Genomic DNA, 144,179 nt, shown 5'->3' with positions numbered 1-144,179 from the left:
GTTTGGTATCCACTGCCTACAATAATTCACCATACCCAGCCAATGACGGACCTCTTTGGCTGTGGTAGGGGCGGGGAATTGGCATATTGGTTCAATCCTACTGGGTTCGAGACTTCTTTCTGTGGCTGTAAGTAAAACTCCTAAGAACTTGACCTTTGTCTGAGCCACCAGGACCTTTGATTGTGAAACAACATAGCCCAACGAGGATAGGTGGTTTAATAACTGGATCACATCATCCCTGTTACTGGGCTCGTCAGGACTCGCTACCAATATGTCATCTACATACTGCACTAGAATGGAACCATGCTCCAATGTCAAGGCCTGGAGTTGGGTCTGCAGACATCTGGAGAAGAGCGTAGTTGAGTTGACGAACCCCTGAGGCAGTCGGGTCCAGGTATACTGCTGTCCATTGTAAGTGAAGGCAAACAAATATTGGCTTTCAGATGCGAGTGGAAGGGCAAAGAAAGCGTGCTGAAGGTCAATTATGGCGAAGACCCGGGCTCGAGCTGGAATTTGAGCCTAACGGCTGTGCAATGGCATTGATTGAACGTAAATCCTGTACTAATCGGTACTGGTCTGGTTTGGCTGGTTTAGGCACAGCAAGTATGGGGGTATTACATTCTGATTGGCAAGGGACCAAAATACCCTGTTGCAACAGCTCTCGGATTAATTTATCTATAGACTGGGCAGCTTGGGGTTTCAGGGGGTATTGTCGAATGGAAGGCAGCTTCACATGGTCCTTAATCGTTACCTTAATAGGTGTAACATTTGTCTTTCCCACTTGTGATGGGTATTCCGCCCAGACCTGTGGATTGACATATTCCAAAACGTCACGTCCCCGGTGATGCTGAAGTCGAGTGTTAATCGTTTCAGGGACCTCAAAATATTTTATGGAAGTGCCGTCTGGCGTGACTTGAAGTGCGTTCTCTGTTGGATCTGAATGATCCACTGCCCTCCTTACCATAGGCCCCAGATCCTTGGCATGGTACTGTTCGTGGGCCTGACGTGTAATATGAGGGCCTACAGAAGCTGACTGTGGCCATAAATGTGGCTGTACCTTCTTTTCCCGTGACTGTGGCTGTAACCTTGACTGGCCATTCGGTCCCAATTAACGGCCGGTATTTGTCCTCCAACTCCCTGTTTTGTCCGGTTCTGTCATAGGCCAGGGTAACGTGGTGCAGTGAATTTTCAATGTCTAACGTCCACCACTGGGGAGTGATAGAAATATAGCACTGTTGTCTCATCCTCCATGATTGAACCGTTACCCCTTCGTCTCTGCACTCTAGCTGTAGCTGGAAGATACACAGTAAATCTCGGGCCAACAAGTTACAGTCCAATCCAGTAGTCACGACAAACTGATGATCCGCAGACTTATTCTCGTAAGTGACTGTCACAGGTTCAGAAATAGGATACTCATACACCTGTCCTTGGAACCCCGACAAATGCTAGGTATGGTCGGATAGTGGTAGTCGAAGTTCTGATTGCACCGAAGACATGGCTGCTCCAGTGTCGATTACAAATGGGCAGTGTTGATCTCCTATCTGCAGAGAAATAATAGGTTCCCTGTCCGATTGGAGAGTCCTTATGGCTAAATTAGCTAGTCAATCCTGTGTTGAGAAAGCGTTTGCCTGGGAGTAGTCAGTGTATCTCGTCTGTCCTCCCTTGGTGGGTACTCCCTCCTTTGGGTCGGGTTGTCTCCTTCTGCTGCCCGTCTTTTAAAGGGGCATTCCTGTTGCCAGTGATCTGCACGGCCGCAATTAAAACATGCATTGTTCCCTCTATATCTGCCCCGTCCTCTTTTCCCAGTAGACCAATGGCCCCTCAGAGGGGGCGGCAGTTGTGAAGCTGTTGGTGCATACGGTGGGCCATAAAGAGGAGCTGAGGGTCCATTTGGGTGGGTTTGATATCCTACCCCATGTTGATCCACCCACCCAAGATCACAATATTGGGGTTCCAGCTGGTAAGCCACCGTTTCTGCCGCTGGTTGGGGTCTCAGATCATCCTTTTTCATTACATACTCAGTCTTAATCTTTGTAACTGAGCCTCCTTCCTGGCCTACACCCTCCTTCCAATAAAATCTGACTGCCCTGGCCATTTGAGAAGGGTCGTTCTCTGTCCAATTCATGTTATTACATTTCACGGCAGTAGCCACGGAAGGTGGTAGGCAATGCATTAACATAGCACAATATTGAGGGGAATTCTGACCATTTTGGCATGGCAAGCCGCCTGACTGCCCACGGTAGATTTCATTAAAACATTCCAGAAATTCCTCTGGCTCTTCAGTCTTTTTAGGTTTGAGGTCTAAGATAGCAGAAATGTTTATGGGCTTTTGAAATGTGACATTCAACGCATTCAGAATTTGTGCCCATCTATCATCGTCCAAAGCATGGCCTTGCTGAAGTGCGGCGTGGCTAGCATAATTCAAGTGATTGAGATGATTGCGGTACTCTGCTGGGGTTAAAACCTGCTGGACCAGGGACCAGAGGTCCCTAGAATCACCTTGATAAACTGAGATGGTAGTTCTCAGATAATCCACAAAAACAGCAGGCGATTTCTTCTTGTCTGCGATTGCAGCCAGAATAGCCATCATCTCACTGGGTCTCCATGGGAAATAAACGTCTATTGTGGGCTGGGCGGCCGCCGTTACAGCGTCAGGATTTGGTATTTTCCTAATCGGCAACTGTCTCAGAGTCTCACTAGGGGGGCGCTCTAGCGGATTCCTCTGGCTCTTCAAAGACTTCGTCCTTCCCTGCCACTAGGGGGAGCTCCAGCTCCTCAGAACCATTCACATCCTCTTTCTTTGTTCTCATACTTTTCTGTCCTACCATATCGGTCTGAAGCGATCCAGGTGGTATGCTTGATTGTTTCTGGATAGGATCAGGCCCCTCTCTCACTGTCCGAGATCGGGTCCTAGAGCTAACTAGGCTTGTTGAACAGAGCTCCCCTTCTCTAACTCACAGTGAAGATGCTGAAATCGGACCAAGCTATCAACCGAAGGGGCTGGAGAGGCTGGCATGATTTGAATCTGGGGAGCAGTGACTGGATATAAATTATGATACCCTGGTGGTTCCGGAATTAGTGCAGATAATGCTCCTGGTGCAGTCGGGACTCTAGCTGACATGGTCCAATTTTCGAAGTCTTCATCTGCTTCTGTCAATACAAGGCCAGCCATTGAACTACGTAGCCCTTTTTCTTTTCGAGTCCACCCTCTCGTTACTTGCACGTTTTTTGAATGCACACTCCTTTTTCAAGATCTCCAGAGTTTTCTGGTTTCCCCCCCTTCACTAATTGGGATTCCCATTTTAAGGGCATTTTCTTGCCAACTTGATAACATGATCTTATCTCTTTCCTCTTGACAATATTGTCTCCATAATCCAATTAATTCTTTTGCTTTCATACTTTGGCTCTTTTTCCAGATTTTTCCCTGAATTTTCTTAATGATATCCAGGTCTTTAGTGCCCCCTAGTGGCCATTCGTCACCCAATTTGTTCCTTAAGGTTGCTGACATTTTCCTAAAATCTCTCGCTTTATCTGGATAAATATCACATACTATTTGCAATGGCGTGCCTGGATCATTCGTGTTATCCAAGCAATTCCCCATAATCTCAAACTAGTCCTCAAGACGGCGTTTATTCTACAGTCCAAGGATACAATTTTAGCTTGATCAACTATAGTTTCCAAAACACTCACACGTGGAATTAAATCAATTTCAAAACACACACACCTGGAATTAAACCATCATCCGATGTCCCAACAATTCCAAAACTACACACATATGGAATTAAACCATCAATTTTGATGTCACATCAATCCCAAAACTACACACATATGGAATTAAACCATCAATTTTGATGTCCCATTAATTCCAAAACTAGCCCAAAACTGAACCATCAATTATGAAATCCTATCAGTTAAATTTTCTAATCCCCAGACTGACCTTTGATTTTGTCAAGACGATCTTTCTGTACCAACCGCGAGTGACCAGACCAATCAGACCATAAGAAGAGGGGAAAATCAATGCGCGGTCATTTTCCAGCTACACATTGTGGGCCCTTTTCCACTTTCCTTGTCCAAAATCAGTCTAATTCTGATTTCGCGGTTGGTTGGTAACCGTCTTGAGATATCACGGGTTTCCGGCACCAAATGACAAATGTTGAATTCTTTACCCGTCAGTCTGGCCTCAATAAAACTCGAGATGGATTTGTAGGCATAGTATTATTTATTTTTAACCAACTTGCAAGTCTGACTCGCTTCACAAAAACCCAGAACACAAGCTGCCTCCATGGTCTTCCGAATCGAGTGCTATTGGAGACAAAGGAATCTCTACAAAATACATTCAAATGGCATCAAGTTTCACATACACGATTCCCATAGGTCATCCTATACCCCTCCTGACCTGGCCATACATCCTAATTGGCTCACTTCTCATTCCTTAACCCTGGCCTCTTGTTACCCAGCATCCTTTTTCCTCCTCTGCCAGACACCTCTCCCCCTTCCTTGCCATGCTTTCTGAAATCTTTTGTCTGTGAACTCACTAGAATTAGACCGGCCTACATCTACATTACTGTAACTAATATATTTAAACTAACTATTTATATCATATTTGTCAGGTGTATCAGGACCTGGGTGCGAAGCTGGTGAAGAGGAGGGCCGGGTTTAATTAGATTAAGGCTACCTCTTTGAAAAGGGGGCGAAGTTTGGGCAGCTGTACCAGGCCCGCCTGTGGGTGACTTTCTAGAAGCGAGAGCTTTATTTCGACATGCCAGAAGAGGCGATAAGATTTATGAGGGATAATGAACTGGCAGGAGTGTGAGGACACTGGACTTTGGAGGAGTTTTCTGTGCTTTTTAAAGTGTTGGCTGGTTGGCTTTCTGGGCAGGTTCTTACGCTGGAGCAAAAATGGTGCATGTGCCTTTTGTTAGTCTTTAGGGCTGACAGTTGGGTTGGTTGGTGGGGGAGGGGAACTGGAGGGAGGAAGGGTGGTTGGAGGACTTGGGCGAGGGCCACCATGCTAGCTGGGCGGGCTAGTTAATGGGAGTAAAGTAGGAGGGGTTACCAGGGGGAAGGCGTGTTTGAGTGTCAGGGAGGGGATTGTTGACATGGGTGTGGTTGCTGTGGTCCCGTTTGGAAGGGATCGATGGTGGTGGACATCTGAGGGCAGGCCTGGAGGGCCGGGGGCTGGCCCAAAAAGCAATATGGCTGATCAGCAGGGGAAGGGGGTGGGGAACCTTCCCGAAAAGACTGGTCACATAGAAGGTGAGGGGGTTGAATGGGCCGGTTAAAAGGTTGTGTGTGTTCACGCATCTGAGGAGTTTGAAGGCGGACGTGGCTTTTTTGCAGGAGACCCACTTCGAAGCTGGGGATCAGATGAGATTGAGAAACGGATGGGTGGAGCAGGTATTTTATTCGGGTCTGGATATGAAGATGAGCGGAGTGATGGTGTTGGTTAATAAGCGGGTTGCGTTCGAGGTGGGGAGCATTGTGGCCAATGCAGGGGATAGGTATGTGATGGTCAGTGGGAAGTTGGAGGGGATGCCAGTGGTTCTGGTGAATGTTTATGCCCCAAATTGGGATGACGTGGATTTTATGAGGCGGATGTTGGGGAAGATTATGGTCTCGGACTCTCATTGGGCGAGCAGGATGTTGGCGCACCAATTAAGAAAGCAGGAGGTGGTGAGGGAGATTAGTAGAGTTGGGGATGTTAAGGGCAAGGTAGTGATGGACCAGGAGGGGGAAATGGGGTGTTCAAGGTGTTTTATGAGAGGCACTACGAGTCGGAGCCCCCAACAGGGGAGGAGGGGCTGCGGCGGTTTCTGGGTTAGAGTTTCTCAAAGTGGAGATGGCGCTGATTCAGGGTCTGGGGGCCCCAATTGGGCTGAGGGAGGTGATGTATAGTGTGGAGCGATGCATTGTGTGGGACGAATGCAGACAGGGAAGGCTCCAGGGCCCGACGGGTTCCCGGCAGAGTTTTATAAAAAGTTTGGGGTGGACCTGGAGCCACTACTAGTAAGGGCATATAATGAAGCAAGGGAGAGCCCCCCCCCCCCCCCCCCCCACATTGCCGCAGACTTCCTTCTCCCTGATTTTATAGAAGGATAAGGATCCAGAGCAGTGTGGGTCGTACTGCCCGATATCACTATTGAACATAGATGCCAAGTTATTGGCGAAGGTGTTGGCATCGCAAGTTGAGGACTGTGTCCCGGGGGTGATAGGGGAGGCAGTTGTCGGCGCATGTGAGGAGGCTATTCAATGTAATTATGATGCGTTCGGGGGGTGGGGGGGACAGGAGGTGGAGGTAGTAGTGGCAATGGGCATGGAGAAGACTTTTGATTGGTTGGAGTGACCATATTTGTTGGAGGTGCTGGGGCGGTGCCATTTGGGGTGGTGGGGTCATGTTTCAGGAATTTGGGTATCCAGGTAGTGTGGAGCTGGGCGCAGTTGCATAAACTGAACTTGGCTCGGCTGGTGGAGCAGATGAAGGTGGATTTTAAGAGGTTGGAATGTGCTGTCGCTGGCAGGGCCGGCGCAGAGAGTGAAAATGATGATGCTGCTGAGGTTTCAGTTTGTATTTGAGAACCTCCCAATCTTTGTTCCCAAGTCGTTTTTTAGGAAAGTCAATGAGTTTGTGTGGGCGGGGAAGACCCCGCAAATGAACAAGGCTTTCTTGGAGCGGGGGCGGATGGGCTGGCGTTGCCAAATATGATGAACTATTATTGGGTGGCGAATATTGCTATGGTAAGGAAATGGGCAGTGGAGGGAGGAGTTGGTGTGGAAGCGGGTGGAGACAGCATCCTGCAGGAATACGTGGTTTGAGGGCTTTGTTGTTTTTGCCCTTTACCCTTCTCACCAGCCAGGTACTCCGTGTACCTCGTGATAGTGTTGGCCCTAAGGGCATGGGGGCAGTGGAGACAACATCTGTGGCTCGAGAGTGCCTCAGTGTGGGCGTAGATATGCAATAACCATAGGTTTGCACTGGCGGGGCTGGATGTGTGGTTTAGGAAGGCTGCAGACAGGGATTGAGCGCTTTGGCGACTTGTTTATAGGGGGCAAATCCGTGGGGCTGGAGAAAGTGTGTGAGTTGCCCGGGGGGAATGGCCTTGGGTTCCTGCAGGTTCGGGACTTTGTAAGAAGAGAGGTGTTGTCCTTTCCTGTGCTGCCGCCCCTGGGGTTGTCGGACAAGGTGCTGTCGAAGGACAAAATATTGGAGGAGAAGGTGTCAGATGCCGATAAGGAGTTGATGGAGAGGGAGAAAATCCTTGTGGGGATATTAAGCGTAAATGGGAGGAGGAGCTGGGAGGGCACGTGGGCGGAGGACTTCCGAAGGGTGAATGCGTCCTTGTCATGTGCGAGGTCAAACCTCATCCAGTTTAAAGTGGTACATAGGGCTCGTATGACAGTGGCGAGGATGAGTAGGTTCTTTGAGGGGGTAGAGGATAGGTGTGGGTGGTATGTGGGGAGGGGCCCTCAAATCACTTCCACATGTTCTGGGCCTGTCCGAGATTGAGAGGGTTCTGACAGGGGTTAACGGACATGATGTCCGAGATGCCAGTGGTGGAGGTGTTTCCGAGTCCAGAGCTGGCAATATTTGGGGTGTTGGAAGATCCGGGAGTCCAGGGGTGAGAGAGGCCGATGTTTTGGTCTTTGCCTCCCTGATAGCCAGGTGTAGAATTTTGCCAGGATGGCAGGACTCGGAGCCACCTAAAGCGGGAGTGTGGCTGAGTGACTGGGCAGAATTCCTGAGGCTGGAGAAGGACAAGTTCGCTTTGAGGGGGTCGGTAGAGGGGTTCACCCAGAGGTGGAAGCCATTTATTGATTTCCTTCGGGAGGTTTGAAGGGTCAGCAAGGGGGTGGAGTGGAAAGGCGGTCAAAATGGAAAAGGCGTTATGCGAGGTGGAGTTGGCGTCAGGGGAGCAGATGGGGTGTGGTTGTTTATTGAATTGTTTTGTTCTGCTCTTCTGATTCTTTTTCAATATGTGAAAATACCTTGAATAAAAATATTTTCATTAAAAAAAACTTGCATCCGGATAAATAAATGTAACACTTTAAACATTTTCTGTCAGCATTCTGATGTGTGCAAGCTTTCATAGGCGCTAGATTTAAATCACTCAATATAAACTTTAATTGTAAATATATTATGTATTCTAGTGTTTTCAGTTAATTATTATAACTTGAATCTGCTGACCGCCATTATTCCCTGTTTATAATCTAGTTCCAAAAGTGGAAAGTCTAAATTGGGTATGTTACTTCTGTTCTCCAACTGAAGATGCAGTTTCAAATGTAAAAAGTAGCCATATTTTGTTGAAAATTCATTTATGGGATCTAGGTGTTAGACCAGCATTTATTGCCCCTCCCCAGTTGCCCTTTAGAAGGTGGTGGTGAGTTGCCTTCTTGAACCGCTGCAGTCAGTAGTGACTTGTGGTCACTGTCAGTAACAGAACAAAAGTAGATGGAGGAAGGAGATAAAGAGGGAAAGGTGAAAATCGTCTATCATATTTTAAAAGATGCTCCAACCCTGGATTTTCTCATTTTCTAAGTCAGGATTTCACCAGTAAAGTTCCCAATTTTGGCAAGTCCACTCTTGAAATGAAAATGAAATGAAAATCGCTTATTGTCACAAGTAGGCTTCAATGAAGTGACTGCGAAAAGCCCCTAGTCGCCACATTCCGGCGCCTGTTCGGGGAGGCTGTTACGGGAATTGAACCGTGCTGCTGGCCTGCCTTGGTCTGCTTTTAAAGCCAGCGATTTAGTCCTGTGCTGGTCTTCCTGACCTTCCACAAATATATTTACTTCCTTTCTCCATTCCTTAATAAAAAAAAGTTTCCACTTTCCTGATCACCAAGTAACTGAAGGAATCAAGATGTCTCCTTGTGTCAAACTAACCATTCAGTCAGAAGGCTCTAGTTTTAATACCTGGGCTATGTTTGACCGTAAATGTTTATTTTGTGACGCTGGCTGAAATAGGTGCACGCTTGCCCATGTCATAAAATCATCACAGCACAGAAGGAGGCCATTCAGCTCATCAGGTACATACTGGATCTCTATAGAGCAACCCAATCTGTCACATTCCCCTGTTCTATCCACATGGCCTTGCAAGTTTGTTTCCTTCAATTGCTTTTTACCTTTTAAAATCATTTTGCATATTCACTTCCATCACTTTTGTAGGCAGTGAGTTCTCGATCATTACCACTCTACAATAAATGCTAGCCTCGCATCGCCCTTGCATCTCTTGCACATTCCTTCAGCTAATGCGACCAACTTTTCTTTGATTACCTTATCTAAACCTGTCATAAGTTTGTACACCTCTACCAAATCTCCCCTCAATCCTTTCACTCTAAGGTGAACAACACCAATAAATCACAGCTACATTCCCATGGTATTCCATTTAAATATTGTATATGCAATGGAAACCTATCACTTTATATTGTAATAAATGGCATGTGATCTTGACCTGGAAACCTCCTCTTTGATGCAATGGAGAAATAAAAGTATTGGAAGGTGGGAGAAACTTGCAAGCCTAATTGTTATCACTAAAATGTATGTGAACTTAAAACTTGAATCTAAATATATACATAGATTCCTTTTAATAAACTTTGTGCTTTTGTTACTCCAGTGAAATTATCAGTACCTGTAGAAGGATGTGCCGAGTAGTTTTTGCTTCATTCAGATTCATTTCCCAATATTTTGAATAGTCAAGTGATCACAGCTGAGTGACTGTTTATGTGCTGTTCAATATATCAAGCCCCACAGGAAAATATATGCTACAGCATATGCTGCATAGATTGTACAGCATTTGGTTTAAGCATCGCTTTTTTTATATTCGTTTATGGGATTTGAATCTTGCTGGCAAGACAGGCATTTATTCCTCATGCCTGATTGCCATTGAGAGCCACTGTTTTTATTAAGTCAAGGGATGTAGGGTTCGCTGGCTGGGCCAGCATTTATTGCCCATCCCTAATTGCCATGTTTGTAGTCACATTGCTGTAGGTCTGGAGTCACATGTAGGACAGATCAGGTAAGGACGGAGATGAGATTTTGCAACACTCAACAATGGTTTCATGGTTAAGTTAATGGCCGTGGACTTCCGGGTGCGGCGATGACCAGCTGAGTCGCACATTTCGGCAGCTCCCGGTGAAACGGACTTTTGGGCTCTTGATAGGAGCCCCAACGGCAATTTTGACAGCTAAAAACACTGTGCGGTAAACCAGAAGGGAATTCCCCCCCTGGATACGGATCAAAAAAGGAGGAGAAAGTGGCCGGATTGCAGTGGATCCTTTAGAACAGCGGCAAGGAAGGCAAGCAAAAACCAAGATGGCGTCGGAAGGTGGCAGTTTAACATGGGGCCCTGAACAACAAGAGTTCTTGAAATGCTGTGTGGAAGAGCTCAAAAAGGAAATGAAGAAAGAGCTGTTGGCCCCGATACTACAGGCGATCGAAGGGCTAAAGGAGGAACAAAAGACCCAGGAGCGGGAGCTTCGGGTCGTGAAGGCAAAGGCAGCCGAGAATGAGGACGACATACAGGGCCTGGTGGTGAAGACGGAGATGCATGAGGCACATCAGAAACGATGTGTGGAAAGGTTGGAGGCACTGGAGAACAATGCAAGGAGGAACAACCTGAGGATTCTTGTTCTTCCTGAAGGTGTGGAGGGAGCAGACGTCGGGGCATATGTGAGCACGATGCTGCACTCGTTAATGGGAGCGGAGGCCCCGGCGGGTCCGTTGGAGGTGGAGGGAGCATACCGAGTGATGGCGCAAGGACCGAGAGCAGGAGAAATTCCCAGAGCCATAGTGGTGAGATTCCTCCGTTTTAAGGATAAAGAAATGGTCCTTAGATGGGCAAAGAAAACTCGGAGCAGTAAATGGGGGAACGCGGTGATCCGCGTTTATCAAGACTGGAGTGCGGAGGTGGCGAGAAGGAGGGCGAGCTTTAATCGGGCCAAGGCGGTGCTTCATAAAAAGAAGATAAAATTTGGAATGCTGCAACCGGCAAGACTGTGGGTCACATATCGAGGAAGGCACCACTACTTTGAGACGGGTGATGAAGCGTGGACTTTTATTGTGGAAGAAAAACTGGAATGAGCGGGTTATTAAAAAGAACGTTTGAACAAAGTGGTGGGGCGAATGTGGGGGGCGAAGAGGGGGGTTAAAAAGGGGGGAAAGAGGAGTTTTATGTACTAATCTTGCGATGTGGTAACTTTTCTCTCTTCCACAGGTGGTGATGGGGGGAGGAGGGGAGGTGGAGGAGATGGGGCGTTGGCCATTGGGGGCGGGGCCAAGGGAGAAGCGCGGGCTTGGTTCCCGCGCTATGATAATCATGGCGGGAATAGAGAAGCAGGAAGGAGGGGGCGTCGCACGGTGCGAGCCGAGGTCACGGGGGGAAGCCGAGGTCGGCCAGAGTTTGCTGACTTCTGGGAGCAACATGGGGGGAGTAATTACACTAGCGGGGGATCTAACGGGGGCGGGGGGGGGTGGGAGGGGGGAATTACTGGGTTGCTGCTGCTGGGGAGAGGGGGGAGCTGGTATGGGAGGGGATGGGCGGGGGGGCACCGCCTGGGGAGATACAGCTGCGTGGGAACCAGGTGAGGAGCTGGAAAAAGGGGATGGCTAATCGACAAGGGGGGGGTAGGAAGCCCCCCAACCCGGCTGATCACGTGGAACGTGAGAGGGCTGAACGGGCCGATAAAGAGGGCACGGGTACTCGCACACCTTAAGAAACTTAAGGCAGATGTGGTTATGTTACAGGAAACGCACCTGAAACTGATAGACCAGGTTAGGCTACGCAAAGGATGGGTGGGGCAGGTGTTCCATTCGGGGCTAGATGCGAAAAACAGGGGGGTGGCTATATTAGTGGGGAAGCGGGTAATGTTCGAGGCAAAGACTATAGTGGCGGATAACGGGGGCAGATACGTGATGGTGAGTGGCAAACTACAGGGGGAGACGGTGGTTTTGGTAAACGTATATGCCCCGAACTGGGATGATGCCAATTTTATGAGGCGGATGCTAGGACGCATTCCGGACCTAGAGATGGGAAAGCTGATAATGGGGGGAGATTTTAATACGGTGTTGGAACCAGGGCTGGATAGGTCGAAGTCCAGGACTGGAAGGAGGCCGGCAGCAGCCAAGGTACTTAAAGATTTTATGGAGCAGATGGGAGGTGTAGACCCGTGGAGATTTAGCAGACCTAGGAGTAAGGAGTTCTCGTTTTTCTCCTATGTCCATAAAGTCTACTCGCGAATAGACTTTTTTGTGCTGGGAAGGGCGTTGATCCCGAAGGTGAGGGGAACGGAGTATACGGCTATAGCCATTTCGGATCACGCTCCACACTGGGTAGACTTGGAGATAGGGGAGGAAACAGGAGGGCGCCCACCCTGGAGAATGGACATGGGACTAATGGCAGATGAGGGTGTGTGTCTAAGGGTGAGGGGGTGCATTGAAAAGTACTTGGAACTCAATGATAATGGGGAGGTCCAGGTGGGAGTGGTCTGGGAGGCGCTGAAGGCGGTGGTTAGAGGGGAGCTGATATCAATAAGGGCACATAAAGGGAAGCAGGAGAGTAAGGAACGGGAGTGGTTGCTGCAAGAACTTTTGAGGGTGGACAGACAATATGCGGAAGCACCGGAGGAGGGACTGTACAGGGCAAGGCAAAGGCTACATGTAGAATTTGACTTGCTGACTACGGGCACTGCAGAGGCACAATGGAGGAAGGCACAGGGTGTACAGTACGAATATGGGGAGAAGGCAAGCAGGTTGCTGGCACACCAATTGAGGAAAAGGGGAGCAGCGAGGGAAATAGGGGGAGTGAGGGATGAGGAAGGAGAGATGGAGCGGGGAGCGGAGAGAGTGAATGGAGTGTTCAAGACACTTTATAAAAAATTATATGAAGCTCAACCCCCGGATGGGAGGGAGAGAATGATGGGCTTTTTGGATCAGCTGGAATTTCCCAAGGTGGAAGAGCAGGAAAGGGTGGGACTGGGAGCACAGATCAAGGTCGAAGAAGTGGTGAAAGGAATTAGGAGCATGCAGGCGGGAAAGGCCCCGGGACCGGATGGATTCCCAGTCGAATTCTATAGAAAATATGTGGACTTGCTCGCCCCGGTATTGACGAGGACCTTTAATGAGGCAAAGGAAAGGGGACAACTGCCCCCGACTATGTCTGAAGCAACGATATCGCTTCTCTTAAAGAAGGAAAAGGACCCGCTACAATGCGGGTCTTATAGACCTATTTCCCTCCTAAATGTAGATGCCAAGATCCTGGCCAAGGTAATGGCAATGAGAATAGAGGAATGTGTCCCGGGGGTGGTCCACGAGGACCAAACTGGGTTTGTGAAGGGGAGACAGCTGAACACGAATATACGGAGGCTGTTAGGGGTAATGATGATGCCCCCACCAGAGGGGGAAACGGAGATAGTAGTGGCGATCGATGCCGAGAAAGCATTTGACAGAGTGGAGTTGGGATTATTTGTGGGAGGTGTTGAGGAGATTTGGTTTTGGAGAGGGGTATGTTAGATGGGTGCAGCTGTTGTATAGGGCCCCGATGGCGAGCGTGGTCACGAATGGACGGGGATCTGCATATTTTCGGCTCTATAGAAGGACAAGGCAGGGATGCCCTCTGTCCCATTATTGTTTGCACTGGCGATTGAGCCCCTGGCGATAGCGTTGAGGGGTTCCAAGAAGTGGAGGGGAGTACTTAGAGGAGGAGAAGAACACCGGGTATCTTTGTATGCGGACGATTTGTTACTATATGTGGCAGACCCGGCGGAGGGGATGCCAGAAATAATGCGGATACTTGGGGAGTTTGGGGATTTTTCAGGGTATAAATTGAACATAGGTTAAATTTAACGCGGTTGGTGGAACAAATGGAGGAGGATTTCAAGAGATGGGATATGGTATCCCTGTCACTGGCAGGGAGGGTGCAGGCGGTTAAGATGGTGGTCCTCCCGAGATTCCTCTTTGTGTTTCAGTGCCTCCCGGTGGTGATCACGAAGGCTTTTTTTAAAAGGATCGAAAAGAGCATCATGGGTTTTGTGTGGGCCGGGAAGACCCCGAGAGTGAGGAAGGGATTCTTACAGCGTAGCAGGGATAGGGGGGGGGGCTGGCACTACCAAACCTAAGTGAGTATTATTGGGCCGCTAATATTTCAATGGTGAGTAAGTGAATGGGAGAGGAGGAGGGAGCGGCTTGGAAGAGATTAGAGAGGGCGTCCTGTAGGGGGACTAGCCTACAGGCTATGGTGACAGCCCCATTGCCGTTCTCACCGAGGAACTACACCACAAGCCCGGTGGTGGTGGCTACACTGAAGATTTGGGGACAGTGGAGACGGCATAGGGGAAAGACTGGAGCCTTGGGGGGGTCCCCGATAAGAAACAACCATAGGTTTGCCCCGGGGGGAATGGATGGGGGATATGGAATGTGGCAAAGAGCAGGAATAACGCAACTGAAAGATCTGTTTGTGGATGGGAAGTTCGCGAGTCTGGGAGCGCTGACCGAGAAATATGGGTTGCCCCAAGGGAATGCATTCAGGTATATGCAACTGAGGGCTTTTGCGAGGCAACAGGTGAGGGAATTCCCGCAGCTCCCGACACAAGAGGTGCAGGACAGAGTGATCTCAAAGACATGGGTGGGGGATAGTAAGGTGTCAGATATATATAGGGAAATGAGGGACGAAGGGGAGACTATGGTAGATGAACTAAAAGGGAAATGGGAAGAAGAGCTGGGGGAGGAGATCGAGGAGGGGCTGTGGGCAGATGCCCTAAGCAGGGTAAACTCGTCGTCCTCGTGTGCCAGGCTAAGCCTGATTCAGTTTAAGGTATTACACAGGGCGCATATGACTGGAGCATGGCTCAGTAAATTTTTTGGGGTGGAGGATAGGTGTGCGAGGTGCTCGAGAAGCCCAGCGAATCATACCCATATGTTTTGGTCATGCCCGGCACTACAGGGGTTTTGGATGGGGGTGACAAAGGTGCTTTCAAAAGTAGTAGGGGTCCGGGTCGAACCAAGCTGGGGGTTGGCTATATTTGGGGTTGCACAAGAGCCGGGAGTGCAGGAGGCGAGAGAGGCCGATGTTTTTTCCTTTGCGTCCCTAGTAGCCCGGCGTAGGATATTGCTAATGTGGAAAGAAGCCAAGCCCCCGGGGGTGGAGACCTGGATAAATGACATGGCAGGGTTTATAAAGCTAGAGCGGATTAAGTTCGTCCTAAGGGGGTCGGCTCAAGGGTTCACCAGGCGGTGGCAACCGTTCGTCGAATACCTCGCAGAAAGATAGATGGAATGGAAAAAAGAAGGCAGCAACAGCAGCCCAGGATCGGTTGGGGGGTGGGGGGTGGGGTGGGGGGGGGGGGGGGGGGGGAGGAACCAGAAGGACTCTCAGGGTTGTTAATATATACTGTATAATATGTATAGGTCGTTGCTACAGATAATTATATATTGGACTGTTAAATTATATTTTTGGAGAGTGTTACTTGTGATAAGGCAGTTGCCAATTAGGGTTAGTTTTCATTTTTGTTATTTATTATTTATTCATTTTCTGTTTATAAAATAGGTCATTGTTATTTGTGTTGCTATAATATTGTGTAAAGGATGCACAATGTACTGTGTTGGTTGACCAAAAATTTTCAATAAAACATTTAATTAAAAAAAAAGTTAATGGCCGTGGTGGGATTTGAATCCAGGTCCCCAGAGCATCAGTTTGGGTCTCCAGATTACTTGTCCAGTGATATTACCACTATATCACCATCTCCGCTTTGGTCTCTGTCATGTCGACCCACGTTACTTTTAGGAACGGTGCTCCAGGATTTTGACTCTGACAGTGAAGGAACAGGAATATAATTTTGAATCAGAATGGCAGTGTTGCCATATGCCTCTTGCCTTTTTTCTTCTAGGTCGTAGATGTTATGCATTTGGAATGTATTATTGAAGGAATCTTGGTGAGTTGCTGCTGTGTATCTTATAGATGTTACGCACTGCTGTTGATGTGCACTGATTATGGAGGGAATGAATGACTAAGGTAGTGGATGGGGCGATTATCAAGTAGATTGTATCAAGTTTCTGAGTGTTGTTGGAGCTGAATTCATCCAGACAGGTGGGGCGTATTCCATCACTCCATTTTTGCCATGTAGACGGTGGACAGGCTTTGGAGAGTCCTGAGGCAAGTTATTGGCAATAACTCACAGACTTCCCAGCCTTTGATCTGCTCTTGTAGCCACAGAATTTATGTGACTGATTCACTTAAGTTCCTGATCAATGCTAATGGTTTGATTCTCTTTCATTTTGGAGATACTCTATGTCTTGATGTGCGGGGACACACATAAGCAGGCAGGACACTCGGGGTGGGATCTGACGATAAAAGACTCCTCAAACTCAGAAGGTACGACTTTGACCTGGTCTACACGCCTGGCAAGGAGCTCATCATTGCTGAAACACTGTCCCGCTCCATCACCCTGCCTAGTGAACCACTGAACGTCATCCGGCAAATTGAGTCACAGGTTGAGTCACAAGTGCAGCTGTGTGCTCGCACCCTCCCGCACCTGATGAGAAGGTGATTCGTATCCACGAGGAGACAGCCAAAGACTCCCTCTTGCAGTGTGTTCTGCAACACCTCGCCAATGGCTGGCAAAAAGGGCAGTGCCCTCAATTTTTCAATGTAAAGGACAACCTGGCGGTGGTTGATGGCATCCTCCTCAAACTGGACCGGATTGTAATTCCACACAGTCTCCAGAGCTTGGTGCTCCGTCAAATCCATGAGGGCCACCTGGGCATGGAAAAGTTCAGACGCAGAGCCAGGCAGACTGTCTACTGACCCAGGATCAGCCAGGACATCGCGAACATGGTCCTTAACTGTGCGACCTGTCAATGCTTCCAGCCAGCACAGAGTAAGGAGACACTTCAGCAGCATGAAATCGAAACCTCACTGTGGTCCAAGGTTGGCATCGACTTCTTTCATGCAAATGGTCGTGATTACGTGTTAATCATTGATTATTTTTCCAATTACCCTGACATCTCGGACCCTCATCAAGGCCTGTAAGGAGACGTTCTCCAGGCATGGTATCCCACTTACTGTCATGAGTGACAATGGCCCGTGCTACAGCAGCCATGAATGGTCTATGTTTGCCAAGTCATATCAGTTCAAACACGTCACTTCCAGCCCACACTATCCGCAGTCAAACGGAAAAGTTGAGAAAGGGGTGCACATAGTGAATCAGCTCATCTGCAAGGCCGCGGATTCTGCGTCTGATATTCACCTTGCGCTGCTTGCGTACAGGACGACCCCACTGTCCACTGGCATGTCGCCGGCTCAACTCCTGATGAACAGGGACCTGCGAACGACACTTCCAGCCATACACGTGCCCAACCTGGATCACCTCCCAGTGCTGCAGAAGGTGCAGCAACTCCGAGACCGGCAAAAACGGGGCTATGATGCTCATGCCACCGATTTACCCGTGTTACCCCCGTCCGACACTGTTTGGGTCAAGATCCCTGATGGAGGCTGGTCAGCTCCAGCTGTCGTTGTTCGACAGGCTGGCCCCCGCTCGTATGTTGTGCGTCTGGCTGATGGTTCTGTTGTGTGACAAAACAGAAGGGCACTGCGCAAAGTTGCATGACCGCAGCCACATTCTTCTCCGTTTCCTTCTGTTGTTTTGCCACCTCCTGATACCTCGACCCACAAGGCCACCAGTCAGGCTTCTCCCGCCCATCAAGGCACTGTCGTCCCCACCACCACCTCTCCGGCGGTTGACCAGGATCAGACTCGAGCCACAGAGACTGGACTTATGAACATTTGTTCTGTTTGCTATGTTCTGTGTTCTCGCATTAGACAGCTGTTTTCACATGTACATATGTTCACATCCACTGCATGTATATATGTTAATATTGGCCTATTCTTGTAAATACGTTCAAACATGTCATGCTGACAAATATAAATTTCTTTACCCGTCAGTCTGGCCTCAACAAAAGTCGAGATGGATTTGCAGGTATAGCATTAGTTATTTTATTTGACTTGCAAATCCGATTCGTTTCTCACAGACACAGGACACAGAACAAGTCTCCTATACCCCTGGAAAACGAATGAAGAAGGAGACAAAGGGATTTCTGCAAATACATTCAAATGGCATCAAGTGTAACATACACGATTCCCATAGGTCATCCTATACCCCTCCTGACCTGACCATACATCCTGATTGGCTCACTTCTCATCCCTTCCTCTGGCCTCCTATTACCCAGCATCCTTTTCTCCTGCTTATCTGGACACCCCTCCCCCTTGCTTTGCCATGCGTTCTGAAATCCTTTGTCTGTGAACTAACAGAATCAGACCGGCCTATATTTACATTACAATAGCTAATACCTCAAAAGTAACTATTTTATATCACATTTGTCATTCCCTCCTTTTATCATTTCATGATAACCGAACTATTCAATCCATAGCTACGGTCCCTCATCTAAAAAGATTTGCCGCTGCATTTCCAATTCCTGTAGTAGCCCCCTTCATCCGCTGCACTCTCGTGGATCCTAACAGCCAAGATTCTTGGGGCATCTATCTGTTCCAGTGCACCCCGCATTCTACCCATCACGCATTTAAGGATGGCTGGGCCCACAAAGATGCAGCCAATAGTCACTGCTAAATACATGGCCATATTTATCAACCAATCCTTCTAACCTCCAAATCCCCAGTTACCCCAAGAACCAGGATCCTGCATTCCGTCCAGGTGATCCCGTATACGATCCATAAATTTAGCGATGTTAGCGGTTAAGTCTTGAACTCCCATGATACACTTGCCCTGTACTATGGCGCATACCCCATCTTCACTGACCAGAAGATAGTCAAGAGCATAATCGGTTCTGCATTGCAAACAACCGCAGCTACAAGACGCTCAGAATTCCCCGCCCGGCTGAGTGGCCCCGGTTGGGTGCGAGAACCTGAGTTTGTTTCCAGTTCTCGCAGAATTCAGCTGAGACTGCCCGGCGTGCTAACTGATTATGCAGCATCCACGCCGAGGGGCAGGGGACTGTGGTAGGGACTAGAGTCCGAATAGCAATTTGGTGGGGAAATGGGGGTGACAAAACATTGATCGCTGTGCCATTAAATAAAAAGAAGTATCCTTGCTCCGTGTACAGGCTAGCATCACAATCATTATATCGGTTGCGTAGGGATCCCCCAGTAGCCCAGTTTACCCATTTGGGCCGCCTAGCAATGCGGAAAGTCCTAGTCCCAATAGTGATACAAGAGACATTCGCCCAGCCACAAAGGAGCTGCAGGCCGGCGTTCAATGTATCCTTCACTGCTGAATCAATTCTCGTACGACCAGGAGTCCCTATTGGGAGTGAAATGGCTAGGTATGTACGCCCTCCACCGTTGCAGCGTATCTTACTGTGAACGGTAATTATCCCGAGGAAGGGGAAGGCAAATAGCCGGTGGTGCTGAACCCGGATCGTAAGGAAGAGTGACTTGCTCGGGCGGTGGCTCGGAACGCTGACAATGAACCACCGTTTGGAGAGTGCCCCAAAGCGGTGAAACAGAAAATAACCTAAACACCGCTGCGGGGTTCGGGTAGCAGACAACCCGTCCCTGGCCATACAAGCGGTGGTAAATCTGGTAGAAGAGATTCATACTACCCGGGTTTTCCTCAGTTTGGCCTCTAAATTAAGTAAGTGTATCTCCTGATAACCTTACGTTCTAGTTGTACTCCCCTCCTTACACGCCCCGTCCTCTCTCTATTCCCCCACTCTCTTCCACAACCTCTTCCTACCCTCTCCTGACGGTCTGATTGTACCTTTATGGCACCAAGCTTAACACATCCAAAATCAAATTTATATGTACTCCAAAAACAAGGCAATGTCCATGTAATGTTTCCTTCCCATCGCCGGGACCAGTGCAATTGCTTCATGAGTCCTGCATTGTCAATTAACCTGATGAATTTCCCTGAGTCGATACCATGCCCTCGTATATGGGGGCATCGAAGAACATCACCTCTGCATAAACAAAATGTCCTTGTAGTTTGGCTGGGGTTACAAATGTAGATAATCTTTCCCTTTTCCATGTCCGTCGCCGATGACACTCCAAGCGAGGTGAGGCCGAAGATCACACAGGCGGTGCGTAGCCACCCCATCATGCTCCACACCTGTAAAATAGCACTGGAGAAGGGAGGCAGGTTAATCTGTCCAAGAAAATGAGGCCCGTTATCAGAACTCAACTGAGCTGGTATACCATACCTGGGGAATGATTTCCCGCATTAGGGGCGAGATTCTCCGACCCCCCCGCCGGGTCGGAGAATCGCCGGGGGCTGGCGTGAATCCCGTCCCCGCCGGTTTCCGAAGTCTCCGGCACCGGATATTCGGCGGGGGCGGGAATCGCGGCGCGCCGGTTGGCGGGCCCCCCCGCTCGATTCTCCGGCCCGGATGGGCCGAAGTCCCGCCGCTAAAATGACTGTCCCGCCGGCGTAAATTAAACCACCTACCTTACCAGCAGGACAAGGCGGCGCGGGCGGGTCCTGGGGGGGACGCCGGGCGATCTGGCCCCGGGGGGTCCCCCCACGGTGGCCTGGCCCGGGATCGGGGCCCACCGATCCGTGGGCGGGCCTGTGCAGTGGGGGCACTCTTTCCTTTCCGCTCCCTCCAATGCGCATGCGCGGGAATCCCGTCAGCGGCCGCTGACGCTTCCGCGCATGCGCCGCCCGGAGATGTCATTTCCGCGCCAGCTGGCGGGGCACCAAAGGCCCCTCCCGCCAGCTGGCGGGGCGGAAATTCGTCCAGCACCGACCTAGCCCCTCAAGGTTGGGGCTCGGCCCTCAAAGATGCGGAGGATTCCGCACCTTTGCGGCGGCGCGATGCCCGTCTGATTTGCGCCGTTTCGGCGGACATCGCGCCGTTTCCGGGGAATTTCGCCCCTGAACTTTAACCACAGTAGCAGCTTTATTATCGATAGTCGGATACACCTCGACACATCTACTGAACACATCCACAATAACCAAAACATATTTATAATATTGACAACATTGACACCTTTCCAACTCAATGTAAACACCTGGAGCGTCTCAAAGGGACCAGTGGGCAACGGGGTTTGCCCCATACCACAAGGGATACCTTTGCCGGTGTTATATTGCTGATAAATCAAACACCGAGTGCTAATACTCTGAGCCAACCCCTGCATTTTAGGGTGCCACCAAGTGTCCAGCAACAAATCACTCGTCCCCCGAGCCCCACAATGAGTTGCAAAGTGTACACATTCAGTGACCCATAAAGCCAGTACATCAGACATCCAAGTCTGATGTGCTGGCGTGGTCCATAAAGAGGAAACAGAATCATATGTACAACCTAACCGTTTCCACATTTGTTTATCACTCTCAGGAGCGTCCTCCTGGAACCTTATGACGTCTTGGATGGTTGGCATTGGCTTGTCAGAAGCAGACCTAGTTATAGCAGATCGTTTAGTCTGGCTTAACATTTTAGGCACCATCACTTGCTAAATTTGCACGGCTGTCCGCGTTGCACAATCTGCTTGTACATTACCCACGTCAACTGGAGTCTTACCGTTTGTATGGGCAGCGCATTGATGACGGAAATCTGCGCGGGCATAAGGAGGGCCTGCAGTAGGTCTTTAACTAAACCCCGGTGGGATACTTCCGTGCCTGCCGACGCAAGGAATCCCCTATTCTTCCAGAGCTGTGGGTTGGCTGAAGTCGAGTGTTAATCGTTTCAGGGCCCTCAAAATATTTTATGGAAGTGCCGTCTGGCGTCACTTGAAGTGCGCTCTCTGTTGGACCTGAATGATCCACTGCCCTCCTTACCATAGGCCCCAGATCCTTGGCATGGTACCGGACGTGGACCTGACGTGTAATATGAGGGCTTACCGAAGCTGACTGTAGCCATAAATGTGGTGGTATTGTAACAAAATCGGCCATACCTTCTTTTCCCGTGACTATGGCTATAACCTTGACTGGCCATTCGGTCCCAATTAGCAGCCGGTATTTGTCCTCCAACTCCCTGTTTTGTCCGGTTCTGTCATAGGCCAGGGTAACGTGATGCAGTGAATGTTCAATGTCTAACGTCCACCACTGGGGGGTGATAGAAATATAGCACTGTTGTCTCATCCTCCATGATTGAACCGTTACCCCTTCGTCTCCGCACTCTAGCTGTAGCTGGAAGATACACAGTAAATCTCGGGCCAACAAGTTACAGTCCAATCCAGTAGTCACTACAAACTGATGATCTGCAGACTTATTCTCGTAAGTGACTGTCACAGGTTCAGAGATAGGATACTCACACACCTGTCCTTGGAACCCCGACAAATACTGCGTGTGGTCAGATAGTGGCAGTCGAAGTTCTGATTGCACTGAAGACATGGCTGCTCCAGTGTTGATTACAAATGGGTGATGTTGATCTCCTATCTGCAGAGAGATAATAGGTTCCCTTTCCGATTGGAGAGTCCTTATGACTAAATTAGCTAGTCAATCCTGTGTTGTGAAAGGTTTGCCTGGGAGAAGTCAGTGTATCTCGTCTGTCCTCCCCTTGGTGGGTACCTCCTCCTTTGGGTCGGGTAGTCTCCTTCTGCTGCCCGTCTTTTAAAGGGGCATTCCTGTTGCCAGTGATCTGCACGGCCGCAATTAAAACATGCATTGCTCCCTCTATATCTGCCCCGTCCTTTTCTCCCAGTAGACCAATGGCCCCTCAGAGGGGGCGGCGGTTGTAAAGCTGTTGGTACATACGGTGGGCCATAAAGAGGAGCTGAGGGTCCCTTTGGGTGGGTTTGATATCCTCCCCCTTGCTGATCCACCCACCCAAAGTCACAATATTGGGGTTCCAGCTGGTAAGCCACCGTTTCTGCCGCTGGTTGGGGTCTCAGATCATCCTTTTTCATTACATACTCAGTCTTAAGCTTTGTAACTGAGCCTCCTTCCTGGCCTACACCCTCCTTCCAATAAAATCTGACTGCCCTGGCCATTCGGGAAGGGTCGTTCTCTGTCCAATTCATGTTGTTACATTTCACGGCAGTAGCCACGGAAGGTGGCAGGCAACGCATTAACATAGCACAATATTGAGGGGAATTCTGACCATTTTGATATGGCAAGTCGCCTGACTGTCCACGGTAGATTTCATTAAAACGTTCCAGAAATTCCTCTGGCTCTTCAATCTCTTTAGGTTTGAGAGCTTAGATAGCAGAAATATTTATGTGCTTTTGAAATGTGTTATTCAACGCATTCAGGATTTGTGTCCGTCTATCATCGTCCAACGCATGGGCTTGCTGAAGTGCAGCGTGGCTAGCATAATTCAAGTGATTAAGATGATTGCGGTACTCTGCTGGGGTTAAAACCTGCTGGACTCGGGCCCAGAGGTCCCTAGAATCAGCTTGATAAATTGAGATGGTAGTTCTCAGGTGATCCACAAACGCAGCAGGAGATTTTTTTCTGTCTGGGATTGTAGCCATAATAGCCATCATCTCACTGGGTCTCCATGGGAAATAAACGTCTATCGTGGGCTGGGCGGCCGCCGTCACAGCGTCAGGGTTTGGTATTTTCCTAATCGGCAACTGTCTCAGAGTCTCACCAGGGGGCACTCTAGCTATTTCCTCTGGCTCTTCCAAGACTTTGACGTCCCTCCCTGTCACTAGAGGGAGCTCCTTCTCCTCAGAACCATCCCTTTCCTCTCCCTATGTTCTCGGAGTTTTCTGTTCCCCCTTATCGGTCTGAAGGGATTTAGTTGGTATGCTTGATTGTTTCTGGATAGGATCAGGCCCTTCTCTCGCTGTCCGAGATCAGGTCCTAGAGCTAATTGGGCTTGTGGAACAGTGCTCCCCTTCTCTCTTAGATAGTGAAGATGGTAAAATAGGACCCACGCTATCAACCGAAGGGGCTGGAGTGATTTGAATCTGGGGAGCAGTGACTGGATATAAATTATGATACTCTAGTGGTTCCGGAATTAGTGCAGACAATGCTACAGGTGCAGTCGGAATCCTAGCCGACCTGGTCAAATTGTCTTAATCTTCATCCTCTGTCTCTGTCAATGCAAGGCCAGCCATTGAACTATGTAGCCCATTGTTTTTTTTTAATGCACACTCCTTTGTCAAGATGTCTAGCGTTTTCTTTTTTTACCCTCTTCACTAATTGGAATCCCCATTTTAAGGGCATTTTCTTGCCAACTGAATAACATGATCTTATGCCTCTCATGTTGACAATATTGTCTCCATAATCTAATTAACTCTTTAGCTTTCATACTTTGGTTCTCTTTCTTTTTTATTATTATTATTTTTTTATTTATTTGCCTATTTATAACCAATGGCAATTTTTGCTACTTGGCAAAATTATTGAAAAGGTTCTAACAGTGTTCCTTTAAAACTTAAAACGTTTGAAAATTCAAATTGAATTACTGCAACCTGCAAGCTTAGCTCTGATCTCAGCTCAGAACTAAATTTACGATTTGCTAAACACAAACTTGTATAACTTTTACAACTTAATTAATTCTTTATCTTAACAATTTTTCTTTTAACAAGTTTTTCTTACATTCACAAAAATGTTGGCTGCTATCAATGAGGAAGCAGTTAGCTGCGGTGATGTATACCGGAGCAAAGTCAACTGTCATTTCCAGATTTACACTTTTTAAAATGGTGTCAGTGAGTTTCTTTAAGTTTCTATTAATTCACAAATAAAATGAGATTAACTTTATTTCAAGTAAGTAAAACTTAAGATTCTGGCAATTTCAATCAATTGCTTTCGAAAATAATAACTTTTATCAAAGAGGTAGAGAAACCCACTGGTTTCCTTTAATTAATTCAAAACGTAACTTTGCTGGAGTTCACTGACTCGAAGGAAAGGTATCCAATTACGCCACAAGCTTCCTGTTAACTCAAGCTGCTGTTAACCCTTTGAGAGACTTCTGCTTTAACTAACATGCAGCATCCAGTTTCTTTTAAAATTTATCGTTTCTCGCCACTTCAGTCCAAGGATACAATTTTAGCTTAATCAACTATAGTTTTAAAAACACTCGTGGAACTGAACCATCTTTCCGATGTCCCATCAGTTCATCAAAAACACTCGTAGAACTGAACCATCTTCCGATGTCCCATCAGTTCATCAACAACACTCGTGCAACTAAACCATCTTCCAGATGTCCCATCAGTTCCACAATTAACCCAAAACTGAACTATCAATTATGATATCCCATCAGTTTAATTTTCTAATCCCCAGACTGACCTTTGATTTCGCCGAGATGATCTTTCCGTACCAACCGCGAGTGACCAGACCAATCAGACCATAAGAAGAGGGGAAAAATCAATGCGCGGTCATTTTCCAGCAATACATTGAAAAAAGGGAGATGTCATGATTTGCGGACACACACATAATGATATACAGACAAGCAAGCTAATGGACACAGAAAACAGGACATGACCAATAAGCAGGCACTCGGGTGGGATTTGACTATAAAAGACACGAGGCACTCACACTCCGCCTCTTTCCATTGATGAACATCTAGAGAGTCAGTCAAGGGTGTTGTTTCAATTTCACACCCCCACCACGTGGCTAAGAGCTAGTCTGGTTCAGTCAGACAGAGTAACCACACTTAAGTTAGCAGAGAGTCGAACTCACAGAACTGTGCTAACTGTGCTATTAGTTCAATAAACCTGATTGAACTACCTTCAAGGTCTGAAGTATCTTTTTGATCTATGGTGCATCCAGTTGCAGCCAGTGTTATACCAGTGTACCTAACACGACACTCTTTGCTTGACATTTGTGTGTTGGGAATGCTGCTTGCCACTCCAGCCCAAGTCTGAGTATTATCCAGGTTTTGCTACATGCAAGCATGGATTGTGTCAGTATCTGAGGAGTTACAAATGGGACTGAACATTATACAGTCATCAGTGAGCATCCCCACTTCCAACCATATGATGAAGGGACAGTCAACAATGAATCAGCAGAAGATGATTGGGCCAATGATGCTCCCCTGAGTATGCAACAATGGTCTGGGGCTACCCAAAACCATCTTCCTTTGTGCTGGGTTATTTGATGAGTTCTGCATCACCTGTAACTTTCAAATTATGGTCTTTAGCATTGACCAGAGTCTGGCTTGTATGAGTAGAATTATTCATGTAAAATTAAGTATGGTATCTTGAGACTAATGTTGTGCATTTCTGTTGACACCAGCTAAGTAATCGTAGAAGGCACCAGCAGGGTTTTTTGCAGTTGGCTTCTGCAGGGATTTCAGATTGTGTTTGTATAAATAAATTGTATTCCTTTTAAATTAGGCCTCTTGTGACGCCATGTTTTCTGTTGCATTCCCATGAGTGACAGCTGGCGGGATGTCTGTCTGTAAGCAGAGTCATAGGAACATTCTATTTCTGATGACGTGTCAGCACCAAAAAGCTTATGTATGTAGCCAATAAGAATAGTACACGGTGTTGTACTGTATTTAAACTCCACAAGGGGTTAACCCATTTAAAATGTGCAGACGTGTGAAAGTACAGCTGCCATGAAAACATTTGGGACACAGCTAGTAACTTGACAGAGGGCTCTGCTTCATGGTTAGCAGAAAAGACTCCAATTAATTGCACTGAGACCTAAGTGGTTACCTGCACCAATGGGGGGCTCCTGATATGTTTGAAACAATTTTAGCAAATTCTATGTTTGATTGAATTGACACCAGTGGTTAGGCTTACTGATGGGGAAACCTGTGCTCATGATATAGATGAAAGGCGTAAAATTAACTTTATCCCTTAAGTTTTCACTAAAGTCAGGTAATGGTCTTAACCATTGGGAATTATCCTGTGCCAGTTATAATGTCTAGGAGGAAAGAACTCTCTTGGCTGCTTTTTTGGCGATGTCATTAATTTGGAGAGAAAACAGAACTGTTTCCTGATAGAAGTCTTGAGATTTGATTAATCTGTCAAGCCCCTTTCCTGAGGTATTATAGAATCAAAAAGGAGTTTTCATGGAAAGGAAAGGGAAAAAGGAAAGAATTTCAGAATGCCAAGGAAAGGAAAGAAATGCATGTTTAAATTAAAAGGGACTGTTGTTCTTGCAGGTCAAGACTATTTAATACAGAGCATATTATTTTGCTACTGCTAGTCACTTCATTTTAATTAAAATACGATAGAGCTTCAAAGGATTTAAGATGGAGTCTACTTTCTGAATTAGCATAGAGAAAACAGATTTGAAGTTGTTGAAGTGAATCTTCTAAAATTTTATTATCTTTGATTTAATTAGCTTTATACAGCACAATACAGTGTATTATAACTTTGACTCCATATTTCCACTGTTTTAGAATTCAGCTGCTGTAGCTTTTTAGACACTACGAAGAGCACCACATCCAGCCTGTTGCTCTGGCTGTGGAAAAACTGCCTCTGTGTTTCCCATAGAGTTACACTTCCTATTATAATCTACAGCGTAGAAAAGACCATGAAAGTCTTGGAATATAGCTTTTGTTCAGAAGGCTATATGAAAGTGAACGTTTTTCAATGAGGGTAAAACTGGAGGGAATGAGTGCATATTTGTTTTCGAAAAGGAGTTAAAATGTTGGTGTTCTGTAGCAGTTAAGGTGTCCCAGTCTCAAGCCTATAAGATCTAAAGACACAGACCTGTTGAGTGGAAACTTCAGTATAGCTGAGTTTGAAAGCTACATACATCTTTCTACATGTTGGTTAAAGTAAGTCACTTTTTGAATTGCAACTAGCTAATAAAGCATAATTTCAACTCTGGAGTGGAAGGCTCTGTTTTATCTCTAATGAGCAGATTACAAATTGCTCTGCGCACAGTTCAAAGCATGCTGGAGACGACCATTAATCTGTCCACTTCAAAGGCTCAGCAGGTGTTTTCTCTAGGTTCTCTGCATGGATCTACAGACAGTGCTCGAAACATTTAGAGTGAAGACAGCTTTAAAAAAAAAATGTACATTTACCTTGAATTATGTGATGGGGAAAAGAGCAAGCAATTGTGTTTGTACACTTGAGCCATTTAAGAATTGACATTGTGCAAAGAATGAATTAATGGCATGCTTTAAAAATTTCTATTTTTTTTTTTCATTGGACTGTTTTGAAAATTTGCCTGTAGTGCTGGATCACATTAGAGGCAGATCCTTTTGGTTGAGAATCTTATTGAGGGAAGGTAAACTCAAAAATGAAAATGTATTATTTTAAGATATTTTAATTCTCCAAATTTATTAGCTCTTGAAGTTATCTGTAGTACACTGCTGCAAAGAAGATGTTAGTTAATCTAACTAAATGGCAGAGCCAGCTGGAGGGCCAAAATGGCCTGTTGCTCTGTTCCTTTAATGTTCAGTTTCAGATACAAATTTACTCTGACTACTTGGCTAGTCCAGCTTTTATTCAACTTTTTTCTAATAGATATAAGGATTTGTTTTGGTTTCCCATTTTTCAACTTGCTATAAGATGCAAGGATATAGCATTGTCTTGATATTGTCTCAATCCTGCCCTCTACAGGAGAAGTTAAATATAATACAAGGATAAAGAATCTTCACTACAAGACTGATTAATCTCAGACTGTTGCCAGGAAGAGGAATAGAGTCTGTAGCTATAGGTTGGAGTTTGTGACGAAGCCTGAAGTAAATGACATCGGTATTCACAGTATTTAATTGCAGGAAACGTCTGCTTATCCAGTACTGGATGGCAGATGAGCAGTCTGATAATTTAGTAACAGTGGAGTAGTTGAAAGAGTTGGTGATGAGGTAGAGTTGGGTGCTGTCACTATATATATGAAAACTAACAGTGGGCTTTCATATGTTTCACCAAAGGACTGCGTGTAGATGAGATGTAGCAACAGCATATAATTTACATTGGGAAGAGGGTAATGGTTAATCCATTGTGTTTTGGTGAATCCTAACTCATTGAAATAGGAATAATATTTATTTGATGTCTTTTTTTTTGGTTTCTGTTCAAATTTGCATTGACCCAACAATTCTGGTAATGTGGTGGCACCTGTGACAAAAGTCAAGTATTTTTATCAGTTTTAGCCTCATGGTTACTTTAAGTTCTGTCACAAAACAGAAGGGTTAGGATTTTCTGCTGCTATGCTCACCAGGGTAATATGGGTGGGAATCATGGCTGGTAAGCACAGAAGCTGAAAACCCAGCCTGTATGCCATACTGGTTCACTTATTTATTGGTAAATGAGTTGTCATTTTAGCCAAAGTCGGAAACAAGGTCTGGAGACCGGTCCAATGAAAATACAGATAAAACCAGTTTTTCTATACAATATCCTGGGCGTATTACCAAAAGCTTAATTAGATACCAGGACTAATGAAAATGTTCACCGAGCTATAAGGAGCTGCGGAACATAAGAACGTAGAAAATAGGAGCAGGAGTAGGTCATTCGGCCCGTCAAGCTCGCTCCACCATTCAATGTGATCATGGCTGATCCTCTTGACTCAATGCCACATTTCCACACTCACCCCTTACCCCTTGATGCCTTTAGTGTACAGTGATTAACACTGTTGCTTCACAGCGCCAGGGAGCCGGGTTCGATTCCCGGTTTGGGTCACTGTCTGTGCTGATTCTGCATGTTCTTCCCATGTTTGCATGGGTTTCTTCCAGGTGTCCTGGTTTCCTCCCACAGTCCAAAGATGTGCAGGTAAGGTGGATTGGCCACGCTAAATTGTCCCGCAGTGTCCAAAAGTTAGGTGGGGTTGCTGGGTTACGGGGATAGGGTGGAGGTGTGGGCTTGGGTAGGGTGCTCTTTCAGGGGCCAGTGTAGACTCGATGGGCCGAATGGTCTCCTGCACTGTAAATTCCATGAAATCTATTTCCTTCTTAAATATATTAGTGACTTTTCTCCCACAGCCTTCTATGGTAGAGAATTCCACAAGTTCACCTTCTGAGTGAAGAAGTTTCTTCCCACCTCAGTCCCAAATGGCCTAGCCCGCATCCTGAGACTGACTCCTTGTTCTAGCGCGCACGCACACACACACACACACACAAACACACCCTGGGCCCAGCCAGAAGGAACAGCATTCCTACATCCAGTCTTGTCAGAATTGTATGCATTTCAATTAGATCTTCTTTCATTCTCCTAAATTCTGGTGAATACAGACCCAGTCGACCCAATGTCTCCTCATACGGCAATCCTGCCATCCCAGGAATCAATCTGGTGCACCTTCACTGCATTCTCTCTTTGTCAAGTATACCCTTTCTTAGATTAGGAGAAAAAAACTGCCCACACTACTCCAGGTGTGGTCTCACTAAGGTCGTTTACAACTGCAGTAAGACATCCTTGCTCCTGCACTCAAGTCCTCTTGCATTGAAGTCCAACATTTGCCTTCCTAACTGCTTGCTGTACCATGCCTGCCTTCAGTGACTGGTATACTAGGACACCCAGGTTCCTTTGTCAACATTTCTCAATCTATCACAATTTAAATAATACTCTGCCATTCTGTTTCTTTATCTAAACTTCACGTTTATCCATGTCATACTGCATCTGCCATGCATTTGCCCATTCACTCAACTTCACCTTGAAGTCTCTAACATCCTCCTCACCTATCACATTCCCACCTAGTTTTGTGTCGTCAGCAAACTTGGAAATATTACAGTTGGTACCTTCATCCAAGTCATTGACGTATATTGTGACTATGTGACTCACCTGAGAGAATAATCAAAAAATAAAAGTACATAAGGAGTGCAGGAAGGATAATAAAGAGCCAAGAATTAAATCTTTATGTTTAATTTATTCAAACATTGAGCTTTACTTTATTATTTCTCTCTATGGTACAGCAAGCTCTTCTCCTTGAACAGCAACGTATTCATCAACTTCGCAATTATCAAGCATCCATGGAAGCGGCAGGGATTCCAGTGTCCTATAGCGGACATCGTCCACTCTCCCGAGCGCAGTCATCACCTGCTTCTGCCACTTTTCCTATCTCTGTTCAAGAACCACCCAGTAAACCTCAATTCACTACAGGTAAGCACTTTTCCAATCCTGAATTTTTACCCCTGATCAATTTTACATATCCAGGTCTTTATCACTCTACCTATTGCAAAGTGTTTGAATTCTGCTAGAAGTTACATTACTACATTATGCTTGATGTGCTTATCGTTTAGTAGCAAAATATATGTGCCAAATATATTACTGAACTTTTTAATCAGAATTATAATCTTGATCTGCATGCTACCTATTAGCGGCATCTCCCAGACATGGTCAGTCGACTGAACCCAACACGGTCAGTTCAAGGGAAATAGGGCTGGGCAACAAATGCTGGCCTTTCCAGCAACATCCACATTCCAACAAAGAACATTTATCCCTCCCCCACCTTGTCTTAACCCACCTATTAAATGTTATATCACCCGAGCCTTTATAATTATCTCACTCAAGTATGCCATAGTACTCTTGGCTGCATCCCATTCTCCATCCTCAGACCTGTTCCAAGTCCTGCTCACCAGTAACCTCTGTCCTCCGATGCCTCATATTAAAAATTTTCTTCATCTTAGATGAAATCCCTTCAAAGTCTTGCACCCTCCCCCTGCCACCCATGTGTCTCTAATCTTCCCCAACATACCTCTACATTTCTCCAACTCTGGAATCACCCCATTCCCTTTACCCCACCGTTCGTGATTGTACCTTTAACTGTCCAAGCCACCCTGCGGTTGACACCCCTGCTCTGGAGATGGGCAATAGAGAGGTGGCAAGTTTAATGAGGGGATTTTAGAAGAGCATGGGGGTTTAGGCAGCTACTGGCACAATTGCCAATGTTGGTGGCTGGGGAATAGCAGGAAGCTGCTGTCAGAGGGACATAAGGGGTCGGGGACGTTTTTATTAAGAACAAATCCCACACTGGATAATGAATTTCTTACAGTGCAAAAATATCAAGTCATCTTACTGGATTAGTACTGGAGAGGATAGCTGCCTATGGTGTGTGAAAGGGAACTCTGACAAACTAGCCATTTAGATATGGGCAGAGCTGTAGAAATGCCAGCATAATGGGAAAAGATTTGTGACTGTTCAGGCCCTTGAAGTTGGGACGCATGGCAAAAGCTTGCACAAGTAGTTGTGGTTCTTGAAAAACATTGTTAAAGTATGCTTCTGAAAATTCCAAAGCCGCTACACAGTAGTGCACCAAAAATGCATGTTGCTAAATTTGCCAACTTGAATGGCTTCTTCAGAATAAGGGAGATATGGATCCTTGGGTTTAAAATAAATGAGGACTTCCTGACCTCTATGGAATTACAAAATAATGGTACTCAATGGCCAGGCTCTGACATTTAGAGCGCTCAATTTATTTTTCCAATTAAGGGACAATTTAGCGTGGCCAATCCACCTACCCTGTACATCTTTGGGTTGTGGGGGCGGAACCCAAGCAAACACGGCGAGAATGTGCAAACTCCACACGGACAGTGATCCAAAGCCGGGATCGATCCTGGGACCTTGGCGCCGTGAGACCGCAGTGCTAACCACTGTACTACCGTGCTGCCCCTCAGGTTCTCTGACATAATGGTATTTTTTAAAGTTTGGCAAAGGGAGAAGCTTTTACATTTACAGAACCAAAGGTTTCTTGACAGAAATACTTGAAAATAGGACCAGTGAATATATTTCGCTGAGAGAAAGAGGGCATCTTCCTTGATCATTATTACCCACCCAATCACCTAGATCAAGGAAATGAACTATCCAAAGCTCATCCATAAATCTAGCCAATGCTAAGAAGCTATTATAGTAATTCACTGTGGAGGCAGAGTCAGCTACAGAATCACATTAGTGTTTGGTTGCTTTCTGTAATCTGCCTGGATTTGAATCTGGTTGTGAAGCAACCCATTTACTTACACAGAACTAAAATTGGGGCCCAATCTCTCTGGCTGTGGGCTATATTTGTGCATCAAGGGTGTCAACAACATTCATGAAACTCAACACCATCCATGCCAAAACTGCCCAATTGATTGGCATCCTGTCCACGATGTTCAACATCCACTCCCTCCACCACCATCACACAATATCAGCAGTGTATGCCAGCTGCATGATTCACTGCAGCAATCATCAAGCCACCTTGGACAGCACCTTCCAAATCCGTGGCCTCTACCATTTAGAAAGACGAGGGCAGCAGATGCATGGGGCACCATCGCCTGCAAATTCCCCTCCATGTCACACATTTTCCTGATGTGGAAATATATCGCAGTTCCTTCACCGTCACTTGGTCAAATTCCAGGAACACTCTCCCTAACAGCACTGTAGGTGTACCTACACCACATGGGCTGCTGCAGATCAAGAAGACAGCGCAGTGTTACCTTCTCAAGGGGTATTTAGGGATGGAAATTAAATGCTGGCCTGACCAGTGACTTCCACATCCCCTGAAATATTTTTTTTAAAGCCCGTGTCACTGAAAATATGCCACTTAACTTGAAAGACTTGATTCTCAACATTGCGTCGAACATATTCGAGTTCTTTGATTTTTTTGTGTGTGTTTCAAACTTTACCACTATTTCATCTAGTATTCTAGTCACAGAATTGTTACGGTGCCGAAAGAGACTATTCAGCCAATCATGTATGCACCAGCTCTCCAAATGTGATCATGACTTTGTGCCTTTCCCCTGTACCCCTGCACATTGTTTCTATTCAAATAATCATCTCATGCCTCCTTGAATGCCTCAATTTAACCTACCTCCACCACACTTTCAGGAAGTGCATTCCAGACCCAAACCACCCATTGGTTGAAAAGAATACCCAGTTCACCTTCTTCCTGAAAGCTGTGGATTCATTGGTATGAGAATTTCATTATCTGACTTATTATGGCAGTTGATCTCTATCGATAGATCTACAACAGACCTCTAAACGACGTGAGAAACAAACTCACCAGTTGGGGAATCACCAGTCCAAAATCACCTTTTCCCTCTCAAACATGCTACATTTACTACATTTCACATCTCAAATTACCATGCATTGTATTCTGATTCGATAATTTCCGAAAAAGCTTTCTAATTTGTTGCAATAAATTAACACTTGACTGTTTCCATTGTCTCCCTGGGAGTTTTTCTCCGAGCGATTGGCCACTGCAATATTGTTTTACCTCCTGAGAACTATAGGTTCTCTTCCAGTACACCAGGCACAATGTACATTTTCTGTAGTTGACTGGAGGGTTGGCAGTTCTGTTATTAACAGTGGTTCTTCCTAATTAATGATCATATTTACATATAGCTAAAATTAGTAAACAGAAGAACATGTTGACAATCTATGAACGTCATTCCTGAACAAACAAGAATTTCACCAAATCTCCATTTCCTGTTATAGTCTTGTACCCCACAAGAAGATTTAGTTATATTTTACACTTTTTTTTTTTGCTCATTTAGTTCTGGTCTATTTTTTCTTGAATGCTTTCTTTTCATTCCTATAACAGGTCTAATATATGATACACTGATGCTAAAACACCATTGTACCTGTGGAAATACAAATAGTCATCCAGAACATGCTGGCAGAATCCAGAGTATCTGGTCTCGACTCCAAGAGACTGGCCTACGCAGCAAATGTGAGGTAATTTCCAGAGATAGCAACTCCTTGAAATAAGCCAATATGGAAACACACTTTCACTATCCTTGTTGAATAGTATAGGATGATTATTAGAAAAAGTTAAAATACAACCTTGGTCAAATGCAAAATTTAAGAATAATGTAAGGGTTTAGGTTTATCCAATTGCATGATCATATTACCTTTGAACTATTTTAAAGCTGTATGTAACTTATGCAGAGAAGAATTATTTTAACTTATCTGCATAGTTGAGTGTTAGTTATTAGATCTGTCATGGCATGTTAACTTGATTTAAATTGGTGGAATACGCTTCTGTATTTATGTTTGGGCATGTTGTAGGAAAACTGTTAATGGTGACTTAGGTAAATATGCCACATAGCATGTATAAATTTTATTCATAATGCAAAGATTTTTTTTCAAAAAAGCTATAATGACTGGAAATTGTAGGGTGGAATCTCACCATTTTTTTCAAGTGTCAGGCTCAGACAGAAAAGAAGTGTAGCTCTCCGTGTGGGGCATGATAGAGCCGACACCTTTAAAGGGCACCGATCGCTACCCCCCCCAAAACAATCATCTGAAGTATCATTGGCATTCTCCGCCCACTCAGTGCCCACTCCACCCCAACACAGACAAACTAGAAACTCCTCACCAATGGGACTCCCACGAGGGCCTGCCCCTGGCACTGATCACTGGCACAGTACCAGGGAACTTCCTGTGCAGCCCCCTCTGGAGAGAATTACATTTCCCAATTCTCTACAGATTTTCCACCTGCGTTGCCATTCTCACTGGTGGCAAACCTGGGCTGAAAATCCCCCCAATAAAGACTCATGCTGCTGTACCATTTCTGTTCACAGCACTAGAGTATTTTATACTGAGAAGTTTATAGATGTACAGTGGCCTTCTCTGAGCTGCTGAGTTCATGAAACTCAAGTGATTACTGTTTATATAGCCACTATCAGCTTCAAATGTGTATGATTTTTGTTGGGAACAACATGGAACTAGACACAGAGCTTCTGGATGTGGCATTTTCAGGATTGCAGGAATGTGGAAGCTGATGTACTTTGTTACTACAACTTGCTCTCTGGGGAATGTTTTAAAGTTTATTACATTACAGAACTGCCAGTAATATTAACGATCAAAACAACTATTTAAATCATCCAACGAATAATGCCTAACTGTTTGGCAATTTCTAGCTCTGGCACCAAAGCTGAAAGCATTGTGATCTGTGAGGAGGATAATGATAGACATCAAGATGCCCTCGACAGGATGGTGGAACTGGCAGGCACATGACAGATGGCGTTTAATGTAGAAAATTGTGAAGTAGTACATTTTGGTAGAAAGAACAAGGACAGGCAATATAAAATAAGGTTTACAATTCTAAAATGGGTGCAGGAGCAAAAGGACATGGTATTATATGTGTGTAAATGATTGAAAGTAGGAGGGCAGTTGAGAACTCAGTTGAATAACACATATGGAATCGTAGGCTTTATAGAGTACAAAAGCAAGGAAGTTCTGGTGAACCTTTACTTCAACTGAGGCTTGAATCAGCATTTTATATTATGTCCAGTTCTGAGCACCATACTTTAGGAAAGATATGAAGGTATTAGAGAAGATACAGAAAAGATTCAGAGAATTGTTTCCAGGATGAGGAATAGATTTGCCAAGCCTGGACTGTGTTCCTTGGAAGATAGAAGGTTAAGAGGAAATTTGATAAAGGTCTTCAAAATCATGAGAGTCCTAGACAGAGTAGATGGGGAGAAAGTGTCCTCATTGGCAGAAGGGTCAAGAACCAGATGACACACATTTAAAGCGATTGTCAAAAAAACCAAAGGCATTATGAGGAAAAATGTTTTGCCCAGTGATTGCTTAGGAGTGGCATTCACTGCCTGAGAGTGTGGTGGAGGCAGGTTTAAATGACTTTCAAAGGAAAGTTGGTAATTATCTGACAAGAAAGAAATTTGCAGGGCTGCAGGGGAAAAGTGGGGAAATGGGACTATGTGAATTGATCTTGCAGAGACCGGCACTGGGCAAAATGGTCTCCTCCTGTCCTATAACCTTTCTGTGATTCTATTTGGGCGAATCCAGAATTCTGTTATGAACAAATGACCAATTAGCTCTGACTTAGAAATCTAGAAACTAAATTCGCAACATTTTTGTCCAGTTCTCCAATTCTTTTCTACCCGCTGTTTATGTATATTTTTTCCTTTCTTTGAAGTCGCAATTCCTTCATACAGAAAGTGTTTTGAAGTATAAATGCATATATAAAAATAGGGTGACTGATAGTGTTCGCAGGTGTTCTTAGATCTAGAATATGGTTGGCTTGTTTACTTCATAACTCTCAGCACTAAATCTTGTGACTATCTATAAATTGCCATGATCAATGACTAGTATATGCGTTTTACCTTAAAATAGATTGTTTTTCCATATGTCATACTGTATGTGTGACAGACACATGCCAGATGTAAGACAATTAATACAGCAGATCTTTTTATCGCATTGCTTATGGTAAATCTGAGGATATGCTATTTTGTAAAGATGGGAGCATTATACTATATAATGCATCATCTGTTATTAGTCTGTTGCTGAGGTAGTTAAGGTGGCCTGCCCCTTAAGTGAACGCAGAGTCAAAGGTCACTTACTTTCATTTTTTTTTTTTAAGTTTAGAATACCCAATTATTTTTTTCACAATTAAGGGGCAATTTAGCGTGGCCAATCCAACTACCCTGCACATCTTTTTGGGTTGTGGGGCTGAGACCCACGCAGACATGGGGAGAATGTGCAAACTCAACACAGACAGTGACCCAGGGCCGGAATCGAACCTGGATCCTTGGTGCCATGAGGCAGCAGTGCTAATCACTGCGCCTCCGTGCCACCCTAGTCACTTACTTTCATAGCTGTAAATATTTAGCAAGCCTGTCAGCATCTGTGACGAGAAGGGCAGAGTTACCATTTCAGGCCAGTGACCATTATTTCAGATTTTTTTATTTCAAATTTCCAGCATCCGCAGTATTTTTCTTTTTTATTAGTTTCATTGCTGTTTGGTCGGGAAGTTTTCAGATGAGGATGTACTCATCAGTTTAAGTTGCAGCTCAGAAACACCAAATATTTGAGGAATTTTGCATCAATAGCCAAATATAATGTCTAGAGTGTGAAGTCTGCTAGTGATAGTTTTATAGAACAATATTGCATCTTCAATGGAGCGAATTGTGTATAGTTTAATAATAGGAAGGAATGTTCCACCATGTAATACACACTGTTTATTCTGCTATGTTAAAACACCGTCCTTTGAAGACCACAAAGCCTTAGACCATAAGACATAGGAGTGGAAGTAAGGCCATTCGGCCCATCGAGTCCACTCCACCATTCAATCATGGCTGATTTCAACTCCATTTACCCGCTCTCTCCATAGCCCTTAATTCCTCGAGAAATCAAGAATTTATCAACTTCTGTCTTAAAGACACTCAACGTCCCGGCCTCCACCGCCCTCTGTGGCAATGAATTCCACAGACCCACCACTCTCTGGCTGAAGAGATTTCTCCTCATCTCTGTTCTAAAGTGACTCCCTTTTATTCTAAGGCTGTGCCCCCGGGTCCTAGTCTCCCCTGCTAATGGAAACAACTTCCCTATGTCCACCCTATCTAAGCCATTAATTATCTTGTAAGTTTCTATTAGACCTCCCCTCAACCTCCTCAATTCCAATGAATATAATCCCAGGATCCTCAGACGTTCATCGTATGTTAGGCCTACCATTCCTAGGATCATCCGTGTGAATCTCCGCTGGACTCGCTCCAGTGCCAGTATGTCCTTCCTGAGGTGTTGGGCCCAAAATTGCTCACAGTATTCTAAATGGGGCCTAACTAGTGCTTTATAAAGCTTCAGAAGTACATCCCTGCTTTTATATTCCAAGCCTCGTGAGATAAATGACAACATTGCATTTGCTTTCTTAATTACGGACTCAACCTGCAAGTTTACCTTTAGAGAATCCTGGACTAGGACTCCCAAGTCCCTTTGCACTTCAGCATTATGAATTTTGTCACCGTTTAGAAAATAGTCCATGCCTCTATTCTTTTTTCCAAAGTGCAAGACCTCGCACTTGCCCACGTTGAATTTCATCAGCCATTTCTTGTACCACTCTCCTAAACTGTCTAAATCTTTCTGCAGCCTCCCCACCTCCTCAATACTACCTGCCCCTCCACCTATCTTTGTATCATCGGCAAACTTAGCCAGAATGCCCCCAGTCCCGTCATCTAGATCGTTAATATATAAAGAGAACAGCTGTGGCCCCAACACTGAACCCTGCGGGACACCACTCGTCACCGGTTGCCATTCCGAAAAAGAACCCTTTATCCCAACTCTGCCTTCTGCCTGACAGCCAATCGTCAATCCATGTTAGTACCTTGCCTCGAATACCATGGGCCCTTATTTTACTCAGCAGTCTCCCGTGAGGCACCTTATCAAAGGCCTTTTGGAAGTCAAGATAGATAACATCCATTGGCTCGCCTTGGTCTAACCTATTTGTTATCTCTTCAAAGAACTCTAACAGGTTTGTCAGGCACGACCTCCCCTTACTAAATCCATGCTGACTTGTCCTAATCCGACCCTGCACTTCCAAGAATTTAGAAATCTCATCCTTAACGATGGATTCTAGAATCTTGCCAACAACCGAGGTTAGGCTAATTGGCCTATAATTTTCCATCTTTTCTCTTGTTCCCTTCTTGTTGTTCCCTTAATGTTGTTAAGTTCACACAGGCTCAGAGTTTGCGCAGAATATAATTTTTGGTTGAGCAGAGAAATATGGAGACTAAAATATGCTCATCAGTTTCAGGTTGCACCCAGATAATGCAGCACTAAAAGATATACAGAGGCAAATTATTAGTTTTTGAAAGATTTCACATGTTAAGATGATACCGAAAAGTCATTTTGACTTTGGGCATCCATTGGCAACAGTTTACAATTTTTTTGTTCTTACACAGAATATGGGCATCATAGGCTAGGCTAGCATTTATTGTCCATCCCTAAATTACCCTTAAGAGGGTGATGGTGAGTTGACCTTTTTGGTCCACTGCAGTCCATGTGGTAAGGGTACACTTACAGTGCTGTTAAGAAGGGAGTTCCAGGATTTTGACCCAGTGTCTGTGAAGGAATGGAGATATCTTTCCAAGTCAGGATGACGTGTGGCTTGGAGCGGAACTTGCAGGTAGTGGTGTTTCTATGCATCTGCTGTCCTTGTCCTTCTGGGTGGTAGATGTTGTGGGTTTGGAAGGTGGTGTCAAAGGAACCTTGGTGAATTGCTGCAGGGTGACATACATTGCTGCGATTGTGAGTCTGTGGTGGAGGGAGTGAATGTTTACGGTGGGCCTCTTTGCCTGGGTGGTATCAAGCTTCTTGAGTTTTATTAGAGCTGCACTCCTGAGGAAATCCTACAGCGAAGTCCCAGGATTAAGATGATTTGAAATTCAATAAGTACAACTATCTTCCTTTATGCTAGGTATGACTCCAAACCTTTTTTAAATTTTAATTTAGAGTACCCAATTCTTTTTTCCAATTAAGGGGCAATTTAGAGTGTAGCCAATCCACCTACCCTGAACATCTTTGGGTTGTGGGGGTGAGTAATAGTCGCCTAAATTCGGCAACGCCAGTCCCCCTCTGTCCCTGCTGCGTTGCAGGAACCCCCTCCTTACCCTCGGGGCCTTCTCTGCCCACACGAAGCTCATAATGCTCCTATCTATTGTCTTAAAAAAGGCCTTAGTGATCAAGATGGGGAGACATTGAAACACAAATAGAAACCTCGGGAGGACCATCATCTTAATCGCCTGCACTCTGTCCGCCAGTGACAGTGGCAGCATATCCCACCTTTTGAAATCCTCTTCCATCTGCTCCACCAGCCGAGTCAGATTGAGCTTGTGTAAGGTTCCCCAGCTCCTGGCTATCTGAATCCCCAAATATCGGAAGTTTCTTTCCGCCCTCCTTAGCGGCAGGCCATCTATCCCTCTACTCTGGTCCCCAGGGTGTATTACGAAAAGCTCACTCTTTCCCATGTTAAGCCTATATCCCGAAAAGTCTCCAAACTCCCTCAATATCTGCATAACCTCTGTCGCCCCCCCCCCCACTGGATCCGCCACATACAGCAGTAGGTCACCTGCGTAGAGTGACACTCGGTGTTCCTCTCCCCCTCTAACCACCCCCTCCATTTCCTAGAGTCTCTCAGCGCTATGGCCAGGGGTTCAATTGCCAACGCGAACAGTAATGGGGACAGAGGGCACCCCTGCCTTGTTCCCCTATGTAACCGAAAATACTCCGGTCTTTGCCGATTTGTGACTACACTTGCCACTGGGGCCCCATAGAGGAGTTTAACCCAGCTGACAAACCCCTCCCCGAACCCAAACCTCCTCAGCATCTCCCATAAGTACTCCCACTCTACCCTATCAAATGCCTTCTCTGCATCCATTGCTGCCACTATCTCTGCCTCCCCTCTGCTGGGGGCATCATTCTCACCCCCAACAGCCGTCGCACGTTAACATTCAATTGTCTCCCCTTTACAAACCCTGTCTGGTCTTCCTGCACCACCCCCGGGACGCAATCCTCTATCCTCATTGTCAGCACTTTTGCCAGCAACTTGGCATTCACATTCAGGACCGAGATAGGCCTATAAGACCCGCATTGCAGCGGATCTTTATCTCGCTTCAGGATTAGTGATATCGTCGCCTCCGACATTGTCGGGGGTAGAGTCCCCCCTTCTCTGGCCTCGTTAAAGGTTCTTGCCAGCAGCGGGGCCAGCAAGTCCACATATTTCCTATAAAATTCCACCGGGAACCCGTCTGGTCCCGGGGCCTTCCCTGCCTGCATGTTCCCCAGCCCTTTAGTCACCTCGTCCACCCCAATTGGCGCCCCCAGGCCTGCCACCTCCTCCTGCTCCTCCACCTTCGGGAACCTTAGTTGGTCCAGAAACTGCTGCATCCCCTCTTTTCCCTCCGGGGATTGGGACCTATATAACCTCTCATAAAAGGTCTTAAACACCTCATTTACCTTCCCTACACTCCGCACCGTAGTTCCCGTTTCATCCCTAACTCCCCCTATTTCCCTCGCCACTGTCCTCTTACGAAGCTGGTGGGCCAGCAGCCTACTCGCCTTTTCCCCATACCCGTATCTCATCCCCTGTGCCTTCCTCCACTGTGCCTCTGCCTTCCCTGTGGTCAGCAGGTCAAACTCCGTCTGGAGTCTTTGCCTCTCCCTATATAGTCCTTCGTCCGGGGCCTCCGCATATCTTTTATCCACACTCAAAATCTCCCCCAGTAATCTCTCCCTCTCTTTGGCCTTTGTTTTCCCCTTGTAAGCCCTGATGGAGATCAACTCTCCCCTCACCACCGCCTTCAGCTCTTCCCATACTACCCCCACTTGGACCTCCCCATCATCATTGGCCTCCAGGTACCTTTCGATACATCCCCGCACCCTTCCACAGACTCCCTCATGCGCCAATAATCCCACATCCAGTCGCCAGAGTGGGCGCTGTTCCCTCCCCTAGTTCCAGATCCACCCAGTGCGGGGCATGGTCTGAAACAGTTATGGCCGAGAACTCCGTTCCTTCCACCCTCGAAATCAGTGACCTACCCAAAACAAAGAAATCTATCCGGGAGTATACCTTATGGACATGGGAGTAAAAGGAGAACTCTTTGGCCAGCGGCCTAGCAAATCTCCACGGATCCACTCCCCCCCCCATTTGGTCCATAACCCCCTAAGCACCTTGGCCGCTGCCGGCCTTCTTCCGGTCCTGGATCTCGATCTATCTAACCCTGGGTCCAGCACGGTATTGAAATCCACCCCATTACCAAGTTTCCTACCTCCAGGTCCGGGATACGTCCCAGCATCCGCTTCATAAATCCCTCATCGTCCCAGTTCGGGGCATATACATTTACCAGCACGACCTCCATTCCCTGCAGTCTGCCACTCACCATCACATATCTGCCACCGTTGTCCACTACTATATTCCTAGCCTCGAATGACACCCGTTTCCCCACCAATATTCTTTACGTCCAACCCTGAGTGGAACACCTGTCCCACCCATCCTTTCCTTAACCTAACCTGATCCGCCACCTTCAGATGCGTCTCCTGAAGCATGGCCACGTCTGCCTTCAGTCATTTTAAGTGCGCGAACACTCGGGCCCTCCTAATCGGCCCATTTAGGCCTCTCACGTTCCACGTGATCAGCCGGATTGCGGGGCTGCCCCCCCCCGTCGACTAGCCATCACCCACTCTGGGCCAGTCCCACGTCCAGGTCCCGCGTACCCACCAGTCCCCCAGGCGGCGCATTCCCGCCCCGACCACCTCTTCTCTTACCAGCTCCCTCTCGATCCCAGCAGCAGCAACCCAGTTATTTCCCCCCCCCCTCTCTTTCCCCCCCCCCGCCCCCCCAGGCTAGATCCCCAGCTAGCATGGTTACTCCCCCCATATTGCTTCCGAAAGTCAGCTGACTTCAACTGACCCTGGCTTCTCCCGCTCTCTCCTTGACCCCCCCCCGTGTGTGGAACTCCCATCCTCCTTGCGCCTGTCTTCCCGCCATCATCTCTCTAGCGCGGGAAAAGACCCGCGCTTTCCTAGAACCGTCCCGCCCTCTATGGCGCAGCTCCCCCTACAGCCCAGTTCCCATTCCCCATCCCCCACCTATGTCCCTTTTTTCCCCACCGGCGCCCACATTTCTCAGTGTGTCCCCCGTCAAAGACCGTACCGATAGAGTGAACCTCCCTTTCCCCAATTTACATTTCTATACATCAAAATTGTCGTTTCCCGCCCAACATCAGTCCCTCAGTTCTGGATGAAGGTCCATGCTTCTTCCGACGTTTCAAAATAATAGTGTCTATCGTGGTACGTGACCCATAATCGCGCCGGCTGCAGCATCCTGAACTTTACTTTCTTCTTCTGCAGCACCTCCTTGGCTCGATTGAAACTCGCTCTCCTTCTCGCCACCTCCGCGCTCCAGTCCTGATACACTCGTATCACCGCATTCTCCCATCTGCTACTCCGTACCTTCTTGGCCCAGCTCAAAACAACCTCTCTGTCATTGAAGCGGTGAAATCTCACGACCATCGCCCTTGGTGGTTCTCCAGCCTTTGGTCTCCTCGCAGGGACCTGGTGAGCCCCTTCCACCTCCAAGGGGGCCTCAGCTCCCATTAGCGAATGTAGCATCGTGCTCACGTAAGCCCCGCTGTCAGCTCCCTCCACTCCCTCGGGGAGACCCAGGATCCGGAGGTTCTTTCTCCTTGATCTATTTTCCAGGACTTCAATTCTTTCAATGCACTTCTTATGTAGCGTCTCGTGCGTCTCCATTTTGACCGCTAGGCCCAGGATCTCATCCTCGTTTTCAGTTACCTTCTGCTCCACCACACGGAGCTCTATCGCCTGGGCCTTTTGTGTCTCTTTAAGCCCCTCGATTGCCAGTAACATCGGGGCCAGCACCTTCTTTTTTAACTCCTCCACACACCTTCTGAGGAATTCATCCTGATCCGGTCCCCATGTCGCCCGGCCTCCCTCCGACGCCATCTTGCTTCCTTCTTTTCTCTCCTCTGCCGCTGCCCTCGAGGATCTTCCGTGATCTGACCACCGCCACCGATCTTTTTCCTGCACACTGGGGGGGGGGACTCCTTATTTCTTCACCCCACACCGGGTTTTGTCAAAAAAAAAATCCCGTTGGGGCTCTCAAAAAGAGCCCGAAAGTCCGTCGGAGCTGGAGCCACCGAAACGTGCAGCTTAGCTGAGCATCGCCGCAACAGGAAGTCCTCCCCACACAGACATGAGGAGAATGTGCAAACTCCACGCGGACAGTGACCTGGGGCCAGAATCAAACTTGGGTCCTCAGCGTCATGAGGCAGCAGTGCTAACCATTGCACCACTGTGCCGCCCTGGTATGACTCCAACCTGTGGAAAGTATTCCCCCTGTTGACTCTGTCAAATACTGCCTTGATGTTAAAGGCAGTCACTCTTGCCTCACCTCGAGATTATCTCTTTTGGCCATGTTTGGATCAAGAGAAACCCAAAATGAGTGTCGATGAGAATTAAATCTCATCCTTCATTTGTTTTTTTGTTTTTTAAAATATATTTATAAAGATTTTTTGACAACACAATTTTCTCCCTTTACAAACAATAACCACCCCCCATAACAAAATAACACTAAATCGCACTCTGAGAAAGATATATACATGGCAAAATGGTATATTTACATAGCTTTATACACTGGCTCTCGCCCGCACGTGCCAGTTTCCCCCACCCTCCATGTTATCTCCCGCTCATCCATCCCCTCAAACAGTCTCTCGTTTCACCCCAGGGTTGCTGCTGCTGCTGACCGGCCTTCCTCTAACGCTCCGCGAGGTAGTCTAGGAACGGTTGCCACCGCCTGTAGAACCCCTGCGCAGACCTTCTCAAGGCAAACTTAATCCTCTCCAACTTAATGAACCCAGCCATGTCGTTTATCCAGGCCTCCAGGCGAGGGGGCTTCGCCTCCTTCCACAATAACAAGATCCTTCGCCGGGCTACTAGGGACACAAAGGCCAGAATTCTGGCCTCTTTCGCCTCCTGCACTCCCGGCTCATCCACTACTCCGAATATTGCTAGCCCCCAGCTTGGCTTGACCCGGACTTTCACCACCTGAGATATTGCTCCCGCCACTCCTCTCCAGAACCCCTCCAGTGCCGGGCATGACCAAAACATATGGACATGGTTCGCCGGGCTCCCTGAACACCTTCCACATCTGTCCTCTACCCCAAAGAACCTACTTAACCTCGCCCCCGTCAAGTGCGCCCTGTGAACCACCTTAAATTGTATCAGGCTGAGCCTGGCACATGAGGAGGAGGAATTAACCCTACCCAGGGCGTCAGCCCACAAACCTTCCTCGATCTCCTCCCCCAGTTCCTCCTCCCATTTACCCTTCAACTCTTCTGCTAGGGCTTACCCCTCTTCTTTCATCTCTCGGTGTATTGCCGAAACCTTGCCCTCCCCGACCCATACACCCGAGATCACCCTGTCTTGAATTTCTTGTGCCGGGAGCAACGGGAATTCCCTGACCTGTCGCCTCACAAAAGCCCTCACCTGCATATACCTAAATGCATTTCCCGGGGGTAACTCAAACTTCTCCTCCAGTGCCCCTAGGCTCGCAAATGTCCCGTCAATGAACAGGTCCCCCATTCTTCTAATCCCCGCCCGATGCCAGCCCTGGAACCCCCTGTCCATCTTCCCCGGGACAAACCGGTGGTTACCGCTGATCGAGGACCACACCGAGGCTCCCACTGCACCCCTGTGCCGTCTCCACTGACCCCAGATCCTTAACGTTGCCGCCACCACCGGGCTCGTGGTATACTTTGATGGCGAGAACGGCAGCGGTGCCGTCACCAACGCCCCCAAGCTCGTTCCTTTACAGGACGCCATCTCCATCCTCTTCCATGCCGCCCCCTCTCCCTCCATAACCCACTTGCGGATCATCGCCACATTTGCTGCCCAGTAGTAGCTCCCTAGGTTTGGCAGCGCCAACCCTCCTCGGTCCCTACTGAGTTCCAGGAACCCTCTCCTTACCCTCGGGGTCTTATTCGCCCACACAAACCCCATAATACTCCTACTTACTCTCTTAAAAAAGCCCTTGGTAATCACGATGGGAAGGCACTGAAACACAAACAAAAACCTCGGAAGGACCACCATTTTGACCGACTGCACTCTACCCGTCAACGAAAGCGGCAACATGTCCCATCTTTTGAAGTCCGCCTCCATTTGGTCTACCAACCTCGTCAGATTCAATTTGTGTAGGGCCCCCCAACTCCTAGCTATCTGGATCCCCAGATACCGAAAATTCCCAGTCGCCCTCCTCAGCGGTAGGTCCCCTATCCCTCTTTCTTGGTCCCCTGCCTGTAATACAAAAAGCTCACTCTTCCCTACATTGAGCTTATAGCCCGAGAACTCCCCAAACTCCCTCAGAGTCTGCATGACCTCCACCATCCCCTCCATTGGGTCCGCCAAGTACAACAGCAGATCATCCGCGTATAGCGACACCCGATGCTCTTCTCCCCCGCGGACCACCCCCCTCCATTTATTAGACTTCCTCAGTGCTATGGCCAAGCGTTCAATCGCCAATGCAAACAACAGGGGGCACCCCTGCCTTGTTCCTCGGTACAGCCGAAAGTACTCCGACCTCCGCCGGTTCATCACCACACTCGCCACCGGGGCACTGTAAAGGAGCTTAACCCAGCTAATAAACCCTCCCCCGAACCCAAACCTACGCAACACCTCCCAGAGGTACTCCCACTCTACTCGGTCAAAGGCCTTTTCTGCGTCCATAGCTGCCACTATCTCCGCCTCTCCCTCCTCCGACGTCATCATTATCATGTTTAAGAGCCGCCGCACGTTAGTGTTTAATTGCCTGCCCTTTACGAATCCCGTCTGGTCCTCATGTATCACCCCCGGTACACAGTCCTCAATCCTCGTGGCCAGCACTTTTGCCAATAACTTAGCGTCCACATTGAGGAGCGAAATCGGCCTGTACGATCCACATTGCAGTGGGTCCTTGTCTCGCTTCAGAATCAAGGAAATTGTCGGCGGCAGGGTCCCCTCCTCTCTTGCCTCGTTAAAGGTCCTCACTAGTAGCGGGGCCAATAGGTCCACATACTTTCTATAGAACTCCACCGGGAACCCGTCCGGCCCCGGGGCCTTCGCCGCCTGCATACTCCCCAGACCCTTACTCAGCTCCTCCAACCCGATTGGTGCCCCCAAACCAGCTGCCTCTTGCTCCTCCACCCTCGGGAACCGCAGTTACTCTAGGAATCGTCTCATCCCATCTTCCCCCCCTCCCCCCCGGGGGGCGGGGATCTGTACAGCTCTTCATAGAAGGCCTTGAATACCTTGTTTATTTTCGTTGCACTCCGAACCATGGCTCCCCCTCCATCTTTGATTTCCCCTATTTCCCTCGCTGCCGTCCTCTTACGGAGCTGGTGTGCCAGCATCCGACTGGCCTTTTCCCCGTACTCGTAGGTCGCCCCCTGCGCCTTCCTCCACTGTGCCTCCGCCTTCCCCGTGGTCAACAGGTCAAACTCTGTCTGGAGCCGTCGCCTTTCCCCAAGTAATCTCTCCTCCGGGGCCTCTGCGTATCTCCTGTCCACTCGCAAAATCTCCCCCACTAACCTCTCCCTTTCCATGCCCTCTGTCTTCTCCCTATGAGCCCTGATGGAGATTAGCTCGCCCCTGATCACCGCCTTCAACGCCTCCCATACCACCCCCACTCGCACCTCCCCGTTGTCGTTGGCCTCCAAGTACCTTTCGATACACCCCCTCACCTTCCCACACACCACCTCATCTGCCAACAGTCCCACGTCCAGCCGCCACAGTGGGCGTTGGTCCCTCTCCTCTCCCAGCCCCATTTCCACCCAGTGCGGGGCATGGTCCGAAACGGCTATGGCCGAATACTCCATCCCCTCCACCCTTGGGATGAGCGCCCTACCCAGAACAAAGAAATCTATCCGGGAGTAGGCTTTGTGTACATGGGAGAAGAAAGAAAATTCCCTGGCCTGCTGTCTTACAAACCTCCATGGGTCCACTCCCCCCATCTGATCCATAAACCCCCTGAGCACCTTGGCCGCCGCCGGCATCTTTCCCATCCTTGATCTGGAGCGGTCCAGTGCTGGATCCAGCGCTGTATTGAAGTCCCCTCCCATTATCAGTCCTCCTACCTCCAGGTCCGGAATGCGCCCCAGCATGCGCTTCATGAATCCAGCATCGTCCCAGTTCGGGGCGTATACATTTACCAACACCACCCACGTCCCTTGCAACCTACCACTCACCATCACATATCTCCCTCCATTCTCCACTACGATAGTCTTGGCCTCAAATGACACATGCTTTCCCACCAGAATTGCCACCCCTCTATTTTTCGAGTCCAGTCCCGAGTGAAATACCTGATGTACCCATCCCCTTCTTAACCTAACCTGGTCCGCCACATTCAGGTGTGTCTCTTGGAGCATAGCCACGTCTGCCTTCAAGTGCGCGAACACTCGAGCCCTCTTCACCAGCCCATTCAGGCCCCTCATGTTCCACGTTATCAGCCGGATTGGAGGGGCTCTAACCCCCCCCCGCCAACTAGCCATCTCCTTTTCTGGGCCAGACCCGTGTCCGCGTCTCCCTCACCCTCCGGTCCCCCAGCCGGGGGACCTCCGTCCCGACCACCTCTTCTGTGTCCCATTCCCTTTCGGCCAGTGCAGCAGCAACCCTTTTCCCCCCCCCTTCCCGCTAGAACCCTGTCTAGCTTTTTTGATCCCCCATATCACTCCCGTAAGTCAGCTGACACCTGCTGACCCCGGCTTCCCCCGCCATCCCTTTGACCGCCCCCGTGTGGGAGTCTCCCCATCAATATACGTTCCTTCGTTCCCCTTCCCGCCATTCTTCCCGCGCGCGGGGGAAAAAAAACGCGCTTTCCAAAGCCTGCCCCGCCCCCTCTGGCGCAGCTCCTGTCGCGGCCTTGTCTCTCTCCCCCAGCCCATATAACATTCCCTCCGCGTGATTGACCCCCTATATACAACAACCATCGTACTTTAACCCTCAAACACCCCCCACCCTCACAAACCCTCAATTAGAGTCCAACTTTTCAGTTAGTATAAAGGTCAACGCCTCTTCGGGCGTTTCGAAGTAGTGGTGTTGGCCATTATGTGTAACCCACAGTCGCGCTGGCTGCAACATTCCAAATTTCACTCCTTTCCGATGCAGCACCACTTTGGCCCGGTTGAAACCCGCTCTCCGCTTCGCGACCTCCGCGCTCCAGTCTGGGTATATTCTGATCTCTGCGTTGTCCCACTTGCTGCCCTGCTCCTTCTTGGCCCATTTCAGGACCCTCTCTCTGTCCGTAAACCGGTGAAATCTCACCACCATCGCCCTTGGCGGCTCATTTGCCTTGGGCTTCCTCGTCAGCACTCGGTGCGCCCCTTCCAGCTCCAGCAATCCCGGGGGGGCCTCCGCGCCCATCAGCGCCCCGATCATTGTGCCCGCATATGCCGCGGCGTCAGCCCCCTCCACTCCTTCTGGGAGACCCAGGATCCTCAGATTATTCCTCCTCGACCTGTTCTCCAGGTCTTCGTGTCTTCCCGCCCACGTCTTGTGTAGCGCCTCGTGCCGCTCCACTTTCACCGCCAGGCCCAAGAGCTCGTCCTCATTCTCACTCACTTTGTCCTGGATCTTCACCTCGTGGGCTTTCTGGGTTGCCCCCAGTCCTTCAATTATTGCCAACATAGGCACCACCATCTCCTTACTCATCTCCTCGAAGCAGTGCTTGATGAATTCCTGCATCTCCTCTTTGTCCCCGGCCGCCACCATTTTGCTTGTTTTCCCTCTCTTCTCCCGCTGCTCCAATGCCACTTTTTTGGCCGTTTCGCTGCGGGTCCGGTCCATACAAGTTAGTAGGGGACCTCTCTCCTCACTTCCCCATGGGTTGGCTGTGAAAAAAGTTCCGTTGGGGCTCTTCTATCGAGCCTGAAAGTCCGTTTTCGCGGGAGCTGCCGAATCGTGCGGCTTAGCTCCGCATAGCCGCAACCGGAAGTCATCCTTCATTTGTTGACACAACTAAATGTAGCAAGTGAGAATTGTGTAAGACAACCTATGTTCAGTTTTATTCAGTGGCATAAGAAATAAAACTGGTGAAGTGATTCATTTGCAGCACTCAATTGGGATATAAACGAACAACATAGATTTACATAAACCGTCCATTGCCTATTGTAGGCACGTTACATTAGCTGTAGGAGATAACTCTGTATTGTCGTGCTAGAACCGGACTTTGGTGGAACTGGGACGTGGAGCTGCTTTAAAAGCCATTTTTTCAGTGACAAGAGTGATCAGCTACTGGTAGGGAAGTGGTAACTGATCATAAGACGTAGGAGCAGAAGTAAGCCATTCGGCCTCGAGTCTGCTCCGGCCATTCAATGAGATCATTCCTGATGTGAAATGATAATCATCAATTCCACATTCCCATCTTGTTCCATAACCCTTGATTCCCTTACTGATTAAAAAATCTGTCTATCTCAGTCTTGAACATACTTAATGACCCAGCCACTACTGCTCCCCGCAGGAAAGAATTCCACAGATTCATTGCCCCTCTGAGAGAAGAAATTCCTCCTCATCTCTGTCTTAAATGCACGCCCTTATCTGGACATTATCTCATTACTGTTTGTGGAACTTGGCTCTTTGCAAATTTACAGCTGTCTTTCCTGCATTGCAATAGTGACTATACTTCAAATGTACTCCATTGGCTGTCAAGCACTTTGGCACATCTGAGAGTGTGAAAGGCTCACTCTTTCATTAATTTGATTTTTCACACATCCACATTAGAAGTTTGTTGACCCACTTAGTACATTAGCAACCTATCCCATTGTGATATGAAACTTGACACAATCAAATATAAAAATAATTCAGAAATTAATTTGCATCTATGCAGGATAATGCTGCAAGTATGATGGATACATCTTATGCGAGGTGTAATGTTCTATAAATTACTTGTTTTTTAAAACAAAAATGGATTAAAGCAGTGATAATTCATTGATTTCAATCTGGGTTTTTGTTCTGGTTTGCACTCCAGATATTGAATTTTAACACGCCGCTGTGCAGCAATGCAATTTTGGATTTTATTTTCTTTGATTCATAATATTCTTCCTTGTCTGTTAAAGAAACAGTCTACACCAAGAAAGTAGTGTGACAGTTACATTTTAAAGAAGCCTTTGCTCTTGAAATAGTTGTGCGTTTCTATCAGCAGACCATTCTCCCAAGTCAAGTTATATTTTTGGATAGCTAACAGTGAAATGTAACCATTTCCTTTTTGTAGATCTATTTAGCAGGACATTCTTTCTGTCTGTCATTTATCCAGATTGGGTTGGATTGCCAAGCATACCTGCACTAATTATTATATTTTCCCCATGTTTGTTAAAATTAATGAGCAGAAGAAACATTTCAGTTTCCCCATATCCTGAATGTGGTAAAATCTACCGGGACTACTTTTCTATTCTTTTTAAATATATTTATTATTAATGTATTTGTTCGAACCATTCCTTTTCCAAAAAATAAGATTCTTTGAGTTGTCAATGTAGCCACTGATTCTTGTACCTGCATTATTAATTTAATTTTTCATGATGAGCTATGTGCAATATTGAAAAGGCATGTCAATACATTTACATATTCCCAAACCCAATATAGAACCTTGACCCCTCACCGCTCCCCACCCCAAAGTATTTTTGTTGAAACTATTTATAAAACAAAAAGGTTTTTAAAACATGTTGGCATCTTTAGTAATACCAATGATCTTCATCGGGTGAGACCATCACTTGGTTAGTTTAAAACTGAAACATATCGCTAAGTACAAACATATTTATAATGTGATTTGAAAGACCTGAAGCTCAGCATGATACTGGCACCAGTCCATCTGAACTTTTACCTACAAAAAGATTATACTGGTACATTATCGTATTGAACAGTAATCCCATATGGATGAAGTATAAATAGTAACAAAACAATGTTTGGTAAGATTTGGAATATATTATTTCCATGTGTCATGTATTGTATTGAATTATATGAAAACCTATATGGTTAGCACATCCCTCGAGATTTGCTGATCGAGTTACACCCACTGGTGGATTGGTCAATAAATAGAACATATTTTATATATCCCTCTGTGTATACTGTACTGTATTTTTGCAAGGAATTTTCAAAATTACCTTACTAACCTGCGTTACTGATTGTATTCTGCACAGTTTTCCTTCATCCAATAATATGAGGCAATTAATGATGTGTATATTGAACTGGTGTAATTCCTGACCAGGGTAAATAATTTGCTAATAGTTGAACATACTTTTTAATATCTTGAGATCTAATTTAGTATAAGGGAAATATTGCTTTGAATTAATATATTGCCATCTGTCGATGTATCTGAAAGGGGGACTGAGGGAACTTTGGCAATACCAGTAATGTATTTGTCACTATACCTCAAATACTTTATTGCAAAGGTTATGACATCTACGTTTGTCTTCCCAAAACCTCCATCCCCATGTAAACAATTTTGAATAATATGTGGTGAACCTCAAAAATAATTCAACCTCATGGATATATTTTATTTTATACCTGGCATATCTAAAGGAAAGAAGAAAATATATGATCCTGAAATATTGCAATTTCAAATTGATTATCGCTTTCTTAATAACTAGTTGATCTCCTGTAGCATTACATAGAACATGGAACATAGATCATACAGTGCAGAAGGAGGCCATTCAGCCCATCGAGTCTGCACTGACCCACTTAAGCCCTTACTTCCATCCTATCCCCGTAACCCAATAATCCCTCCTAACCTTTTTTGGTCACTAAGGGCAATTTATCATGGCCAATCCACCTAACCTGCACGTCTTTGGGCTGTGGGAGGAAACCGGAGCACCCAGAGGAAACCCACGCAGACACGGAGAGATGTGCAGACTCCGCACAGACAGTGACCCAGCAGGGAATCGAACCTAGGACCCTGGCGCTGTGAAGCCACAGTGCTAATCACTTGTGCTACTGTGCTGCCCCTATCACTTGTGCTACCATGCTGCCCTAATCACTTGTGCTACTGTGCTGCCCCAGTACCCATTGTACCCAGTAAATCAGAGGAACGACATCTCTCCCACATGTCTCTATCGTTATCATATTGCCGTTCACCTCTCTCACTGCTTGATTTTTTTCCTTTCGCTCCTCTTCTGCTTCTCTCCCTAACTTTGTTTTGCTTCTGTGTCTTCTTGCTGCCCCTTTCCTTTCAGATGGAGGATGTGGATGTTACATCAGAGAGAGGAACCACCAATGGCTGCAGGCAGCTTTTGGGTGAGAGTTGTGTGAAAAATATCCCTCAGCAGAGCAATTTCCATCCTCTACCGCAGACACATTCTCCTCATTGTCCACCCCCTCCCTTGCCTTCCCCACTCCTTCCTACCTGCCCGTCACTCCCATAACTGGTCATATCCTCTGATACTAAAATATTTTCTCAATCCTTCTATCGTTAACTACACTTATTCCACTGTCAGTTACTTCATATTTCTATCTTCTCCTCCCAACAAATCTTGTTAACTGCGGCCGCCCCCCCACCCGCCCGGAGGGTGCTGGAGATCTGAGGCTTCTCAAACTGTTTCCCATCCTCATTTACTCTACTTCCTCTCTCAACAATAGCTTGAAACAGGAGGGAACTGTCAGCTTGAGCAGGGGCAAAGCAGGAGTGCAGTTGATATTAACAGTGGGTGAGGGTTGTGCAACATTTAAAGCTTGGCTAGGAAGAGGGATACATTTAATATGTAAGATCAAAAAAAAATCATCTTAACATGATGAAAGGTTTACCTGGGGAAATCAGGATGCTGTTGGAGCTTTGGCAGAAGTTTCAATACAGTAAATGTATTTGAAACTGAAAATCAGAAGAAAAAAGTCTGAATTGTTTAAAGTGAATATTTTAATAGAAACAGCTTTCAGAAAAAGTAGACCATATATACTTGTACAGCACCAATATATGTAGTGACAACGTGGCGAATCTCTGACATGAAAGTATTCTTTCCTTTACGTTGAAGGTATAACTAGTCTGATAATGGGCTCGCCCATGCTCATGATTTCAGGGAGAGCTTCTGATTAAACTTGTCCCACATACTAAAATAATATATGGTAGTCATATTAGCTCCCTGTTTTACAATGCTAAATCCCATTCTGTTGAATAACCTGTGCCTTCCAGAAACTGCTACAGCAGTTTCAGTACAGTTCGACATGGTTAATGCTTCCTGTGGTATTGCTCAGAGGAAGTCAAACATTAGTGATGAGATTTTTATACCATTTAAAGCAGAATGAATTGTTCTTGTGCTAAGATGAGGCTGTATCCCTGAAAATTTACAATGTTGAATTACCCCTCAGGCTACAGGCCATATACCCAAAAACAGATGTCAGGTTTTCATGTTGTGATTGGTGAAGCTTTTATTTTTAAAGTCAACGGCTACAGACCTTTTGACTGCAGAATAAATAAAACCAATTTTACGGGTGGCGGAGCTTCCTTGTGCTTTCCTTTTTTTAAAAACATATTGGAAAAAACATAGCTAGAAATTAAGCACAATGCAGGCAATGGAAAGTATAAAACTTTATTCTAATAATTTCAGTGTGCAGACCAAATTGATTTGTGCAAAACCAAAAAGGATTTATTTCCATAAAGTTTAGTTTAAGGTACCATTAATTGTGTTCAAATTAGCAGGGGTTGATGATGTGTTGATGCATGAGGTTGTTTAAGCTTCTTCAGATATTTTGGAAATAGAGAAATATTATTGCAATATGTCACATAGATGCGCACCACAATTGGCTAAATCTAAACTTACTCTGGCTACTAGATATTTGATCCAAATACGCACTGAATTCCAGATTGCCAAATCATCTCTGTTACAGTCACTCCTGTTGTAGCAAACCTCTGACCCAAGTGTTTCTCTTTCATCTCTTTTTTCATTCCTCCACACAAGACCAATTACAAAGAAATTTCACCGACATAACTATATGTTTTAAAAATCGCAGAACTGTGTTCCAAAATAAATTTATTGGCTCAACTTTTCCCTGCTTTTGTTTTGATTGATTTACTGAATGAATATATGAGCTTTGGTATGAAATCTTTTGAAATTCTGTATATATAAATCAGCCAGTTTGTTGGAATTCCTTATCTTAAGACCATGAGACACAGGAGCAGAATTAGGCCACTCAGCCCATCGAGTCTGTTCCGCCATTCAATCATGGATGAAATTTTTCTCATCCCCATTCTCCTGCCTTCTCCCCATAACCCGTGATCCCCTTATTATTCAAGAACCTATCTATCTCTGTATTAAAGACACTCAGTGATTTGGCCTCCACAGCCTTCTGCAGCAGAGTTCCACAGATTCAACACCCTCTGGCTGAAGAAATTCCTCCTCATCTCTGTTTTAAAGGATCTTCCCTTTAGTCTGAGATTGTGTCCTTTGGTTCTAGTTTTTCCTGCAAGTGGAAACATCCTCTCCATGTCCACTCTATCCAGGCCTCGCAGAATCCTGTAAGCTTCAATAAGACCCCCCCCCCCCCTCATCCTTCTAAACTCCAGCGAGTACAGACCCAGAGTCCTCAACCATTCCTCGTACGACAAGCTTTTCATTCCAGGGAGCATTCTTGTGAACCTCCTCTGGACCATTTCCAAGGCCAGCACATCCTTCCTTAGACACAGGGCCCAAAACTGCTCTCAATACTCCAAATGGGGTCTGACCAGAGCCTTATACAGCCTCAGAAGTACATCCCTGATCTTGTATTCTAGCCCTCTCGACATGAATGCTAACATTGCATTTACCTTCTTAACTGCCAACTGAACCTGCATATTAACCTTAAGAGAATTGTGTACAAGGACTCCCAAGTCCCTTTGTGCTTCTGATTTTCTAAGCATTTCCCCATTTAGAAAATAGCCTATGGCTCCATTCCTCCTTCCAATGTGCATAACCTCACACTTTTCCACATTGTATTCCATCTGCCACTTCTTTGCCCAATCTCCTAACCTGTGCAAGTCCTTCTGCAGCCCTCCTGCTCCCTCAATACTACCTGTCCCTCTACAGATCTTTGTATCATCTGCAAACCTAGCAACTGCGCCTTCAGTTCCTTCTTCCAGATGTGCTGTTAGGTCATTTGGACATTCTGAATTCTCCCTCCATGTACCCGAACAGGCGCCGGAATGTGGTGACTAGGGGCTTTTCACAGTAACTTTATTGCAGTGTTAATGTAAGCCTACTTGTGACAATAAAGATGTTTATTATTATTAATGTAAATTGTGAAAAGTTGTGGTCCCAGCACCGACCCCTGAGGCACACCACTAGTCACCGTCTGCCATCCCGAAAAAGACCACTTTATCCCCACTCTCTGCCTTTTGCCAGTCAGCCAATCCTCTATCCATGCCAGGATCTTAACCCTTAACACCATGGGCTCTTAACGTGCTTAACAGTTTCCTATGCGCCACTTGTCAAAGGCCTTCCGGAAATCTAAGTAAATCACGTTCACTGGTTCTCCTTTCCCTAACTTCCTTGTTACCTCCTCAAAGATCTCTAATAGACTTGTCAATCATGACCTCCCCTTGACGAAGCAGTGCTGACTCAGTCCTTTAAGGACCTTTATCATGCACTTCCAAGTACTCCGCAATCTCTTCTTTAATAATGGATTCTAAAATCTTACCAGTAACCGAAGTCAGGCTAACCGGCCTATAATTTCCCATCTTCTGCCTCCCTCCTTGTTAAACAGCGGTGTTACATTAGCCACTTTCCTGTCCTCTGGGACCCTCCTATCTCCAGTGATTCCTGAAATATTCCTGGGCAGCACGGTAGCATTGTGGATAGCACAATTGCTTCACAGCTCCAAGGTCCCAGGTTCGATTCCGGCTTGGGTCACTGTCTGTGCGGAGTCTGCACGTTCTCCCCGTGTGTACGTGGGTTTCCTCCGGGTGCTCCGGTTTCCTCCCACAGTCCAAAGATGTGCAGGTTAGGTGGATTGGCCATGATAAATTGCCCATGGTGTCCAAAATTGCCCTTAGTGTTGGTTGGGGTTGCTGGGTTATGGGAATAGGGTGGAGGTGTTGACGTTGTGTAGGGTGCTCTTTCCAAGAGCCGGTGCAGACTCGATGGGCCGAATGGCCTCCTTTTGCACTGTAAATTCTATGAAATTATCTCCTCAGCTATCTCTTTTAAAACCCTGGGGTGTAGTCCATCCAGTCCACGTATCCAAACCCAGGACGAGATCTTGCAACTGTTCACGCCAGCAGGATTTTCTGGTCCTGCCGACGGTACAACCCCACAGATTTCCTGGCTGTGTGGGGCAGATTCAGCCAACTGCAGGTCACCTCTCACCACAGGGAGGCCAAAGAATCTTATCCATAATTGAGAAACTACATTCTAATTTATTGGGATTAAACTACTGCAGTCATTTTGGTGTAAAACAATGTATATAAGAATCCCATCTGCTAAGATACAGAGATTGAATATTAAAGAGGAATTCCAACCCATTTGAACAGAATACTTGAACAGCTTTTCTCTATTATGGTGATCAGAAGACTTCAACTAACTATAAAGTTGACTGCAAGCTACTTCAGTAAATGTAATTTTAAACCGACTTAACATAACTACAGCAGTGAAATTCTTTGGGGTATACATTTGAGAATCTATTTGTCTATCTAAATGGTACAGTGGAGCTTAATTAATGCACATTGTTCAATTTTATATAGTTTGTGTCCTAAATAGATTCCACTCAGCATATTTAAGCAGAACCGCATATGCCCCCTGCTGTTTGCACCTCTGGTAACAGTAAGATATGTTTCATAGCCAACAGGGGGCAGCAGGGGGCAGCAGTAATTTTGAATGACAACATCAGGATATCACCAAAACTGATGAGGGATAGTTTTTGATCTGTGCAAAAGATCATTTTAAAGATACCATACATATTTTCAGTTTTGAATTCCTGGAATGACTCTACTATTTCAAATGCAGAAACTGAGAATATGTGATTTTTATTTCTTTGGGAGGTGGAAAATCCATGTTGTTTTTTTTTAAAAAAAAGAACTATAAAGAACTTATTAATGCCAACTTTGCGCTTTTACAGAAACGGCCCCTTTAATGTGCTCCTCTCCTCCAACACATTATTAACTTTACCACAGGTACCATTGCTTTCAATTACACATTTCAGGCATATTCTGTTCAATTGTTTAGAACCGTATCTATCACTTTGGGGAATATTGTGAACAAAATGGCAATATATATTTTATGACTAAAAATACAATTAAAGGCATGTGCATGTCGCCTAGATTTACTTTAAGAGCATTCAGCAATAATGCACAATAATGATTGTTAGGGGAAAAACATTTTAATATGCTGATATGATTTCTTTGGCTTAGTCACAAAGTGATAGTGACTGCCTTTAGCTCCTGTGCCAAAGTGATAGTGACTGCCTTAAGTGTGAGCAGAAAACTTTCTTTCATAGCCACTATAAATTGACATTACTGTCTAGCATACAAATGCTTAGAACATTTATTGTAAAGTCCACAATGTACTTTTAGTGGCAATGTTAGTCTATTTAAAACAAACTGGTTAACACCAGTTAAAATAGCGGAGAGAGGTACGTGGTTTGCGTTTTCTCAAGAATCTCCCACTATGGTCATCCGTTACACTGTCCCTTAAGTGGGCACTTCATCCTCCAGGAACTATTCTATTCAGCTTCCATTGGATTTATTTCATTTTAATTTCCTAGCTGGGCAATGTCTAATTCCAGAACTGATTTTCGCTGTAGGGGTAACACTGTAGATTCCTTCTCTCTAGCTCTAATCTGGCCAAACCACTGTCCACGGTGGCTTATGTACACAATACTGGCATTAAGAGACTCTGGTGTGGCCCTCCACATCTGAGATACTGTTCTCGGCCATAACACTGTGGAAATATGGGAACAATCTTGACGTTGTAAAAGCATAGTTTGATCCGTTTACCAATATGAAAGCAGTCAAATCACTTGATCAAATGAGAGCTTTGCAATTCACTATATTTGCCTGTTGTCCTTTGCATATCACATCAAATGTTTATTATTTTCATTGTTGTCACACTCTTTTTTTTACTCCACCCCAGAGATGAGTTTACTGGTTTATTTGTGTAGAAAGGGAAAAATGTCAGGGATAAAAGATATTAATGTAGTAACTGTTACAACTCTGTAAAGACTGATAATTCAAAGTTGGTTAACAGTTGAAAGAATGACATGTCAACATTTTACGTTTTAAAACTTTTACTGTTACAAATTACTGAAACCACTATTGGCTAAACACTTTTATTTTTGTAGGCAACTTATTTTTTTTATAAATTTAGAGCATCCAATTATTTTTTTCCAATCAAGGTGCAATTTAACGTGGCCAATCCACCTACCCTCTGCACATCTTTGGGTTGTGGGGGCGAAATCCACACACACACGGGGAGAATGTGCAAACTCCACATGGATAGTGACCTGGGACCGAACCTGGGACCTCAGTGCCGTGTGGCAGCAGTGCTAATGACTGCACCACCGTGCTGCCCCAATAACTTATGCTTTAAATTACAGTAAAGGAGATTGCCCATTTAAGCTTTAGAACGACCAAAAATCTCCGACTATGATCATGCGTTACACTGTCCCTTAAGTAGACACTTCATCCTCCAGGAACCATTCTAAAATAATTCTCAGCTCCCAATGGATTGCTTTCTTTTTAATTTCCTAGCTGGGTAATGTCTAATCCCAGAACTGATTTTCTCTGTAGAATTATACTGTAAATTCCTTCCCTCTAGCTCCAAGCTAAGCAAATCTTCCAGCCTCCTTTTAATCCTCACAAACTCAATCTTCATGCGAACCTATGAATTAGGAGGTAAAGTAGGCCACTCCGTCACTTGAGCCTGTTCCATCATTCAATAAGATCATGGTTGATCTGAGTGTGAGCACTCACAAACGTTCTGCGTGGTAAACAATAGAGTCAGCATTTTCTCTCCATCGGGCGCAATCCTGTTTGCTTTAATCACTTGCCCTCTACTTCTCAGATGGCTGCAGAGCACACAAGACAACAATTGAAACTGCTGTCTGTGATATTCGTAATTATATGCGGAAGTTTGTAACTTAATTTCAAAAATGGCGTCATCTACCTACTTCGCCATAGCAACAGGAGACACATCCACTTTTGAAGTATTGAAGTAGAAATGGTGATTCGTGGGGGGGAGGATTTTCTGCTGGAGTTTGCCACAGGCAAAAATAGCGATGTCAGCAGAAAATCTCATGACCGGTTAAACGAGAATCACGGCAGCAAGATCTTATTCTGTGATTTTCCCTGCACTCACCGGTGACATAATAAGGTTCCCTCATTTAAATCTATTTTAATTAATTTACATATACCTAAAGACTTCCCACCATATTGGGGGGAGAGGGTATTGTTTAACCCAGGTTGGAGTGCCCTCCGAAAATGGTGCTCTGATCTCTGTGGAGCCGGTGTGTGCTGCCTCGATTAGGCCCTGCCCACCAGCCTGACAGCAAAAACCACACCCCAGATTTTCTGTGCACAGAGTGCCAGAGAATTGAGAGAGAAAACTTATACACCCATTTTCTCATCCCAGCCAACACTTCAGAGTGGAAGATTCCGCCCAGTACCTTTGAACCCCAAATCCTTTCCATCTTAGAAGTACCTGGATAGGTTGCAGTACCATTGTTTACAAATCCGTATCTATACCACCTTTCAGGAACTTTGGGAAACTCAGAGTCTAGTCATGATATACTTCAGAATTGTGATCATTGGCCCCCAAGCATAAATATCTTGCATCCTATTTTCAACAAAACAATCTAAGCCGTCCTTTGACCGCTAACAACCAAACCACCCAGGCTTACTGTCAGACAGACCTCAGAACAGGTCACATGGCCTCTTTTATTTACTTTATGTTTAAAGATACAGGGCAGGATATTTCTAGCCCTTCCTGCCGGCAGGATCTTCCAGTCTGCCGTAGTCAATCTCTCGCCACTGGGGATGCCATGCAAAATCCCATTGACCAGAGGATCCCACCAGCAGTCAATGGTTCGCTGCATCTGCTGCGGAAAATTTCGCTGACAGTCCCAAATGTTATAAGTCTAAAAGATACAGTTCTACAACATAATATTTTAAACATCACAAGCGTAATTTAACTGTTCGAAGAAGTATTGTTGATTTATATTGGATTGAGCCACCTCTGGCTTCAGTTTACCATTGTATTTATATCTTTAACCTGGTTTTATTTATTTCTATAGTGTATCAGAGGAAGGAAAGCATCACTGGAAGAACTACAGGTTGTCCATTCGGAGCAGCATGCATTACTTTATGGCACAAACCCATTGAATCGACAGAAGCTTGACAGTAAGAAACTGCTAGGTACAGTGCAGTTCACTCCTCTTTACCTTTTGATGCAGCATTCCAAAAGTAGCTATTATATCCCAGACATTGGCAATGACATAACATTAGTAAACAATAAAATAAAAGATGAAAAATTCCCCAAACCTTTTTATTTATTCTTTCCTTTGCAATAGTTTCGATGCTTAACAGATAACAACAGTATTTGATTCCGAAGTCTTAAGTTCTGTAATTTGCCTGTTTGTTTTAAAGGGTTTCTGAGGAGCTACCTGCACTTAATGGATGTTCTTTTTTATGCATGTCACGTTGTCCTTACTTATTTTAAATGTAATCCAGCTGGGTTGCATTAAAAGAATATGATCTTCCTGTGGGGAACTGAACCCTTAACCCTTTAACCTGCTAGCAAGTCGAGAACTAGCATTCTCACTGGGCTGGGAAATGTCAACTCATACATTGTCTCTGAAACAATCACTAAACTTACAGTAATAAAGCTTTGTTATATTACTTTATTACTTAAGTTTAATTTACATTACCATTTAAAGTGAACAGTTTAACTAAGATGTAATGAAGTACCATTCTCCCATTTTCCCATTGATTTCCTTTCTTTCCAATTTCTTGATTGGAATGCTTGATTTCCAATTTCTTACTGCATTCTGTTTTTTTATTATTTCAACTTTAATTTTATTTTCCTCTCTTTAAAATTATAAAAGTACTTGTTGTTGCCACAGCTACATTTTGGCAATGGACACAACTTGCAAAAAGAAGTTGCTGTTTGACTAGCTGTAAAGACAGACCTAAAAGCCAGTCTCAGCCAGTCAGAAACCAACAATGTATAAAGTTTGACAGGACCAAAGGGTTGCTAGAAGGTGAGTAAAAGAGTCTGTGGCCTTCAGGGCCTGAATGTGCCCAGACAACTAAGTTCACCTATGATGTTGTAAACTATAAACCAACAACTATTTTCCCAATTTTCATATGCTGAAAATATTGTCTTTTTTCAACAAAAGTAATCAATTGCAGGATATTTTTCTTTGAGCTGTTTCTATAATTTAATACCTTTTTCAACATAATATCACCTTTTATTGTATGCAGAATCAAGTGCTTCAGGGACTGGCCACAAAACAGCTATAACAACTTATATTTATGTTCCACCATTAATGTAATAAAACATCCCAAGTTGCTTTACAGGAGTGCAGAAAGCAAAATTTGACACCAAGCCACTTAAGGTGATATTAAGGCAGATGACCAAAAAGCTTGGCCAAAGCGGTAGATTTGATCCTAAAGCGGGACAAGGACCCACTGCAATGTGGATAGTACAGGCTGATCCCGCTCCTCAATGTGGATGCAAAGTTGCTGGCATAAGTGCTGGCCACGAGGATCGAGGACTGTGTCCCGGGGGTAATCCACGAGGACCAGACGGGATTTGTAAAGGGCAGGCAACTAAACACCAATGTGCGGCGGCTCTTAAACGTGATAATGATGCCATCGGAGGAGGGAGAGATGGAGATAGTGGCAGCTATGGACGCGGAGAAAGCCTTTGACCGAGTAGAGTGGGAGTACCTCTGGGAGGTGCTGCGTAGGTTTGGGTTCGGGGTAGGGTTTATCAATTGGGTTAAACTCCTTTACAGAGCCCCGATGGCGAGTGTAGTGACGAACCGGCAGAGGTCGGAGTACTTTCGACTGTACCGAGGGACGAGGCAGGGGTGCCCCCTGTCTCCCCTGTTGTTCGCATTGGCGATCGAACCATTGGCCATGTCATTGAGGGAGTCTAATAAATGGAGGGGGGTGGTCCGAGGGGGAGAAGAGCATCGGGTGTCGCTATATGCAGATGACCTGTTGCTGTACGTGGCGGATCCAATGGAGGGGATTGTGGAGGTCATGCAGACTCTAAGGGAGTTTGGGGAGTTTTCGGGCTATAAGCTCAATGTAGGGAAGAGTGAGCTCTTTGTATTACAGGCGGGAGACCAAGAAAGAGGGATAGGGGGAGGGGAGCTTTCGGTATCTGGGGATCCAGATAGCCCAGGAGTTGGGGGACCCTACATAAATTGAATCTGACGAGGTTGGTAGACCAAATGGAGGCGGACTCCAAAAGATGGGACATGTTGCCGCTTTCGTTGGCGGGTAGAGTGCAGTCGGTCAAAATGGTGGTCCTTCGTATTTAAGTTTTTACATTAGTTTGAAAAACATTTCAAATGGCTACAAAATTGATACAAAAATGTTAAATTTTGACTTCCAACATTCAGATTCACGTTTGCAGTTAAACTTTGTGATGCAATTCATTTAAGTAAAATGCAACCCTTATGAAAAGCACTTTCAGCACCTACTGCACTAAATATTTTTGCTTCTCATACTTGTTTAATTTAGATATTGATCAATTTTCTAGTTGTTTTTTTGTCCATAACTTGTCTTATTTACAGTACCATTTATTTGTGCTGTTTTTGTTTGTCATGTTCATTATTGTTTGCTGTTTTTGTGACTTAGTCTTCCTTTTTAACCCCTTTTTTAACCCATTCAGACACCTTTTCATTGCTCATCTTTTTAGTTTTAAAACTTGTTCTAAAACAGCTCTCCTTGCTTTCATTTCCCATGCTTGGTTACTTCCATGTACTGATCTCTGCTCCCTATTCCCCTTTCTCATTGAATTGAAAATAAATCCCTGTCATATTTGCTCCTGATAAGACTTCCGTTAGGGAGAAAAGAATCACCAACTGTAGACCAAACCGGAAACGTCTGCCAATCAAACACTAGAAGTTGTCTAAATCGATCCAAAGGTTTTGGGACCAATTCTCTATGCAGTGGTTGACATATGGTTGACAACACAGAATTAGACCCTTCAGCCCAACAATAGTGTTTATGTGCACTCGAGCTTCCTCCCATCTTTTTAATCTATATCCCATTGTAACTATCTATTCCCTTCTCCCTCAAGTACTTGTCCAGCTTCCCTTTAAATACATCTATACTATTCACTTCAGTCGCTCCCTGTGGTAGCGAGTTGCAGATTCTTACCACACTTTGGGTAAAGAAGTTTCTTCTGAATTCCTTATTGGATTTCTTGGTAACTCTTATTTTGATGGCCTCCAGTTATACTCTTTCCATAAGGGGAAATGTTCACTCTCTGCGTGTGTTTAGTTTTTAAAAAATTCATTTACGGGATTTGGGCGTCGCTGGTCAGGCCAGCATTTATTGCCCATCCCTAGTTGCCCTTCAGAAGCTGGTGGTGAGTTGCCTTCCTGAACTGCTGCAGTCCTTCTAGATGATAGTGGTCGTGGGTTTGGAAGGTGTCGTCTAAGGAACCTTGATGAGTTACTGCAGTGCATCTTGTAGAGGGTTTGAATGTTTGTGGAAGGAGGAACAATCAAGCGGGCTGCTTTGTCTTGTTTGGTGTTGAGCTTCTTGAGTGTTGTTGGAGCTGCACTCTTCCAGACAAGTGGAGAGTATTCCATTACACTCCTGACTTGTGCTTTGTAGATAGTGGACAGGCTTTGGGGGGCCAGGAGGTGAGTTACTCGTCGTAGGATTCCTAGCCTTTGACCTGCCCTGGTAGCCACAATATTAATATGGCTAGTCCAGTTCATTTTCTGATCAATGGTAAACCGCATGTCGATTGTGGGGGATTCAGTAATGGTAATGCCATCGAATGTCAAGGGACGATGGTTAGATCCTTTCTTGTAGGAGATGGCCATTGCCTGGCACTCTATGGCGCGAATGTAACTTCTGTTTCCAAGGAAATGAGTAAAAGGGAAACCAAACAATTTATATTTACTTATATACTGGAAAGTAGTCTGCGGGGTTTCCTGTGAATCTAAAATATTTCTACCTGTTAAAACTCCCACAACACAACAATCACTTTTTTTGTCAAATGTCCAATTGTATTTTTATCTTTGCTTTATCACCTATTGGAATGCTTACATCATGTGTGTTCTGATGCTTTAATTTCAAAGAGAAGACCTTGCCGTGTAAGAAAAAGCTGTCAGTTTTTGTTTCTTTCCAGATGGTCGTAAGATTTCAATGTAAAAAGACTCCTTTCAGATGATCGAATCCCTACAGTGCAGAAATAGTCCATTCGATCCATCGAGTCTGCGCCAGCCCTTGCTCCAATAGAGCACCCTACCGAGGTTCAATCCCCCGTCCCTATTCCCATAACCCCACCTAACCTTTGGGCAATATTAGTATGGCCAATTCACCTAACAAATTCACCTAACTATTTGATTTAGTAAAGTCATTTTTAAAATTCACTTTGCTGATACTTAATTACTGCACAGATATGAAAATCACTTATTATCACAAGTAGGCTTCAAATGAAGTTACTGTGAAAAGCCCCTAGTCGCCACATTCCGGTGCCTGTTTGGGGAGGCTGGTATGGGAACTGAACCGTGCTGCTGGCCTGCCTTGGTCTGCTTTCAAAGCCAGTAATTTAGCCCTGTGCTAAACCATGGCTTTTAAATGTGGACATACCGCTAACTCTGGATGAGTTGACTATGGCCCTTGAGTCCTTCGAGGAGAGTAAAACTCCCGGAGGTGATGGTTTACAGGCTGAGTTGTATTCGGTTCTGTATCGGCCCAGACCTGCTGGAGATATGCAAAAGTATGCTTCTGGCCAGGAGCATGTCAGAATTCATGAGGAAAGACACCATTACCCTAATCTACAAGCAGAAGAGGGAAAGGGAGGAAATTAGAAATTGGCAACGCATTTCATTGTTGAATGCAGACTATAAAATTCTAGATAAGGTCATTACCAATTGGGTCAGGTCTGCTCTGGAATTGGTGATCCACCCTGACCAAACCTGTGCTGTACCCGGCAGGAAGATCTCTGAGAGCCTCGCACTACAAAGGGATATGATTGCCTATGTGCAGAACAGGAGGATGGACACCTGCCTCATCAGTCTGGACCAGGAGAAGGCCTTTGGCAGAATATCACACACCTACATGTGCTCTCCAAAATTGGTTTGGGGAGGGAATCCGCAATTGGATCCAACTGCTCTGCACAAGCATCAATAGCGCAGTATCAATCAACGAGTGGGAATCAGAAAGCTTTCCAATTAAATCCAAAAGTCAGGTAGGGCTGCCCTCTGCTGTTCTGTTCATGTTATGCATAGAACCCTTTTCTGAGCCCATCGGGAAGGATTCGGGCATAAGAGGAGTCACGATCTCGGGTAGTGGAGGCACTCGCGTCAAAGCCTCCCTGTACATGGGCGATGTAGCCATCTTTTGCGCAGATCTGCTGTCAGTGCACAGACTGATCAACATCTGTGACCAGTTGGAACTGGCTTCAGGTGCCAAGGTAAATTGTGGCAAGAGCAAGGCCATGTTGGGAACTGGGCTAATTGATTCATTGCCCCCTTTCACCGTCCGGTCAAGTGGCCTGAAGGTGCTGGCAATATGGTTCGGATGGACCAGGGCATGTGTTATAAACTGGATGGAGCAAATGGGTATAATAACCAAAAACTGGGTATGTGGGAACGACGATCTCTCTCCATTGCAGCTAAGAAGCTGGTCATCAGTTGTGAGACGTTCTTGGTGTTGCTATACATGGTGCCAATCTGGCCTTTTCCTTACTTCTATGCTGTGACAATCATCCGAGTTATTTTCTGCTTCATATGGGAGGTCAAAAATGGACCATGTTCAAAGGAACACAATGTATAAACCGCTCGATAAAAGGGTGGAAAAACGTGCCCAACATTGCCCTAATCCTGATGGCCACCTTTGAGTGCGGCTGTACCAAGTTGTGCGTAAGTCCTCGGTTGCAAAGACCAAGTGTCACTACGTGCTGAGGTTCTACATGTCCCAAGTGTTGCAAATGATGGGTATGGCCAAGCTGCCGTAGAGCACTCCCAAATAGTTGGACCATGCCGTACCACCTGTCCCTTGTGGAAACATTTATACAACTAGACAACTTGGCCACAAGTTCATCAGATTGTGATTTGTGTGTAACATCCTGGATGCCCTACAGGAAAAGAAGATGGTGAGCAGACTGTCAATGTCATTTGGCAAAATGCCTAATCATAACTTTCAAACAAGATCTAGCATGGCTGGTGGTGAGACAGGCCTTCCCCATCAGATCCTTCCTACATGCCCGGAGTCTCACCTGATCTGCAAGTTGCCTTTGAGCTGACTGTGGTGGGGAAAAGACCACTGTCCATCTCTAAGTGGAATGTGCCTTTGGAAAGAAGGTCTGGAGAGAGATGGGTGGCTTTTGTCAGGGTTCATCCCAAGCAGCTCCTTGGCGCAGGACTGTGTTCAACAGGCTTTTCCCAGGGACGCACACTGAAACAAACATCAGCAGTTGCTGGAAGATCATCAACCCAATGAAACATGCTCTTTGGTCTGCCCGAAACCTATTGGTCTTGTGGATTGCCATAATTCGTGACATTTTCCTAATTGCTAGTTCACAAAAGAAGTAGGAGGCCTCTGACCCCATGAATCTAGTAGTGTTGCATTCCTATTTGCCTTAATTGTAAGTATACATTATGGAATCATGCACTGTAGTTTTTTGGGAAATTAGGCTTCTGTTGTGGTAAGCATGAAAGAAAAAATACATTGTTCCTTGCTATTATACAAACAAGTTTTTAGATTTGAAGCCAGAATCCCCTGGTGTGCATAAACATCTGTTAATTTGCATAGTTACTTGACTATAACTTTTTTCAATTTCTTTCTTTATTTGCATAGTTTGTAGACTATGAACCAATTAAGTTCCAGTCAACTGACAAAAAGAATTGAAAGAAAGGAAAATAGCTTTGAATACTCTAACACAGCAAATAAACTGTGAAGAACTGTTTCGGTGAAAAAAGCTTTTGCATGGGCCCAAGAGGCCACTAAAAGGGGGTTAACACAGCTTTAAGGGAAGATGCACCTTATAGACATTCATATGTATTTGTAATCCCCACCATTGAGTTGTGATGACAATATTGCTACAAACGTTGATTTATCTTGGTACTGTTAACCAAATGCTCTTTTTAAATATTATTCCACAGGTTCCATCACCCCGATGTTTGTTATGCTTCCTTGTGGCGGTCTTGGAGTAAGTTTTTTTCCCTTTTAAAATGCGTAAATAATGTCTTGTTTGTTCTTTCCATCTCAACGGCAACATAAATTGTTGCTTTGACTTCTACTCAGCAGATAATTGAGAACAGATGTCCCCTACAAACAGGAATTCAAGGTTTGCTGTACTAAGAATGTTGGCTAAACCACAATTGGAATATGTGTGACATTGTTCAGGGAACAGATTCAGGGAAATTAAATGATAACTAAAGAAATGTTCCTGATCTCACCTTAGAGCAGGGACTTGCAAAACGTGCGTAGGCCTGGTGGGTGTGAATTTACTCTGTAAATACCCTGATTCCACCAGACAGCTCAGTTCCCTTTCTCAGCTGTGAGGAATTGTTTATTAGAGGTTGACTACATTTCCAGAGGGTGGGAGAGAAATTTGTCCTCCTGACATACAGCAGCCAATTCAGACCAACATAACTAGCTGCATGGGAACCGTTGTTTGCATACCTCCGTTAGCCACAAATTATGTTTGGCACTGGGAGAAAACAAAGGAAGTCCAATTCTTTTCTTGCCAATTTCTTCCCCGCCCCTCAGCCTTTTTATGGAAATGTTGTCTCTTAATTGGATACAGATCATATTCATCCTCAGTATTTCAATTGAATGGTCATTATTCATAAATGACAGTATCTATTGGGAACAGCACATTTGACCAAGAATTGTCCTCACCAGCAGCCACACATACACATTTCTGGAAAAAATTATAATCTGCTGTAGGAGCCTTGATTTTGTCTTTGCAAAATGTGGGTCGTTGAAACCAATTGCTGTGTGTCTACCATTGCCTCAACCAAGTTAGGAGAAGTCAACACAGATTTTGGATCGTACCTTTTAACTTTTTGCTATACATAGCTCAGCTGCATAATGGATAAACATTCGATACCATTACAAGAGTTATATAATGTGTTAAATAAAGATACAATAATGAATTGATTATTTTTTCTAATTGAAAAATTCAGTTAATTCCATTCCAAGTTATTCTGTTCAGTGTGGGAATAAGCCACAGTTGTGTCCAAAGATCTGTTGGTTAGGTGATGTTGAAGAAATTATAAGTCAGCACTTATGAGTTTTCGCCAAAGGTCCTTTATTTAACACAAAGTTTGTGGGGGGATTAGAGGGACCACAGTCATTCCAAATGTCCCCACTTTACAAAGGTAAGGCGAGCAATTTATATGATACAGTAAGCAATATCTAGGACAAAAAGCACTCTTTAGATTAGCAAAAAGACAGAAAAGCGAGCAGGCCGGAGTTAGAGTTTAATAACAGGCCTTGAGTTCCTCGCCTAAGAAAAATAATAACTGTCTGCTGTCAGCAAAACAATGTGCAGCGGTATGCTTGTTTACATTGTATGACCTTCTGACTGTTTCATACAGAACTTCTTGACTAAAAATAAGGCTAAATATCCATCATGCTTTGCCAAGTGCCTATTGCCATGAAATATAGTCAAGCAGCTGGTTAAAATGAATACAGGGTATTAAGGCAACTAATCCGCCAACTAAAGTCCCTTCTACAATTCCCTCCTTGTTGATCTTGTTGACCAGGGGCTGGTTTAGCTCACTGGGCTAAATCGCTGGCTTTTAAAGCAGACCAAGGCAGGCCAGCAGCACGGTTCGATTCCCGTACCAGCCTCCCCAGACAGGCACCGGAATGTGGCGACTAGGACACAGTAACTTCATTGAAGCCTACTCGTGACAATAAGCGATTTTCATTTCATTATGATCAACACATTGTTAGTACATTACAGTGTCCTCAGCAGCAAAGGGTGGGCGATAATGTAAGGGGAATGGACGTATGATAGGCACCTGATTATTAAGTGGCTGGGACCACGGAGGCAATGCCGTCATATTTGCTCCCATGCCCTGACAACACCCCGAGCAACATTTAAACAGTAACCATACGACAATCAGGATTACAATGATTTTTTTTAATTTAAAAAAAAAAAAAAAAATTTAGTGTACCCAATTCATTTTTTTCCAATTAAGGGGCAATTTAGCATGGCCAATCCACCTACTCTGCACATCTTTTGGGTTGTGGGGGCGAAACCCACGCAAACACTGGGAGAATGAGCAAACTCCACACGGACAGTGACCCCGGGATTGAACTGGGACCTTGGCGCCGTGAGGTTGCAGGGCTAACCCACTGAGCCACCGTGCTGCCCTACAATGATGATTATAATCCAAATCACAATCCTCTGTCCTAATGTTCCCAACCACCTAAAGCCAAAGTCCCATCCCCCATCCGCATGCAATCGTGCTACCTCTCTACGAATGTGATCCACCAGGTTATCAATTTTCTCTGAGTTATCAGGGATGTATGTGCAGCAGTCACTGCCAATCAGGGCACAAGTACCTCCCTTTTCAGCTAACAAGAAATCAAGGGCCATCCAATTCCTGTAGGGCAACCGCTCTTATAGCAACCATCTCAGTTTCTATCTGGTTAACAGCTTCCGCAGTGTAATTAGCTACCTGCTCAAGGATGTCGCGTAATTTGCGTAGGTCGTATGCATTAGTGGCTATTCATAATGGTGGTATCATGATTCCCAGCATTTGTGCCCATGTCATAACACTTCGTGTCGTCCTGTGCTGTGGATGGTCCTGCAGTTACTGGACGTGATGTGCATAAGGGACTACATATCCCTAATAGCAGGAGCCCCCCCAAATTTCTGGTAACCACGGGTATGCCTTACATCCACAGATAAAATATATGCCGTTATATGCGGTCAGGTTTCCGTTACTATCAGTCACCATTAGTCTAATCGGATCCCCTCCCCAGGGGCCTCCACTAGTTCGATTTTCAACCGCTGACCAGTCATAGATGAATAGCCCTTTAACTGTAAGGCGGAGCATAGGGGGTTGCCAATTCAAGGTCTGGTCGCACTGACTCGTGCCTACTGGGTAGGTCTCATATGTTTTATGTTTCCTAAAGCATATACTACCCTTTGGGACTCCAATATAATTGGGAAGGATCAAACAGGGTGTCACATTAAATCTAGGCCACCACCATCCTTTAAACCTTTTCATATCGTATCCAGCTGATCTCCAATCTAACATATCCTGTGTATCTTCACCATGCCCTGTATTATTCAGTCGCAGGGCCCACTCTGCTATCTCGTTACTGGTGAATGGGATGGGTCGCACGGGGATGCCCTCTCCCGAGCATCTGGGAATTTGTGTACAAACCCAACAACTGGATTTATTTACCCTTTCTGCGTATGAGTGGGACATGTATATCAAGGTGTTAATGTTCAGTTTACCCTCTCCATGATGTTGGATTAATATGATAATATAAAAACATCAATGCCGTCATTCTCTTCAGGTCAGCGTTTTGCTAGTACTCTCAAAGTTCTGTATGATGTAGTTTACACGAGTTGCGTGGATCCCATCTGGCTTTTCTTTTACTTTAACGGCTGTTTGGGTTGTTAGCAGCACTTGGTAGGGTCCATTCCACCGAGGAGAAAAATAATCTTTGTTTAGTGTTTTCACATATACTTGATCTCCAGGTTTAAAGGGGTGTGTATTTCCCTCTTTTGGATGCATCTGAGCCTGTCACACCTTTTCATGTATATTTTTTTCAGCGGTTTCACACATGGCCTGGGCATATTTTAGTGATGCCTCATCTGCCCATATTAAGGTTACTGCCACTGGGGTCATTGGGGGTTTTGTTCCAGTTGTCATGGGGTGTTCCATTAATATCTCATACGGGGTTAAGCCTGTATTGCGATTTTTCTGATTTATATCATTTGGTCGGTTTGCTGACCCATCGGTGGAAAAGATGATGTCTGGATTTTCTAGTGGGTGACTCAATAAATCAGGGCAAGGGGTTGTGGTGGCTTCAGCCAATTGTACACAGTCATGATGAAACAAATGTTCTTCTTCTGAGGGCACGGGTAAGAGTGCAGCAGGGTTGATAGCTGGTGCTCGCTTGTAGGTAAAGTTAGTCTTCGAGAGAAGGATTACCTCGTACCCAGTGCTTCGAGCCGCAGTAAAATGCTGCATTGCGGATGAATTAAGCAGCAGCAAAACAGAGTGAGGAACCAATACTGTACACGAGTGGTCGAGTGCAAGGGGTACTGATTGTTCTACTATGGCTGCCGTGGCTGCTACTGCTCTTAAGCAACTTGGCATGTCCTTTACCACTGCACATAGGGCGACCGAGTAATAGGCAAGGGGTCTTTTCCCTCCTCAATGCTCTTGGACCAGGACCCCTGTTGCAAATACCCCTGCTTCATTCACATAAAGAGTAAAGGGCTTGGTGAAATTAGGAAGTCCCAAGGCAGGGGCACGAATCATGGCTTGTTGCAAATTACAAAATGCTTGCTCCCTCTCTGGGGTCCAGGTAACAAATGAAGGGGCGTCATGTAGGGTAGCCTTGTACAGTACTGCGTCCATCTCTCTATAGTCCAGCATCCACTGCCTGCAATAGCCCACCATTCTGAGGAAGGTAAAGGTTTCCTTTTTCATGTGTGGAGTTGGAACCCTTGCTACAGCCTGTATTCTTTCAGACCCAAGCCTCCACTGTCCTCGCTGAAGCTGAAATCCCAAATACTGAACTGTCTCTTGACAGAATTGCAGTTTGTCCATTGAGACCCTATGCCAGATGTGATAATAACAAAAGGGTATTCTGTTGACAAACTAGCCCTCCCTCTGAGGCTATCAATAAATCATCATCATATTGAGGGAATGTTGAGCCTGCAGACAACTGGCACTCGTCCAAGTATTTTTTAATACATAGAACATAGAACATTACAGCGCAATACAAGCCCCTCGGCCCTCGATGTTGCGCCGACCTGTGAAACCACTCTAAAGCCCATCCACACTATTCCCTTATCGTCCATATGTCTATCCAATGACCATTTGAATGCCCTTAGTGTTGGCGAGTCCACTACTGTTGCAGGCAGGGCATTCCACGCCCTTACTACTCTCTGAGTAAAGAACCTACCTCTGACATCTGTCTCAATTTAAAGCTATGTCCCCTCGTGATAGACATCACCATCCGAGGAAGAAGGCTCTCGCTGTCCACCCTATCCAATCCTCTGATCATCGTGTAGGCCTCAATTAAGTCACTTCTTAACCGTCTTCTCTCTAACGAAAACAGCCTCAAGTCCCTCAGCCTTTCCTCATAAGATCTTCCCTCCATACCAGGCAACATTCTGGTAAATCTCCTCTGCACCCTTTCCAATGTTTCCACATCCATCCTATAATGCGGCGAACAGAATTGCACGCATTACTCCAAATGCGGCCGCACCAGAGTTTTGTACAGCTGCAACATGACCTCATGGCTCCGAAACTCAATCCCTCTACCAATAAAAGCTAACACACCGTACGCCTTCTTAACAACCCTCTCAACCTGGGTGGCAACGTTCAGGGATCTATGTACATGGACACCGAGATCTCTCTGCTCATCCACACTGCCAAGAATCTTACCATTAGCCCAGTACTCTGTCTTCCTGTTATTCCTTCCAAATGAATCACCTCACACTTTTCTGCATTAAACTCCATTTGCCACCTCTCAGCCCAGCGCTGCAACTTATCTATGTCCCTCTGTAACTTGTAACATCCGTCCGCACTGCCCACAACTCCACCGACTTTAGTGTCATCTGCAAATTTACTCACCCATCCTTCTAATCCCTCCTCCAGGTCATTTATAAAAATGACAAACAGCAGTGGCCCCCCCCAAAAACAGATCCTTGTGGTACACCAGTAGTAACTGGACTCCAGTCTGAACATTTCCCATCAACCACCACCCGTTGTCTTCTTCCAGCTAGCCAATTTCTGATCCAAACTGCTAAATCACCCTGAATCCCATGCCTCTGTATTTTCTGCAGTAGCCTACCGTGGGGAACCTTATCAAACGCTTTACTGAAATCTATATACACCACATCAACTGCTTTACCCTCATCCACCTGTTTGGTCACCTTCTCAAAGAACTCAATAAGGTTTGTGAGGTACGACCTACCCTTCACAAAACCGTGTTGACTATCTCTAATCAAATTATTCCTTTCCCGATGATTATACATCCTATCTCTTATAAATCTTTCCAAGATTTTGCCCACAACAGAAGTAAGGCTCACTGGTCTATAGTTACCGGGGTTGTCTCTACTCCCCTTCTTGAAAAAGGGGACAACATTTGCTATCCTCTAGTCTTCTGGCACTATTCCTGTAGACAAAGATGACTTAAAGATCAAAGCCAGAGGCTCAGCAATCTCCTCCCTAGCTTCCCAGAGAATCCTAGGATAAATCCCATCCGGCCCAGGGGACTTATCTATTTTCACACTTTCCAGAATTGCTAACAGCTCCTCCTTATGAACCTCAAGCCCTTCTAGTCTAGTAGCCTGAATCTCCGTATTCTCCTCGACAACATAGTCTTTTTCCTGTGTGAATACTGACAAAAAATATTCATTTAGCACCTCTCCTATCTCCTCGGACTCCAAGCACAACTTCCCACTACTGTCCTTGACTGGCCCTACTCTTACCCAAGTCATTCTTTTATTCCTGACATATCTTCTAGAAAGCTTTCGGGTTATCCTTGATCCTACCTGCCAAAGACTTCTCATGTCCCCTCCTGGCCCTTCTTAGCTCTCTCTTAAGGCCCTTCCTAGCTAACCTGTAACTCTCGAGCGCCTTAACTGAACCTTCATGTCTCATCTTTACATAAGCCTTCTTCTTCCTCTTGACAAGCGTTTCGACTGCTTTAGTAAACCACGGTTCCCTTGCTCGACCACTTCCTCCCTGCCTGACAGGTACATACTTGTCAAGGAGACGCAGTGGCTGTTCCTTGAACAAGCTCCACATTTCCATTGTGCCCATCCCCTGCAGTTTTCCTCTCCATCTCATGCATCCTAAGTCTTGCCTCGTCGCATCATAATTGCCTTTCCCACAGATATAACTCTTGCCCTGCGGTATATACCTATCCCTTTCCATCATTAAAGTAAACGTAATTGAATTGTGGTCACTATCACCAAAGTGCTCAGCTACCTCCAAATCTAACACCTGTCCTGGTTCATTACCCAGTACAAAATCCAATATGGCCTCGCCTCTCGATGGCCTATCTACATACTGTGTAAGGAAACCCTCCTGCACACATTGGACAAAAGCGAACCCATCTAAAGTACTCGAACTATAGCGTTTCCAGTCAATATTTGGAAAGTTAAAGTCCCCCATAACAACTACCCTGTTGCTTTTGCTCCTATCCAGAATCATCTTTGCAACCCTTTCCTCTACATCTCTGGAACTTTTCGGAGGCCTATAGAAAACCCCTAACAGGGTGACCTCCCCTTTCCTGTTTCTAACCTCAGCCCATACTACCTCAGTAGATGAGTCCTCATCAAACGTCCTTTCTGCCACCGTAATACTGTCCTTGACTAACAATGCCACCCCTCCCCCTCTTTTACCATCTTCCCTGCGCTTACTGAAATACCTAAACCCCGGCACCTGCAACAACCATTCCTGTCCCTGCTCTAGCCATGTCTCCGAAATGGCCACAACATCGAAGTCCCAGGTACCAACCCATGCCGCAGGTTCACTCACCTTATTCCGGATACTCCTGGCATTGAAGAAGACACACTTTAAACCACCTTCCTGCCTGCCGGTACACTCCTGCAACTTTGAAACCTTACTCATGACCTCACTACTCTCAACCTCCTGTACACTGGAGCTACAATTCAGGTTCCCAAGCCCCTGCAAACTAGTTTAAACCCTCCCAAAGAGCATTAGCAAATTTCCCCCCAAGGATATTTGTACCCCTCTGATCCAGGTGTAGACCATCCCGTTTGTAGAGGTCCCACCGACCCCAGAATGAGCCCCAATTATCCAGAAATCTGAAACCCTCCATCCTGCACCATCATGTAGCCACGTGTTCAACTCCTCTCTCTCCCTATTCCTCGTCTCGCTATCACGTGGCATGGGTAACAACCCAGAGATAATAACTCTGTTTGTCCTAGATCTAAGTTTCCACCCTAGCTCCCTGAATTCCTGCCTTACATCCCTATCCCTACCTATATCGTTGGTACCTATGTGGACCACGACTTGGGGCTGCTCCCCCTCCCCCTTAAGGATCCCGAAAACACGATCCGAGACATCACGCACCTGGGAGGCAACACACCAACCGCTAGTCTCTCTCGTTCCCACAGAATCTCCTATCTATCCCCCTAACTATGGAGTCTCCAATGACTAATGCTCTACTCCTCTCCCTTCTGAGCAACAGGGACAGACTCTGTGCCAGAGATCTGTACCCCATGGCTTACCCATGGTAAGTCTCTTTCCCCCCCCCCCCCCCAACAGTATCCAAAGCAGTATATTTGTTACTAAGGGGAACGACCACAGGGGATCCCGGTACTGACTGCTTCCTCCCAGCCCCTCTCACCGTCACCTATCTTATCTTTATTCTTCAGAGTAACTACATCCCTGAAGCTTCTATCTATGACCACCTCTGCCTCCCGAATGATCCGAAGTTCATTCAGCTCCAACTCCAGTTCCCTAACGCGGTTTCTGAGGAGCTGGAGATGGGTGCACTTCCCACAGATGAAATCAGCAGGCACACTGACGGCGTCCCTCACCTCAAACATTCTGCAGGAGGAACATTGCCTTCCCTGCCATCCGCTCTAGATTAAAAAAGAAAAAGAAAGAAAGAGCTTACCTGTTGTTCACTCCCCTTCTCAGCAAGCACTCACTCAGCAACCTCTGCGCCCCGCACAATAACACCTGAGGGAAAAGAAAAGAAAAACTCCTTACCTGTCACCAGCCAATCCCTTACCTGCAGACCGTGACGTCACGGTTCAACTTCTTTCTACTTCTACCTGCTCTCGAGCCTTCCTCTTGATCTTTACAGCGGTTGGGTTTTTTTGGTTAGAGGAGGGAGTAGGGAGGGAAGCACTGAAGAAGTGTTTTGGGTTTAAGTGTCACTTGACAACAGCTCCTCCACAAACCACCTTCAAGCTAGGGTGAGCACAACAGCATATGCAAATTTCCCCCACAACAGCCCATCAGCAGCTCCGCTCTACTGCCCTCTGCTGGATGCTTGTCTTCACTTGAACAGCTAGGGTCTCTTGCTCGGGTACATCTTCAAGTTAGGATGAGCACAATGGCGTATGCAAATTTCCCCCGCGACAGCCAATCAGCAGCTCCGCTCTACTGCCCTCTGCTGGATGATTCTGTTGATTCCGATATACAAAGGCAAATAGATATTGACTTTCTGGGTGCAATGGTATGGAGAAAAAGGCTGAGCATAAATCTATGACAGAGAAGGTGTCTGCTGTTGGTGGTATAGAAGACAAAATTACATTTGTGTCCGGCACCAATGGAGCAATCGGGCTAACAATTTTATTAACGGCTCTGAGATCTTGCACAAACCACCACTCGTTGGGTCTTCCTACCTTTGGAATGGGGAGTATAGGGGTGTTACAGGGGCTTTGTGTTCTCTTCAGCACCCCTTGCTGTAATAGTGCATTGATCACTCCCTCTATCCCTTTTTCTGCTTCCAGTGCGAACCAGTATAGTTTTAAGCAGGGCAGGGCATTGTTCTTCTGTAAACTCACCCTATGCGCTGGGGCAGAATGTACTTTTCCAACATTTTTTGTTGGGCTCATAGATGTGCCAGTACCTGGGCCAGGACTGAAGGGAGTAAATGATGGATGTTGTGGGGCGGTTGTTGTCTTTCAAATGTAGCGGGCCATTGTTCCTCTTTCCAGGTCTCTCTGCCCTCCTGTTTGCCATAAAACTCTTATCAGGCAATTTTGTCCGTCTACTTCAACATCAATCTGATGTATCACCTTTTTTTTTCTGGCCTCTTTCATCAGTTCTCCAATTTGCTTTGCCTTAGTGGGATGTCTTACGGCCAATGTTAAATGGGGTTCTGAAATTAAACCCATCCTAAAGAGGTCCCTCTGACTATCGGTCAACTGTACTAACATTCCTAATCCCACAACACCGAAAAATAAAAATGGTGTGACATGCAATGTTGTCTGCTTTCCTAGGTGACATTGCGCTTTTAAATTGTATGCGGGCTCATCCTCACGAGCATACCAAGCCGTGCAGTGGATCACGATATTCTCTCGTTTGGACTCTCTCAGGTGTTTTAATCGCTGTGCCCAAGGGTCATTAACCTTTTGTAAGACTTCCTGCAGTTTAAAAATTTTTTTTTTTTTTTTTTAACAGTGGCACTGTAAGGGTTAATGCTCAGCTGCCAGCATACAACACAGACACAGAGCGATCTGGCTCTTGGTCAGAAGCTATTAAATTCAAGAACTGATGAGCGCGTATCTGAGGCAGTTCCATGAACATGCCATTGTTAGTGCAATGTATTATTGCCCCCAATTTGCAGAGTGTCTGTCTGCCAAGCAGAGAGAGGGCTAGTTTTTGAAATAATCATAGTATCGACCAGGGGCTATCATCAATTTCCAGGTTAGTCGGGCGTGATACAGGTGTGACAGGCTCTGTCATGGGAATACTGGCTACTCACACAGTGACAATAGAAGACTCAATGGGGGTTAGTTCCACGGAGGGGGGCACAGACAACATAGTAGCACTGGTATCGATCAGAAGGTCCACATAATGATCTCCTATTTTAACCGTTGTCATAGGCTACTGTCTCTTACTGAATTGGACATTCTGATCATGGCCACCTGTACCACCTTTTCTCCATGACACCCCTATTGGTTTTGATTAGGGTTCGGGTCAGAGTACGTAAAGGGAGGCAGGGGAGGGGGCATGTCTCCTAGTGGGGTGCATCCTTCCTGGGGGTTAAAGTTACATTCACGAGCCCAATGTCCCTTTGCCCCACATCTTCTACATTGATCCTGGGATCTATCCCTCCTTTGCCACTGTCCTCTGCCTTACCCCTACCTCTCTGCTCTCTGCTGACCTGTTGACCCCGATCCTGCCCACTCTTTCCTTGGTAGAATTGCCCTGTGATTCTAGGCTTTTGATCTTTGGGGGCTGTGTACAGTCCTTCTCGGTCCATGTTTACCAAGGAGGTAACCACTGCCGTCCATGGCTGTGTTTGCCAGGTGAGATTAATCATTTTGTAACTTTGCGCATGCTCTGGTAGCATGCAATTCAATAATGTCTGCACCACTAAAGGTCCATTGTCTTCCAATGCAACACCGGTATGTTCCTCCCAACAGTTCTTAAAACTGGCCACAAATTCGGGCAACCTCTCACCCTTCTTCTGCAAACACTGTGTCACCTTGCCTATGTCACTATGCTTCTTGGCCCCTTGCATGATAGCCTCTTTCCCCCCATTTGCTAACCAGTGTTCAAGGGACTCTTTCCTTCATTTAAATGATCATCATTGTAAGCCCAGTCCCTGTTTATGCCGGGTGGAACTGCAATCCCATCCTTCAAAGCTGGCCAAGATGCACCATAAGAGTATTTTAGAAGCAGCAAAACATCCCCTGGGAGGGGACTATAAATACCACACATTTAAGTCAATTTCCAATGATTGATTTTATAGCCATTAGCTATTCTTAGAGATGTATATTTTACTTTGTCAATTCAGAAAAGGTCATCTGTCTGTTGAAATGGTTAATGTTTCCTGCAAAACCTAAGGGGGCGGAGAACTTGGAAAGATGCCATTTACGTCTTTTCACGTAATTTAAAAACTTATTCATATTCAATTTTATTTGTGAAGGCACTTTCTTTTAAACTGATTTTAATTTCCAATGTTTCAGTGCATTAGAGAAATCTCAACACAAATCACTTAAGTTATATACTCGGACTCACAGTGACAGACGATAAAAAATACAACCCATTTAGCACTTTATGCTTTGACCAAAATTAATTGGTTAAACAAAACACACATTCTCACAGCTCACAAATATCCCAGTTAACCGTGAGCCTTATCTCACGGCTACAGAAAATCTGAATTCCCTTTTCGACAGGAACCCATCTGTTACGCTTTTACCTTAATCTTCTGTTTACTTTTAGTCCCCTGTTTTTTTTTCCTGAGAGCGGGTCAGCTTCATTAGATTCCTATGCAGGACATATAGGTTTTCCTACCTCATTCCGTTGCTTTACGATTGTTTCTTTTCATTTTCTTACTCATTTTGACTCCCTCATCTGTCTTCTTTAAGGAGTTCACCTTCTTTCTCGCTCCGGATGTCTTTACTGAGGCTTCGGGACGACCTGTGAGGGGGCGTCGAGTTTATTGCTCATCGTTCCTTCTGAAAAATATTTTAGAGCATATACATATAACAAGGACCACGGGAGATTATTATCAAATACTACAAGGAGCGCACACCGATGTTAGTCCTTTTGCGAATCTCGAACCCTTCTGATTGTTCAGTTTGGGGTTTTTTCAGTCTCTAAGGCACCTTTGTTCTTCTCATGCAGCTATCAGTAATTTATTAATTAAGATAACTCTCCTAGCATGAGTCACTGGCCAGTAATTAAGGCTGCTGAGCCGCAGACTCCCCTTTCAGCTGGGGTCGCGCTATGGCACTCTCCCTTTCAGCTAAGAGAGTCTCTGTTTAGAGATTCGTTTCAGGGTTCACTTCCCAGTAAATTAGGGAAACTGCAACGACTACGCCAATTTGTTGAAGAAATCATAAGTCAGCACTTCGAGTTTTCAACAAGTTCGTGTGGGGATTAGAGAGACCACAGTCATTCCAAATTTCCCCGCTTTACAAAGGTAAGGCAAGCAATTTATATGATGCAGTAAGCAATATCTAGGACAAAACGCATTCTTTAGATTACCAAAAAGACAGAAAAGCGAGCAGGCCAGAGTTAGAGTTTAATAACAGGCCTTGAGTTCCTCGCCTAAGAAAAATAATAATTGTCTGCTGTCAGCAAAACAATGTGCTTGTTTACATTGTATGACCTTCTGACTGTTTCCTACAGAACTTCTTGACTAAAAATAAGGCTAAATATCTATCATGCTTTGCCAAGTGCCTATTTCCATGAAATATAGTCAAGCACCTGGTTAAAATGAATACAGGGTATTAAGGCAACTAATCCGCCAACTAAAGTCCCTTCTACAGGTGGGGTTATGGGGATAGGGCAAGGGTGTGGGCCTAGATAGATTGCTCTTTCAGAGTTTTGGTGTATTTCGATGGGCCAAATGGCCTCCTTCTGCACTGTAGGAATTCTATGGATTCTCAGTTCCCCTGTGAGCACTTAGAAACTCTGACTTGCTTTAATATTCTGGCTGTAGATGCAACAACCTGCTGTATGTTAAATGTTTTGATGAAAACTTTTAATAATAGTATGTGGCGCTAATGCTATTTGATTAGAATTGTTAGAGCAGTATTTTTAGAGACCAGTTTTAATTTTTAAAATGTTGTTTTGACTGACTCATAGATGCTAGTGCTGTGTGAGTGTAAAATAATGTTAAAATGATAGGGAAAAACTCAAAACTCATCAGTTTGTTCCATTCCTATCAAATATTCTCCCATAATATGCCTGTGTTTCAGCAAGTGAAAATGCCTTGTGCGTTATATAAAAAAATACAAAAAGCTTTGAAAGAAATGCCAAGAACTATTTCCCACGTAACGTCTCATGGTAGCAGTTGTATCTATTTAGTTGAACGTGCTTCGAGTGCTCCCAACAGTTATTAACTATTTAAAACTTTAATTTAAAAACAAATTTTCTTCATTTTGCTTCCACAAATATTCTTAGTAAAAAGAGTTTGACACATCTGGCAGTTTTGTAAGACAAGTGACTTGGAGATAATGAAGGTGACTTCATTTCTTTCTGAATTGAGTGTTTGTAAAGGACAGGGCAGCGGTAGAATCCCAACTTGTCACAACAGTGTGAACTTCCCAGAACTAGTGTTCACCACTCTCCCAATCTGCTCAATAAACAAAAGAATTGAGAGGCACAAAGACAGGCCTAACAGCATTGGACTTAGCGTGCGTGTGAATGGAAGTTCCTTAGCATGTGTTTTTATGTTGAATAGTTTACTCGCATACAAATACATTGTGGTTTCACTTAACACCAGACCCTTGTTATATACATGGGAAATAGTTTTTTTCAAAGCTTTTTGTATTTTTTTAATTTAATGCACAAGGCAACAGCATTTTCGCTTGCTGAAACACAGGCACATTATGGGAGAATGTTTGATAGGATTGGAGCAAACATGTGGTTTTTTTCCCCTCATCTTCACATTATTTTACAAGACTATCAATATATTTTATGGCTGGACTTTTTCAGTTCTGTTGACACCAACCTGCAATTCTCCGGATTGATCTGGCTGTCATTTCTAATCTCATTTCTCTCTTTTGTTCTCTGTATTCTCTTCCCCTCTAACTATTCCCTCCATTTTACTTATCTATGCTCTATCCTAGATTTTGTAACTGCAGAATAGAATTCAGTCAGCTTAATTGTTGAGGTGGATCACAGCTTGAATATCATCTCTACCAGCCTTTAACCCTCAACAAAAATCTGGACGTTCTGTGCAACTGTCTCTCCTTCATTTAGCCACTTTTGGCATGAGAATTGTGAACTTTGAAAAATGATGAAACAAGGCTGCGCTTCAAAGATAGGTCCTCACTTACTGAACAGATTCACATTTACTGACTGCAATATTCACATTTCCTGTTCGTGGTCCAATCATGTTCTTCTGACACTTCTACCATCTATGGCCTTAGCTTACCTGCTGTTGCACCAGTTATGGTAAATATTTAAAATAAGCACCTGACCAGCCTTCAGTTTTCCACTCTCTGATAATTTCAACTAATCCAATCCTCTTGTGTCCATATCCTAACTAATACCAATTTATCTTCACCCATCACCTGAGTGTTCACTTGTCTACTTTGACTCCCAGTTTGGCAATGTTTAAAATTCTTCTCCTTGTGCTCAAATCCCTTCATGACTTTTGCCCTCCCTTTCTCTACCCTCCTCCAGCTTTAAAGCCACCCAAACTCACCACACTCCTCTAATTCTGGCCTCTTGCACATTCCCCATTTTAATCACTTCATCATTGGTGGCCACCCCTTCAGCTACCATAACCCTAAGCTCTGGAATACCCTCCCTAAACCGCTCAGCCTCTCCTTACCTGGTCTGGCCTACATATGACTCTAGACCCACAGCAATGTAGTTGATTCTTAACTGCCCTCTAAAATGCCCCAACAAGCTTCTCCGTTCACGGGCGATTAGGGATGTGCAACAAATACTATACTTGCCAGCAACATCCACATCCCTGAAAGAATAAAAATAGATCCATAAAACATATCCGCCTCTCAATGAGATCTGATATAATCCTCAATTCCACTTTCCTGCTTTATCCCCATTACCTTTGATTTCCTTACTGATTTCAAAATCTTTCCCAGCCATAACGACCCAGCCTCTACAGCTCTCTGTGATAACGAATTGCAGATTCACTACCCTCTTAAATGGGTGACCCCTTACTTTCCCACCAGAGGAAACATCCTCTCAGCATCTGCCATGTCCAGTCCCCTGAGAATCCTATATGTTTCAATAAGGCTGCCTCTCATTCTTCTAAACTCCAATGAGTACAGGCCCAACCTACTCAACATAGCCTCATAAGAAAATCCCGCCATACCCAAGATCAACCTAGTGAACCTTCTCTGGATTGCTTCCAATGCCAGTATATCTTTCCTTCGATAAGGGGATCAAAACTATTCATATTATTCCAGGTGTACTCTAATGGTGCCTTGTATAGTTTTAGCAAGACTTCCCTCTACTTCCATAGACTTCTATCTACTATTAGTTAAACTTGTCACCCCAGCTTAAATACTGCATGTTGCAAAACTATTTGACCAAGAATATGTGGAATCACAACCCAGGCTGCTGACCACATAGGCCTATTCTTTGGTTCATGTGAGTGTTACGTGATCCAGTCTACATATTGTGGTGACTTAACAAAGTTTGAAAGACAACTTTTGAAAGAAAGATTCTCCGACCCCCCCGCCGGGTGGGAGAATCGCCGAGGGTCGGCGTGAATCCCGCCCTCGCCGGCTGCCGAATTCTCCGGCACCGGGGATTTGGCGGGGGCGGTAATCGCGGCGGCCGCTGGCAGCAGCCCCCCCGACGATTCTCCGGCCCACAATGGGCCGAAGTCCCGCCTGTTCTATGCCGATCCCGCCGGCGTAAATTGGAGTTGGTCACTTACCGACGGGACCTGGCGGCGCGGGCGGGCTTCGGGGTTCTTGGGAGGTCGCGGGGGGGATCTGGCCCCGGGAGGTGCCCCCACGGTGGCCTGGCCCGCGGTCGGGGCCCATCGATCCGCGGGCGGGCCTGTGCCGTGGGGGTACTCTATTCCTACGCGCCGGCCGTGTATGCCTTCGCAATGGCCGGCGCGAAGGTGAACCCCCCTGCGCATGCGCGGGGATGACGTCAGCGGACGCTCCCACGCATGCACGGACCCGCGCCAGCCGGGGCCGGAGGGCGCCAAAGGCCTTCCACGACGGCCTGCGGGGCGCAAACCACTCCGCCGCCGTCCTAGCCCCTGAAGGTCCGAAGGATTCCGCACCTTTGGGGTGGCCCGACGCCGGAGTGGTTCCCTCCACTCCACTGCGCCGTTTCTGCCCGCCCCGCCGATTCCCAGAGAATCCTGCCCAACAATGCACATCCACCTCCTCAAGACCTTTTTTAAAAAATCAATTTAGAATACCCAATTCACTTTTTCCAATTAAGGGGCAATGTAGCGTGACCAATCCATGTAGCCTGCACATCTTTGGGTTGTGGGGGCGAAACCCACGCAAACACGGGGAGAATGTGCAAACTCCACACGGGCAGTGACCCAGAGCCGGGATGGAACCTGGGACCTTGGCGCCGTGAGGCAGCAGTACTAACCACTGCACCACCATGCTGCCCTATCCTCAGGACCTTTTAAGGGTGCCACCATCACCAAGACCCCAACCATTGACATCCTGGAGAGTATAATTAGCAAGAATGAGGGACTTCAATTATATGGTTAAATTGGTAGACTGGGGCTGTTCTCCTTGGAGAAGAGAAGATTGAGAAGAGATGTGACAGAGGTGTTCAAAATCCTGAGGCATCTGGATTAGGTAGATAGGGAGTAACTGTTTTCATTGGAGAAAGGATCGAGAACGAGAGGGCATCAAAGATAATTGGCAAAAGAAGCAACAGCGACATGAGGAAAAACATTTTTCACGTAGCGAGTGGTTAGCATCTGGTATGCACTTCCTGAGTGTGTGGTGGAATCAATCATGGCTTGCAAAAGCAATTGGATTATTATCTGAAGAGAAAGAAATTGTGGGCCGCGGGGGCGGGGACGACGACATGGGAGTGTGTTGCAGAGAACCAGCACAGGCACAAAGGCTGAATGGCCTCCCGCGCTGTAACCATTCTATCTCTCTCTCCTCAGTAAGATGCTTCTGTTTTTAAAATACTTTATTCCAAACATTTGTAAAACTGCAACAAATAAAATACGAACGCCACAAAATCACAATCCACAGTTTGTACAATTTTCCCCCCTTTTATCACCCCGACCCCCACCGCATCTCGAAGCCCTCCGCTGACCCCCTCAACTCAAACTTAACCTTCTCCAACTGGAGAAAGTCATACAGGTCCCCCAGCCAGGCTGCCATCCCCGGAAGTGTATCCGACCTCCAATTTAACAGGATCCTTGGCCGGGCAATTAGAGAGGCGAAGGCCACAACATCGGCCCCGTCCACTCCAGAAGCTCCGGCACTTCTGATACCCCAAAAAGCTCCACCATAGGGCCCGGCCTGACCTCCACCCCCACAATCTGAGATAGCAACCCTAACACCTCCTCCCAGGATCTCAGTAAGATGCTCCTTAAAGACACTCCATAAACCCTGCTTTGACCAGATGTTTAGTCATTTATCTACTTATGTAACTTGGTGTCAGTTAGTTTGATAATGCTCCTTGAATATTTATTATATGTTAAAGGTGTTATATAAATGTTTCTTTAAACTGGGAAATTAAAGTCATTTATTCTGCCTCATCCAAATAAAATTTTGCTTGATATTATGCCCTATTTATTTTGTCAAGACAGTTGTTTATTTAAAACTCAGTGCAAAGCAAAATCAATTAGATGCTGAAAATAAGCTAAATTGCCTACTTTAGTTTGGCGCCTGCTTAAATCAGAGTCCTACCTACACCAAGGAGTAAAGTTACATTACTAGGAAATTACTGGCATCATATAGAGATACGTTTGCCAACAGTTTTCCTTTCCTCCTGCTCACCCCACTCCCATTCACTTCATGAATTAGGATGCATAAAGCCTAATACACAATGAGAGCACAAAATGAATCCAGATATGGATGGATGGCAGCAAACCTCAATTGCAGGCAAGAGACTTTATTTTGTTCAAACCTGACCAGGGCATGTATCAGACTGGTACGATATGTATGATATTTTACATTGCTCAAATATCTTGACTATTTTCATTAAGCATGTATAATCCTTTACCTATTGTCTGCATTTTAAAGGCAGCATTGCCTCAGCTAACTTGTTTAAAAAGTGACTGGCATTTATGTAAGCCCCTTTGTTAATTCAGCAGTTCTTTGTTTTGGTGATTAGGTTGACAGTGATACAATTTGGAATGAGATCCACTCATCTAGTGCTGCACGCTTGGCAGCAGGCTGTGTGATTGAGCTTGTTCTTAAAGTGGCGACTAAGGAATTGAAGGTGAGTCTTTTTCTTAACTTAAGCAATAACTAATAAATGGGAAGTTATGAAAAGGGAAATTCACCTAGATGTAGAAAACGCTGCCATTGGATCCGGGACACTGAATATAAACATTTACAAATTTTAGAGTACTAATGTTTTTGGTCACCTGGTCTAAATTACTTTTACACCCTTTTATTTTATTGGTAAGTTGGGATATTTGTGTTAGCTGTGTCTCAATGGTAGCTCTCAGAAACAGGGTTTTTGAGAGTTCAAGTCCCACTCCAGAGACTTGTACATAATCCACGTTGACACCCCAGTATAATACTGGGGAATGCTTCACTGTTGGAGAGATGCCGTCTTTCGAATGAAACATTGAATTGAGGCCCCATTTGTCTCATCATGTGGGTATAAAAGATCGCTTGGCAATAGGCAAAGAAGAGCAGTGGGCTTCTTCCCATTGCCTTGCCAATGTTTATCCCTCATCCAATGCCTAAAACAGATTTAGGGTCAATTAGCAATTACTGTTTGTGGAAACCTGCTGTGTACAAATTGGTTGCTGTGTTTTCTACATTACAGCAGTGACTACACTTCAAAAAGTGCTTAATTGGCTTTGGAATGTTCATAAGACCATAAGACATAGGAGCAGCAGTAGGCCATTCAGCCATTGAGTATGCGCCGCCCTTCAGTGAGATCGTGGTTGATCTGATATGTTCTGTTGTCATGACGGGCGCTATAGAAATTCTTAATTTCTGTCAGTTAACAGTATGCATAACTTGCAATATGGGACAGATTCTTCTAGGCCTATGATTGCTGGTCTGTATAATTCATTTCAGCCATAATAAGAAAAAATTAGAATTGTCACAGATCCACCTGGGAGATGAAATTACAAACATAAATTAATTGAATTTATAAAACACCTTATCTAAACCACATCCCAAAGTACTTCACAGTGTCATGAGAATGTTGTTTTAAGAAATGTTTGGCTGCTCATGTTACTGCAGTGATGTCAGAGTGTGGGTGGAGCTGAGCTCTGGTTCTGCTTTTTAGTTTCACTTTGAGAAAAGCTTTGGTGTGTCTGTCTTTTTAGTTTCGTTTTTCAGTGTGTTGCAGCTGAAGTCAGTCAAAGCAGCTGTACTGTTGATCTCTCTGCTATGAAGGACTATCTCTTGATCATTTGGTGAATTCAGAAATTTAAATGTTTTCAGTATTGAATGTAAACCCTGATGTGCTTCTGTTTAAAGTTGTTAAGTCTTTTGAATGTCAAAAGGACAGCTTGAAGGATTACGTAGTGTTGTATTCTTTGCGGGTTATCTTTGAATTAATGGTGGCTAAGATATTCACTGCTTGTTTTAAAAAGGTTAACTTGAATTCATAGAATAAATATTGTTTTGTTTTTAAAATTACTTTTCCATTTCTGCTGTACCACACCTCTAGAGTGGGCCATGTGCTCCCCGTACCACAATCTATTAAAAGTTGTGGGTCAGGTGAACTCCATGATACACTTTGGGGTTCTCTAAACCCTAACCCATAACGATTGGGGCTCGAGGGGGATAAAAGTCGATCTATTGGATTGGCTTAGTGAAGTTAAAGACAGTGAGGGGTGAGCATATTGTGGTTGCTTTTCAGGTGTGGTATTTTAGTTTAAGTAGGGAGTGTGTTGTGGACAATGGCTCTTTCAGAGGCTCAGATGTTTTTCGGGGTGGAGACGGTCACACGCAGTACCTTACGGACTGAGACTAAAAGCAGACTGGTAGATTTGGCAAAAAACATTGCAGTTAACATTACCTGACAAAATGCGAAAAGATGAGGTAATTATGGCGGTGGCTAAGCATTTAAAGTTGCCTGAGATACAGTCTGACTCATTAGAAATGGCAAAGATCCAGTTGCAGATTAAGCAACTTGAACATGAAAAAGAATTAAAGCAGGTTGAATATGCAATGAGAGAAAAAGAAAAGGAGAGAGAAGAAAGAAACAAAGAAAGAATAGCCCTAGCAAAAGAAAAAGAAAAGGAGATACAGATCAGGGAAAAAGATAAAGAGAGAGAGTTTGAACTTCAGAAAATGGCCATGAAACATGACAGTCAGTTAAAATTGGCAGACGTAAAGGGAAACGTACAGTTGGATGATAGTGATGAGGATAGTGAGAAAGAGCGTCTTAAGTCAAAGGCGTGGTGGGGATCTATTTAAATATGTCCAAGCATTGCCAAGGTTTGACGAGAAGGAGGTAGAAGCCTTTTTCATTTCATTTGAGAAGGTAGCTAAACAAATGAAATGGCCACAGGACATTTGGGTATTACTGATTCAAACAAAGCTGGTAGGTAGGGCTAGTGAAGTGTTTGCATCACAACCGGAGGAGGTATCTGGGACATGTGAGGAGGTGAAAAAATCCATCTTAGGCGCATATGAACTAGTGCCTGAAGCTTACAGACAAAGGTTTAAAAATTTAAGGAAAGAATTTGGTCAAACATACATGGAGTTTGAAAGGATCAAACAGAGTAATTTTGATAGGTGGATAAGAGCTTTGAAAATAGACCAAACGTATGAAGCTCTCAGAGAAATTATACTTTTGGAGGAGTTTAAAAATTCAATTCCTGATGTAGTGAGAACTCATGTGGAAGAGCAGAGGGTTAAAAATGCGAGGTTAGCAGCCAAAATGGCAGATGGTTATGAATTAGTTCATAAATCAAAGCTTGGTTTCTGACATCAGTTTCAGCCTGTGAGGGATAGAAACTGGGGACATGAGAAATACTCAAGTGGCAAAAGTAAAGGTGATCTGATGGGAGATGATAAGGAGAGTGTACCTCAGATTAAAAAAGAAATCCAGGAGGGTGGAAAAGAAATGAAAAGTTTCAAATGTTTTCACTAATAAACTAGGCCATGTAAAGTCACAGTGTTGGTGGTTGAAGAAAAGCACTGGGAAGGCTGATGTGGTAAAACAGGATAAGACAGTGGGATTTGTTAAAGTGGTAAAGGAAAGCCCAAGTGAAGCGAAGGAGGTGTAAAAGATTGTACAGACTGATCGAGAGGTGATTGATAAGAAGGTGCCAGATCTCTTTAAAGAATTTACTTGTGTGGGTAAAGTTTACTCGTGTATCAGGAGGAGCAGGTAAAGAAGTCACAATTTTAAGAGATACGGGAGCTAGTCAATCTTTAATGATAAGAGATGAGGAGTTATGTAGGTTGGGCAGAATGTTGTCAGAAAAGGTGGTAATATGTGGAATTCAGGGTGAGAGGAGTAGTGTTCCATTATATAAGGTAAGGTTGGAAAGTCCAGTGAAGAGTGGTGAAGTGGTAGTAGGAATAATAGAGAAACTATCTTGTCCAGGAATAGTTTATCTTGGGTAATGATATAGCTGGATCGCAAGTGGGAGTGATGCCTACTGTGGTTGATAAGCCAGTGGGAAAATCAAACAACTGAAGTGTTGAAGGACAAATATCCTGGGATTTTTCCAGATTGTGTAGTAACTAGATCGCAAACAAGAGGAGAAATCAAAGAGTGAAGATGAAGTTGAAGTGCAATTATCAGAAACTATTTTTGATCAGATGGTTGGTAAAGAACAGGAATAGATGGAGGATGAGGCGGATATTTTTAGTTCAGGAAAATTGGCGGAGTTACAACAAAAAGATATAGAAATAAAACGGATGTATCAGAAAGCATACACAGGAGAGGAATCTGCGTGTATACCAGAGTGTTATTACCGTAAAAGTAAGAAAATGGAGACCTTTACATATGCAGGCAGATGAAAAGTGGGCAGAAGTTCATCAAGTAGTATTGCCGGTAGGGTATAGAAAGGAGGTGTTGCGAGTTGCACATGAGACACCAGTGGGAGGTCATTTGGGAATAAGGAAAACTTAAGCTAAAATCCAGAAACATTTTTATTGGCCTGGACTACATAAAGATGTAGTTAAATTTTGTCAATCATGTCACACATGTCAAGTGATGGGGAAACCTCAAGCAGTGATAAAACCAGCGCCCTTAATAGCCATTCCAGCTTTTGAGGGACCTTTTACAAGGGTCCTAATTGATTGCGTAGGACCGCGTCCTAAAATGAAAAGTTGGAATGAATATCTTTTGACGTTAATGGATGTGTCTACTAGGTTTCCAGAGGCCATTCCAGTACGTAATATTACAGCTAAAAAGATTGTGGAGGAGTTACTTAAATTCTTTACTAGATATGGACTATCCACAGAAGTACAATTGGATCAAGGATCAAATTTTACCTCAAGGTTATTCAAAGAAGTTATGGATAGCTTAGGAATAAAACAATTTAAATCAACTGCGTACCATCCAGAATCGCAGGGAGCGTTAGAAAGGTGGCATCAGACATTAAAGACAATGTTGAGGGCTTATTGTCAAGATTATCCAGAGGATTGGGATAAAGGAATTCCATTTGTACTGTTTGCAATTAGGGATGCACCTAATAAGTCAACCAAATTTATTCCTTTTGAACTAATTTTTGGTCATGCGGTAAGAGGACCACTTAAATTGATTAAGGAAAAATTGTTGGGTGAGAAATCGGAAATTACATTATTGGATTACGTGTCAAATTTTAGGGAACGATTAAATAGAGCAGGTGAATTGGCTAGACAACATTTGAAAGTTGCACAAAATGTGATGAAACGGGTCACGGACAAGTAATTAAAGTTTGTAGTTTTGCCAGTGGAGATAAAGTTTTAGTATTGTTACCAGTGGCAGGTGAGCCTTTAAAAGCTAGGTTTTGTGGACCTTATCAGATTGAAAGGAAATTAAGTGAGGTGAATTATGTGGTAAAAACACCAGATAGAAGGAAGACTCACCGAGTGTGTCATGTGAATATGCTTAAAAGGTACTTTGAAAGGGAAGGAGAGAAAAAGGAGGAGATTTTAATGAGTCTAACTCAAAGTGACAAACCAAATCCAGATGACTGTGAATTTGACATACCTCAAATTAAATTGGAAAATGAGGATGTTGTTAAAAATTGGGATAAATTGTTGAGTTGTCTTCCAGAGGAAAAACAAACTGACCTGAAAGAGTTATTGATATCACATGGGCAAGTTTGTGGGGATAAATTGGGAAGTACTAAAATGGCTACACATGATGTAGATGTGGGAAATGCTGTTCCAATCAAACAACATCCATACAGACTTACCCCTTTAAAATTGGCACAGGTTAACAAGGAGATTGAAAGTATGCTTAAAAATGGCATAATTGAAGTGGGTTGCAGCCAATGGAGCTCATGCATAGTGATGGTACCAAAACCAGGCGGTACCCAAGAGTTGTGTGTGGACTATAGAAAGGTGAATGCAGTTACAAGAACGGACTCTTATCCTATCCCATGTTTGGAGGATTGCATTGAGAAAGTGGGACAGTCCGCTTTTATTTCCAAAGTGGATTTACTTAAAGGTTACTGGCAGATACCTTTATCTGAAAGGGCGAAGGAGATTTCAGCTTTTGTGACTCCAGATGGTAGATACCAATTCAAAGTTATGCCATTTGGCATGAAAAACGCCCCAGACAAATTTCAACGGTTAACTAACACAGTCGTTTAGGGATTACCCAATTGTGCGGTATACATCGACGATCTGGTCATTTTCAGCCAGATATGGAAAGACCATTTAAAACATCTGATGGAGTTATTCTATCGACTTCAGGAGGCGGGTTTGGTGATAAACCTAGCCAAAAGTAAATTTGGGAAAGCCCAAGTCACTTTCCTTGAGACGTTTTCGATACCCTCAAGACAAAGGGAAATAATGCAATTTCTTGGCATGAGTGGATTTGTTCGATCTTTGGTGCAAACGTTTTGTCGCGTGATTGCTCCACTGATGGACTTGCACTGATGGTCGAAAATTTCAATGGACAGCGGACTTTCAACAGGCATTTGACGGCCTGAAAACTGTGATAACCAATGCTCTTGTGTTGGAGTATTGCAAGGGACTCTGTGATCAGATTGAACTAAAGTATCTGACTTTAAAGAGAAATGCCAAGGCGTAGAGAAATGGACCGATCGTGCAGAGAATGTTCAAAGAGACTGTCAATCAGGAAGGATTTCAGTTGGAGGAAGAAGAACGAAAAAAAATGGACTATTATTATACCTGTTTGCGTGTGTTGTTTTTGCAACGATAAAGTATATTTACTCTGTGCATTTCTTAAAGGATGGTGAAAAGGTGAAAAATAAAACCATCTTGAAGTTGATGGGTTTATTTTTTTTCTTGGGGGGAGGTGTCATGAAAATGTTGCTTTAATAAATGTTTGGCTCCTCATGTTACTGCAGTGATGTCAGAGGGTGGGTGGAGCTGAGCTCTGGTTCTGCTTTTAGTTTCACTTTGAGAAAAGCTTGGGTGTGTCTGTCTTTTTGGTTTCGTTTTTCAGTGTGTTGCAGCTGAAGTCAGCCAAAGCAGCTATACTGTTGATCTCTCTGCCATGAAGGACTATCTCTTGGACATTTGGTGAATTCAGAAATTTAAATGTTTTCAGTATTGAATATAAACCCTGATGTGCTTCTGTTTAAAGGTTGTTAAGTCTTTTGGATGTTAAAAGGACAGCTTAAAGGATTACTTAGTGTTGTATTCTTTGAGGGTTATCTTTGAATTAATGGTGGCTAAGATATTCACTGTTTGTTTTAAAAAGGTTAACTTGAGTTCATAGAATAAACTTTGTTTTGTTTTTTTAAAATACTTTTCCATTTCTGCTGTACCACACCTCTAGAGTGGGCCGTGTGCTCCCCGTACCACAATCTAGTAAAAGTTGTGGGTCAGGTGAACTCCATGATACACTTTGGGGTTCTCTAAACCCTGACCCATAACAACAGCCAATAAATACTTCTGAAATATAGTCACTATTTTAATGTAGAATTATTGTTAGAGTGGAATATTAAAAAATTTACAGCACAGAAGGAACCCATTAGGCCTGTTCTATTTCTGCTACCTCTTTAAACGAGCAATGGTGTTCGGTCTCACGCCTCTTCTTTTTGTCTACTATAAGTCCTTGTCCTCAGTCACAAATCCAACTCTCTTTTTAAAAAATTATTTACAGAATCAGCTTGCATCCCCTTTTCAGGTAGATCCCAACAACTATGAGTGAAAACAATCACCTCCTATGCCTCTAGGTTTTACCAATGATTTTAAATCCATGACTTCTGATTATTGCCCAACTCACCACAGGGAATGATTTTTCTCTCTGAACTTCTTCCAAAACCAGAAGGATTAGATAGCATTTCTAAATGAATGTAATGTGTTAAAAGATAAATTTGCTTGTCTTGCAGCTAGCACTGTAGCAAATTATTTTACAAAACAGTGCCTTACTCTGGCAAAATTAGGATATATTGCAAAATTAAAGGAACAATAGCAGGATATAGATGCAAAACTTCATGGTTCCTCAGCGTTGCATTAGGGGATACCCCAAAGATGCGCTGGGGAATCCCTCCAGGAAGTTTCCACGCAAGAGTTTACTCGGCAATTGCCCATAAGCGCTAACTTCCTCTGGACAATTACGCTAGGCTGGGAACCATCCGACAGAAATGATTTAAATTGTTAACTTCGGATGGTTCTGCCAGTTTAACCCTGATAATTGAACTTTTCTTTTTTTTTTAAAGAGTACCTAAGTCTTTTTTTCCCAATTAAGGGGCAATTTAGCGTGGCCAATCCACCTGCCCTGCACACTCTGAAAGAATTAGAACAAAAAAAAAATCACTTCTAACTCCAGAGTAACTAAATACATCCAGAACCAGCTTCGCACGGAACACCCTGCAGACACATGACCACCCTCCCCTTCCCCCACCACACCCCTCAAGCAGATCCCTCACCTGGGCCCAATCGACTTGACCCCCCCCTCCCCGTTGTCTGAACCACTTACATTTAAATTAATTTGTTACTTTAAACACCTCCTTTAGAACAGCTAGTGCAGCACAGTGTGTTTCTTCCCTGCATCCTGTTACTCCTCGCTGGAAGCGTGCTTCACTGCTCCTGTCTCACCCAGCCTGAGTGAGGAATGTTGCTAACTTTTGGTTGGTTCAATTGGCTCTGTTTTATAACCTTTGCTCTCGAGTCACCAGGTATCTTTATGATGCCGCCACGAGGTTCAAGGTCAAGTAATGATCAATAACTCAACACACCAATTCGTAAGATTCAAATCAATACACATTTATTATACACAGTCAATCGCTACTCATGCATAAATTCTACTTAATAAACTATCTCTATAACTAACAGGCCTATACTTAGCTTCGGACTGGCCCACCAGGTCAGGGGAACAAATGGCCTTTCGTTCAGGTCCCGAGTCTACGGGATTCAAAAGCTGGTATGGACTGGTAGCTAGGAGCGCCTATCTCATAGCGAGCGTTGACTTGAAACTTACTTGCTTGGAGGCCGCTGGACGGTTCACTCTCAGGGGTTGCTTCGCATTGCTGAGTGACCCTGTCAAGAAGGACGATTTGAACTTAGGGGCTTTGCTTTATAGTCCCCAGGGGCTTCCCTCCCTTCTGGGCGGACCCCGTACCTGGTTTCAAGTGATTGGACTTTGTTCCAATCGCTTGGTTCGATTTCTCCAATGCTGGAGCAGTTCCCTGATCGTTGGGCGATCTTTAAGTGTCCGTTAACCTCTTTTGTATTGGCTCCTGCTGGCGCCGAGGAGTCTGGCTTGGCTTTGTTTACCTTAATGTTTCGATTGTTCCTGGGGATCGCTCATTAATATGTAGATGGCTGCTACATTACTATGCAGATGGCTGCTGATTTCAGTGCTGTCTGGTACCTTACAGGTCTTAATACACATGATTTCTGTATTTGCTAGTCTTTGCCTGTGTTGGCTGAATTTCCCTTCAGCCTTTGCAGTTCTCCATTTTAAGTCGGGAAGTGGCCAACTCAGGTGGCTACAGGAAGAGTGGGTGAAACACGAACTTTAGAATTTCTGCGAAGTAAGTCCCTCGAAATTGCCACTCTGAGGAAGGTACAAGCCGTTGTGTTGCCCTTATAGAGACAATCACCACAGGTATGCTTGATGGATTTGCAAATAAGAAATCTATATCCTGCATTGCTTCCAACTTTAAAATACCCTGTCATTATTCTGTGGCTTGTAAAATTGGGTTTTGCTTTATATTCCTCAATGCATTTTTGTATCACAGTTGAACATTTATATGGAGCATCCTTAGGACTCAGGGAATTGATCTGTTGACACAATGGGGTCAAATTGATCTTGGCCAGTGGCCTAAAATTAGTGAAAAAGTATTTAACACCCTTGTTGTGTTCATTAAAGTCCATTCCAAGTTGATACGATAACTAAGTAGCTTTCCAGGCAAATTCAGAGGAGTGTTTTTAATAAAAAATAGTCACACTCATTGCTGAAGGATTGGTGTTACATATTGGCAACAACAACAGGTTTCCTTCCACAAAAGTCTCAAGTGAACCTTGTCAGTGCTTTTACTGATGCTAATCTTATTTTAACGTATTCAAATTCTCAAATTACCATGATTTGAACCTGTGCTCTCCATTATTAGTCGAGTCCTCTGAATCGTTACTGAAGTCGACAAATTTTGAAATTCCTTCTGTAATTCTGATTAATTAGCAATAAAACTTAAACTTGTAATTAAGTGGTCCTATTTTATTTGCTGAGGCACAAAGGCTCATGCTTAACTATCTTTTCTCATAATTAAAATAAAGCATGTAATGAAACTCATTAGTGCTTTTAAGTAGCTTGGGTAATCAGTTATTGATCACAATAGCGCAACGCGGCTGATAGATCCCGTGAGAGGCCTCCCACAGGCTTCGCGGCAGTCATTAAGCCTTGCGGGATATACCCAAGTCCGCGAGGTGTCGGAATCAGACTCCTGCCAAAAGGGGCGTGACCAAAGGTATCCGGGTGGCACTGCCAAGCTTACAGGAGCACTGTCAGAGTGGCAGTGAAATGGTGCCAGAGTGGCAGTGCCAAGGGTCAGGGCCCAAAGGGTGCCATGCCCATGATTGGAGGGTGGGGGGGTATGAAGGATGGGGAAGTGCAGGGCAGGTAAGTAGGGGCCTCTGAGAGTTTGGGGGAGTGACGGGTGGAGGACCTGAAAGGGGCAGTGGGGAGCCTGAAGAAGGGGGTCCTCAGGGATCCCATAGCAGGGTGTACTCACTTGGGGGGTGTGGGGGGTGACATTGCCCATGGCTGGGGGGTGTGGGGGACCCACAAGCTCCCTTAGAGATCGGGCACCCTTTCAAAATAGTGACCCGACCTCTGAGTTCAGCTCCCCAGTGCTGAAAACAATTCTCAGTGTGGACGAAACCGATGAGAAACTCCTCAGGGCCCCAAAAAGTGACTAAATGTTGTTTGATAGCGGTGGGGAACTCTCCGGCATACCCGGCGGGAAACTCCCTGTAAAACCCCCCAAAAATTAGCTTAGAACTTGTTCTTTTAAATTCCGCCCATTATTTTTGAGAGTGAAGGACGTGACTGATTAATTATTTTGAATTTTATCTTGCAAGTTTCCATTCTTCTTTCCTGAAAGAACTGGCTTCTTGCCGGAGAAACATGTGCACCACTTAACCTCCAATACATTGCCAAAATGTCTGCTATCTGCTGAGGCAGCCAGCTAACACAGATCAAACCTGAAAATCTTTAGTCTGCATACTGAGCTACTGATTACCTTAACCTATTGAAATATCATCAGAGCAGATTATTTGTTGTTCATCTGTGCAATTTGACTGGAAGTACATGTGTATCAGTGCAAATTGCAGCTTGTACTGAATTATGTAAATGATGGTGTTTTGCAGAATGGATTTGCGGTCGTGAGGCCTCCTGGACACCATGCAGAGGAGAGCACACCAATGTAAGTAACTGGTTCAGCCTTCTTCACTGAAAAACAACTTCTGTTACTTACAAATACATACTTTGTACAGATTACAGTGGTTCAAGAAGACGACAGCTTGCCTTCACCTTCTCGAGGACAATGGGGGATGCGCACTAAATGTCGGCCTAGCCGGTGAAGCCCAATTCCATGTACAAACAAACCAAAGCCACTTGCCATTCTGGTGTAGTTTGTGTGTAATTGGCAGCATATGAGGTTCAGACAAAAGCTGGTGAAAATTTGTCCTACTGTGCTTTTCCCTCTGATAAATTAGTGAAGGAATGCAAATGATTAAAATCAAGAACACTGCTATTAACCATTTCCACTTGTTTTCTCTCTTCCCCACTTCTCTTGCCTCCAGGGGATTCTGCTACTTCAATTCCGTGGCCATTGCTACCAAACTCCTGCAGCAGAGGTTGAATGTCAGCAAAATCCTTATAGTGGACTGGGTGAGTGAATCAGGCCAAAAGCAAGGCACAAATTAGAGGAGAGACTTATTCTGCTTTACAGCCCAATTTTAGTCAAATCTGTTGTGTGCTCTTATTTAAGGTCACATCCAGTTGGTGTTTAAATATGTTGATCTCATCTGATCATTTCAGTTGAACTTGGACCGAGTGACATTTTGGGCATGCTTTTTAAATTATTTTAATCACTGTATCAGTTTGTAATTTGTTTTTGAGTTATGAATTGTTTTGTGTTTTGTAGTCGATTGAAATGTGTGAAAGCTGTGCTGTAGATTGTAATTAGAGTTTGCTTTCCCTCAAAAGAACACAGTGGAGCAGCAAAAGACTGATTCCTGGGGTGAGGACTGGGTGGGGGAAAGAGATAAAAGAGGGTGAACATGTTTGAATGTTAGTGACCATCAGTCAGGAAGAAATTGTGTTGAAAGAATCTGCAATCCTTTGGTCACAAATTAAATTCTGATCCAGATTTAAAGACGAGTCCAAAATTCTACTTTTCAAACATGGCCATTCAATCTGCTTTCTGATATTGTGTAACAGGACGTGCATCATGGTAATGGCACCCAACAGGCGTTCTACAGTGATCCCAACGTGTTGTACATTTCATTGCATCGTTATGATGATGGCAACTTCTTCCCTGGCAGTGGAGCCCCAGATGAGGCAAGTAATGCAGATTGCTTAGATTACAAAAGAAGTCTCATGTCATTTAAAGCATCAATCATAAACCTAAAAATAATTTAATTTGGCTTCTATTCCTTTTCATTGTAATGAATTTGTCAGGTAATTGAATTGTTTGATAATTAAATAATAGAGAAGACATGGCAGCATTTATTTTCAAATTGTTATGATTGCTATCATGATCACTATCCTACTAAAGATGAAACCTAGTTCTGAGTTCTGATTTGTTTACCGTGTGATGTTTAATTTGTTGAAAGATATAGTGATCGATACTGCTTTAAATCAGACAAGACTATTAACCCACAGTGGTTAGCACTGTTGCTTCACAGCGCCAGGGTCCCAGGTTTGATTCCCACTTGGGTCACTGTGTACTAGTCTGCACATTCTCGCCGTGTCTGCGTGGGTTTCCTCTGGGTGCTCCGGTTTCCTCCCACAAGTCCAGAAAGACGTGCTTGTTAGGTAATTTGGATATTCTGAATTCTCCTTCTGTGTACCCGAACAGACGCCAGAATGTGGCGACTGGGGGCTTTTCACAGTAACTTCATTGCAGTGTTAATGTAAGCCTACTTGTGGCAATAATAATGATTATTATTATTAACATTTTATGAAGCAAGTGTGTGCTCTTTATTCTAAGTCATTATATAGCATAAAATTGCACATAGAATAGTCATAAATAGCCAGGAATATCAGGTATAAAGTATGCTGTTTTGTAAATAACAGCAATCCCAAAGTTGTTTGGAGTTGCTGTGTAATTTAAGATGTAAACATTTAATTTGAAATGGGAAGACATTGTTTCTTTGTTGAAAGTGTTTCTGATTTTTGAATTTTAGGTTGGGACTGGCGCAGGGGTAGGGTTTAACCTCAATATGGCCTGGACTGGAGGTCTGGATCCACCAATGGGCGATGCTGAATATTTGACTGCATTTAGGTGAGACTCATAAATATTCAGTGATGTGAGTAAAGATTGTGAACCGTGTTGTTAAATGCGTTTGATTTAATGAGTCATTTTGAAGGCAAGTTTAAGTATTATATTTTCTTACATTTTGTGCAGCATTCAAAATCTAATAGTTAAGGGATGAGCAGTTCAGTGCTATTGGAGGTGTGAATTAATTTAAAAATAAAACTTTTAGGGGTGACTAGATACAATAACACTACGGTGTTGACTCTCAGTTAATAAACTCTTATTCAAATTCCCATCCCTAGCATTCTCATCCAGGTTACATAAGGGCAAAGCTTTGCTGTGCTTTACTGGGTCAAAAGTGAATGCTAGTCAATCACCCAAGGATAAACCTTGATAGGGATGTAGAGGTATAATAGAAACATAGAAATTTACAGTACAGAAGGAAGACACTTATCCCATCGTCATGTCTGTGCCAGCCAAAAAGATCCATCCAGCCTAATCCCACTTTCCAGCTCTTGGTCCGTTGCTTGTAGGCTACACTACTTCAAGTGTATATCCAAGTACTTTTTAATTACAACGAAAGTTTCTGCCTCCACTATCCCTTCAGGCAGTGATTTCCAGATCCCCAGCATCCTCTTGAGTAAAAATATTTCTCCTCAACTGCTCTCTAACCCTTCTACCAATTATTTTAAATCTATGCCTCTGTGTGTTAATATATCTGGAAAAAGAAATAGGTCCATCCTATGTAGGCACCATGTTATTTTATTCACCTCAAATCTCCCCTCAGGCTCGGCTATTCCAAAGAAACAGCATTAACCTATCCATTCTTTCTTCAGTCCTGACACATGATGGGGGAGATGGTAGCGCAGTGGTAATGTCACTGGAGCAGTAATCCAGAGGACCAGGCTCTAAAGATACAAGTTCAAATCCCACCATGGCATTTAAATTGACAAGCTGCTGTATAGGAGGCTGTTAAATAAGTTAAAAGCCCATGGTGTTACGGGTAAGATACTGGCATGGATAGAGGATTGACTCACTGGCAGAAGGCAGAGAGTGGGGGTAGAGGGTCTTTTTCAGGATGGCAGCCGTGGACTAGTGGTGTGCCTCGGGTCAGTGTTGGGACCACAACTTTTCACAATATACATTAATGATCTGGAAGAAGGAACTGAGGGCACTGTTGCTAAGTTTGCAGATGATACAAAGATATGCAGAGGGACAGGTCGTCTTAAGGAAGCAGGGGGGCTGCAGAACGACATGGACAGGCTAGGAGAATGGGCAAAGAAGTGGCAGATGGAAATCAATGTGGAAAACTGAGAGGTTATGCACTTTGGTAGGAAGAATGGAAGGATAAACTATTTTCTAAATGGGAAAAGGCTCAGGAAATCAGAAACACAAAGGGACTGAGGAGTACTATTCAAGATTCTTTTAAGGTTCAGTCGGCAGTTAGGAAGGAAAATGCAATGTCAGTATTCATGTCGAGAGGGCTAGGAAACAAGAACAGGGATGTACTTCTGAGGCTGTATAAGGCTCTGGTCGGACCCCATTTGGAGTATTGTGAGTCGTTTTGGGATCTGTATCTAAGGAAAGGGTCCAGAGGAGGTTCACAAGATTGAGCTCTGGAATGAAAAGCTTGCCATATGAGAAGCGGCTGAAGACTCTGGGTCTGTACTCGTTGGAGTTCAGAAGGATGAGCGGGGAATCTTATTGAAACTTACAGGATACTGAGAGGCCTAGATAGGGTGGACGAGGAGAGGATATTTCCACTAGTTGGAAAAGCTAGAATCCGAGGCCAAGCCTTAGACATTAGGGACGATCCTTTAAAACTGAGATGAGGAATTTCTTCAGCCAGAGGGCGGTGAATCTGTGGAACTATTCGCCCAGAAGGCTGTGGAGGCCAAATCGCTGAATGTCTTTCAGACAGAGTTAGATAGGTTCTTGATGAATAAGAGCATCAGGAGTTATGGGGACAAAGCAGGAGAATGGGGATGAGAAACATATCAGCCATGATTGAATGGCGGAGCAGACTCGATGGGCCAAATGGCCTAATTTTTCTCTTATGTTTTATGGTCTAAATTCTATTAATAAAGCTGGAATATAAAGCTAATGATGATCAGTCATGTTGATCATGAAACTATCATCGATTGTCATAAAGACTTATCTGGTTCACAAAAAGAAATCTGCTGTTTGTACCTGGTCTCACCCACATGAGACTCCAGACCCACAGCAATATGATTGACTCTTAACTATTTCCTGAAATGTTCAGTTCCAGGGCAGATAGGGATGGGCAAAAAATGCTGACTTTGCAAGCGATGCCCCGATCCTCTGAAAGAATGAAGAAGAAGAAAATCCCTGTAAATCTCCTCTTGTACCTTCGCGAGTACAATCATATTATTCCTGTAATGTGGTGACCCGAATTGCATACAGTGGCCTCCAGCATAACCTCCTTACTCTTATGCTCTGTGCCTCAGAGCATTTGCATGGCTTCTTTAGCAGCTTATTTACTTATTCTGCAACTTTGAGGGATCTATGGCATTAACTCCAAGGTCCATTTATGCTTCTCAGGTCCCTACCATTATTGTGTTATGCCTTGCCTTGTTTTCCCTTCTCAGGTGCATTACCTCACACTTTCCAGATTGAATTCCATGTGCCACTTTTCGTCCCATTTGACCAGTCAATTGATATGTTTCTGCAATTTACAGCCTTTTTCCACACAATCAACCACATGGCCATTTTTTTGTATCATTTGCAAATTTGTTAATCCTACCCCCTATACTTATTCCAACTCATTGATACATGTCACAAAAAGCAAAGGAACCATGTGCAACCCCATTAGAAACAACCTTCAACTCAAAAACACCCAATGGCCATTGCTTCCTGCCACTAAGCCAATTTCCGATCCAATTTGTTCTTCCCCTTGGACCCAGAACTTTTTTCTTTCTGACTACTCTTGCTGTCTGCTGATTTGACCTTTATGCTTTATTGAAGGTCGTGCGGATTCAATGTCTGCTCCCCGCTTCCAGAATGGGCCCTCTCCCGATCGTGGGTCAGCTTCTCCTGCTGGGTCACAAGAGAGGGCATCATTAGCCGCACGTGTGGTTCACCGTTGGGGGGGGGGGGGGGGGAGGAAGGAAGGGTGGGGGGGGGAAAGGAAGGGTTGGGGGGGGCTGAAGGAAAAGTTGGGGGAGTGGCTCAAGTGATTTGGGGGTGGGAGGGTCCTGCCAACTCACACATGTGGCCTGATGTCGGTCATTGAACTTCTTGCGGCACTGGACTCCTGGTCACGCTGCCCAGCTGAAGGCCACAGCTACGTCATCCCAGGTGGCACTGGCTGCCCTGTGGCTCACCTGCCAGGATCCTTGGAGGAACAGGACATCCTTCCTGGCTTCAACCACCTCTAAGCGCCTCCAGGTCTGCGTCTCCAAATCTCGGGGCCAGTCGCCTCAGTGCCATGGCTGCATACTGAGTGCGGCTGGCTGTGCAAGAGCTGTTTAAGTGCTTCTTGACCTTGTTAGCGGGCGGCTGGCGACCACAGTCCTGGCAAATCAGATGGTGAGCCTTCATTTCATAGAATTTATAGTGCAGAAGGAGGCCATTCGGTCCATCGAGTCTGCACCGGCTCTTGGAAAGAGCACCCTACCCAAGGTCCACACTTCCACCCTATCCCCATAACCCAGTAACCGCACCCATCACTAAGGGCAATTTTGGACACTAAGGGCAATTTATCATGGCCAATCCACCTAACCTGCACATCTTTGGACTGTGGGAGGAAACCGGAGCACCCAGAGGAAACGCACGTACACATGGGGGAGGATGTGCAGACTCCACACAGACAGTGACCCAAGCCGGGAATCGAAGCTGGGACCCTGGAGCTGTGAAGCAATTGTGCTATCCACAATGCGACCGTGCTGCCCCTAATTTCTGGCATGAAGCCCGTGGGGCCTTCTTAATGGACCAATTAACATTGTTTTACGCTGCCGGCCTCACCGGGCCAAGCGCCAGGAAGCTCTTGGCTATTCCTGCTCGCTACCACACTTGGAAATCTTTCCGGAGAATCTCGCCCTATGGATTTAAATGAAAATAAAGAAACCAAGCTGATTTTGTATTAGGTGTATGAGACAAACTAGAAAGAAATAAAGGATGTGAAATTATAAATGATTATAATTACACTTGTGTCATCTGATAATTTGAATGTTACAACTCAGTACCTGCAAGTCTTGAAATCTGATCTAGAAACCTTTTCATAGTACATGAACTGCATATGTTCAGGGTAGTGAAGCCTCGCTACACGGCAAAAAATTTCTGGAGTGGAAAAGGGCTATAGATTGCTTGTGGACACAATTCTGGCTTTCTTGTTTATTATTGATGTATTGTTGAAAATAAAGAACTATGGGCGGGATTCTCCATTCTGCCAGCCGGCCAATAGGGTTCCCCATTTGCCCCACGCCGTCGGGAAATCCCCGGGCATGGGTGCGCTGTCGGCGCAACGGAGAATCCAACCCAATGTTTCTGAACAGTATGTGCAGTATCTATCCAGTATTCTGAGAAATGTCATTAAATAAATACTTGGGGAGTTTGTCGGGTTTCTTGGAATTTTGATGAAAATTACAAATATTATTTTAAAAGGTATTTGAACCGACCAAAGACAGGAAGGTTTGGTATTCCGGCATATAATACCTTCTTGTCCTCAGAGTTCTGAAGAAGTCATATGAACTCGAAACGTTAGCTCTGTTTCTATCTCCACAGATGCTGCCAGACCTGTTGAGCCTCGCGAGCATTTTCTGTTTTTATTTCAAATTTCCAGCGTCCGCAGTGTATTGCTTTTACCTTCTCACCTTTCCTTTTTAATCTTCGCTTGCATTTTTAAAAAGTTTTAACTCTTCCCACTTAGTTTCTCTTTCTCTTTATCCCTGAAAGTGTTGGGGTATAGTTCTGTAGGCACAGCATTCTGCAATAACTTCTTGTAGAAGGCATTATTTGCCTTTGGCATTGGGTTTTGTGCCCTTTATAACCATGAGGGAGGGGGAAGACTCTCAAGCCTAACCCTCTCCTCACTCAATATCCTAGCATGTACAGTTTCACTAATTTGAAAACAACAACCCTCACTGATTTCTATTTTGTTACTTGGGCTACCGAGGTCAGTTGCAATAAATCTTGTTGCATCAACTCCGAATAGCAGCTTTAGGCTTTGTTTTATCTTTAATAAAATTGTCTATCCGTCTTCAGTATAAATAGCTTTCTAATGTGCATGAATCATCCAAGTGTATAAGTTATTGATTGAAATTGTTTGCCTTAATTAGATAGGTCAACACAAAGTTTAGTACTGTCTTACTAACCAGCTATTTTCAAAAGAGTACTTCTCACATTTTTGAAATTTGCAAACATCTCCTTTGGAAACCTACGACCCAATCTTCAGATAAGGCTTCAGAACATACCATGCAATTGTTCAAGTAAAGATGCAAGATTTTTGTAGCCTCATTTACAAATTGTATAGGCTAAAAACAATTCCGATGGAGTTTTTAATCTGTTGCCAAGTTCCTCGAGTGATGCCATGTATTTTGGGGATTTGAAGTTAACATATTTTAACTAACTCTTTTCTGCAAGTTGTTTCACCAATTTCTAGCAAAATAATGCTTTGAAGTATAGAATTTATAGCGCGCACGGGCTTAGGAAAAAATTGCAGCAGGTCATATATTCAGCAGTTTGCAGGTCCCAGGAGACAATAGATGCCTTCAAGGCAGCACCTTGTTATTTAGACCCATAGAATGCCACGTTGCATTTGCAGGGGATCAAGCCTAAGATGAAAAAAGATAAGATAATTGGACATAATGAAATCCAGAAGGCACTCAGTTTCACCATGAACTTGGAAGTGTAGTGTAGAATTGAACTTAATTCAAACCAGTCTTGGAAATGCCAAATGCAAGGTCTTTGAAGTTTGTGGGGAATCAGAAGTACTTTACGCTCGATGGTGCTCGAAGATACGTGTTTTAACTCTTAATGGTGCAGAGTGAAAAACATTCCGCTTATAATTATGATCATGAAAACTTAAGAAAAAATGGGTAAGCCCTAACAGTTTGCTTTTATTCAATTTTTACTCCTGAATATGGCATCATGGATCAAGGACGAATTGCTATTTACAGGTATATACAGGAATGTTAAACAGCTACTGAGAAGCAAACTTAAAATGGATGAATGGTCATCGACTTGAAGCATTAACTCTGTTTCCCTCTCCACAGATGCTGCCAGATCTGCTGAGTATTTCCAGCATTTTTTGTTTGTATTTAAAATAAATAATTACAGGAATTGCATCACAAATTAATAACATACGAAAATATAAATGACATCAAACCATTAAATCTCTGGAGAGTTTCTCTCTTTGCTGATGTGAACATGCTGCCATAAACAAAGACTCTGAAACATTCAGTCCAGTCCTGTTGGAAAGCAATTAGTTTTAGAATGTATATCTAATCAGAAGCATACTGATCTTTCTAAAAAAGGCAGGTGTATCAATGTGCTGTGCCATGGGTGCAGGCTTTACATTTGTATCTTTTCCCACTTTGAGAGTTCCTAATTTTGATCAGAGCTGTTGCAAAGGAACTAAGTGAAGGCTAGACCCTTCTGAAGGTAAAGGGATATTGTGGAAGTTGTTGTCACAGGCTACTTCTACACATCTCTCCATAGCTGGCTACAAATCGTCAGAGCTGATGACTATTTAGCTTCATAACCAGGAATCTGGATGTTGCAAAGACAGTTCTCAAATTTACCAGCAAATAAAATTTGGTATTAAAAGACAATGAAATATATAACCCAAAGAGAATAAAGCATTGGTAAAGAATACCTTTAGGTCAAAAACAGAATTTTCAAATAGATTTTCCTTTGTGTTTTTATTTCTGGTGTATCTAACAAAATTAATTTTCAATTACCATGGTGCCAGTGCTGATTTCAGTACTAAATTAATATTAAAATGTTACCTTCAGTACATGTTGTATTTTGCATGACCCAACCAAACAAGTGATTATCTCACTACGGTATGAACGACTGGTTTGACTAATTTTAAGGGACCCAGTGTTACATACGTCAAAAAGTAGTTTACACGATATACATTAGCATCTACATTATCATGCAGCAGGCAGTGTATAGGCTTTGATGCTGATGTGCATTGACTTACTGTTCTTCACAACAGGAAAATATTGTTCAAGACAGCGCATCATTCCTTCTACAGAAAACAAAATCTGGGAGGAATTGTTGAGAAAAATCAGTCCAAGTCTCCCAGGTTCAAAGCGAGTAGGCCGGATTGTCGGAAGTATTTCAATGAGACTAAAATGGAATTGGCTGCCACAATGATGATTGAAGCTGGACTGTTAGAGCAACTCATGCCACCTGACAGGATCACTTCCTTGTTCACAAAAGCAGTATAAAGGGAGAAGATTTGAAACTGGTTATGCAAGCAAAGTAGTTTCATCATAAGCGATTAATGGTGAATCTTCCATAGAATTCCTGCAGTGCAGAAGGAGGCCATTGTGCCCACTGAGTCTGCACCGGCCCTTCGAAAGAGCACCCTACTTAAGCCAATGCATCCATCCTATCTCCGTAATCCAATCTAACCTTTTGGACACTGAGGGGCATTTTATCATGGCCAATCCACCTAACCTGCACTTCTTTGGACTGTGGGAGGAAACCAGAGCACCCAGAGAAAACCCATGCACACACTGGGAGAAAGTGCAAACTCCATACAGGCAGAAACTTAAAGGTTCTGATTGCGTTCCTGAAAATTGCGACCTTAAGTGAAATCACTTGGTATAGGTTCCCACAGGAATCAGTATTAAAACTAGAGTTAGGTTCTGTCGGATCTTCCTTATTAGAAAAAAACATGAAAACATACTGTAACATGTAAGTTGATATACTTTACATTGCCAAATTCCTACACTGGTAAACAAAATAGCTTTTTAAATAAATTAAATTTTAAAATATCAAAGAAACATGTAACTTTCCACTTGCAGTAACTCCTGCTTGCCACCATTTCTGCTTCCCAAACCTCCTGCTTCCTGATTCTCCACTGCGGTAGCTGCAGATCCTTCCCTTCCTTAACTCTCCGACTTGCACGCTCTCCCCTCCCCAACCTCCAACTTGCAGTCTCTCTCTTACCCCTGACCCACTCTCTTGTCAAAGCTCTTGCTCCCTGACTCCCCATGTCACCGCTTGTCCCTCTCGCACTTGCGTCCCTGTTCAAGATGCATATCTTATCTGGTGCAGGAGCTCCAGGGTGTGAAAGTCCAAATGGTGCAGAAGTGCCAAGCTGGGGCTATTGTAATCCATGTTTTTCTTTCCTCAATACTCCTCGCCAGTTCCCTACCCTGAACCCTCACTGTGAGTGAGTGCTCTGGAAATGAGCAGCTAGAGGCAGAAGGAGCAGATTCTAGTCATTTTTTTAAACCTGGAATATCACAGCCCCAGCTCGGTGCTTCAACACCAACAGGACTCTCACTTTCACAACTCTGGAGCTCTGGAATCGGATCAGACCTGGATTGAACAGGAACCCAGGTTCAGAAGAGGGAAGTGGTGAGAAGGTGGATCAGGAACTGAATCTTGAGACCCACTCTGCCGTGTTTTGCAAGGTTCCTCCAGAGCAGTCGAGACAGTGGAAACGTTCTAACACACCAGTGGGCTGCTCGTTCACTTATTGTGTGGTAGCATGACTTTCCTTGTTCACCTGCTGCTCAGAGTCATCAGCTGTGTCTCACAGTAGGTACCTTTTGGTTCCCCTGGTTGCTCAAATGTAGCTGGCACAGCAGACTGCTGCCCAGACATCAAGCGTAGATCTGAATGTTTCTTTGCCTATGATCTCACACCAGCTAGGTATTGAGGGAATGGAATCTCTTTTGGTTCTGCTATAGGACAAAAGTTGGCATGCAGTGCCTGCAAAATGATTTATATACAGTGGATGCCTGGAATCGTGCTCAAGCCACATGCTCATCATGCCTGCTGTTTTCTGGTGAGAGAGAATGAAATAAAAATCAGATCTCTGAATAGAGGTCCTCCGTGACCTCTTACTCATCAGTGGATGGTAAACCACAAGATATTGCAAATATCTCCACCTCCACCCTGGAGGCACCCAGCTGCACAAAAAAATCATTGCACTCTCACCTCACCACAGATAAATCACAAATTCATCTCCAGACAGAAAATCTTCTGATGGATCTCTTTTTGCCTTCCTCCACATCCTACCCCAGTCATGTTCTCACATCTACAAGCAGTTTGCTAGAGACCAGATTGGATGTACCCACCCAGCTAGCAGGTAATGTGGGGATGCAAAAAAACTGCTGAAACACTGTGAAGAATAGACCCTGCATATCATGGGTGTGAAATGCCTGTAATTACTTCTATGAGGTAAGTGGGTGGAGATGAAAAAATATGCTCTTCAAATTTATGACATTATATAACAAAGATGACAGCATTCAAATGAACATTGATATGATCCACTGGCAGCAGCTGTCACACACCCAGGACCACAGGGGGCGGCACGGTAGCACAGTGGTTAGCACTGTTGCTTCACAGCGCTGGGGACCCAGGTTTGATTCCCATCTTGGGTCACTGCGGAGTCTGCACGTTGTCCCTGTGTCTGCGTGGGTTTCCTCCGGGTGCTCCGGTTTCCTCCCACAGTCCAAAGGGTTAGGTCGGTTGGTCATGCTAAATTGTCCCATAGTTCCAAAAGACAGGTGGGGATACTGGGTTACGGGGATAGGGTGCTCAAACAGCAGGCATGACGAGCATGTGGCTTGAGCATGATTCCAGGCATCCAAATGAGGCATGGTGCCAGTCACTGCATATAAATCATTTTGCAGACTCGATGGGCTGAATGGCCTCCTTCTGTATTGTAAATTCCATGACTTCTATGACAAGTCACATTTCTGCTTTTATATACTCAGACTGACCAGGTAACACGTAGTTTGACTAAAGGCAGGAATTGGTGTTGGAAAAGTGTTCATTCATTTTTTTGTTCGTTGTCACCAAAGCCTTAGTGGGGCAGTTGACATCCTTTTGCTTCTTCGCCAGTTTCTTCAAGCCTCCCTCACTCAACGCCTCATTTTATCCACCCATCCAATTTTTTCTTCTATTTTTACCCCAGATTTCTCCTGTTGTTGCCACGGCAAGACTGTCTGATCTTCATTTCAAGTGTGCATACTTGGCCATCTCTCTCTCTCTCTAACTGTATTTATAATAATCTTTATTAGTGTCACAAGTAGGCTTACATTAACACTGCAATGAAGTTCCTGCGAAAATCCCTTTGTCACCACTTTTCGGCGCCTGTTCGGGTACACAGAGGGGAAATTCAGAATTCCCAATTCACCTAATAAGCACGTCTTTCGGGACTTTGAGGGGGAAAAACTGGGGCACCCAGAGGAAACTCGCCCCGACACGGGGAGAACGTGCAGACTCCGCACAGACAGTTGTCCTAAGCTGCGTATCGAGCCTGGGTCCCTGACACTGTGAAGAAACAGTGCTACCCACTGTGCTGCTGTGCTGTCCATTAACAACGCTTTTGATTCCTGAACTTTTACTCTTGATCTAACTCATTTGTCTTTTGCCCATCCAGCTGACTCTGAAACATCCTCCGCAATACCCACATTTCAAAAGCTTTATCTTCCTCTCATCCTCTTCAGAGTATTAACTCCATTGAGTTCAACAATCCACATTAGTGATTGTGCAAGATGTTTTTTCAGCTTTGTGTTGATGCACTTCCAGACCTGTTTAAGTTACTGGCCACACCTCTAGCTAATCTAACCTGGATTTCATTCTTGGATGTAACTTTGGTGTTTATCATCAAGCCAAGATGAATTTTTCCACTGCCTCTATCACGGTACTTCTAATCTTGACTTTTGCATTGCCACCTAGAGCCATAACATTGGTCTTTGCCTCATTTATTTTCAGTCCAAACGGCTCAGTGTCTTTTGACTAGGCCTGCCATAGTCTCAAGCTCTGCCTTTAGAAAAATGTACAGGGTAAATGAATACAAAAAAAAGTTCTCTGTGTATTTGCAGGAAATTTACTGGGGAGGAGTGTTAAGAAACTTCACACAGTAGGGCACGGGTATAACCTAATGGCATTGCATCACTTCCAAGGGAAACAGTCAGCTATGTTTGGATGCAAAATTATCAATTGTAACCTATTTATATTTGCAATGTCTTATGGCAGAAGCCAGTAAATTAACTAAAGCAGTTGAGAGAACAATTTAGTACCTGTTCACACAAGTGTTTATTATCTTGTTGCAAGTGTTGATCCGGCTGGATAAGAAATTGCATTGTTAATGAAGTGATCAGAAATGTAATCTGAAAGAATCTATGCAAAACAATGTGCAGTGAACGAAATGTCCCAACACACACATTTTGATTGGGCTAAAGATTAGTTTGTAATTGAAGTGCTACAAGCTGGTACAATGTTTATTTTCCTGCATATTTTTAACATGAACAGATTTCCAATATTGTAATGGTTCTCTAGTTTTTGCAGTGCGTGCTCCAATATCGCAGAGTGGCAGCGCAACTATAGGTCAAGTGATTGTTGGGTGCAACATGCAGCATGTTTGAAATAGTTATTGGTGGCGTGGCTCAAATAAAACAGTGCTAGCTGGTCAGTGTCTAGAGATGTCTTTTTACATGGCCTAATCTGCATGCGGAATACAGCTATCCCTAGGACACTGAAGTTGTGGAAAGCGCACAATTTTAATACAGTAATTAAATGTCTCACGCTCATAGATGTTTAACCCTTTCGCCAACAACTCATGTGGCCAATAATTATGTCACCGATGATATGTATATGAAACGCACTAAAGTTATTTTATAGCTTCTTGTATTTTTGTTGATCGTTACCCCTCTCTCCCCTCCTTTTAAGTTTCCCCCTGCCTTGCAGCTTTCTTCCTATCAAGAAAGTCTTAACTAATGCTGCTTCAAATTGTAACTAAAATGGGGGCAAGAATGGCCTGTGGTGACTTGCTCACCTTCAGTTTGTTTTAATTATTTTTTCTCTTTCCTTTCCTCCCTTCATATGGCGAAGTATCCAGCCTTCAGCTTGTCATCTGCCCCATAGAAGTAGTATAAGTTGCTCTGAGCACAATGCCAGTCTGCTTTACCAGTGAATTGCATAGATTTCAGGGCTCCCTTTTTTCCTAAACAAGAAACAGTATTCATTAATTGTCAGATTGCAGCATGCGGGTGTGAGTGTGCTATGGGGGGGGGGGGGGGGGGGAGCGGAACAGGCAACACGTGATCTAACCTAAACTAGCATTTTGCATTGGAAGAAAAATAATCATGTTCCTTACCTTGAGCATCTATCTTTTGTCCATGTTTATCATTCAGCAACTTCAAGATTAGGAATTGCAGGTGTTTTAACCTGTGGGGTGAAATAATATTAGCCTCAAGAAGTGATGACTCTGTGATTATTCATACCTATGGCTTTGCACCGATACCCCAGCTCTACTTCAAAGCATCTAATAGCTGCTCATAATACCATCAAATACTTAGCAGTGAGGTTGGTTTTATATAAAAACTTGTGGGTTTTTTTTAAAGTTTAATTTGTTTTAGTTTATAACAAAAACTCCCTTATGCCATATATACCGTCACATCCTAGTCAGTCCCAAGAAGTGATAAACAGCTCCACAAGCGAGGCTGACTGAATAACTCAAGGGAGAAGCTGAGAGTGAGTTATAGTCTGCTTAATGAGCTCACTGTGATTTCTTCTATTTGTCTTCTGTTTAGTCCATGGGCGCGATTCTCTGAAATGGAGACAGAGTGTTTGCGCTGTCTTGAACGCCGTCGAGGTTCACGACGGCGCGAAACGGCCTCTATCCCGACCGATTCAGGGCCCGGAAATGGGCTAGGAGCGGCGCCGCGTCATTTACGCGCGCCAGTCCTTGGCGCCGCGTAAAGGCGGCGTCGCATACATGACGCGGCCGGCGCCGCATAACTGGCGTCATGCGCGGGTTGGCCAGCGCCAACCCGCGCATGCGTGGTTGCCGTCCACCCCGCAAGAAGATGTCCGACGGATCTTGCGGGGCTGCGGAAGAAAGGAGGTCCTCCTTCAGAGAGGCCGGCCCAACGATCAGTGGGCACCGATCGTGGGCCAGACCCCATTTGACATGCCCCCCCCCCCCAGCGTTCCCGCACTGTTCCCGCCGGTAGCGACCACGTGTGGACGGCGCCGGGGGGTACCTGCCGTTTTGGGCAGGCCGCTCAGCCCATCCGGCACTGAGAATCGCGGGGGTACCGGTGAATCGCCATTTTGGCTGTCTCGGGCGATTTACTGGACCACGCAAAACGCGATTGTGCCGATCTGGCCGCTTCCGTGAATCGCGGGAGGGTGTCGGACCGGCGTCGCAGGAAAATTTGGCGACCCAGGCGATTCTCTGAAACGGCGATGTATTTCAAAGGAATGCAATTTTCATGGAGAAATTTGGCAAATCTTATACTTTCTTCACTAATGCAGAGCAGAATGGTGCACATCACTTGAAACAAACCGTTGCTTCACTCGCATGTGGCATCATCATTGCGACAAAAATGAAGCATACTTTTTCTGACTCTTTATCTTCAATGCACAAAGTCAGTTTGAGGACAATGCCTCTTTAAATTTCTCTAGGTTTAGAAAAGACATGTTTTAACACAATTGTGGTGCATAAATAGGGATTACAACTAATATACAATATTAGTTAAACTTGATACTGGAAATCTATTTTCTATTCATTCTATTTCTGGAAAATCTGGGATGACTAAGTGAACTCCTGTCTAACAATAGCAAATGTTCAGCCTCTGGAGACTGCCAGTGATGAGCCTGAGTGTAAGAAATTCCCCTGGCCTGTTTTTGCTGCTACACAAAAGAATCAAACAATGGACATGTGAATTCTGTTATTAAACTGCTTAAATTTCATATTACAAAGGGAAATTATGCCTTCAACTTCCAAAATGTTTTTTACATACATTGTAGTTTGTTGCAGATGCTATTTTAAATGGTGGGTCATTTTGTTACTTGCTCAAAGTTTAGAATTGCTACTTGAAATGATGGTCTTTACTGAACTGATGGCAATGACACAGATGAGATACATTTGAATACCATAAGTTCACCTGATGCGTTCATGCCGAATCAGTATGGTTACTGTTGGCTAGAATATAAGCCTAGGTTTTTATACCTGTTGAAGAAAATACCTCTGGAATAGATTGTTTTGGTTTAAATAAGCCCTATCTTAATCCCATAAAAGTGACTGCATGGTTAATTTAACTTCATGAAGGCACTAAGAAGATTTATTTCTTGGTGTATATATGGTTCAATAGTTGCCTGTGTTGCAAGAACATTGCACAAGCTGTTGCTCTTTTCCCCATTGCCTTTGAAATGCAAATATAAGCCATTGAAAATATTTTTAACAAAAGATACCTTAGAAATTCTGGAAATCTGCATTTTAAGAGAATCAGTTTGGGTTCAATACGATACAGTATTTGACCAGTTGGTGCCTGACCCAAGTAGCTAAATGGTGTCGTGCTAGCTTCAGTATTTTTTCCAATATAATTCTTGGGTCTCTATTCACAAATGCTGTGAGGGGAGCAGCCTCCTAATGTTGCCACACTAAATAATTTTTTCTTTAAATCACGGGTCACATGATGTGACCATGGAAGTGGCTGTGTTTTAGCCAAGCTCTGGTCTACTTGCCTTTTAATCCTTTATTTTATACTAATGCGCATCCCATAATTACTTTTAGGATATATGTCTTTTACTACGTCCCTGGCAAATCCTGGCTCGATTTTCACGATGAGGGTCTGGGTTAAATTGAAACTTCTTTTTTTGATTAAGGCGGCTGGGGTGGGGTCCAGCTTGCAGTGGCAGTTTTACTCATGAGTCGGTCTGCGCCTTGGTGATGCTGTTGACATCAAGGTGATGGCCGCCAGTGCGAATGATGTTCTGGATGATGGTCTCTGCTCCATGGTACAGGTTTTTGGTCCTCACTTTTATGAACTGCGAAATACCCTTGAGAAAATAGTGGAAGCAGAGAAGAGAATCCTATTATTTCATTGAGTGCTCTCCCTGGTGAGGACTCTCCTTCAGTCCTTGGAAATCCAGTTGCATGGTTTGTCGTTTATCCTGACTGACTCGGGAGTAGATGCCAGACGGGGAGTGCTCGTACATCTCGCTTCTTGTGGGGAGTGGAGGACGAATCTCCAACCGATTTTGAGAGTTGGCTGCCATGTTTTTGCAATCTCGATTTGATGGTTTGGCATTTTAGGTTCGATGGAGCTCATTGTATCTGGTCTTCGGGGCTGGGGTTGGTCGGAGACCTCAACTACTGGTCTTATGTTGTCTTGTCCTCATTGCTTGTCATGAAGGGTTTGAGGCGGCTCCTCGTGTCCTGTCAGGGCCTAGATTTGCTGCCTGGGCATCGAGAAGACAGGCGTGGCGGAAGTTTGATGGAACTTTGGGAGGATCCTGAATGTTGCTCGACTATCCTGTCATGGCTTTGTCCTTTCTAAGCGCCAAGAATGGTGTTGATACCCTGCAGTTCACCTGCAGATTATGCTGTTGATTTCACGTCATTGCCTTTTTTCCTGACAATGGTATATGATATATGAGCACAAAGGGGAGGATTGCCTGGTTATCCTGTTTTGGCAAAAGCCATATTAAGTCAGTAATGTGACATGTGGTTTGTGCATACTCTTGCTGTTTTTTATGTGCTATACTCCGTGCATTTGCAAAGAGGAAGTGCATTGTAGACACCACTCAACTTATTTATAGAGATTATTTATTTTTGTTACTTGTGTTGAGAATCCGTGCTTATCTCCTACTAAAGCCCAGACACATCATGTATCCCTGAGATTCTTCTTTCTGGTTGGCGTCTCTGGAGTTGTTGGAGTAAGGGGAAATGTGTGATGGTGTGGGCCTGGGCGTGGTCGGTTGATCCTTGCTTGATTTGTTGTAATAAGAGTCTGTATGCTGTGGATCTGCTTTGTTGGAGTCCTTCTTAGGTTTGAGGTAGGCTAGATGGGGAAGATCTGCGCTGCCCTCCAAGTAGTATGCTGGCTTCCTGAGTCCCCTCCTTGCAGTCAGGTCTTCCATGGAGAGGCAGTGTTTTTGGTCTGTTGAGACTGCTGCCTTGTGTGCAGTTAGTGAGGAGTGAGGTTCGTTGGGTGGTGAGACTTGGCTGGGTATTCTGGGGGTACTGACTCCTATATTCAAGAATGTGCCGGACTAGGATCAGGTCTGGTACAGTGGCTGGTACCCTGGTGCACCTTTATTCTTGGGCGGTTCCTTCTTAAAGACACTTACCAGAAACATCATGAGAGGCTGAGCCTTGATGCGTTCTGAGTATCTTTAGATCACTGACTCCAAAGTGCACGAGGGTGCAGGGCTGGGCCAGGTCCTGTACTGTGGTTGGTATCCTGTTCCTCCACTCGGAACGTTCCTTCTTAGACGGATATTATGAGAGGCTAAGTGAAGTTTGAACAAGCAGCTTTTTTTCTTGGTCTTATGGTGAGGGCCATGCGCCGGAGGATCATGGCTTATGGTTGTGTTCTGGTCCTTTATATCCTGAGACCTTCTGCTCCTGGTAGTTCTCCATTTTTGTCCTGCCTTGGTTAGTTTGTTGGGAGTAGCTGACTGCACTGACTATATTCCGAACCTATTGTATGAATATTTGCTGGTCCCCTCTGTGTTAATATGTGGAATGATGATCGTTCCGTACTGTGCATGAGTTTGGGGTTTTGTTGCATCTTCTGGTATTTGCAAAATATCCTTAGAATTGGTGTTCTGCCGATTTTTCTTTTCTGTAATTTTTAATTTCTGTTACTATGAGGTTGAAGAATCCGTGGTTGACTCCTGCAAGAGTATAGACAGCTCTGATATCTGAGAGGAGGGCATTATAGCCTGTTATTGGTGCCTTTGATGTTGCTGGAGCCAAGGGGGATATGTTCTGGTACACGCCTGAAAATGGCGCAAAGACCTTATCCTGAATTCTCATGGTCGTTGCGAGCAATCGCCGCGCGGGAAGATGTGCATTTATTTTGCCATGTTTTTATGGCCTCATCCTCCTCTTCATTGTTTTCTGGTAATGCGTAGAGAGAAGCCAAGTCAAGTTTTGTGATTGTAGGGCAGCACGGTTGCGCAGTGGGTTAGCCCTGTTGCCTCACGGCGCCGAGTTCCCAGGTTTGATCCCGGCTCTGGGTCACTGTCCATGTGGAGTTTGCACAGTCTCCCTGTGTTTGCGTGGGTTTCGCCCCCACAACCCAAAGATGTGCAGGCTAGGTGGATTGGCCACACTAAGTTGCCCCTTAATTGGAAAAAAATGAATTGGGTACTCTAAATTTAAAAAAAAAGTTTAGTGATTGTACTGGGTCAACTGTATTGCTGTTCTTCTGTCCTCTGTACCTATGTATTTTTGCTGTGCTGTACCATTCCTGTGGTTTTGTTGCATTATTTGTTAAGATGGAAACGTGTTTTTTTTAAATCAACATCTATTTTAGTACCTTTTCATGTACATCCTGTTACTTCTACAATTTATTTTAGGAACAAATATACTTAGTACTTTAAGAGTCACGTGGCAAACAGAATTTATTCTTTCAGCCCATACGCTCATTAAGACACTTGCAGTGCCGCCTTGGGCATTCGGGCACCCTTGCTCTGCCACCCTGGCACTCAAGCAATGCTCCTGCCAGCTTGGCAGTGCCATCGGGCACCTTGGCAGTTCCAGGGAGAAGGTCAGGGAGCCATCCTGCACTTACCCAGACTACCCAGGGGTCTCTAATGGCCCGTGAGACCCCCCCCACCCCAGGGTGCCGTTCCTGCTGGTCTACGTTTGTGTGGACCAGCACTGATCGGCGCCCACATACAGCCTCCCTGGAGAGGCTGGAGAATCGAGAGAGGCTGGTGAATCCCAGGCAGGTAGGTCGTAAGTAGGTTTACGACCTAGTTTCGCAAGGGCCATTTGGTCCCGCCCATTTGGGATGGAGTTCTGACTCATGGGACTTGCTGCAGCCTCTCCCGGTATTCTCTGGCTGCATTGTGCTCTCGCTTGAGTGCAACACGGCCGGAGAATCGCAGCAATTATGTGAATAAGTTTAATGCGTGGATTGGTTCAGATTTTTGTCTTGCACCACTGCAATGGTAGCCAGATGGAGGTGCTCAGAATTTGGTTGGAGTCATGTGTTCTGTGCACCATCGCTCTTTCTCTTTCATTCAGTTAATGAAAAGTCCAACATGTAGAAGATGATTGATTTCTGTAACAGGTGTAGGTGTCACACATGAAAACCTTCAGATGATTTTTTCAGAGTATAATTGCCAACTATTCCACCTCAAACTTAAAACATCTTCATACAAATTCAACATTTGGAAAAGAGAGGGCCAGCTCCCTTTTCCCTTGTAAGCATGTCTTTTTTTTTAGGTCATACCGTACTGTTGTATTGTTAGAGTAAAGACATTTAAAATTAGCATTTGCCAGTTTCTAGTATGCCTGTGGTTAAATTCATGATGTGGAGATGCCAGCGCTGGACTGGAGTGGGCACAGTAAGAAGTCTTACAACACCAGGTTAAAATCCAACACATTTGTTTGTAATCACTAGCTTTCGGAGCACAGCTCCTTCATCAGGTGATTCCAGAACGTCGGCACTGCCCCCGCACCGGCCCTCCGCCCGGTGGGAGGCTAACAGCCACGCCGTGTAAAGCCCCCTGACATTACCTGCGGATACTGCCACAGCAAGGCCGGGTACGAGGCCGCGCATGCGCAAGGGGCGGCCTGCGCCGCACAGCATGCCGCCGGCCGTGCGCAGACCCAGCCTATCAAAAGCTGACCCCCTGTAACCGCCCTCACCACCCCCAGACCACCCCCCCCCCCCCCACCAGTCCTCCTAACCCCCACCAAGGCCCCCCCCCCCCCCCCCTGCCAGCGGAACGGCTCCACCCTCCACGACTGTAGCGGCACTTGACACAGTCCACAGCTGCCACATGAAGTCTCCGAACAGTGTGAGCACACGTGAGCGGGCCGTCGGGACTCGGCCCATCGGGGGGCGGAGCATCGGGAGAGGGCCGAAAGAGTATGACGTTTTTGAGGGGCGGAGCATTGCAAAAACGGCGCTGCCCCCCAATTCCAGCGAAAAAGTGGATTCTCCGGCCGCTCGTCGAATGCGATTTCAGCGATCGGAGAATCCTTGGCATAGTCTCCCAAACAGAGAATCTTGGCCACTATTTCAATCTTTATGTTCTGGGATGTTTTGTGAGATATGCAGCTTTCATTTCCACGGGTCTCCAGTTTTGGATAGAAATTATTATGCACTACACTACAGTGCAGAAGGAGGCCATTTGGCCCATCAAGTCGACACCAACCCTCTGAAAGAGCACCCTACCTAGGCCCAAACCCCACACTATCCCTGTAACTCCACCTAGAGCCAATTTAGCTTAGCCTATACACCTAGCCTGCACATCTTTGTGGGAGGAAACCGGAGCACCTGGAGGAAATCCACGCAGTCACAGAGAGAAAGTGCAAACTCCAGACACGACAGTTACCCGAAGTTGGAATTGAACCTGGATCCCTGGCACTGTGAAGCAGCAGTGCTAATCAATGTGCCACCATGGAGGCTAAGCTCTTCAATTTTAATATTCCCCATCTCGCTTCCATATCCTGGTTCAGCCAGACTATAATTGCCAGTCTTCTGGGGCGGGATTCTCCGCAGCCCCGGGTCGAAATCGCGTTTGGCGCAGGAGCGGAGAATCGATGTTCACGCGGGAATTATGGCCGGCACCACTCCCACGATTCTCTGGTCCCGGGAGAGTCGCTCTCACGCGGATTACGCGGCGCGGCTGGGGGACCATTGACAGATGCCCGCCCAGCGATTCTCCGGGCAAAATTGGCCGAGTTCCCGACAGTGTGGTTCTAACCACGTATTATCGATTGGGAACCTCGGGTGGCAGCTGCGGACTCAGTCTGCGGCCACCCTGTGGGGGGTGGGGGAGGATGGAGCACCAGGAGGGGACTCATGGGCGGCCAGGGCAGCGATCAGGCTGCTCAGATCTCCGGACATGCGCCATCTCGGGGGAACCAACATTGTTGATGTCAGTCCGTGGTCCGAGTCCGCTTTGGCGCACGGCGCGGCCGCTGCAGGCCGTCACTGTGCACATGCGCGGATACCCGACCGGAAGAGCGGGGGCCCATTCGCACAGCGAAAGCTGCGAGAAGCACTCCGAGGCCCTGCCAGCACCTGCGGGTGGGAGAATCGTTGTAAATTTTTATATGGAAAGTCTGGCGTGGAACGCTAGCCTTTTTTACGCTCGAGTGGGGACATAGCCCCATTTTGGGAGTATCCAGCCCCTGGTATATGGAAACAAACAGATTGAGCCAATTTGCTATGCTGCACCATCTGTTCTATACAGCTTAAATTGGGTTCTGAGCAGAATTAACAATTGAACTATATTCTCATACTTCAGGAGCAGAATGTTATAAACATACAAAGTAGAAGCTGCAGTAGGCCAGTTGGCCCTCAATCCTGCTCTGCCAATCAGTAAGATCATGGCTTATCTGTTTGTGTTCGAATTCCACATTCATGTCAACTCCCGATAACCTTTGATTCCCTTGCCAAACAAGAACCTAACTGGCATTAAAATATTAATGTTTCAGTGCTTAGCACGCCTCCAATAACCTTAGTTTAATAAGCATAAAGGGTTAAAATTCAACTGCTGCATCTTCCTAATATCTAAAAGCATCGGATTGCTAGCTGCGAAAGTCAGCATAATTTTCCTTCATAATTTTTAAATTTTAGTGTAAAATGAACCCAAAAATAAACTTAATTTAATAATGCCTTCACTGTTGACCTTTTTAATTAGTAAGAACATTTTGAAAAACAATTGAGTGCCATGAAGGTCAGTAATTATTTGCAGTCTAAGAAGGATGATATTTGTTTTTCTTTACAGGACAGTAGTGATGCCCATTGCCAATGAATTTGCCCCTGATATGGTACTTGTGTCCTCTGGATTTGATGCAGTAGAAGGGCACCCTGCCCCTCTTGGGGGTTACAAAGTCTCTGCTAAATGTAAGTTTTCTCATGACAGCTGAAATTATTGTTTTATTTCAAGTGGGTGGTGTGGTTTAATTAGAGCAGAGTTGTTTTGAAATTATTTGGGACCCAAATTAATGAGAGTAAATGATCCATGTTTTCCAGCTCTAGGGAGGAGGGAAGGAATTTATGAACACTAATCTTCAAAAAGAGGTTTAAATCCATCCTCGGAGCTGCGGGTTTATTGGTTGAGCTGTAAAATGAGTCTTTGTTTGAAAAGCCATAAACAAAAGAGTATATGTTAAAATTTGAGGTTTGAAATAGAAAGAATTTTTAGAAATAGTTAATCGGCTTTTTTTATGAGTAGAAATCCTGAGCATTTCTGAGATATTTGTTTATATTGTTTGCTGCTTTTGCCTTGGAGAAAACGAGAAGTGGGCATTTTTCTGGAGGCCCTGGAGGTAGATGGCGTGCCACTTTAGGAAATTCAAAACATTTATCACAAAAAAATGCATATATTAAACAGAAGATCAAAAAGGGCTGAGCTGAAATAGTAAATTGTATTTATTGAAATTAAACCTGGCTTATATTATACATTTAGTCCCAGTAATCCCTGGTGGCCATTTCAGATGTGATGTAATACTTGGAATCTTTGATCGTATGCCAAGCGTCAAAGTAGGCTTCTGACCTTTAACTTCTCTTGCATTTCCTCTTTCCTGACACAGGTTTTGGCTACCTTACCAAACAGCTGATGGGCCTGGCTGGAGGCCGTGTCGTGCTAGCCCTGGAAGGGGGCCATGATCTCACTGCCATTTGTGATGCCTCAGAAGCATGTGTTTCTGCTTTACTTGGAAATGAGGTAAAACATCAATGCACATTATAAGCTGACAAGTTCAAGAACTCACAGGTGTGCCTTTTGCTGCAGATTATGAATGAAATGAAGGCAGACTTCCAAAAGAAATATAATTCCACAGGACTAATTTATCAGTAACTTAGATGAAATAATTATAATAACCAGTTGCAACAATGAACTGGGAAAAGTCCTGGAAAGTTGTTTGGATCAGAACAATTAGAACAATTACATTAAAAAGAAATTACAATTCTGCCTAAACATTTCCGTACTTCATTTTCCTCTTGTAAAGGTGAAACTCTCTCTTTTCAAGTCATTTTTTTCTCCCATTCACTGAACTGCCCATAATGACCACCGTTTGCATCCAGCAATGCAATTCCAAAACATTCTGCTTGGAGGTTGCTTCTTAAAACCCCTGCCCCTGCCTCACACAAACCCCAGCTGTGTAGGTGCCCATCCTCTTTGCAGCAGCTCAGTTCAGATTAGAGTCTCAGTATTTGGTCTTGAAGCAGTAAACAACTCTGCAGCCTGTTGGTGTGCTGAAATATTTCACCTTTAAAGTATTTCCCCATACTTATAATTCATGATACAAAACTTCTGTTTGTTCTGAAGTTCTGCTGCTGGTGAAATGGATATTCTCCCGCAGGAGAGGTGAGCGATGATAGTTACAGTTTAGGACAGCCAGCCTAAGCTTATTGCCAGTACTCTATTCTTTTTGTTTTGTTTCTGTCTCTGCTTTTTGTTCTTTTGTTTTTGCTGCTCCCCAGCCTTTCCACATAATACAACATTTTGTAGATGAGTGACCAGTGCTTGATCATTTGGCATTGTGAGTTGAACAGAGAAGTTGACTGAGCATTTAACAACAGAAAGAGTTTCATCTCTCATGAAAGCCATTGCTAAGTGGTTCACCATTTGACCATTTTTTATAACTAAGTTAATATGTAACTACATATTGTTCTGTACCAGTTCTGTACTAAACTGGAGGGTGACCTATTTTTTTTTGACCTGAAATGTTAGGAGTTTTGTTCATGACCCATTTGCTGCATTTTATTTATTATTTATCTAAAAAATGCAAAGTTCCTAGGCGAGCCGTTTCTTCTGGTCCTGCTGTGTTGAATGCATGAAGGCCTCCAATGAATCTGTGGATTGGACATTCTTCTATGATGTGGTGCAGTTTACTCTCCCCCACAGGCACATAAGAGGCTGGCACTAATGATCCATCTGTGGCCCTAAGCAGGGGTTGTGGCCGGTCCTGAGGACGGACCACTCTTTCCTTGGAAGGTTAAAACCAGGTAGCTGTTGGGTTGGGTTTGAGACCAGGTACTTGTTTGTCATGTCCAAAGATTCCCATTTATTTGTCCAGGTGGAATTTGTACTGAAGTGCTATGTAGAAGGGTTTTTCCAGATCGGCTTTCTTGATGGGAGTCGTACCTTGGGTGGGCCGAATAGACCAGCATGAAGTGTCAGGTGGGGGGCACTCTGAACTTTTTCTATCATTTTGTGTGTTATTGCAAGTCAGCAGAAATGTGGGGGAGTGTGGTTTGCCATGACAAGGAGCCACGGGAGTGGTTCGAGTAATGATACACATGATAGCATTCTGCTGGGTATCAACTCTTTGTGCGAGTGTGATCAACTTGACCAAACAGGGGGCAGTATTCTGCTACTGAGTATGAGAGTGCAAATGATGAGGTTCAGAGGGTGGTGGTAGCAGCATCCCACATTGAGCTGGCTAGTTTGACAATCAACTTGTTTCTGGACTTGGCCTTGGCTGCAGTTGTTTTTAGATGTTCCTGGAAGGTCAGTGTCCTATCTAAGGTCAATCCCGAGGTATGTTGGAGCTTGATGGTGCTTTAACTTCTAGCCATTCATTTAGATGTTAAGCTCTTTATTCGCTTTTGCGTTGTAAAAATTGAATAAGCTGGATACTATTTTTGAGGGCTTGGCTTGAGTTGCCATGTGTTGCAGTATTGTTCAAGTTTTCATACGTCCTCATTTAAGTTCTGGTCCAAGGTATCTGATGTCAGGGGCTTGAGTTACGAGGCAGATGCCATTGGCATACAGGAAATTTCAGAGGTAATTTTGTGTACAACATAAACAGGGTTGGAACCAGTACTGAGCCTTGTGGGAGTCCATTGGTTTGCTGTATCAAAGCTTAATTAAATACATGTACTTCTGTATGTCCAAGCGCAACTACATGTAGACAGAATTGTTGGAATGTCAACTGTGAATTACAGCATCTAAGCAAAGCAGCTCTGCAACAATACTCTATGTCACATAAATGAGAACCAAAAAAATGGAAACTCCAAACGGTAAACATCAGTGGTTGGTTTAAGTGCTTGTGTGCAATACTTTTCAAAGCTGACTCAGAAGTAGTCGAACATCTGGTTGCACATCTGTGTAAACTTCTCGTTAAACACTGTATTACTGCAGCTAAAAGACTAAATGTGATGCAAGATATTTAATTTTAGATGAAGTTTTTTATTTAAATATACATTATTGTTTCAAACCACTTCAATAATATGCATGGTACACAGTGTGATGTATAATAAATGTATGTTGCCAACAAACAAGTTAAAGATTCCTAATTTGCAAGGCAAAAATTACAGACGTGACTAACCTTGATGCTTAACAGCATTAGCAGAGTTGCAGGCCATGAGCATTATCCCTTTTCCATGCTAAGGCTGTAAATAGATGTGAATTAAAGAATTATTAAACTAACAATCATGCCTGATATAAGTAAATCCTTTTCACATGAGTGTTGGCTAATGTAATGGGTACAAAAGATAGCCAGTACAGCCCAAACTATAAAAATACTGAAATGTGGTTCGAAGGGAAATGTTTATTGTAGTTTTGCACAGGATCAGTGTGGATAGTTGATCAAGAACGTTATAAGTGGAGGAGCGTGCATGTGGTGCATTGCACCATTACGTTGATAAAACTCAGCTATGTTTCCACTTTGCGGCAGATTATATGCTTTTCAAACAAGCAGTGCAAATAAAGTAAAATTAAATATTTGTGATGTGGGACACTTGATCTCATCCTAGTAACCATTATCCCAAAGGGACCTAGAAATGTAAATACACCATGCTGATGGCACAGTAGCTTACTCCATGGCCACTCAGCTCAATTCACTCTAATGCAGACAGACCCAGTGAGCTAGGAACCTGCACACCAATCAAATAAAGGCTCCATAATATATTTCTAGTAGAGGTATGTCCCGTAATACAGCTGGAAGGGAGGTCTGCCAAAAAATTTATAATTACGAACATAAGAACTATAAGAAATAGGAGCATAGGTGGACCATTTGGCCATTCAAGCCTGCTCTGCCATTCAGTCTCACTCTTGAATTTGTTCAACGACTGAGCACTGCTCTCTGAGGTACAGAATTCCAAAGATCCACAATCCTCTGAGTGACGGAATTTCTCCTCATCACAATCCTGAATGGCTAAGGCCTTTATCCTGAGACCCTGACCCCTGGCTGCCTTTTCCTTCCGATGGACCAGCCTTCCCTTTAATCGGTCGCCAGTACCTGTGGCACTCCCAGCACATTATCAGCTCAACCAAGCATTATCATGAGATCTCTGAGCTGGATCTACCAGTTCCTGCCTAAGAAGGAAGGCTGGGGAATAGTTTTAAGAAAAAGTCTTAGAAATTAATTAAATTTGTCTGATTTAATCAGAATTAAGATGGCAACCAAACTAAAGGAAATCAGTGAGCCAACATAGTGAAATGACCCGTGTGGCTTCCACATTCCATGAAATGTGTTGATGGAACCTGCAGTGTCACAGTTTGGACTGAATAACAATAACTGATGGACTGAGTAATAGAATATAATGGAATTTTGAGATATGCGAAGCAATACGTAAGGGACTGAGTAGAGGATTACAGCTCTTACAAGAATGTGATTACGGAATATCCAGAGTTCCAGCTTTGTAAAGGGATGTTTCACTGCACTTGGCAAGTGGTTTTATTTGTGTTTACATACAATCTGTGCACTTTGACCTAATATTTGCTGCTGATTCCTTAGAAACAGTAATGCTGTTTGGATGGGGATATTTTGTAAATTGTATAAGGGTTTTTCACAGACTGTTGACTTTCCTGACTAGTGCTAAAGGAGAGCGGGGGGGGGGGGAGGAAAAGAGAAATCAGACATTTGGGTTTGTCAGACTGCCACATCTCAGTGGTGAGAGCACTGGAATTTCAAACATTAGTCCTGGTGTCTGCTTGTAAAATGGAAGAATGTCAGCAGAAGTCGGCACACATGTATAGATATGTGCTGCAGCTGGAACCGTGGAAAATTGATCAAATTGGCATGTGGAAAAACTGTGATGAAATGTTAACTGGAGTTTCCTTGACCTGACTAGAAATCTGGCCCTTGTGAAACAGAACCGCAGAGGAGACATTATTACTCTGACCTGACAAATACTACTTGCTATTGCTGGCAGTGGCATGAAGTGTTTGAACAAGATGACTGTAGGCTACACCATATCTTTGAACAAGACAACGTTTGTGTTCGGTCAAGCATTTTTCAGTTCCTTTTCGGACTCTCTCACAAAACAAACATTAGTTCAGAGAGCATTTGTTCTTCATTTTGACTCTACTGCTGAAAGGGAGATGGTGTACGTTTTGGCTCCTAAATTCTATGCTAATAATTCTTTTAGTTAAAAAGGGAAACAAATTGGTCTTTCATGGATTAAATGTAGTATTTTATGAAAGAGGGGTTAGGGATAAAAACAGCCAAGAGTCAAATGTTTGATCATGCTTAGAATCATACCGCAGTTAGATTACAGAGTATCTCGCAGACTGTAAACTATACCATATCTTTGTCATAGTTATTAACGCACATTATTTCCCCCTGGCATAGAAGTAAAATAGGTTAGCATGTTTCCAACATAAGCATATGCAGAACATTTTGGATCATCTAGCTTCCAAATTCCTTTTAAAATGAAATTTTGGCATTACAAGGCTTTCATGTGGAAAAAATATATAATCCGGCACCAGAAGGAACATTAATCACAAGATTGGGTGCTTAACCCTCATATGTACCTTTTAAAATATGTGTACAACTGTATATATTGGATTGGCTGCTACGCTGGGAATTTCTATCTTGATTTTATTTTGTCGTGATTTTTAATTGACAGAAGAAGGAAAAGTTGAATTTTGGAAATAAAAACTTATTTTTGGACTTATTCCAGAATCATTTTGGACATCAAATATGGCAAATCATTCAAAGAAGTGCCAATATCCACTTGAATTTAACACTGGTGTAATTTCCGCTTGAATCCAGACCAAAACCAACATGGTACACACACACACAAACACACCCAGATAACGTGCTTATTACAGCTAAAAAAAAAATGTATAAGATTGGAAATTTCATGATCCTGTGGTGTGCCCTCAGTGGATCAACTATTAGATAGATCTCGTGCCTCTGGTTGAAGTTACTAATTTTAAAATAAATATTAAAATGTTTTATGGGGTCTCTTTGATAGATTTTATTGATAGTTAAACTAAGATAGATGATTGAAATGATTTACTCTTTCTCTGATTTTTCAGGAGAAAATGGCAAGGAACATGATTATCTTACTGCTATGATTCACGTTTTGTGATGAAATCTGAATAGGCTCAGTTAACTTAATATTATATAATCTTAGCACAAAAGCATCTACATCCAAAAACTGTGGTTACATGGTTAAAGTTAAGGGTTTATTTCATATCAAAGCATTAGGCCGATAAGAATTCTACTGTCCAAATGTGTTACATGCAGAGCCCAAAAAAGAAATTGGCGTGGATGATTTGAAATTGCTTTTCTTACACCTTGTTTTTTTTCCTGAAAATTGCCACAGAGGAAAAGCACCAGCAAATGAAAACGTTTCCACAGAACATTTTGATCCTCTAATACTCAGATGAAATCTTACCCTTGCAACAAATAGAAATGAAAAGCTAACCTCCATCACCCCACCCCCAGCCCCCACTCCCCCATTCAATGGAGAGTCATTTGGGTTTGATCCCAGCCCGGGTGAAAGATATTATTCAAATATAAACTTGATGTTAATTCAGATAGTGTCTATTCTCAGATTCTACAATTATTTTGTGCACCATAATTCCATACCTTTTCAGTTCAATATAGATGATGGATAGCTGCCATATAGAAATCTGTATTGTGGGAGCTGGTTCACATTTCATCAAACTTATATTCATCAGATGTGCCTGTGGAAGTGCTCCTAAGCACAGTGAGGATACACTGTCCTGTACAACCGGAGCCATTCCAGATCTTGACAACTTTGCTGTTTTTCAGCATATAAAATTATTCATCATAGGGTTGCAACTATTTCAGTGTATTCTGTAATTTAGATTTGGTAAACAGCCATGTCTTCTGTGCTTCTGTTTTATTGCTCTTTATGATGCAAAATATAGCAGGGGGTTTTCCAGACAACCTTTTTCATGATAAAGGTAGAGAATGAACGCTGTAAAATTGTTCAGGAGTCTCTTGTTCATAACTAATTTAATATCCAATTGGATGTTTTCCTGAAATATTATAATGGTTTGTTAAGATATGTAAATGTGTGGAACTTGTGTATTTGATGATGTGACTTAAAATTCCAGGGTTTCTTCCTGGTTTTCAAAATGTTTTCCTATTTTAAGTTCTGTGGTGATATGCATCACTGTATATACACAAGGGGTTAATGTAAATACACTACAACTACATAACCACTAGAGGGAGCACCAGAGATGTCATGACATGCAGACATACAGCCAATGGGTCATTACAACAGGACACAACCAATGGGTAAACAGGACACCCAGAGGTGGCATTACCACAAGGGGGCACTTCACAACCCATATAAAAGGACAGGGCACACATACAGACACCTAGAGAGTACATCAGGGTTGATCAGCAGCATCACACCCAGCATGTGGCTTAGAGCAGGCTGGTAAAGATAGACTGAGTTACTGCAGTTAGATTAGCAGAGAGTCTAACTCATTTAAGAACTGTGTTAATAGTTCAATAAACACGTTGAATTCATTTCATAGTCTGGATCTTCCTTTGTCAAAACATACATCAAGGAAGCAGCTTATGCTACACGAAGCAGCATAACATAACGTGATACCAGGAGTGCCTGTTTCATCTATTTAGTTCAACTCAGCAAGATCCGCGACAATCAGCAACCGAACACAGGCACGATGATCGAGATTCCGGTTCCTAATCCACTCGGGTACCACGGCAATGTCACTGCCAACTGACGTGCATTCAAGCAACGATTTCAGCTTTACATGGAAGCATACGACCTAACTGGCGCGGCCAATGCTGAGAAGATTGCTCTTCTACTCACCATTGCGGGTGAACATGCAACAGAGATCTTCCACTCCTTTAAATACTCCAAAGGGCAGGACAGAACACAATTCCAGACAGTCCTTGACAAATTTGAAAGCTACTGCAAGGTAAACACAAAAGAAATTGGTTCAACTCCCGCCAATACTCACCACGAGGCAAAGGTAGGGTTGCAACAGAAGCAAACTGCAATTTTGATTGGCAGCCATCTTGCGCATATCCAGCCAGCCCAGTCCGCACATGCGCAGTTCCCAAGAAGAAGCGAACCGGCAAAACTGTGTCTTGCGCATGCGCAAGAAGCCGCGCATGCGCAGTTGCAAAAAGAGCGTACAGTACAGAAAAGTCAGTTTGCGCATGCGCGAGAAGCCGCGCATACACAGTTCCGTAAAGAGCGCACAGTAAAGGAACCTCAGCATGCGCAGGTGAGTCCTACGCATGACGTCACGAGCGTCATGACGTCAGAGGCCCCAGACCACGACCGTTTAAAGGGGAAATGTCCGAAAATTAAAAAGAAGAGTTTTAAAGCTACAAAACACCATTCTTTCACCTGGAAAGACAGCACAATGCCTGAACTTCGACCAGTAGATGAAAATAAGCTCCGCAGAACCCTGATACAAGCAGTTAGCACCGCCCAAAGAGATGATTTAGTCCTTGAAGACTACTACTCAGACGATGATTTCTTCCTTGGACACAGAGAGCACAATGACAATACCGAAACACAAGAAGATAATTGGTTTATCGAAGAATACTACTCAGACATGGCTGAGTTATTCGGATATGATGATCATACAAGCATCAGCGCCGCGGTTGAAAAGCTCAAAACGACTTGGCTCATGGTAGATGAATCCAGTACCATGATGCCATGGAAGATCGTCGATACATTGGATGACAGTAACCTGTCAAATACCCACGAAGAAGATGAAGCCCACAGAGAGCGGCCTGATGCCACACAATAAGTGGTCCACGCATCATGAAGAGTCCCCGACTCCACACACACAGCGATGAAAAGACTCCACAGCAAGACCACTGCACGACTCCACACAGAAAGCGATGAAAGACTCCACAGCGAGACCATGCACGACCCCGTTGAGAGCCCGCAGATCGACTCCACAGCGAGACCACTGCACGACTCCACACAGGGAACGATGCCAGACTCCACAGAGAGAGTGATACAAGCCTCCACAGCGAGCTCATTGACAGACTCCACAATGGGAGCAACTCAAGACTCAAGTGCAGTCCATGCATGAACAAGACCGTGCAGGTCTATCCACCTTATCAACCCGCAGCAGACGATGCAAGTCTGCCACACTCACGTGAACAACAGAAAGACTATGACAGTCTACCCAGATTACTTGAGCCACCAGAAGAAGACTCTGACAGTCTACCCAGCTCATCTAACCAACAAGAAGACACTGCAGGTCTACCCATTGTATGTGCGACAAGTGACGAAGGCATCACAATTCCCATACAAGATGTGCAACATCACAGCGGGACTGACAGATCTCTGCTCGTATGCACAGAGGCACTCGACAATCCAAGTGAAACTACTTGTGAGTCTAGTGCGACCACATCAATTGAAACCTCATCCACTCGAGCCTCTCCACAAGAAAATGAAATCTTGAACATTTTGACTCCAAACGAGGAGCATCAAGAAACCAAAGATGATTCAAGTGAACCTGAAATGACTCCGACACAGGACCATCATGAAACCAAAGATGAACCAGGTGAACCAGAATGGACTCCAGACGGGAAGCATCGACAAGCCAAAGATGATTCAAGTGAACCGGACATGACTCCAGACGGAGAGCACCGAGGAATCAAAGACAAAACGCTCAATGAAGCAGCAGATGCCACAAAGGACACTGACACAAGTAACTTTGTGAAGGACTCAAATTCTCCGCTCGAAATGGTCATTGAGCGCAACAAACACAACAACAAAACATACAAAAACAACACAGACAACAACAAGAAGCATACCAAAGGCACCAATGTCAACAACAAGCACGACAAAACCAACAACACTGGAACAACGACTGGTACGACATGGTACAACTCTGCAAATGCAGGACACTGTGACAGCACAGCTCAAGACAATGGCAAGTGTGCAGACATACCATGGTATGATAACGCACCTTACAAATTCACATTTGCTACACTACAAACAAGCAGACCAGCTTTCAAGGCAGCTGACATATGGCATCAATACCGCAAACACAGACACCAGTCCAGGTCAGACAGGAAAGATGACAACAAGACTCACTACGACAAGCATCGAAAACAAAAAGAGTCCAAATCAGACAACGAAGTGATTTGACCATTTGAACACCTCCTGATGACTTCTTGGTTCCTTAACTGCAGGGACACTGACGGCATTCACAAGGAAATGACAACATCAACATCGACACTTCAATAACAAAACAAGAAAGCCACTCGACCGTATAAATTCATGAACTTTAGACTCATAAATATTGTTTGGTATTGTATAATCAGCACTGTCATCATGACTTGTACATGTCATCACTTATCTACCTATTTTGTTCAATTTTCTTTAACCAAGTACAGAAAACATGTAACATGAAAAAAGGGGGGATGTGGTGATATACACAAGGGGTTAATGTAAATATACTACAACTAAGTAACCACTAGAGGGAGCACCAGAGATGTCATGACATGCAGACATACAGCCAATGGGTCATTACAACAGGACACAACCAATGGGTAATCAGGACACCCAGAGGTGGCATTACCACAAGGGGGCACTTTACAACCCATATACAAGGACAGGGCACACATGCTCTGCCTCTTTCCACAGACAGACATCTAGCGAGTACATCAGGGTTGATCAGCAGCATCACACCCAGCACGTGGCTTAGAGCAGGCTGGTAAAGATAGACTGAGTTACTACAGTTGGATTAGCAGAGAGTCGAACTCATTTAAGAACTGTGTTAATAGTTCAATAAACACGTTGAACTCATTTCATAGTCTGGAGCATCCTTTGTCAAAGCATACATCAAGGAAGCAGTTTATGCTACACGAAGCAGCATAACACAAGTTCCTATATGTGCATATAGATCACAACAGTTATGAAAAGGAAAACAAAATGGATATAAAGGATTTGGGACAATCGCACTGGCCATTGGAGTGTCAGTGCTTCAACAAAAGCAAGATATAAATGGAGTTATAGTTTCTGTCTTATTCTCTTAAAAACAACTTTTTAAAGTACAAATAGCAGCAGAGAAGTGAATAAATAAATCTTGACAATGCTTGCATGTGACCTGACTCCTTTGTCACTAACTGAAGAGACCAAAATGTAGGATGTTGGAAATGATGGCTCAGAGCATTTTCAGGAATTAACTTGCAAAGATGAGGACTTGACTGGTTTCTTTGAAAAGCAGCTGGCTGGAATTTTGAAAAGCAGCTTGGCCCCATCATCGCAAAAACTTGAAAGCATCCATTTTTCAAGGTAGAATTTGTCACTTGACTTGCTCGTCACCCCTGTATACATATTACAAACCGAGAGACTACAGAACCTTGGGGTTTGTGGCTTCCAGTTAGGTTTGCCATGTCAGTATGCTTTTGTAATTTTGTGCGTCAAATTGCAAAACACATTTCTGTGCTTCAATAAAAGAAAGGAACAAAAGGTTTTGCACTTTTCATTAAAGCATTAATTATTTATTTTTGGATTTCTTTCTCTTCAGCTTGAGCCATTCACACAAGAAGTGTTACAGCAAAGACCAAATCCCAATGCTGTTCGTTCTATTGAGAACGTAATCGAAATACAAAGTGAGTGTGGACAGTAATAGAACTATACTGATTTTCTGCTGTTGTATCTGTGGATGACTGTATTGAACTAACTAACTTTTAAGATATTTGATTTAGTGGTAGGTCAGAAGCACTTTTGTTGAACTTCAAAGCTTTCCTTTTCTTCGGAAGGAAAGAAAAATCAGATTAAATATGATGATGTCATGCACAACAGAATGTCACTGAATATTAGTATACATAAAGCATCTGGCAGCAAGCTCTGTTTTTCTCCAGCTCGGGGAGAGTGAGTAATGAGCCCCAGACCTTCCTTTGCAGCCTTTAGTGTCCTATCGAGACTGAATTCTCACCCCATTGAATCAGGGCAGAATTTTACAAGACAAGTTGTCAACGAACATCTAAAAGCTGTGAATTTGTTTTTTGTGCAACCTGAAACCTTCAGATTTGACGATGTCCAAAAAATTAACTACATTATAAGCAGTAAAAATACTTAAATATTTCTGCTCAAAATAGTATTTTGCATGTTGCATTTGAAAAACAATCATAAGAACTAGGAGCAGGAGTAAGCCATCTGGCCCCTCGAGCCTGCTCTGCCATCTAATAAGATCATGGCTGATCTTTTTGTGGACTCAGGTCCACTTACCCATCCACTCACCATAACCCTTAATTCCTTTACTATTCAAAAATCTATCTACCTTTGTCTTAAAAACATTTCCCGAGGTAGCCTCAACTGCTTCACTGGGCAGAGAATTCCACAGATTCACAACCCTTTAGGTGAAGAAATTCCTCTTCAACTCAGTCATAAATCTGCTCCCCCTTATTGTGAGACTATGCCCCCTGTTCTAGTTTCACCTGCCAGTGGAAACAACCTCCCTGCTTCTATCCTATCTATTCTCTTCATAATTTTCTATGTTTCTGTAAAATCCCCCCTCACATCTAAATTGCAATGAGTATAGTCCCAGTCTACTTAGTCTCTCCTCAATAAGCTAATCCTCCCAACTCAGAAATAAACCTAGTGAATCTTCTCTGCACACCCTCCAGTGCCAGTACATCCTTTCTCAAGTAAGGAGACCAAAACTGTACTCAGTACTCCAGGTGTGGCCTCACCAGCACCCTATACAGCTGCAACATTATCGCCCTGCTTTTAAACTCCATCCCTCCAGCAATGACGGCCAAAATTCCATTTGCCTTCTTAATTACTTGCTGCACTTGCAAACCAACTTTTTGTGATTCATGCACCAGGACACCCAGGCCCCTCTGCACAGCAGCATGCTGCAATTTTTTACCATTTAAATAATAGTCCATTTTGATATTATTTGCTTTCTGTCAGTTAACCAATCCTCTATCCATGCTAATACATTACCCGTAACGCCATGCACATCTTATGCAGCAGCATTTTGGACGGCACCTTGTCAATTGACTTCTGGAAATCCAGACACACCACATCCACCGGTTCTCCGTTGTCCACTGCGCTCATAATGTCCTCAAAGAATTCCACTAAATTAGTCAAACATGACCTGCCTTTCATTAACCCATGTTGCGCCTGCCCAATGGGACAATTTCTATCCAGATGTCTCGCTATTTCTTCCTTGATGATAGATTCAAGCATTTTCCCCACTACAGAAATTAAGCTAACCGGCCTATAGTTACCCACCTTTTGTCTACCTCCTCTTTTCAACAGTGGCGTCACATTTGCTGTTTTCCAATCTGCTGGAACCGCCCGAGAGACCAGTGAATTTTGGTAAATTACCACAGGCGCATTTGCTATTTCCCCCGCCACCTCTTACGTTATTTGCGTCTTCCATTCTGAAGACCAACACAAAATACCTGTTCAATACCTCAGCCATTTCCTTATTTCCCATTATTAAATCCCATTTTTCATCCTCTTAAGGACCAATGTTTACCTTAGCTACTCTTTTTCATTTTATATGTTTGTAGACACGTTTGCTATCTGTTTTTATATTCTGAGCTAGTTTACTCTCATAATCTAAATCTATCTTACTTTTTTTATAGCTTTTTTCTTGGCTTTTCTGTTGACCTTTAAAGATTTCCCAATCCTTCAGTTTCCCACTATTCTTTGCCACTTTGTATGCATTTTCTTTCAGTTTGATAGCCTCCTTTACTTCCTTAGAGCCTACAGTCCTTCCTTTTCACTGGTATATACTTTTTCTGAGCACTGTGAAAAATCTCTTTGAAAACCCTCCACTGCTCCTCAATTGTCCCACCACACAGTCTTTGCTCCCAATCTTCCCTAGCCAACTCTTCCCTCATCCCATTCATAGAATTTACAGTGCAGAAGGAGCCCATCAAGTCTGCACCGGCCCCCGGAAAGAGCACCTCACTTAAGCTCACACCTCCACCCCATCCCAGTAGCCCATCTAACCTTTTTGGACACTTAGAGTAATTTAGCATGGCCAGTCCACCTAACCTGCACATCTTTGGACTGTGGGAGGAAACTGGAGCACCCAGGGGAAACCCACACATACACGGGGAGAACGTGCAGACTCCACACAGACAGTGACCCAAACCCATAATCGAACCTGGGACGTTGGAGCTCTGAAGCAACATTGCTAACCAGTGTGAAACTGTGCCACCATTGTAGTCTCCTTTGTTTAAGCACAAGGCACTGGTATTGGATTTTTCCTTCTCTCACTCCTGTATTTTAAATTCAACCACACTATGATCGCACATTCTGAGAAGGAATAACTGTGAGATCATTCATTATTCCTGTCTCATTACACAGGACCAGGAAATATAAATATTTCAGATCTGTAATCAAATGGCAAGTTAACCAGAGCTACAGTTGCACATGTTGGAATGATAAAATTCAATTTTCTGCCCATGACCTCCAGGTATGAATTGTATGAACTCAGCTGACCATTCAAAATAAACCTCTTCAGCTCCCTTCAGCGGGACAGCAGAAAACAATCTCAGGAGCAGTCAGTCCAGTCTGATCTCATAATTTTCTATGTTACGGCCACAGGAGGGATGAAAATGACTCCCCAGTGATACCATTTCAAGAATGACAGTGACAGGGTTTTGTGTGAATTTAGTGGGGATGAAGGTATTTATTCACTGTCTGTGTTTAATCATTTTTGTACTTGCAAAAAAAAACCCAGTCTGGCAGACTCTATTGAATTTAAAACAAAGAAAAGGTAGATTTTATGAAATTAAAAATCCACGCAGCTAAAGATATAAAAACCTGCACCCGATCTTTGCAACCCACTTACAGACACACACACACACACATGCAGAATTCAAACTATACAGTAGAAGTTATTTTCTCAGCCAAATTCACATTCACCGCTAAAAAGTTTTTAAAAAGTCAACTGTTATGAGTCCTTTTCTGGTATCCTTGACTACGGCATATTTTTCTTCACCGTGATCTTGAAATTCTAGTAGATTAAGCCCATGTGAAACTGCAGTTGTCGGAGGTAATTTATTTAAAAAACCTAATCCATTTTTTCCAGAAGTCGATGATTTTTGCACCTGAGATTCCTTTCAATGGAAATTTGCTATCTCTGTAATAGATTTTATAATGTATAGAGATATGGTCCTGATCTTGGGAGAAAAGATGAAGGAGACCGTTACTGCTTCATTGCCAGCTTTTCGAGACTACTTTGTTTTAGCAAATTGTGTGCTTTATTAAAAGACAGTCAGAAAACGGTTACTCCAATCATGATCTCTATCCCCATCATTATTTCAGAATGTATTTGCTTAGTTGATATCTGAACAGATTGTTGCTCTTATCCCATGGCCAATAATGTTCCAACCATTTGCTGCTGAATTATTCATCATCCATCTTGAGATCATAAAACCCTTTCCTTATAACTATAGTCCTGGTGGAGTTTCTGCCTCCACTTGAGAGAAAGCCTTTTAGAAGTGCAGGACAGTTTCAGTAAATCTTTTGAAGTAGTTGATGACATCAGCAGCTATGAAATTTATGAGAAGGGATTCATGGTACGTCTGAATGGTCATTCACATTGGAAATTTCCAGAAACGGTCGACTTGAAGTACCAGATGGCAGGTGACTTGTGGCAGCCATCAAATCAGTATATTTTCTTGATTTTTAAAAGTCCTTTTTAAACAGCTCAATATATGTTTCATCAGCAGATGAAATTACTGATTAATATCACTCATGCGCAAGTCACCAAGTCATACTACGCACGACACCTAGCACAGTCGAGTGGGGTTGGCAGTGATGTGCATATGGGGAATTGTTTGCAATGGTGGGACGGAAGGGCTAAAAAGGCAGAAGCAAAGAAATTACCATCTTTTGTATTATTTGTACTTCGAAGTGTAGAAGAACAAATCAGGTTATGAAGATTTTAAGCAAGAAATTGTTGTAAAAGTTAGAATCAAGATAAGGTGATTTAAACACTCGACAAATACTGGGAGACTGGTACATTTGGGATCAGTAAAAACTTTGAACTTAGTTTGTGTATCAACTAAACCTTGTGTATTTCTTTTTTTCTTTAAGACAGACCGATAAGTGCTCACAATCGCACTGTACTATCACACTTGCAAAATTTAAATTTGCTTATTTAAATCAAAAAGATAAGCCAAATAAGTACTTTAGCCATCAGTGCAATTTTCAGGAGCTGTCTGCATTAAAGTTTAAATTGGTGATATGCAATTTCAGTTTTGTTCCATTTGATGCCATTAACCTAACGGTAAAAACTGAACCAGAGAAGCTGCTCTGGTGCTGTAATATTTATAGCAACCTGCAATAACCTACTCTAACACCGCAGTGATAGAACAAAGAATGACATTGTGGCACCATTAGTTTACATAGCATAGCTGTTGCTGTAAACTGGAATTAGACTTGCTTATTTAAGTAGGTGTTGGCAATGCAACTATGTTTTTTTTCTTGGTATGGAAAAATTTATAGTCGAGGAAGGAAATGTTACACATTCATCAAATGAAACCAACCAAAGTACTTGCAAATTGGTCTCAAAAGGGCTTTCAATGTTAGCTTAGTTTATGAATTACACGTCTAATAATTAATATTTCCACTAGAGGGCAGTTTTTTAAGCAAAGTTTTCCCAATATAGTTCATGCAAATACCATTTTAGAAATAAACCTGTTCAAATAATATTTATAAAAGAAGGACTTTCTAACATTTAAAATACACTCTTTCTGTACAGATGTGACAAAAATGGTTATTGTTGAGAGCCTGTAATACTTTCACAAATTATGATGTTAAAAATTCATTTTGTTGTAATTCTTACCCCATAAAATGTCTTTTGAGTCTGCTGAATATATTTCCTGGGGGTCGGTTAGCTCAGTTTGCTCGACAGCTGGTTCGTGATGCGGAGCGAGGCCAACAGCGTGGGTGCAATTCCCGTATCGGCTGAGGTTATTCATGAAGGCCTTCTCAACCTTGCCTCTCGACTGTGGTGTGGTGATCCTCAGATTAAATACCCACCAGTCAGCGCTCCCCTACAAAGGGAAAAGCAGCTTATGGTCATCTGGGACAACGGTGATTTTCACTGTCCACCAAGCTTGTATGTTCACTATTCATAGTTTTAGAGGGGAATGTAATTAAATCATTACAACAGAGTAAAACTAAAAATTGCTATTAATAATATTAGCAGACAAGCACTGAGCTTGTTTGCATTAGAGTCTTCTGTCTGCTATTTAAGAAGTGTTAACTCATTTAAAACAACTAAGTATTATTGAATAAATCCTAATTAAATTTATATCTTTCTTGCTGACAGACTGGTACCAGCAGATGTATAAAACTTATGATTATTAATTGCATTTTTATGTATTCTTAGGTAAATACTGGAAGTCGCTACAACGCTTTTCCTCTACTGCGGGCTATTCACTGATAGAGGCACAAAAGTGTGATAAGGAAGAAGCTGACACAGTAACAGCTATGGCTTCATTGTCAATGGGTGTTAAACAAGGGTCTAATGCTGAGAAGAGGTGAGGCAGGAAGGAATATCTCACTTTTGACACTGTAAACAAGACTTGCTTCTGTGTTGATAGCTGGGCGGTGGTGTTCGCTTCTTGGGAAAACAGCACTTGTTATGACAAACTAGATAGTGTGTGGATAGATCATGACTATAGGAGCCTTTGTCTTTTCTGTATGTAAGTTACTAGCATATTTTATTTTCCTTTCCTGCAGGCCAGATGATGAACCCATGGAGGAAGAACCACCTATGTAGTTGCCAGCTGGAGTTCTCTCTTTTGCACACAATATCTTTATTTCTCTAACTCTGCCAAGACTTCATTCTGCATCTCCTGTGTCCTGCTGTGGTGTTCTTCCAGAATCCAAGGACGACTGAGCAAAATGCTGGCAATAAAAAAGTAAAGATTTTTTACCTCTGTCCATTCCTGAAATAGGCTTGTGGGACAGCCAGCACTTACTTTGGCAGAGTCACCAAGGAGGTGTAATCTCAAAGCCCTGCTCTGAGTTTACCTACTCAAAAGTTCTCCTGTCTCAGGCAGTCAACCACTGTTTCTAATGTTCTTGTCCTTAGCAAAGGATGTAATGACATCTACAAGTCCAGATGCATTGATTGTAATCTCAACAAAATCATGTGACGTACAGTAATTATTCCGAGAACATTTACAGTGTGGAGAGAAAGACTATACCAGAATGGAAGAGAATTAAGAGGGTGTTTTCTAAGAATCCCTACGAAGACATGAGCGTTTGTGCCTTTTTATCAACAGATGGTTGCTGATTTTTGAATTGAGGAACAATGCCTTAAAAGTGTGGAAATGATTCCTCCACTGTTGTGACGTGGAAATATGGTGGTGAAGAAGCCTTGTGTTTCCTGGCATGCATGCAAAAAAAAATCTGAAATCCAGTCTCTGGATTTTAATACCCTGTTGGAGTACCATTTTTGCTGTTTTTCCAAACGAACCCTAACCTATTTTAAGGTAGTTGCCAGTCCAGAGTGGCAGATATACTGTTGGAAATTGGCAGGTTGTCATTAGAACCTGCTTTACTTATTATGGTGAGTTATATAACACAGTAGTATAGGGAATCAACCAATAACAAAGCATGTGTTAGGTTGAATTGCGACAGGTAAACATGTTTAAAGATTGGAATGTTACTCAAAAGCATGATTGCAGGATTTTTTTTCCAGACTTCCACTTCGGTGGTCCTCATTTCTAATAAAAAATGAAAATATAAACCAATAGTAATGTTATCCATTAGACAACAAGAGGTTTTTTGACGATAAGACCAGGTAATTTGTTAATAGTACAGAAGATAATCATGTATAAACGTTTTCTTAGCAGACCAAGTTTGATTTTTATTAGGTGGGCACTTACAGGGAAAATGATGGCTTTTTACTGAAGATGGGAACAGAAGGATTGTGGACACTTCGAGGAATACCTCACTATGAATGTTTGTGGTGAGCCAACATGTTTAAGTCACTTGGCAACTACCTTAATCATAACTTTTTTTTATTTGTGTTTATTTTTACTCCTGGTAAACCATTTAACAAAATAATGTCTACTTTTATACAAAGAAGTCCTTACAAGTTTTTAAACCATGTTTCATAAGACCTAATAACTTGGTTTTTTAAATTACTTTTTTGGTAAGAATTCCAGTTACCTTTCCCACTAATATTTTGCTGAAATTCTTCTGTTCTTTTCATGACTTTTTTTGTGATTACTCCTTGGTTCCAGTCTAATTTTAATTTTCCTTATTTTGTTTCCCTACATGGAACGTAGCTTTCTGATGGCTTAAAGAAGTGAACTGGAGTTTTTTTTTAGGAGGAAGTACCTTGAGTGAGGGATCTTGTTCAAGCTTTGTGTAATGATTCCAGTTGGTGTATATTACTATATGATCTGTTCTAAGTAGATTTATAAATGAAGTCTTGTAAGAATAGTATTGCAAGGTGATATCATACCCATTTAAATATGAGTAATACTACAGTGATACTATATTTGATATTTGTAACTGGTTGCACTGCAGAAGGCTGCCGTTTGCTAAGGGGGAGTTAGCATAAGGTTTTCAGTTGCTCCATTCTGAAACCAAGAAGGAAGATTGTGATGGTGTTTTTGTCCAAAGACTGATTGTTTTTACAGTGTAGGTCTGTGAGCTGTGCTTATCAACTATTAACAGGGATGGAAAGCACTTGGTCCTGGGCCCATGGTTGATTCAATTCTGCAGGTGCTTGGGTTGGCCCCAGAATGTGACTAATGCTGGTTGAAGCCTGGGCTGTAAAACAGCATTCTCACTGGAGTGTGGGAGAGAAGGTGCACTGTCCTGCCATCTGTTAAGTACACAAGCACGCTCACTCTGGAATTTATGGGACAACTGACATGGGGGTCATTAACTAGTAACTTTTTTCTCTATGAGTAAATGGTTTTCATTCCTCCTTTTGTAATGGTTGCTTGAAGCTTAATGAATTTAGCGCTGTGAGGAGTACGTGGAGCATGTGTGCGTGTGTGAGATATTTGGCAACACTGAATAAGGGCACTACTGTATTTTTGTTTTAAAACAGATTTACACAACATAAAATATAACCAGCTGTAATCTTTAAGACAGTGTTCCACACTTTCTATAGGATTATGTATGTTTGATTGCAAAGCAATTAACACATCAATTCTGTGACTTTTAAGAAACTGTTTGCATCTACTCTTGATGTTAAACATTCCTTTAAATAAGTGGAGTTATGTATTCATTCCTTCTTTTGATAAGGTGAATTTAAACATTGTTTTAAGAGGGCCCATTGTTTGTTTTCTTTTAAGGGGCATTGAACTGTATTTTTTTTTCATGAAATGGAAGATAGTGAGCTTGCATGTGCCACAAGCAGAGATATCATTTGTTCTGTACAGGTATGCACGCAATTTGCAAAGTTATTTCCAGGGCAGCTTACCGAGTTTCGCTTTTTTTCTTCTTGGCATCTGAAGATGAGGTTTTGACTTTTTTTCTGATGAACATATTGCTAAACCTCAAAAGGAGATGCCTGTGACTTATTGAAATATCTTCAAATATCACTCTCTTTAATACTGTTATAAATTGATACTTAAATTTGACAAAAAAAATTTAGCACTTGTGTCATTACCAGTAGAATATTGCATAATCTGCATATAAAATTTTAAGAACACAGCAAAAAAAATTGTAAAACTGTTAACTGCCTGCGTCGTCTTGGGGCCAACCCTTTTGAGACAAGCAATTTTTTTTCTGGACTAAGTATTTAAGATCATAAACAGTTAACCTTTCAGCGCAGCTGTTCTTTATCTCTGCCACCATAAATCGTGTAGCGGTAATCCACTTAGCAGTTGTGTATTGTGATCGATGTGGATGAATATTTACAAAGAGAGGTTTTTGGGGGCGGTATTGTAGTTAAGAAGCAGGAGTGATGGCTACCTGTCAGCCTCACCTCCCTCCGTGTTTTGATATTGACTACAAAGTATCACGTTACGGTGTATTACATTTTGTGCTCCATAGTGGAGGCGCCTTTTGTTTTCTTTTCCAGTTTGAGGGGATGAAAAATGTGTGAGATGGATTTTAAAGTTTGTTCACCCAAAAACTTTTATTTCAGGTATGTAGTAATGGAAGTTGTAACTATATTTTAACCTTCTTTGTACCTATCCATACTCAAAAATGACACCACCATTGTTATCAGTACCAGTGAACGGGTTTTCTGTATTTTAGCCACAATCAATTATTGTATGGACCTACTTTATTGGTGATAGCCTTATTGTGGTAGCTTTTGATGGAATTCATTTGCCTGTTGAAATGGATCAGACTTTCAGACTGTCCAATGGTGTATCTCCTTGACAGTACAGACTTCATTTTTGACTTTGTTAGCAGTCCAGTATTTTGTACCACATTCTGACAACTCGCTATTGTGGTGTAAATAAAACTAATTACAACATCACATTTAAATCTGTGTCTTCCTTCTTGATGACCTTTTGGAGTTCGGTTGTTGTTAATTCCTTGTTGAACTAAAACATGAAGCTAAAAGTCAGGGTCCAATGAGATGTGACTGATTCCATCTCTCCTTTTCCTCATTTACATAAAAGCCTTTTGGCAAACTTACATGTGTTAAGTTCCACATACACACTGACAATTCCCAGCTCTGCCTGTCTACATCTCTTGGCTTGTCCACTGACTCTCATGTTATTAGACTGCTTGTCCAACAGTCCATTCCGCAGTTTCCTTGCAATTAACGCCAAGCTGTTCCAGTACAGCCACAACACTAGCATCTACCCAGCAATGTGGAATATTGCCCGGGTCTTTCCTGTATACAAGAAACACGACAAATTGAACCCCGCCAATTATCAATCCATCAGTCTACTCTTGATCATCAGCAAAGTGATGGAAGGGGTCATCAACTGTGCTATCCAGCGGCACTTACTCAGCAATGACCTCACTGACGCTCAGTTTGGGTTCGGCCAGGGTCGCTCAGCTCCTCACCTCATTACACAGATTTTCACAGTAACTTCATTGCAGTGTTAATGTAAGCCTACTTGTGACAGTAATAAAAATTATTATTACAGCCTTTAATAATAATAATCTTTATTGTCATAAGAAGGCTTGCATTAACACTGCAATGAAGTTACTATGAAAAGCCGCTAGTCGTCGGTTCGAGTACACACAGGGAGAATTCAGAATGTCCAAAGTACCTAACAGCACGTCTTTCGGGACTTGTGGGAGGAAACTGGAGGAAACTCATGCAGACACAGGGAGAACGTGCAGACTCCGCACAGACAGTGACCCAAGCTGGTTTAGCACAGTGGGCTAAACAGCTGGCTTGTAATGCAGAACAGGGCCAGCAGCGTGGGTTCAATTCCCGTACCAGCCTCCCTGAACAGGCGGCGGAATGTGGCGACTATGGGCTTTTCACAGTACCTTCATTGAAGCCTACTTGTGACAATAAGCGATTATTATTATTATTTAACTGGGAATCGAATCTGGGACCCTGGAGGTGTGAAGCAACTGTGCTAGCCACTGTGCTACCATGCAGCCCCAATCATGGACAAAAGAGCTGAACACGAGGTGAGGTAAGAGTGACTCCTTGACAGCAAGGCAGCATTTGACCCAGTATGGCATCAAGGAGCCCCAGCTAATCTGGAGTTGATGGAAATCTGGGGTGGAGCTCTCCACTGGTTGGAGTCATACCTGGAACAAAGGAACATGGTTATGGTGGTTGGAGGTCAATCACCTCAGCTCCAAGACATCACTGCGGGAGTTTCTCAGGTTAGTGTCCCAGGCCCAACCATCTTCAGCTGCTTCATCAGTGACCTTTCTTCCATCATAAGGTCACAACTGGGGATGTTTGCTGATGATTGCACAATGTTCAGCATCATTTGCAACTCCTCAGATAATGAAGCAGTCCATGTCCAAATGCAGCAAGACCTGGACAATATTACATAGATTACATAGAATTTACAGTGCAGAAGGAGGCCATTAGGCCCATCGAGTCTGCACCGGCTCTTGGAAAGAGCACCCTACCCAAGTTCACACCTCCACCCTATCCCCATAACCCAGGAACCCCACCCAGCAC

General features: G+C 44.2%; 1 protein-coding gene across 1 annotated transcript; it reads left to right on the top strand.

Annotated features, from left to right (window-relative positions):
• The first annotated feature begins 30,684 nt into the window (after positions 1–30,684).
• LOC140407090 (histone deacetylase 4-like) lies at positions 30,685–142,558 on the top strand. Its single transcript, XM_072494825.1, has 14 exons — positions 30,685–30,880; positions 34,299–34,432; positions 61,226–61,346; positions 68,294–68,340; positions 86,828–86,935; positions 97,639–97,694; positions 98,074–98,161; positions 98,714–98,833; positions 99,682–99,779; positions 120,675–120,793; positions 121,483–121,616; positions 132,639–132,723; positions 138,480–138,630; positions 138,833–142,558. The coding sequence occupies exons 1-14, from the start codon at positions 30,685–30,687 to the stop codon at positions 138,870–138,872; spliced, it is 1,497 nt and encodes a 498-aa protein (XP_072350926.1). The 3' UTR covers positions 138,873–142,558.
• The last annotated feature ends 1,621 nt before the right edge of the window (positions 142,559–144,179 follow it).

The sequence above is a fragment of the Scyliorhinus torazame genome, chromosome 2 (genome assembly GCF_047496885.1).
Source record: "Scyliorhinus torazame isolate Kashiwa2021f chromosome 2, sScyTor2.1, whole genome shotgun sequence".
Lineage (NCBI taxonomy): Eukaryota > Metazoa > Chordata > Chondrichthyes > Carcharhiniformes > Scyliorhinidae > Scyliorhinus > Scyliorhinus torazame.
This window is presented reverse-complemented; position numbering and strand designations above follow the sequence as displayed.

Bases quoted from the DNA above. Each gene is read 5' to 3' on its own strand.
- LOC140407090 (XM_072494825.1), top strand. From the start codon at position 30,685: ATGGTACAGCAAGCTCTTCTCCTTGAACAGCAACGTATTCATCAACTT. The intron at 61,347-68,293 runs GTACAGTGCAGT...ATTATTCCACAG, and splicing joins TGACAGTAAGAAACTGCTAG to GTTCCATCACCCCGATGTTT. The intron at 132,724-138,479 runs GTGAGTGTGGAC...ATGTATTCTTAG, and splicing joins GAACGTAATCGAAATACAAA to GTAAATACTGGAAGTCGCTA.